Source organism: Nuphar pumila, chromosome 9 (assembly GCF_984573655.1).
Source record: "Nuphar pumila chromosome 9, dmNupPumi1.hap1.1, whole genome shotgun sequence".
In the NCBI taxonomy this organism is placed as follows: Eukaryota; Viridiplantae; Streptophyta; class Magnoliopsida; order Nymphaeales; family Nymphaeaceae; genus Nuphar; species Nuphar pumila.
In genome coordinates, this window is record NC_143257.1 from 118,670,083 (window position 1) to 118,776,329 (window position 106,247).

General features: G+C 36.7%; 2 protein-coding genes and 1 non-coding gene across 4 annotated transcripts; 2 read left to right on the forward strand and 1 right to left on the reverse strand.

Annotated features, from left to right (window-relative positions):
* Positions 1–590: 590 nt before the first annotated feature.
* LOC149829056 (uncharacterized) lies at positions 591–69,386 on the reverse strand. The gene is made up of 20 exons (XM_090017259.1): positions 68,013–69,386; positions 67,724–67,927; positions 58,612–58,716; positions 58,426–58,491; positions 58,155–58,319; positions 57,216–57,290; positions 48,934–49,088; positions 41,407–41,542; positions 41,247–41,316; positions 41,031–41,158; positions 40,846–40,902; positions 19,152–19,337; positions 18,926–19,018; positions 18,383–18,468; positions 18,239–18,305; positions 18,091–18,157; positions 17,856–17,992; positions 2,845–2,936; positions 2,616–2,682; positions 591–1,141 (listed from the first exon to the last, which is right to left on the reverse strand). Exons 1-20 carry the CDS (start codon positions 69,234–69,236, stop codon positions 977–979), a joined length of 3,345 nt encoding a protein of 1,114 aa, XP_089873385.1. The 5' UTR covers positions 69,237–69,386; the 3' UTR covers positions 591–976.
* An 800-nt stretch (positions 69,387–70,186) lies between these two features.
* LOC149829057 (small nucleolar RNA Z195/SNORD33/SNORD32 family) lies at positions 70,187–70,267 on the forward strand. The gene has a single exon (XR_016434479.1). It is a non-coding gene; the product is annotated as a small nucleolar RNA Z195/SNORD33/SNORD32 family (small nucleolar RNA).
* An 11,892-nt stretch (positions 70,268–82,159) lies between these two features.
* On the forward strand, positions 82,160–93,679 carry LOC149829058 (magnesium transporter MRS2-F-like). Of its 2 annotated transcripts, none has more exons than XM_090017261.1 (6): positions 82,160–82,630; positions 87,847–88,128; positions 89,046–89,174; positions 90,342–90,487; positions 91,414–91,558; positions 93,560–93,679. In XM_090017261.1, the coding sequence occupies exons 1-6, from the start codon at positions 82,268–82,270 to the stop codon at positions 93,578–93,580; spliced, it is 1,086 nt and encodes a 361-aa protein (XP_089873387.1). In that variant the 5' UTR covers positions 82,160–82,267; the 3' UTR covers positions 93,581–93,679. The 2 variants fall into 2 exon arrangements, with proteins under 2 accessions (XP_089873387.1, XP_089873386.1); XM_090017260.1 differs by lacking the exon at positions 93,560–93,679 and adding an exon at positions 92,448–92,827.
* The last annotated feature ends 12,568 nt before the right edge of the window (positions 93,680–106,247 follow it).

Consider the following 106,247-nt stretch of genomic DNA (forward strand, 5'->3'; position numbering starts at 1 on the left):
CTCTCTCTCTCTCTCTCTCTCTCTCTCTATATATATATATATATATATATATATATATATATATATATATATATATAGTCATTCTATGGTATTCCAAGAGCTCTTACACCCACATGATAGAAACCATAGGTGTGAGTTGCATCTTATCAATCAGACTTCATAGATGTATTCAGCAAAGTTTATTTGATGAGAATCATGCCTTGGATCATGTTTTTTGTATATAAAAATAAGATTTTTTAGGTCATGAAACTTTAGTAATTGTAGGCAATTGATTTTTTTGAAGATCTTAAAAACCTACTTGTAAACCACAAGCACATTCAAAACTTATTTTCTACAAAAAAAGTGCATGTAGATCATATCTATAGGGTCTCAAGTTTCAACTAGATGGGAGTAGGTGCTCCCGGAGCACCCCTATCATTACTAATATATATGAGTAATCCTACGGTGTGGAGAGAGAGAGAGAGAGAGAGAGAGAGAGAGAGAGAGAGAGAGAGAGAGAGAGAGAGAGAGAGATCCCACATTTCCAACAGGTCAGGTAAACTAAGACAGTGAACAAGTCGAAGGTTCAATCCATTGAGAAAACCAGAGAGTAAAACAGAAACTTCAAATCTTATATTTCACAAGGTTTGTCAAAATCAAATAAACAGAGACAAGAACCAAAACTGCAACAAAAAAATTTGCCTCAATGACATAACTCTCCTACACTCACTTGGCTCACCAACATGACCCAGAAAAAACCAACCCGGACACCACTTTGCAACAGCAAAGAAGACAAATATCCTATTTTCTTTTATCAAATAATATACACACTCTACACCAAGACATTTGGACCACGCATGGCCCCCACAGCCCACAGCACTCCACACCCAAGTCGATCCCAATGGAACTTAATGCATGGAAAAGAATAGGAAAACAGCACATACAGAACCAAACAATCATCAAGCAGTTGCTATCTGCACAATACTCCTGGCACCAGCTATGAAGATAGAAAGGACTGCAAAGCAAGTTGATGCTGAGGCTGTAACAAAGACAAGGTCGATGCAAGAGCAGCTGGCGGCAATGTTTGCTGAAGCTGTCTTAGAAGATTTACCATCCGGCTAGCTGTTTGTTCTGTTGCCAGATCCTTGCCCGCACATAGAACCTATAGAAAGTAAATGACGCCAACTAACGCAGTAAGCACACCATGATCTTAACAATTCTGTGCATAAAAATAACATCACTAGGAAAACATTCGATTGCCAAGGGATAAGGGAAAAGTTGCTAGAGAAAGCATGCGCTCAAACTTTCTCATATAAATTAAATCTGGGCAAATTTCTCAATGCAAATGGGGAAAAAGTTTAGATGCCCAGCTTTTTAATACAGAAAACGTGTATATGCACATTAAAATGCAAGGTAGAAATTACCATGCAACAAAAATAAAACACTCTAGAGAACATCTTGAGATAAATAAATCTCACTGGAAAAAAAAACCTTGGAATAAAATTTCCCCCTAGATGTCAAGACTGCTTTATAATTTTAAAAAGAATTGACAGCAAAACCTTTTTTTGGGATAATCCAAGGGAAAAAAAAAAACCATCACCGAGTGCACATAGGCTGGCCTCCGGTTGGTAAAACCCTTGAGGTCCCCCCTGCCCACCGGGGAATACACCCAGCTTCGACCTTGCAGCAAGGGACGCCACCCGTGAGTTTCGAACTTGTGATGTCCCGTCAACTTGGTGACATTCACAAGTCGCCCCTACTAGATAAGTGAAGCCCTTGTGGGCAGACAGCAAAACCTTTGTCAGAACATACCACTGAAGTGATGGGCTACATAATAGTAGACAGTAGCAACATAAACATGTAAAAGACTTCTATATGGTAAAACTACCTTTACAAATAACAAAAAATGCTATCAGAAACTGATTTTAGAATTTTAGTAGGAGCCTGAACTAGGGTCCCAGGCCAAATAGTTATTTTTTTTATACCTCAAAAAACTCACGTTAGTGTAATCATGTCAGCCTCTTACTCTACTCATACACTGTCAATAACCCTTCTTACTATGGATATGTGCCGATCATTACTGTTACCCAAATTTATAGTTGACATGTCACTTAACCATGACTTGACACCAATCTACTTTTTTTTTATTCTAAAGAAAAATAGCAGTCGCTTGATTTAATTAATGTAAAATCCTTAGTTTCAACTACATGGATGATTCTTATAAGCACTTCAACAAAGTGTAGCTGTAGTATGTGATCAACTAGAGGGGCTGACAGACACTCTAAATTTGCATCTCAATGTCTGCCTTAGGCACACTATATACAGAACTAAAATTGGAAACCAGGAGAAAACCCCAGAGCTCTAAGATTGCAGCATAAATAGATTTACATTAAAACAAAGTGCCAAAAATTCAGTCATCTTGCATCTTGAAAAAAGCGAAGTAGATGTCTCTTGAGGGTAACACAATGAGCAGGGTATGGAATGACAACATTCATTAAAAATAAAATATGATATCCTAAAAAAGGATCAATCAATTTCATGAAGTGTTCAGACATTTATATTTGGGCACTGCCAGGGCAAATCTTAATCCAATGGCTATATGATTTTTCAGTAAGGGAATCTAAAGAAAGAACTACCTCAGCAAACACTGCAAGAATCTTAGGAAGATACTGATTGTTGGGGCCTAAAAGTTCCATATCCGACCTGCAAACAAAGGATTGGGAACAAAGAGCATTGTCAACAATAAGAGCATAGACTAGCACGCAAAGTAGAAAGAAATACAACACTAAGCACTGCCAGTCAGAAATATCCTCATAGTTGAAAAGAATATCTACATATTTAGTTACTCTTGTTGTTAGCTGTTACCTCTCAATCATTGAACAAAGTTGATCATGTACAAGTTTGGCTTCAATCAGATCTCCTTTTATAGGCAAGCAACTTAACCAAGCAGGGATTACCTGAAAAACAAGCACAAGTTACATCCACAGACATAAAATCTGATGTTACAATTTAGAAATATTCATTAATGAATGAAATAGGATATAAAAGCTTACTCAAAGTGAATCAGCTATCTCTAAATAAAACAAAATTTACAATAACCTCCTCTACCGAGCTTTAACATAGTAAATTCATTGTTCCATATATATATATATATATATATATATATATATATATATATATATATATATATACACACACACACACACACACGAAGGTCAATAAAACAAATATTTCTAAGCATGACAAAGAGATAATTATATCCAGTGTTATAAAAAACACGCCTTGAGGAGCAAAAGGCGCGCCTCGCCTTGAGGCGCGGTGTGCCTCAAGGCGGAAAAAAAAAATTACAACAAAATTTTTGTAGGATAATCTCATATATTTTCCAGTTATTTCAGTTATGTAATAAGTTTCTTAGTATATTACTATATTTTAACTTTTGTTGGTTAATCTCGTATATTTTTCAGTTATTTCAGTTATGTAATTAGTTTCTTAATATATTTTAACTTTTTTTGGTTAATCTCATATATTTTCCAGTTAAGTAATCAGTTTTTTAGTTACTTTTATATGTTAATCTCATATTTTTTAGAATAATCTCATATATTTTAACTTTTGTAGGTTAATCTCATATATTTTACAGTTATTTCAGTTATGTAATCAGTTTCTTAGTATATTTTAACTTTTGTTGGTTAATCTCATATATTTTCCAATTATGTAATCAGTTTTTAGTTACTTTTATATGTTAATCTCATATTTTTTAGAATAATCTCATATATTTAAAATTTTGTAGGTTAATCTCATATATTTTCCAGTTATTTCAGTTATGTAATCAGTTTCTTAGTATATTTTAACTTTTGTTGGTTAATCTCATATATTTTCCAGTTATGTAATCAGTTTTTTAGTTACTTTTATATGTTAAGCTCATATTTTTTAGAATAATCTCATATATTTTAACTTTTGTTGGTTAATCTCATATATTTTCCAGTTATATAATCGGTTTCTTAGTATATTTTATCTTTTGTTGATTAATCTCATATAATTTCCAGTTCTGTAATCATTTTTTTAGTTATTTTTATATGTTAATCTCATATTTTTTAGAACAATCTCATATATTTTAACTTTTGTAGGTTAATCTCATAAATTTTCCAGTTATTTCAGTTATGTAATCAGTTTCTTAGTATATTTTAACTTTTGTTGGTTAATCTCATATATTTTCCAGTTATGTAATCAGTTTTTTAGTTACTTTTATATGTTAATCTCATATTTTTTAGAATAATCTCATATATTTTAACTTTTGTTGGTTAATCTCATATATTTTCCAGTTATATAATCGGTTTCTTAGTATATTTTATCTTTTGTTGGTTAATCTCATATAATTTCCAGTTCTGTAATCATTTTTTTAGTTATTTTTATATGTTAATCTCATATTTTTTAGAATAATCTCATATATTTTAACTTTTGTAGGTTAATCTCATATATTTTCCAGTTATTTCAGTTATGCAATCAGTTTCTTAGTATATTTTAACTTTTTTTGGTTAATCTCATATATTTTCCAGTTATGTAATCGGTTTTTAGTTACTTTTATATGTTAATCTCATGTTTTTTAGTACTTATTTGAGATTTTCTATTTCTTATTGGTTGTTATTTCATCAATAAAGCATTTCTTTATTTATTTATATTTTTAGATATTTTTTTTATAATTTTTTTAAAGTTTTCAAAAAAAATATTTGAGGCTTACGCTTTACGCCTCGAGGCTTACTCCTCGCCTCGGTTTTTGGTGGAGCGCCTCGCTACGCCTCAACGCTTTTCACAACACTGATTATATCTAAGAGCACTGAACATGAATCCTACCATTATTGCAAAACCATAATTATAAGCTTGGCTACAGCAATTTACACTACACTGCAACTCTTATTTTCTTGAGGTATATTTCATGCTGGAGAAGAAAAACAGACGTAAATTAAATCAAGCTAAAGAGTATACATTGGTTAACAACTGTTTAGCTTTAAACTACTTACTGATGGTGTTATTGATATTTTATAAGGTTACTTTGATAAATGAATAATTGACAGTCTGCAAAGGCTGCTTTCTTCATTGGCATACCAGTGTTGAAGACAAAATTGAAGACCCGTCAGTAAAGGATGAAACCATCACATTTTATTTCCATAGCCACCATTTACATGTGCTAATGCATTTACCAGCTGTGATGGCTGCATAAAACCGATTACAATGGTTGAACGGTAATGGCTACTAATCTATACCACATGCCATTGAAACTTTGTAACATAGAGATAATGTAATTCTATTAAGGCATGTTTGATAGTGGTGATAATTTTACCTATGAACAGACGTGTTCTGCTGCAAGCACGAGAAAGGATGAAGGGAAGGAGGGAGCTTTCAGAAATCGGCAGCCACAATTAACTTGTTTGCTGCAGTAATACTTCATTAGGCTTAATAGGGTTACAATCATTTTACAATGACAAAGGTGAACTCATGAATGGATATGGATCCTTTATCGGATCCATATCCAATCCATATTCTAATACCCTCCCTCAAGTTGTGCATGGGAGTGAACCATGTGCAACTTGTTCTTCAGATTCCAGAAACAGTGTCTTGTAAGACCTTTTGTAAACATATCGACAACTTGGTCTTCTGAAGGCACATAAACTGGTTCAATCTGTGTCTGCTATTTTTTGTCTGATGAAATGTTGATCAATCTCAATATGCTTAGTCTGACTGTGATGAATAGGGTTGAATGCAATTTGTATAGCACTTCTATTATCACACATAAGTGTCGAATTTGAGATATTCTCTCCCATCTCTGCAAGTAGATGCCTAATCCAGGTCACTTCTGTTGTGGCAGCTGCCATAGATCTATACTCTGCCTCTGTGCTAGATCTTGTCACAGCCTTCTGTTTTCTGCTACTCCATGAGACAAGATTTCTCCCAATGAAAACACAGTATCCTGAAACAGACCTCCTCTCATCTGGATCCCCTGCCCAGTCTGCATCTGTATAGGCCAGTATGTCATGTTTTGGTATCTTCCATGAAGATTGAATATATATGAGCTCATCACCCACCGTTCCTTTTAGATAGCGAAGGATGCGTTTGACAACATCCATGTGACCAGTCTTTGGTTCATGCATGAATTGAGATACTTGATTAACAGAATATACAATGTCTGGTCGAGTAAAAGTAAGGTATTGCAACATACCCACTAAACTGTGATATTTGACTGCATCAGGATATAACTCACCATCACAAATACTGAGCTTTTGGTTGACAACACTGGGTGTGGGTAGAGGTTTATAATCTGTCATTCCTGCTTTAGCCAGAAGATCAAGAGTGTATTTGTGTTGAGTTAATGACATTTTTTCATCTTGTCTGTCCACCTCTACACCAAGAAAATATCTTAGTTCCCCAAGGTCTTTCATTTTGAACCGCATACTCAATAAGGCTTTAATTCGTTGAATGTGGTCTGGAACATTACCAGTGATCACAATATCATCAACATATATGAGTAAGAAAACCACAGTGGTACTATTCTTATATATAAACAGAGAATGGTCAAGTTGGGAACGGAAGAAACCATGTTTTTGAATTTCTAAGGAAAAGCTTTCAAACCATGACCTAGAAGTTTGCTTCAAACCATACAAAGCTCTGGTTAATTTGCAAACATATTCTTTTGTGTCTCCCTCTGCATAACCTTGAGGTTGCTCCATGTAAACTTCTTCCTTTAAGTTCCCATGAAGGAATGCATTCTTAACATCAAGCTGACTAAGGGTCCAACCATGTTCAATTGCCAAACCAAGAATAATGCGAATAGTTCCCATTTTCACTACTGGGCTGAATGTCTCATCATAATCCTGACCATATTCTTGAGTGAAACCCTTGGCAACAAGACGTGCCTTGTACCGTTCAATACTACCATCCGGTTTATATTTAATTTTATATACCCATTTGCATCCAACGACATTTTTATCTGGAGGACGGCCAACTATCTCCCATGTTTGACACTCGTGAAGTGCCTCGATCTCCTCATTCATCGCTTCAATCCATTTGTTGGATTGAATAGCTTGATGAAAACCAAGTGGTTCATCGTGTTTTTCAATCTTGGATAGGAAAATTTGAAAGTCCATAGAAAAGTTGTCATAACTAACCCATTTTTCAATAGGATGCCTTATCCTGCCTGATCTTCTTGGTGCTTCTCTGTTATTGGACGATGCAACGTGTTCTTCAGCAGGTTCATTTGTTCGCTCTCTGGGTCTCCTGGTATACACATTACCTTTGTATCTCAGACATTCTGTTTGTGATGCAACATCCGAAACCGTCTCCCCATGTATGCTTTCAGGGGTTAAAGTAGTATGTTCGGCAGTTTGTGAAATAAGTTCAACACTAAGCCATGGGTCATACCAATCAGCAACTGCACCAATATGTTCACGATTGACGTCTGCTTCTTTTCCCAGAAAACTATTTTCATCAAAAACAACATTTCTGGAAATTCTTATCTTCTTATTGACGGGATCATAGCACCTGTAACCCTTGTATTCATCTGCATAACCTACAAATTGGCAAATAGAGGCTTTGTCCTGGAATTTAGTCCTCATGGATTTGTCAATATGTACGTAACATGTGCATCCAAAAACTCGCAACTCATTATAATCAGGATGTGCCCCAAAGAGAATATAATAGGGAGATTGACTTTCAAGAATGGGCATAGGAAGACGATTTATCACATGAGTGGCAGTGTGAAAAGCTTCAGTCCAAAGACTAATGGGTAAGTTACTCCCATGTATCATACTCATTGCGCTTTCCACAATATGTTTGTGTTTACGTTCAACAATTCCATTTTGTTGTTGAGTGTACGGGCAAGAAACTCTACGATGCATCCAATTATTTTGGAGAAAATCTAAAAATTCTTTAGAGGAATACTCACCACCTCCATCACATTGGAGAATTTGAATATTTTGAGAGAATTGATTTTTAACATAGGCATGAAAGTGACGGAAAATGAGAAAAACCTCTGATTTGTGTTTCATAAAGAATATCCAGGTAAAACGAGAAAAACTGTCAATAAAGGATACATAGCCCAAACATCTGAACATATTATCTCAAAGGGCATGGAGGCTCTTTTATTTATTTGATGAAAAGGAAGTACATGACTTTTGCAAACCTGACAACTGGGACATATTCTATCCTTCACTGAAGGTGAAACAGACTCTGAAAGAAAACCATTTGACACTAACTTTTCAATAAAGACTTGACTACAATGACCAAGACGAGAATGCCAGAGATCTGACTTATTGCATTTGGATGTACTTAGGATGCTTTTAGAGACGAGATCAGACTTGAGCTTCATGATACTGGAGGCTGGATCTTCATTAAAGACATACATGTCTCCACGTCGCTCTCCTTTAGCGAACATCTCCTTCGTTTGAAGATCCTTGACAAAGACAGAAGTAAGAGTAAATTCCACAGATGAATTGGTAGAATCAACAAGTTTAGAGATAGAGACAATATTTTTCTTTATATTTGGTGCATGAACAACATCAGATAAAGGGATAGATGACTCAGACAAAGGAATGAGGATGTTGCCTATGTTTGAAATAGGGTGGTGAGTCCCATCTCCAATTACAATATTAGATTTTTCAAAATAGGGAGTCAAAGTAGAGAACTTACCTGCATTGCCAGTCACATGGGTTGCTGCCCCAGAGTCAACATACCATATTCCATCATCATTTTGCTTCAGATTCAAGTTGGTCATTGCAGATAGTAGAAGATCCTTAGCATCATCACTGACCCGAAATGTACCTGCAGTTCCTGATGTACCAACATTTCTAGTGTTTTGCATTCTATTCTGATTTTGTGGGTTGAACCAGCAGTTAGCTTTGATGTGACCTCGTTTGTTACACTGATAGCATGTGGGAACATTCCTTGAAAAACTAGCAGTGGAATTTGGTGGTGTAGGTAGTAACCCACGTCCACCCTGGATTGGATTTCCCTTGCCTCTGCCACGTCCTCTTCGTGCACGATCAGCTATCACCCCTGTGGCAAGAACCTCATGCGTAGATGATTGTCCCGTTGAAGCTTCAGACATGCTTTTCAGTGTCATCTCATACTGAAAGAGTTTGGCGCGTAATTCCTCAAAACTAAGCAACGTAGGCAAGCACAATAAGGATGTAACAAGAACATGATAATCTGAACCCAGTGCATTTAGTGTATGTTGCACCTTTTCTTTATCTGACACTGGATACCCAACCATAGCTAATTGATCTGTGATGCTTTTGACTAGATTCAAGAATTCAATAATGCTCATTGTACCCTTTTTTAACATTTGAAATTCGCGTTTAAGAAACAACACTTTAGCCTCTGATATCTGAGAGTAGGTCTGAGCTAAAGCCTCCCACAAAACTTTAGATGTGCAATCTGTTAAAATGTAAAACTGTACATATATGTATATATAATAATATTATATTATTATATATATAAATACATTTTTAATTTCTTTCTTTTCTGTATTTTTTTTCCTTTATTTTTATTTTTTGTCTTTATGTCATCTAGTTCAGTTTGAACTAGAATGACTGTTGCTAGTCAAGTCCTGTCCAGACTTGACTAGCAATAGAGCTGTTGGACTGACACATTCCAACAGCTCTAAATAGAGCTGTTGGACTGTGCCCAACAGCTCTATTGAGTCCTCTTTCAGCTGTGTATATAAAGGGGTGCAGCCCCTCTTGTATTTCACTCCAATGCTTCTTAAGCAATTGGTTTTTCATATCAATAAAGAATACATTTTTATTTTTATTTTGTTTCCAGTTATACCCTTTTTAAGGGTTATGCTTTAGTGTCATTCTTGACACTTGCTCTTGTTAATCAAAGCTCGTGTTTCGAAGATCCCCATTTCATTTCATGGTATCAAAGCCGCGGAAGTACTAAATCTTGAGGAAAAGCTGCCTCGGTTTCCGTGCCCGTTTGCAAAAGTGTTCGCCACTTGAAGAGAAGTGTTTTATCACTTCATTGGAGAAGATTTCACATCTTGTTGTATTGTTTTTTTTTTTCTTTCTCATTTTCCTTCTTGTTTCTCTTCTATCCCTATTCTTTCTCTCCTTGTAATCGATGGATGACAATGATAAAGTCACCATCATGCCTATGAAACTAAGCGATACGAACTATGTAACATGGGCTTCAATCATGAAGCACCATATATGGGGAAAAGGCTTATGGGGGATTGTGGATGGTTCTGATTCGGAACCTAAGCTATCTCTTACTAAAAAGGAGGGAGATAAAGACGTCCCTCTATCGGAAGAAGAGAAAATCAAGGCTATTGCCTCATACGAGAAGAAATGGAAAGAATGAAGAATATCTCATGCGAAGATAATGTCATGGCTTATCAATAGCGTTGACATTAAAAAATGCTCAAGTCTTGCCAAATTTGATCATGCCGATAAGGCATGGGAATACCTTAAGAATATGTATTCCCTCAAAGATATTGCACACGTGTGCAACCTCCAAGAAAAAGTTCGAATGATGACACAAGGAGACAAAACTATTCGTGAATATTACAATGGGTTGTCCGAACTTTGGGAAGAACTTTCCCTTTTAGAACCAAAGTGGCATTGTGCCGAAGACATCGAGCTTCGTCAGAAACAACTCGATGTTGAACATTTTTACCAGTTTATCACTGGATTAAGGCCGGAATTTGAAACCACTAAATCGGCCCTACTTCACCGGGGAAAAATTTCTTCTATTGTGGAAACTATTGAAGAGTTAACAATGGAAGAAAATCGTCTCCGGAAAGGTTCTTTAAAAATTGAAGATGATTCCGTTTTAGCCGTGTCTAGACCAGGGAATCATGTTTGATCATATAGGCCTCCTCACTTTAACCGACAAAATGGTGACTATGATAAGAAGAAAGTTATTTGTCATCACTGTCATGAACCGGGACACTACAGGCCACAATGTCCCAAACTTAAGGAGCTGAGAGAAAAAAGAGCTGCAATTGCTGGATCGGAGCCTAAAGATCAGGATGCACCAGTTTCCCTAGCCCAACTAATGGAGATCCTTCAGCCTCTCATCAAAGGTGCCTCTTCCTTATCTGAAGCTTCAATCGGCGCAGCAGCCTCATCTTTTTCTGATTTAGGTAAAATTTCTTGGCTTCTTGACTCTGGTGCATCTTTTCATATGACCCCAAATAATCAAAGTCTATCCAAATGTGTTAAAAATAAAACAAGTGTGTCAAAGGTCTTTACTGCTGATGGGACTTCTCTTGAAATAGAAGGAATAGGAGATTTTGAAAAAATTTATAAAACAAAAAAATTTTTTATTCCAGAAATTAGACATGTTCCCAAATTAAATTTAAATCTTTTATCTGTATCTCAAATTTCTGATTATGGGTGTAATATTTCTTTTTCTTCTCATGGTTGTTGGGTACAGGATCGCCAGTCAGGCAAGCTGATTGGGGAAGGCCATAGAGAAGGAGGACTCTATTACATGGATTTTTTGGAAATGCCGAAGAAAGCTTTTTGTTATAATATTCAAAAAATAGAGTTGAAACTGTGGCATAAGAGACTTGGTCACCCACATATAGCCAAAATCCAACATTTTCCAAATCTAGGGAAATTTTGTAACTCTGAATCATTTGATTGTAAAGATTGTATTCTCGGCAAAATGAAAAGATTACCATTTCAGAACAGAACCTTTTTTTCTTCAAGACCACTTGAATTAATACACTCGGATGTTTGGGGTCCTGCACCAGTAATTTCTAAAGGAGGATTTGTTTACTATGTTATTTTTGTCGATGATTTCTCCCGACATACGTGGATGTACTTTCTCAAACATAAGTCTGAAGTATTTTCATACTTTCAAACTTTTTATAATATGGTTAAAAACAAATTTCAAAATGATATTACTATTTTTCGCATAGATTCAGGGGGAGAGTTTTTATCCACAGATTTTCAAAATTATCTTAAATTGCATGGCATCACACATCAAAGATCTTGTCCTTATACACCTCAACAAAATGGACTGGCAGAACGAAAACATCGCCATATTATAGAAACCACTAGAACTTTATTAATAGCAAATCAAGTCCCTAAAGACTTTTGGGCAGAAGTTGACTTAACTGCCACCTATCTCGTTAATAGGATGCCATCTTCTTCGTTACAAAATATCACTCCCATTGAAAAACTTATGAACATTTCTCCAGACTACTCTAGATTAAGAATATTTGGGTGCAAATGTTTCATATTTACTGACAAAAATGATAAACTTTCCCCTCGTGCGATTCCCTGTGCCTTTTTAGGATATGCTGAAAACCAGAAAGGTTATAGATGTTTTGACTTCAAAAATAATAAACTATATGTGTCTAGAAATGTTTCCTTTCTTGAAAAGGAGAGCTTTGATTTTAGAAAATTAAAAGACGTCACTGAGTACTCCTTTTTGCTAGATCTAACATCAACATCTGATGAATATGACCTTGATTGTAACTTTGATGATGATCCAAGAATTATTGATCTTAATGTTGAAAATGAAGAAGTTCATAGAGATACTAGTATTCAATATTCCAGGCGACAAGAGTCTAATACTCCATGTGCACTTGAGAAATATTCTAACATTCCAACTAGACAATCATCCCGGATCTCGAGGCCTCCAGAAAAGTTTGTATCATACGAGTCTTTCTCACCCACATATAGGGCAGTTATTGCATTAATTCACTCATATGAAGAACCATCCACATATTTTCAAGCAAAAAATGATATCAAATGGATAGAAGCCATGAAAGTTGAATTAGATGCACTTGAAAAGGCTTCTACATGGAATATTCAAGATCTTCCTCCAGGGAAGAAAACTATAGGATGTCGATGGGTTTATAAAATTAAAACCAAGAGTGATGGTACTCTTGAAAGATATAAAGCCCGTTTAGTAGCCAAAGGTTATGCCCAAGAATATGGGATTGATTATGAAGAAACCTTTGCTCTGGTGGCTCGTATGACTACTGTCCGAACCTTAATTGCCTTAGCTTCTATCAAAAAATGGTCTATTTTTCAAATGGATGTCAAAAATGCTTTTTTAAATGGAAAGCTAGTTGAAGAAGTATATATAGAACCCCCTCCTGGTCTAAGTATTCCTAAGGGTAAAGTCCTTCGCTTAGAAAAAGCTCTTTATGGACTTAAACAAGCACCAAAAGCTTGGTATGATAGGTTTAGTCGTGTTATGATTGATATTGGTTTTCAATTCTGTTTAACTGACACTGCTTTGTTTATTAAGAATTCTGATGCAGGAATGATTGTGCTTCTTCTTTATGTGGATGATATGATCATCACCGGAAGCGATAAACAGGGAGTTGAAACAATCAAAACACTTCTTAAATCTCATTTTGAAATGACTGATTTGGGCTTGTTGAGATATTTTTTAGGCATTGAAGTTGCTTATTCTCCTAGAGGATATTTATTATCTCAGACTAAATTTGCTTTTGATATTGTTTTCAGGTCTGGTATTACTGATGATAAGAAAGTTGACACTCCAGAAGTTGTTAATGTTAAAATGAAGATTGATGATGGAGAACTTCTTGCAGACCCTACTCCTTACAGACAGCTTGTCGGGGCACTTTCCTATCTATCCATTACCAGACCAGATATAGCACATGCTGTTCATACAACAAGTCAATTTCAACATGCTCCTACTTCTGTTCATATGGGAGCAGTCATGCGTATTATCAGATACATCAAGTCCTCTCTTTCACGAGGACTTTTCTTATCTTCCTCCTCTTCTCTTGATTTAATTGCATATACTGATGCTGATTGGGGAGGTGATCCCAATAACAGACACTCAACCACTGGCTTTTGTGTCTTTTTAGGGGAATCATTAATCTCGTGGAGGTGTAAAAAGCAGCAGAAGGTATCTCTCTCATCCACCGAAGCTGAATACAGAGCCATGGCAACCACGACCATGGAAGTAGTTTGGCTCCGACGACTGCTTGCTGACATGGGAGTTGAAGCAACAAAGGCTTCACAAATGTGTTGTGACAACAAAAGTGCGATCTACATTGCCAGTAACAGAACATTCCACGAACGCACCAAACACATCGAAATGGATTGTCACTACGTCAGAGAGGAATATCTACACGGGATAATTGATCTGCCATATGTCACTTCAGAATATCAGTTAGCAGACCTCTTTACAAAGCCTCTCGCTGCTCCCCGATTTCACTTTCTCTTAGACAAACTTTCGCTCATTATACCGTAAGTTTGAGGGGGAGTGTTAAAATGTAAAACTGTACATATATGTATATATAATAATATTATATTATTATATATATAAATACATTTTTAATTTCTTTCTTTTCTGTATTTTTTTTCCTTTATTTTTATTTTTTGTCTTTATGTCATCTAGTTCAGTTTGAACTAGAATGACTGTTGCTAGTCAAGTCCTGTCCAGACTTGACTAGCAATAGAGCTGTTGGACTGACACATTCCAACAGCTCTAAATAGAGCTGTTGGACTGTGCCCAACAGCTCTATTGAGTCCTCTTTCAGCTGTGTATATAAAGGGGTGCAGCCCCTCTTGTATTTCACTCCAATGCTTCTTAAGCAATTGGTTTTTCATATCAATAAAGAATACATTTTTATTTTTATTTTGTTTCCAGTTATACCCTTTTTAAGGGTTATGCTTTAGTGTCATTCTTGACACTTGCTCTTGTTAATCAAAGCTCGTGTTTCGAAGATCCCCATTTCATTTCACAATCATCAGGAATGAAAATCAAAACTTCTTATGACAATGTGGAAGTGATGTACGCGACGAGGGCCTGATCGCGCTTCATCCAAGTAACAAATGCAGGATTGCGAATAATATTCAGCAATCCTCCATCATCTTTGTCTTCAGTTGTGAAAAATTCTGGAGGCATTGGAGTGGATCCATCCAAGTGGCCTGAAAGATCTTGGCTCCGAATAAAAGGAGCGATCTGCCTTTTCCAAGTCAGATAGTTGTTGGTGGTTAGTTTTTCTGAAACTAATTGCCCCAGGAAACTGAAAGAGAGACCCGAATTGGCGGAAGAGTCCATTTGAAGATTTGTTGACAGAAATGGAAACAAAAAACACTAGTGGCTGAAGCTGGCCTGTTTTATCATAAACTGACAGTTATGACAGAATATGTTGGGACAGGCGTGACAGAATATGATAAGGCAGCAGAAATGACAATTTGGTCTTTGGCAAGTGAGAGTGAAATCAGATCACTAACGTGACATACAGAAGCAAAGGAAATTTTAGGGCAAGAAACAGAAAAGAAAAAATGTTTTAGAATAGGCGTGACAGGCAAAATCAGATTGCAGTAACGACAATCTGGTATTTCGTAGGAAAGAGTGGAACCAGATTCACTCGGGCAGGGACTTGGGTTTATGAAACTAAAGGTGAACTCGACTTTTGCAGGAAAGGAAGAAGCAACAAAGAATATGTCTCAGGCCTGAATATATTTCAAATCTGTTGGCAGCAAGGAGAAGTCGACTTTTACATCGACTGAGCAAGTCTGTCACGCAGCAGAAGTTTCGTGGCTCGTTGACGGTAAGGAGAACTCGATCTTCACGTCGACTGAGCAGAACCCTTCACGCCCAGAGGATCCTCTGCTCTGATACCATGATAATTTTACCTATGAACAGACATGTTCTGCTGCAAGCACGAGAAAGGATGAAGGGAAGGAGGGAGCTTTCAGAAATCGGCAGCCACAATTAACTTGTTTGCTGCAGTAATACTTCATTAGGCTTAATAGGGTTACAATCATTTTACAATGACAAAGGTGCCCTTCATTAGTTGCACATGTTACATTAAAATACAAAACAAAACTCGTGAATGGATATGGATCTTTTATCGGATCCATATCCAATCCATATTCTAATAAGTTGAGATAAAAACTCCACTGAGACTTTTTTCCTGGATTTCAGGAGGAGCCCACGCATACATCAAACACGTGAAAAGTTTCTGCCAACCCGCGACTTTTATCCCTGTCAAAAGCTTGTCCCAAAAAAAAGTATGGCGAAGGGCATCCATCCTCGACCCTCATCCCATCTCCATCTCTGAGCATCCTTGAGCTTTGTTGGCGCCGGAGGCTGGACATCCCCCACACCAGCCGATTGCTCTCTCTCTCTCTCTCTCTCTCTCTCTCTCTCTCTCTTAGTGATTTTTTCTCTCTTGTTCTTCTTCTCCTCTCTCTGGATTTTTTCTCGTTTGTTCCCCTTCTCCTCTCTCTGGATTTTTTCTCGTTTGTTCCCCTTCTTCTCCTCTCTCCTTGTGGACTTTTTCTCTCATGTTCTTCTTCTAATGGCATGGATTTCAGATTATGAGAATCCCTTATCATTCATTGACGGTTTTCACATATGAGAAGGGGTTCTAAGAGATCTCTACTAATTATGCTTTCTAGTGCCCTATAATCATGTACATCCTCTCTTTAGATCACCGAATGCATGTGAAGTATGCATTTTTTTATTATGCATTCATGGATAGAAATGGATTATGCAGATTTTTCATCTATTTGTTTGTTTTTTTACAGCTCTGCAACTTTTTTTTTGGGTTTATCTATAGGAATGCCTGTTTCTGGTTTCACATTCTCATTTCAATGGTTTGTGTTGGTCGTTAACCATGACCATGTTGTTGGTGAAGCAACATTCTTATGGCTTTTCTTTCTGTTATGTTATCCATAAAAGCATTGACATGTTTTGATTTTGCTCTTTGCTATGTATGTGCATTTCTTGTTTTACCTATTTTGCAATCAAACACAAGAAAAAAAGTTTAACTATGTTTTCCAATTGCAATCAAACACAAGATAAATTAAGGAAGACAAAATCTCCAAGGGGTTTTTGTCTCCAGCAATCAAATACACACCTATGGAAGGAGATCATCTATTGATGCTAGAAACACATAAATAAAGTGACTCTTGTAATTCTTGCAATCAACAGTGTACTCTCTCCTGAACATCACTTATAGTTTAATAGTCATAAATTTCTTTGCAAAAGTAGCAGTCTCTTTCAAATTCTCATTAGTTTTTTATCCCTGTCATCATTTTGTTGACCGTAACAGCTTCCTTCCTATTTCTATGCAGAAACCAGAAAGCTAAGTCACACGGACTCGGCTAAAAGGTCGACGCACCCGCGTCGACATGCCCCGACACAGGTGCGGACACGGGTGCAGCTTCGGACACGGGGCGGACACGGTCAACAAAGTGTCGGACTCGGTCAATGCACCGGGGCTGAGTCCGTCCACATTTTGGACTCGGTCAACTTTGACTGAGTCTATTTTTGTCCATTTATGATATATATATATATATATATTGTCAACTTTGACCGGTCAACTTATTGCTTTAAAATTTACAATCTTATTATTGTTATATATATATATATATATATATATATATATATATATATATTTTAAATATATATATATACATATATAGCCGTGTCCCCGTGACCAAAATTTTTGAAATTGCTCTGCACCTGTGTCGCACCCGTACCCGCACCCATGTGACATAGCCAGAAAGCCGTTTCCAGTGACCAAGATCCATAAAATCATATCACAAGTTCAGAAATGAGTTTGACTAACAATAGTCAATCTAGTCAACAACTAGAGTTCTTAATCTTAGTGGAGCATGGCAGTTCAAGGGATTATTGAGCAATTTTCTGGTTCATGCTGAAATAGCTGGATTTTTACATTTCTATTGAGTAATAAGAAAACTAAATATTTGGTTTTTACTTGCAAAACACACAAAAAGCAATTGTTTAAAGAGAAAGCAAGAAAAACTATTCCACAAGACAACAGCTGTGATCTTGTTTTAATCCTATAGAAAGACCAAAAACACAAAATTGTTGCTTTCAGAAACAAAATGGAGAGAGAGAGAGAGCACCTTGGCAGCAACAATGCTGTCACGGTGGAACTGGCATATTTTTCCTAGAGCTGAAACAGCATTATCATAAGCCATCATGTTATCTGAGTGAAGCGCATCAGGCTGCCCTATTACAACATTTAGTCTTGAAAGGGCCTCTGCAAAAATAAACAGCAATCAAGAATTATTTAAATTTCAAAAAGGGTCTTCTGTCCACGAAAAATGAAATGTCATACAAACAAGACATGATAAATACCTCCAACCAAAGGCTTAAACTTTGGCCCCCCAAATTCTGCACACACTCCAACCCCATAAACGGCAGCCTGGGACAAGGTATTCACATAAGTTGTAGAGTAACAGAAGAGTGTGAAACATTAACGCAGCTTGCAGTTCTATATACAAACCTGTCTAACATCAGGGTTCTGATCATTACATGCTTCTAATAAGAATGGAAGGAAAGTATCATAGTACCTGTCCAAAAGAATTGAGAATAAGTAGATGAAAGATTTAAGGACTGGAAAGGGCATTTATGCAGGGGGGAGACTTACTTTATCGCAGCCTCACCGCACTGTTCTGCAACATCATCAAATATGCAAATGGCAATCCTCCTCTCTTCAGCAGTTTTGTCCTTGCCCTGTTCAACCACACACAGCTTAACACACAAACACATGCACTTTCAGGCTAGGAAACTATATGAAGTGGTAAAACTAATAGATTTATTGCTTTCTCAATAATCTACATATGTGACGCCATTAATTTTCAAAGTTCCAACCATTATCATCCACAAAACTGAGCAAATCGATTACACTTGGCAGTAAATGCATGTACTTCAAGCAATAAAATTTTTATATACAATTGTTTTGTAAAGCTGATGCATTTTTTAAGACAAGGTCAAATAACGTGCAGTAGATTATAATGTTAGCCACCAAGAAAAACAAATTATGATGCCCAACAATCAATAGCATAAAGGCAGTACAAAGGTAGTTTATTTATCTTCCACGGAAGGTCTCATATATTAAGAAATATCATTCAAGTTTAACATCAATAAAGAACAGGCATAAGCATTTAGTACCTTCTACTACATAACTTACCCACATAGGAGTTACATATGAAGCAAGCTCATCAAAGTAAGGCAAAAATGATGCCTTAAATATTTTGATCAAGGTGCCCAAGCAATCACCAACCTGCAATTAGAAGAAATCATTAGCCTATTAAACTCTTCAATTTATAATGGCATTCCACAATGTAATAACAAGAATAGAGAGACATGGTGAAGGATAACCCAACAAATAAAATTTCACCCATTTAGTTTCTTACTTGAGCAAAAAGTTCTTCTTCTTGTTCATTTTCTTCCTTAAGTAACTCTCCTTCCTCTGCATCAAAATCTTCAGCTTTGGTCCTCCGTGCTCTTTCTCTTTTCCTTGTTGAACTAGCAGTAATCACCTGCTTTATCTCATCAACAATAGATCGCACCTGACCTTGGTCCAAAAGTTGCTCAGAGATCTACAATAAGAAATAAACAATAGTGACCAGAACGGCTGCAGATTTCTCTGGGAGCACTAGAATGCTAACTCTTCAACATTAAACTGAACCGAACAAGGCCAATGGATAAAGAGTCATCTATCTTGAGGCCCGAATCAGAAACAGCTGTTTAGGGAAAATAAATCAGTAAAACAGTTAAATTTCCTATTGTTGGTCAAAAAGAAGTATAAAAAAATCAACGACTAAATGTTTGCTAATGAGTTGGTTGCACAAGTTGATTACTTGATTCAGTCATTCCTCAGCATTTATCTATTGGTGGTGTGACTGGCATGGAGAAAGCACATTAAATCACAGGTATGTCAATGATTTTTGTTATGACCATTGGCTTGCCTCATTAACCAGCCCACCTTTTAGAACTTCCAGGCTCATCAATGGTGGATGGATAGATATCGCTGCTATTTGGTTCATTAATTGTTTGATTGACAATTTACAGAGATCACTATAAACAAGCAAAATAAAGCACTGCAATGAGACACTTGGGCTAATAAGAACTTTTTACAACTTTTCAAACTATGCAGCAGCAAATGTTTCAGATAAAAGAAAATTTGCCATGAGCTGCATTCAACCGATACGCATAACGATTCAATCTCACATGTATAAAAATAGCCATAAGTGTGCTCACTGGTTGCAGGAAGCCTTCAAATTATCACCCACCTCTTCCACAAGGTTGAAATAGGAACAACAAATTATGCTTTTTAGTATCCTCAAAGGTGATAGATACATGCATCCAGACTGCTATGATGCTCAGCAGTCTAGAGTTTCTAGACCTTGTCAACTAGACAAGCAACAACTTCCATGGAATAACAGGGTGAAGCCAAACTATGCTTACTATATCATCTCAGTTTTGAGTTACAGCAAACACTAATTATTCAACGGGATAGAAGTCTCATTGCTAGTTAGAATAATCATAATTTTTTTTTCTATTACGTGAAGCTAAGTGACAAAGATTGAGGAGCCCCTTTGGCACTCACTGAGAGACCATTTTGATAGGCCAAAGTATTTTCACACATAAGGATATAAGTGGCCCATGTTTCTTAGCTATGAGTATGCTAGAGTTGGCCTCTCCAAGATAGAAAAGCTATGGGCTGTGTCACATAGATTCAGACATTGGTACAAGAAACAACATGGACACACCTGGTATGATGCAAGTGTTTTTGTAAAAGTAGGATACAAGATGCACAGCCATATATCTTATTGTGAATTCTCGAACAAAGACTCTGAATCTTTGTTATTATAAATATTAAATAATAATCTAGGTTTAAAATTAAAATGTAATGTTACTCTTAAAATATGTACACCTTGTGTGTGTGTGTGTGTATATATATATATATATACATACATACATATATATGTATATACATGTATATATATTATTTTTATTTTTTTGTTGTAAAAAATTTATTATTATTTTATTTATTTTAGTCAACACAGGTTAACTAGACACGGCTAGCCATTCTAGCTGTTAGACCTAGTCTAATGGCTAGAAAGCTTCCTCTCTGTTGTCTCTTATTACTCTCTCTCTCTTCTCTCTCTTTATATATATATAAATAGAGGATCTTCCCCCATTGTAAAGCATGCTTCTTGCAGGCTTTATAAATCGATAAAATATTATTTTATATTGGGAGCCTTCTTTGGTGTGTGCCCTTAGTGGCCTATTGTGAGCGTGCCCTTAGTGGCTCTTTGTGCTTGTCCATTTCGGCTTCTTTGGTGGACATTTGTTCTTGCTTGAAGGCTCCTCTTTCTTTACATGGTATCAAAGTCATAGTACTCTTTGAAGTTAGCAATGTGTGCTCGTGGTGTGGTGTTCATGTTGGCTACCTCATTGTTCGTGTGCTTGTGGATTGGTCCTCAAGTGTTCGTGGTATGGTGCTTGTGGTGGCTCGAGTGGACGTGCTCCTTCTTTACATTCATCTCACTCTATTCTCTCCTCTCTCTGAACTTTTCTTTTTGTAATCATGGAGGACAAGGAGAGTATTATTGTTGTCCCCATCAAACTAAATGACATTATGTAATGTGGTCTTTTATCATGAAGCACCATATTTAGGGCAAGGGCTTATGGGGGTTAGTGGATGGATCTGATCTGAAACCTAAACTACTCATCAAAATACAGAACGGAAAGGATGTTGCCCTTTAAGATGATAAGAGAACAAAGGCCATAACCGATTATGAGAAAAAATGAAAATGGTGAATGGGACACGCGAAAATTATGTTTTGGCTTATCAATAGCATAGACATAAAGAAATATGCTAGTGTAGCTAAAATTGACATTGCCAATTATGCATGAGACTACCTTAAAAATATGTATTCCCTTACAGATATTGCACATGTGTACAATCTACAAGATAAAATTAGAACCATGACTTAAGGGAATATGAGCATTACAGAATACTATAATGTTTTATCCGAACTTTGAGAAGAATTGACTCTTATTGAACCAAAGTGGCATTGCCTTTTGGATATTGAACTCTGACAAAGGCAAATTGATACAGAGCATTTCTACCAATTTATAAATGGGTAACTACCCGAGTTTGAATCTATCAAGTGGGCTCTTCTCCATAGAGGAAATGTTCTCTATATTATTTATACAATTGCAGAGCTAAAAATGGAGGAAAATAGGTTGAAGAGACACACTCTCAAGAATGATGAGTATGTTTTGGCCATATCAAGGCCGAAAACTTATACTCGCACATACAAGTCACTTCACTTCGGGAGACAAGTCAATGAGTATCACAAAAAGAGGAAAAATCATTTGTCACTATTGCCATGAACCGAGACACATCAAACCCTTATGTCCCAAGTTGTGAAAAAGGAAGAAAAATGTGGTTTCAGTTGGTCCACCTCAAGAGACTAAGGACATAAATGTAATGAAACAACAGTGCACAATTACAATGCCAACGAAGGGCTACACAAGTGCACAAATATAATATGGTTTCTAATGGACCGATGACAATCTCATAAAAGAGATGCACGAAATCCACAAGAGCACAAAGGCACAAAACCCTAAAGAGCACAATAGAAAAATAAATATTGTATTAGCACTTGAAATGCTTTAGAAAAGCACGAGTTTACATAGAGAGGTGAGGCTCTATTTATAGAGCATCACATATCTTTAAGGGAGACAGTCCAACAGTTGTCAGACTGTCACCCCAACAGTCTATTTAGATTTACAATAAAAAATAGAAAAATAAATAAAACAAAAAAAACCTTACAGTCCCTAATGGACTGTACTAAAATCCATATTATAAAATGATCAAAATACCCCTGATATACGTATATTGTATAAATATACATATATCAATTAAGTATAAATATATACACAATATTTTAACACTCCCCCTCAAACTTACAGTGAAATCATCGAAAGTTTGCTAAGAAGATACAAGAATCTTGGTAGAGGAAGAGCTTTGGTAAAGAAGTCCGCAATCTGAAACTCGAACTGAACATATGGTAAAGTAATCGTCCCCTTCAAGTATTCTTCACGAACATAGTGACAATCCATCTCAATATGTTTCGTTCGCTCAGGAAATGTGTGATTGCTGGCCATATATATGGCACTTTCCTTATCACAGCATAATTTTGAAGATTCTGAAATATCAACACCCATATATGCAAGTAATGATCTCATTCACACAACCTTGGTGGTTGTTGTAGTCATCGTCATGACCTCGGTAGTTGTAGCCATCACCCTATACTCAGCTTTCGTGGAAGATAAAGACACTTTCTATTGTTTTTTTCATCGCCAAAAAATGAGGGAATCACCTACAGACACACAAAACCTGTAGTTGAGTGACGGTTATTGGGATCTCCTACCCAATCAGAATCAATATAAGCAATAAGATTTAAAGATGATGAAGAGGACAAGAATAGCCCATTTGATACAGTTTTCTTGATGTATCGAATTATTCTTAATACGGCACTCATGTGAACCGATGTGGGCGCATGTTGAAACTGACTTGCAGTATATACTGCATGCGCAATGTCTGGCCTTCCTATAAGGAGTTGAATTATCTAATAACACTTCGTCTTCAACTCTCATTTTAGCATTTATCACTTCATGAGTATCGACATATTTTGTATCAATGATTTCTGAACGCACAACAATATCAGCTGCAAACTTGATTTGAGACAAAATGTACCCTCTTGGCGAGTATGCTACTTCAATTCCTAAAAAATATCTCAAAAAACCAAGGTCAGTCGTATCAAAAAAAAAATTAAGCACAATTTAAATTTCTTTAATTTCCTTTTGATCATTCTCAGTGATAATCATATCATCAACATACAAAAGCAGAATGATAAGTGAGGTACTTGTAGATCTTACAAAAAGATAAGTGTCAATGTAACAAGATTTAAATCCAAGGTTCAACACAGTTCCACTAAAACGATCATATCATGCTTTAGGAGCTTGTTTAAGCTCATATAAAGTTTTTTGAAGATGAAGAACCATTCCATTTTCAATAGTCAGACCAGGGGGAGGATCCATGTACACTTCATTTAAATTTTTATTTAAGAAACAATTCTTAACGTGTAACTGATATATAGGCCATTTTTTTATAGATGTTACTCCAACTAGAGCCCTAACTGTGGTCATGCGAGCTATTGGGGCAAATGTTTCCTCATAATCTATTTCATATTCCTAGGAGTATCCTTTTACAACTAATCTTACTTTATATCTTTCTAGGGACCCGTCAGTCATTGTTTTAACTTTAAAAACTCATCTGCATCCTATTGTCTTCTTTCCCTTAGAAAGAAGTTGAACTGCCCAAGTATGGGCCTTGTGTAATGCATCTAATTCTATTTTCATAGCTTCTACCCATTCTTTTATATTTTTAACTTCTTTGTAATTAGATGGTTCATGATATGAATGAATTGCTAGAAGGCAAGCTCTATAGCTTAGAGAAAAGGATTCATAAGAGACAAACCTATTTGGAGGCCTATGTATTCGTTCAGATGTTCTAACATTAGATTCTTCAACATTTGTTGATTGATTATACCTTTCAAAATCACATGGATAATTCTCATTATCTCGTCTAGAGTATTGTAAGAGATTATGAGTTGATTCTCTTTTTTTCACTTGATTCATTAATAGACTCAAAATTATCAATATCATTATTATCAACAATTTCATTATTTGATTTAGGTAACAAATCAAATAAGAATACTCGAATTCTTCCTTAGGTTTTTAAAAATCAAATCCATTTTCATTTTCAAGAAATGTTACATTTCTAGAGACATAAAGTTTATCATTTGTTTGATCATAACATTGATAGCCTTTTTTATTTTCAGTATATCCAATAAAAACACATTTTATAGCTTTAGGAGAGAGTTTGTTATATTTTTCAAGAAGCACAAAACATTTACATTCAAATACCCTTAGTCTTTTCAAATCGGGAGAGATTTTGAAAAAAATTTCAATAGGGGATTTGTTTTTCAAAGTTTGAGAAGGCATTCTATTTATTAGATATATTGCGGTGAGAGCGGTTTCAGCCAAAAAAAAAATTGGAATTTCTTTTGAAATAAGTAGGGTCCTAATAGTTTCAATAATGTGTCGATGTTTTCTTTCAAAAATATCATTTTATTGAGGGGTCCTAGTACAAGATCTTTGGTGTAAAATACCATGAGTTTTTAAATAGAATTGAAATTCATTTGAAAGAAACTCTCCTCCTGAGTCTGAGCATAAAACATTAATATTTGTTTTAAATTGATTTTTAACTAAATTATAAAAAATTTTAAAACACAAAAAAACTTCAGATTTGAGTTTAAGGAAGTATATCTAACTATGTCTACTAAAATCATCTATGAATGTAACATAATATGAATAACCACATTTTGAGATAACGGGAGTGGGACCCCATACATCCGAATGCATTAATTCAAAGATTTCATTAGTCGAGGAAGTTCTAGATCCAAAAGGCATCATTTGCATTTTTCCAAGTATACAATCTTCACATAAAAATTCTTTATCCTTACAAAAAATTTTCAAAAATAAAAAATGAGATAATTTGGATTATACTTGGGTGTCCTAATCTTTTATGCCAAAGATCTAAATTAATGTTTTTGACATGATTACAAAAAGAGTTTTTTGCTAAACATAAGAAATTCATATAGTAAAGATCTCATCTTCTATGGCATTGCCCAATCAGCTTCCCTGACGGGAGATCCTACACACAATAAGTCTTAGATGAGAAGAATACTTTACACCCATAATAAAAAATTTGAGATACTGAAAAGAGGTTTAAATCTAATTTTGGAATAACCCTCACATTTGAAACAAAAAAGTTTTTTGAGATATTATTGAGGTTTCCTATATTTTTAACTTTTAAAGAAGTACCATTGGTGGTTGATACACATGAAAAATATGAATTAGTGTGATCGGATAATAGAAACTCATTATGAGTCATGTAAAAAGAGGCTCTCGAATCCAAAATCCAAGAAGACTTACCCGGAGGAGAAGAAGAGGAGATGGCGGTACCGGATGTAGGAGTGTCTTTAAAAATTTGTGAGACGGCCAATGCTATTTGGGCAATTGTCAAATCATTGAAGTTGCCCCTTTCTTTGATTCTTGAAGTTCTTAAGTTACGGCGGCCACTTTCTTGAACTTGAGACAATCTGATCTTATATGCCTGGTTCTTTACAATGATGAAAAATCATTTTACCTTTGTATTCTCCCTTATTATGTCCTCCTCCGTTGACTTTTCTTTTAAAGTGAGGTGGTTTATAAGTTTTTACAAAAATTTGGGTCTTAATACGACAAGAACTTTATCTTTAGACTTGTGCATTCTAAGTCTTGTTTCTTCTTGGCAAATTTGAGCAAGAGCCTCACTTATAGAAGGAGTCGAAGTCCTATAAAGCAAAAAAGACCTAACTTGCTCAAATTTCGATCGGAGACCATAAAGAAAAGAGAAAAGGTTTTCTCTTTCAACTTGTAATTTTCTTATTTCAATAGCCGAGCATTCTCATTTTGGTTCTAACATAGCTAATTCATCCCAAATAAAAGATAAAATACCATAAAAGTCTCTTACACTTTTATCACCTTGTTTGGTATTATGTACCTTGTCTTGAAGATAATATAGCCTAGCCATATCCTTTTGGATGAAAGTGCTCTTTAGAAAAATCCATGCTGACATGCCTTTTTAAATTTGATGATGTTGGTGACGATTTTAAACTCCAAGGTATTCATGAACCATGAGAGAATTCGAGCATTGCTAGCTCCCAAGCCTTCAACTTGTTTTGATATTCTTGCAAAGCTTTCTCTTTTTCTTCTTCGGATAGAGCTTTGACTTGATCTCCTTCTCTTCTTGTCAATTTAAGTTGAGGTTCATTAGTGGTTCCACTAACAAAACCCCAAAGCTTTTTACCTTTTATGTGATTTTCCATAGCAGTCGTTCGTTGAGCTTGTAAGAGATGACGGAGACCGAATCTCTTTCTCCCATAATGAAGAAGACTTGTGTAGAAGGAGCGGTTGAGGAGTAAAGGTTGAAGAGCACCACCACAAGGAGAGCAATCCCAAGATAGCTTTCACTATTCCAAGAGCCTAGCTTTGATACCAAGTAATGAAACAAGAGTGTACAAATATAATATGGCCTCTAATGGACCGATGACAATCTCATAAAAGAGATACACAAAAGCACGAAATCCACGAGAGCACAAAGGCACAAAGCCCACAAGAGCACAATAGAAAAATAAATATTGTATTAGCCCTTGAAATGCTTTAGAAAAGCATGAGTTTACATAGAGAGGTGAGCCTCACATATCTTTAAGGGAGGCAGGCCAACGATTAGTTGGACTATCACCCCAACAGTCCATTTAGATTTACAATAAAAAGCAAAAAAATAAATAAAACAAAAAAGACCTTACAATCCCTAATGGATTGTACTAAAATATATATTATGAAATGACCAAAATACCCCTTGTATATGTATATTGTATAAATATACGTATATCAGCTAGGTATAAATATATACACAATATTTTAACAATAAACAATCAAGACACATCCGTTGGAAGCATGTCTTTATCTTAATTAGTGGAGGCACTTCAACCTCTTTTTAGAGGATCATCTTCCTCAACCAGAGCCCTGGTCACATCCTACTCCGATCTTGGTAAGTCTTTTTGGATTCTTGATTCCAGTGCATCATTTCATATAACTCCCAACCTTGATATTTTATTTGAATGTCATAATAATTCCAGCATGTCTTCACTGTCGATGGTACATTTCTTGAAATCAAAGGAATAGCAAATTTTGAAAAGAAATCTTCAAAACTTTAAAAAAAAATCATTTTCAAAAATTAAATATATTTCTAAACTGAATTTAAATCTTTTGTCAGTTTCTCAAATATTGGACCATAGATGTAATGTCTCATTCTCATCAAATGGTTGTTGGGTGCAAGATCCCCAGTCAGAAAAGTTGTTTGAGGAAGGCCATAAAGAATGAGGCCTCTACTACATGGACTATTTGGAAGTACCCAAGAATACATTTTGTTGTAGTGCTCAAAAATTAGATTTTGATTTATGGCACAAAAGAATAGGACATCCAAAAATGTAAACAAAATTTCATATTTTCCAAATTTGGAAAAAATTGTAACTGTGACAATTTTATTTGTAATGATTGTATTCTTAGTAAAATGAAGAAATTACCATTTCATGAGAAGACTTTTGTTTCCACTAGACCACTTGAGTTAGTCCATTCGAATGTTTGGAGTCCAGCGTCGATCATATCAAAAACCGGGTAAGCATATTATGTGATAGTTGTGGATGATTTTTCTAGATATACTTGGATTTATTTCGTTAAACATAAGTTTGAAGTTTTTTTATATTTTCAATTTTTTTGTAAATTGGTCAAAAAAGGGTTTTAAATGATATTTTTATCTTTTGCAATGATTCAGCGGAGAGTTTTTGTCAAAAGAATTTAAAAATTATCTTATTTTGCATAGCATTACACATTAAAGATTTTGCCCACACAGACCACAACAAAATGGATTGGCTGAAAGAAAACATAGACAAATTGTAGAAACACGAGAACCTTACTTATTGCAAGTCATGTACCTAAAGCTTTTTTAGTCAAAGCCGCTTTAACCACTGTGTATCGTAGAAAAAAAATTATTTGTCTCTATAAAACATATCCCTTGTTGAAAAACTTTTCAAACTTCTAATTATTCTAGATTAAGAGTCTTTAGATGAAAGTATTTTGTCTTAACCAACACAAATGACAAGCTATCCCTTGTACCTTTTTTGGATATGTAGATAACCAAAAAGGTTATAAGTGTTTTTATTCTAAAATTGAAAAATTGTATGTTCAAGAAATGTGTCCTTTTTAGGAAATGAATATTTCTTTGATTGTGAAAAATCCAACTAAGTATTATTTTTATTTTATTTTATTTCAAAGCATGATATTAATGATTGTAATTATGAGTTTGGTCTTGATAATGACAATGAATTAGGAAATGAAATGATCAATGAAGACCAACCCCATGGTGATAAAACTTATTTGCAATATACTAGACATTGAAAGGAAACAAGGTCGTCCGAAGATATTCACCAAAACAACAAAGTGGACACCCAAAGAGTTCCACCAAAGCACCAAAAGAACATATACAAGCCACAAAATGGGCTCACACAAAAATACCCACTAAAAGGGCAAACACAAGGAATAAAAATAATATTTTATTGATCAAGACTATGCAAGAAGCATTACATTATGTGGAGGGCTTTGCCCCATATTTATACACAAAGGAGGACTTCATAGAGAGTCGTTGGAGTCCCAACGGGACTAAATAGAGTCATTGGGACCCCAATGACTCTTATGTTTCACTAGTCAACATGTGTTGACTAGTTCAACAACAAGCAAAAAGGTAAAAACCTAACCCTAGTTCCTATTCCTAGTTACTATCTAGTTACATTATAAATGACTATATATATACATATAAATATATATATATACATTTATTTTTAACACTTCCTCAAAGTTACAATTGGATAACCGAAAGTTTGTCCAAGACAAAGTGAAATCTAGGAGCAACGAGAGGTTTACTGAAGAAGTCCGCCAATTGATATTTTGAACATAGGGAAGATCGATAGTGTCGTATAGGAATTTCTCTCGTACATAGTGACAGTCCATCTTAATGTGTTTGGTTTGTTCGTGGAAGATCCTGTTGCTAGCAATGTGGATGGAACTTTGTTGTCATAGCACAGTCGTGATGCTCCTTTACTCTGAACACCCATGTCAGCCAGCAATCTCTTTAGCTAGACCACCTCCATAGTGGTTGCAGTCATTGCTCGATATTATGCCTTAGTTGAAGAGAAAAAAACTCTCTTATGCTTCTTGTACCTCCATGAAATCAACGAGTCACCTAAAAACACACAAAAACCAGTGGTTGAGTGTCGGTTATTTGAATCACCTCCCTAGTCAGCATCAGTATAAGTAATTAAATCTGATAAAGAAGCAGACAAGAAAAGTCCTCAAAAAATAGAAGTTTTGATATATCTAATAATACGTAAAATTGCTCTCATATGAACAATAGTGGGAGCATGTTAAAACTGACTCGATGTGTGAACTGCATGCTCAATGTCAAGCCTCATAATTGAGAGATATCACAATGCCCTGATAAGTTGTTTGTAAGGTGTGTTAACCTTCTTATCATTTGAGAAACCTGGCAACAATATATAAAATAAATTTATATTGAGTCGGCAAATACCCTCTAGAAGAATAAGCAACATCTATACCAAAAAAATATTTTAGAAAACCTAAATCAATCATTTCAAACTGTGTTTTAAGAAGCCTTTTAATATGTTCAACTCCCTTTTTTATCACTTTCAGTAATGATCATGTCGTCCACGTAGAGAAGAAGAATAGTTGTGTCTGCTAGACAAAATTAAAATTAAACATCAAGTATAACTTGACTAAACCTGTCATACCAAGCCTTTGGATTTTGTTTAAGACCATATCGAGCTTTATCTAACTAAATAGCTTTTCTTTTAGGAATAATTATACCATGTGGTGCCTTCATATATACTTCTTCAACCAATTTTCTATTTAGAAACACATTCTTAATATCCATTTGATATATAGGCCATTTTTTCAGAGAAACAAGGGCCACTACAGTTCTAACTGTGGTCATCCTAAAAACTGGAGGAAAGGTTTCCTCATAATATATTTCATACTCATGAGAGTATCCCTTGGCAACTAACCTATCTTTGTATCTTTCAAAAGTTTCATCACTCTTGGTTTTTATCTTATATACCCATCAACAACCTATGGTTTTTTTTCCTAAGAGAGTATCTTGAACAGTCCAAGTATTCGCCTTTTCTAAGGCATCTAATTATACCCTCATGGCTTCTACCCACTCATAACGTTTTTTTTGCTTCAGCATAGTTTGAGGGCCTGATTTTGAGGTTGTTCTTTACTTATCTCATTATCATGAGATTCTTCTTCACTTACCATATCATTTCTGATATCCTGATCTTTATCACGACCAGCATCACAATCACCAAACTTTGGAATTAGATCCAACAGAAAAGAATACTCAATTATTTCCTTAAGATTTTCAAATTCAAAGAGTTTTTCTTTTTCTAAGAAAGACATATTTCTTGAAACATACAATTTTTTATTTTTAAAATCAAAGCATCTACAACCTTTTTGGTTATTTGCATATCCCAAAAAGACACAAGAAATAGTGCGAGGAGAAAGTTTATCATTTTTATCAGTGAAAACAAAACATTTTCAACCAAAAACTCTTAATCTGGAATAATTAGAAGTTTAAAAAGTTTTGTGATATATTTTTCAAGGTGACAGAAGGCATTCTTTTAATAAGATAATTTGTCGTCAATGTGGCTTCGGCCCAAAACTCTTTAAGTACTTTATTTGAGATAAATAAAGTTCTTGCAGTTTATATGATGTGGCTATTTTTCTTTCAGCCAAGCCATTTTGTTGTAAAGTGTGGGGACAAGATTTTTTATGTGTAATGTCATTTAATTCCAGATAATCTTTAAAATCTTTTAATAAAAAAACTCTCTCTGAATCAGTGATAAAGATAGAGACATCATTTTGAAATTTCCTTTTAACCAATTTGTGAAATATTTAAAAATATAAAAAAACTTCATATTTATGTTTGAGAAAATAAATTTTCGTGTGTCTAGTAAAATCATCAACAAAGATGACATAATATGCAAACTCACCCTTAGATATAATAGGTGTTGGACCCCAAACATCCGAATGCACTAACTCAAGCGGTCGTATAGACAAAAGTTCTTTCTTGAAATGGCAATCTTTTCATTTTACCAAGAATACAATCTTTACATGAAAATTTTTCAAGATTACAAAATTTTTCTATATTTGAAAAGTGTTAGATTTTAGATACATTAGGATGGCATAAATCAAAATTCAGTTTCTAAATATTGCAACAAAAGGTATTCTTGGGTATTTCCAAAAAATCCATGTAGAATAAACCTCCTCAATAGCCTTCCCAAATCAGCTTCCCTGATTGGGGATCCGAGGTTAGAGAGGCCAACAGAAGAGACTACGGCTCCGGTTAATTAAGCACCTTTGAGTAGTGGTTGAAGAGCCTCTACAAGTTGAGTCCAAGACATGCTCCCGATGTTTGATTCTTGTGTAGCTTTGAACTCACTTGACTCTTGTGCAATCGAGGCTACTTTCTTCTCATAGGGTCTCTAGAATTTAGGACAATATGTTTTGACATGTCCCGGTTCACAATAATAATAACAAATAATTTTTTTTCTCAAGCTCATTAACTTGTTTTCCATAGTGATCGTAATTAGGTCTCCCATAATCTGATGGTTTATAAGAATGGACATAGTTTTCTGGCATAGACATGTAGACCATTGATGAATTGATAGAAATGCTATGCATCAATTTATCTTTAACGGAGTTATATGTCTTAAGGACAATGCTATTGTGGCTCAAGAAGAACCAACTCATTCCAAAGGTTAGACAACTCGTTAAAGTATTCTTTAATACTTTTTCCTCCTTGAGTCATAAAACATAATTTGTCTTACAAGTTGCAAACATGTGCAAAATCTTTAAGAGAATATATTCTCTTAAGACAGTTTCATGCTTTATCTGAATGTTCAAATTTAGCTAGACTCGAGCACTTCTTGATATCAACACTACTAATAAGCTAAAACATAATCTAGGCATGTTCCATTTTCCATTCTTTCTATTTTTTTTCATAAGTGGTTATAGCCTTCGTATTTTCCGTCTCCGTAAGAGGTACTTCTTTTTCTCCTTCTATCTTAGTAAGAATTATTTTGGATTCCAAATCCGACCCATCCACTAATCCCCACAACCCTTTCCCCAATATAAAGTATTGAAGGCCATGTTACAAAGTTTGTATCATTGAGCTTGATGGGTTTTAGGGTGACATTATCATTGTCATCCATGTTACAAGGGTTAAGAAAGAGAATAGAAGATAGAGAAGAGAAAAAAAAAAAAGAGATAATCAAAAGGATCACGAGCACTCCACCACCAATAAAGCATCTTCAATAAAGAGCATGAACATACGAACACTCCACCACCAAGAGAGCGCCACAATCTCACAAGCACTTAAATGAATTTTGCAAAAGAAGCTTTATCTCTTCCAAATCTTCAGTGCCACGCTTTCCAATGCACTGAAAATCAGCTTGATCTTCAAGCTCTGATACCATAAAAGAAAACAAGGTCTTGTGAATATATTCACCAAAACAACAAAGTGGGCACTCAAAGAGTTCCATCAAAGCACCAAAAGAACATATACAAGCCACAAAATGGGCTCACACACAAATATCCACTAAAAGGGCAAACACAAGGAATAAAAATAATATTTTATTGATCAAGACTATGCAAGAAGCATTACATTATGTGGGGGCTTTGCCCCACATTTATACACAAAGGAGGAGGACTCCAAAGACAGTCATTGGAGCCCCAACGGCTCTTATGTTTGACTAGTCAACATATGTTGACTAGTTCAACTACAAGCAAAAAGGTAAAAACCTGACCCTAGTTCATATTCCTAGTTACTATCTAGTTACATTATAAATGACTATATATATACATATATATATATATGTACATTTATTTTAAACAGACATAGGATTCAAAACCCTGCACTTGAAAAATACTCAAACATTGAAAATGAACATGAAGTGAAATCTAGAAGATCATCTAGAGCACCAAAGCTTCCAGAAAAGTTTGTATATTATGAGTCTTTCATCCAAATATTATTTTTATATTGTGAGCCTTCTTGGTGTGTGTCCTTAGTGGCCTTTTGTGAGTGTGCCCTTAGTGGCTCTTTGTGCTTGTCTATTCCAGCTTCTTTGGTGGACATTTGTTCTTGCTTGAAGGCTCCTCTTTCTTTACAGCTACCATGACAAATTTTAAAAGAAAAATACACATAAATACAAAATAAATAATCAAGAGTATAAAAAGAAATAGATGATGTTAGTGACACAGCATTGACTGTATTCGACATAGGTTGTGTTATGTTCATGAAGTGTCATGGTGTGTTTGTTGTCATCATACATTGACACGGATACGCATGATAGGTGAAGTGTATGGGCTTGTCTATGTTCCTATGTTCATGACCAATATGAATAATTTGTGAAAACAGCTTTGGGTTGGGTACTTTACCGTGAATACCGAGAAGGAGGAGGGGAGAAGAGAGGAGAGACTTTCTTGGAATCGGCAGCCACTTGTTTTCTGTGTGCTGCACTAAAACATCATTAGTATATAAAATAGGTTTACAATGATATTTTTACAATGGCAAGATTGCCCTTGGTTAGTAATGTACAATACATGTGAACCTATTCTGTATGGATATGGATCCAGTACTGGATCCATATCCGATCTGTATTCTAATACCCTCCCTCAAGTTGTGCATGGGATTGAACCATGTGCAACTTGTTCTTCAGATACCAAAAGCGGTTACTTGTGAGACCTTTTGTAAACATGTCAGCAACTTGGTCTTCTGAAGGCACATAGACCGGTTCAATCTCTTTGTCTGCTATCTTTTGTCTGATGAAATGTTGATCAATCTCAATATGTTTGGTCCGTCCATGATGAACAGGATTGAACGCAATTTGTACAGCACTTCTATTATCACACATGAGGGTTGAGCTTGAGATACTCTCTCCCATTTCTGTAAGGAGATGCCTAACCCATGTTACTTCTGCTGTGGTAGTTGCCATAGATCTATATTCTGCCTCCGTGCTAGACCTTGCCACAGCTTTCTGTTTTCTGCTACTCCATGAGATAAGATTGCTTCCAATGAAAACACAGTATCCTGAAACCGACCTTCTTTCATCTGGGTCTCCTGCCCAGTCTGCATCTGTATAGGCCAATATGTCATGTTTCGGTGTTGTCCATAAAGATTGAGCATATCTGAGGCCATCACCCACCGTGCCTTTTAGATATCGGAGAATACGCTTGACGGCATCCATATGACCAGTCTTTGGTTCATGCATAAACTGAGATACTTGATTTACAAAATATACAATATCTGGTCTAGTAAAAGTAAGATATTGTAACATGCCCACTAAACTGCGATACTTGCTTGTATCAGGATACAACTCGCCATCACAAATGCTGAGTTTTTGATTGACAACACTGGGTGTGGGCACAGGTTTGCAATCTGTCATTCCTGCTTTGGCCAAAAGATCAAGAGTGTATTTGTGTTGAGTTAATGACATTTCTCCATCCTGTCTGTCCACCTCTACACCAAGAAAATACCTTAGTTTTCCGAGATCTTTCATCTTAAATCGCATACTCAGCAAAACTTTAATTTGTTGAATGTGCTCTGGAGCATTACCAGTGACCACTATATCATCAACATATATAAGTAAGAAAACTACAGTGGTTCCATCCCTGTATATGAATAAAGAATGGTCTAGTTGGGAACGAATAAAACCATGGTTCTGAATCTCTGAGGAGAAGCTTTCAAACCATGACCGGGAGGCTTGTTTTAAACCATATAATGCTCTGGTTAATTTACATACATATGCTTTTGGGTCTCCCTCTGCATAACCTTGAGGTTGCTCCATATAGACCTCTTCCTTTAAGTCCCCATGAAGAAATGCATTTTTGACATCAAGCTGACTAAGGCTCCATCTATGCTCAATGGCCAGGCCGAAGATAATGCGAATGGTTCCCATTTTCACTACTGGGCTGAAGGTCTCATCATAATCTTCACCATATTCTTGGGTGAAACCTTTGGCAACAAGACGTGCCTTGTATCGTTCAATGCTCCCATCCGGTTTATATTTAATTTTATACACCCATTTTGAGCCAACAACATTTTTATCTGGGGGACGACCAACTATCTCCCATGTTCGACACTCATGAAGTGCCTCTATTTCCGCATTCATCGCCTCAATCCATTTGTCAGATTGAACAGCTTGACAAAATCCAATTGGTTCTTCATGTTTTTCAACCTTGGATAGAAAAATCTGAAAATCCATAGAGAAGTTATCATAACTTACCCATTTTTCAATTGGGTGCCTTATCCTGGTTGATCTTCTTGGGGCTTCCACGTTATTGGGGAATGTCATGTGTTCTTCAACAGGTGCATCTGTTGGCGCTCTAGGTCTTCTGGTGTAGACATTCCCTTTGTATCTCTGACATTCTGTTTCCGACACCTTATCTGAAACTGTCTCATTATGTATGTCTTCAGGAGCCAAAGTGGTACATTCAGCAGCATGTAAAATAAGTTCAAAATAAGTTCAGCACTGAGCCATGGATTATACCAATTATCAGCCATATCACCATATTCACGATCATAATTAGCTTTATTTTCTGGAAAGCTATTTTCATCAAAGACAACATTTCTGGAAATTCTGATCCTTTTATTGATGTGATCATAACACATGTACCCCTTGTGTTCATCTGCATAACCTACAAACTGGCATATAGAGGCTTTGTCTTGAAATTTGTTTCTCATGGATTTGTCAACATGTACATAACATGTGCATCCAAAAACTCGTAACTCATCATAATTAGGCTGCATACCAAAGAGAACGTAATAGGGAGACTGATTTTCAAGGATAGGCATAGGAAGACGATTTATCACATGAGTGGCAGTGTGAAAAGCTTTTGTCCAAAGGTTGATGGGCAAATTACAACCATGCATCATACTCATTGCACTTTCCACAATATGTATGTGTTCACGTTCAGCAATTCCATTTTGTTGTGGAGTATACGGGCAAGAAACTCTACGATGTATCCCATTATCTTTGAGGAAATCTAAAAATTCTTTGGAGGAATACTCACCACCTCCATCACATTGGAGAATTTGAATATTTTGGGAGAATTGATTTTTAACATAGGCATGAAAGTGACGAAAGATAAGAAAAACCTCTGATTTGTGTTTCATGAAGAATATCCAGGTAAAACGGGAAAAACTGTCAATAAAGGATACATAGTATTTACTTCCAGAAGAAGAAGGATTGGGAGCTGGCCCCCAAACATCAGAACATATTATCTCAAAAGGAATAGAAGATCTTTTATTTATTTGATGAAAGGGAAGTACATGACTCTTGCAAACTTGACAACTGGAACATATTTTATTCTTTAATGAAACTGAAACTGACTCTGAAAGAAAACCATTGGACACTAACTTTTCAATAAAGACTTGACTACAATGACCAAGACAAGAATGCCAGAGACCTGGCTTATTACATTTGGATAAACTTAGGACATTTTCAGAAACGTGATCAGACTTGGGCTTCAAGACACTGGAGGTTAGATCTTCATTGAAGACATACATGTTTCCACGTCGCTCTCCTTTAGCGAACATCTCCTTCGTTTGTAGATCCTTGACAAAGACAGAAGTAGGAGTAAATTCCACAGATGAATTGGTAGAGTCAACAAGTTTAGATACAGAGACAATGTTTTTCTTTATATTTGGTGCATGAACAACATCAGATAAAGAAATAGATGACTCAGTCAAAGGAATAAGGACATTGCCTATGTTTGAAATAGGATGGTGAGTCCCTGTAATGAATTATGCGGAAGAATCCAAGAATGCTAAAGCATTCACTATGTCCCACACGGACAAATGCAACAAGCATAAGAAAGGAAATCCACTAAGGGATATACGAAAGGCCTTATAAAAAGGCTACACACATGAAAAATAATATCACTATTATTGAAGAGGAGCTCTCAAGAGCAATACCACATACAAGGGGGGTTCCCCCTATTTATAAGAAAAGGAGACCAAAGGGGCTCCCAATAGAGTCGTTGGGAGCCCCCAACGGTCACAATTGTGACCGTTGGGGGCCCCAACGACTCCATTGTGGGGCCCCTTTCGGTATCCAAAATATATTTTAAAAAATAAAAAAACAAAAATAAAAAACAGCAAAATAAAAGAAATAAAACAAGTACCCCTATTGGGTACTTGTGAAATGACCATAATACCCCTATCGGGTATTATGGTGAATATACATCTATATTTATATATATATATATAGATGTATTATTACATATGTTTTAACAAGTCTCATCTCCAGTTACAATATTAGATTTTCCAGAATAGGGAACCAAAGTAGAGAATTTACCTGCATTGCCAGTAACATGAGTCGCTGCCCCGGAGTCAACATACCATATTCCATCATCATTTTGTTTCAAGTTCAAATTGGCCATCGCAGATAGGAGAAGATCCTTAGCATCATCACTGACTCGAAAGGTACCTGCAGTTCCTGGTGTAGCAATATTTCTATTATTTTGCGATCTGTTTCGATTCTGCGGGTTGAACCAACAATTGGCTTTGATGTGACCCCGTTTATTACACTGATAGCATGTGGGAACATTCCTTGAAAAACTGGCTGTGGAATTTGGTGTGGGTAGTAATCCGCGTTCACCCTGGTTGGCAGTTCCCTTGCCTCTGCCACGTCCTCCTCGTGCTCGATCAACTATCATCCATGTGGCAAGAATCTCATGCGTAGATGATTGTCCAGCTGAAGTATCAGACATGCTCTTCAGAGTCATTTCGTATTGAAGCAGTTTGGCACGTAATTCCTCAAAACTGAGTAAAGTAGGTAAGCACAATAAGGAGGTCACAAGGACATGATATTCTGATCCCAAGGCATTCAATGTTTGTTGCACCTTTTCTTTATCTGATACTGGATATCCAACCATGGCTAACTGGTCTGTAATGCTTTTAACTTGATTTAAGAATTCAATAATGCTTATTGCCCCCTTTCTTAACATCTGAAATTCGTGTTTGAGAAACAACACTTTAGCCTCTGATATCTGAGAATATGTCTGAGCTAAAACCTCCCACAAAACTTTGGATGTGCAATCATCAGGAATGGAAATCAATATCTCTTGAGATAATGTGGAAGTGATGTATGCAACAAGAGCCTGATCGCGCTTCATCCAAGAAACAAATGCAGGATTGCGAATAGTACTCGGCAATCCTCCATCTTCTTTGGTTTCGGTTATGATAAATTCTGGAGGTATAGGAGTAGACCCATCCAAGTGGCCTGAAAGGTCTTGACTACGAATAAAAGGGGCAATTTGCCTTTTCCAAGTCAGGTAGTTGTTGGTAGTCAATTTTTCTGAAACTAGCTGTCCAAGAAAGCTGGAAGAAAGACCCGAATTTCCTAAAGTATCCATTGGTAGCTGGTTGACAACAGGAAGACACGGCTTGCCTGAAGTATTAATGACTGAAACTGAAATGAAAACACTTGTGGCTGAAGCAGAAAGAAATAAAATAGGCGTGACAGGAAGGAAAAATTCCAGAAGAGAAAGAACAAGGACTCGATTCCTGTTGTAGAACAAAGGGCTCGACTGAAGTAACAAGAAGAAAAGGGAAAACGACAGAGCAATGCAAGGCTAAGTAGAAGAGAATAAAGCAGTCTGACAAAACAGTTTTCAGACCAACAGGCGTGACAGAAATGAAAAGTTTCAGAAGTAAAACAGGTGTGACAGAGAAATGGATAAACAGGCGTCTGACAAAGTAGTTTTCAGACCAACAGGCGTGACAGAGATGAAGTATTTCAGAAGTAAAATAGGCGTGACAGATAAAAGAAATATTTCAGAAGTAAAACAGGCAGGCGTGACAGGGAAGAAAAAAAAATAAAACAGGTGTGACCTGTTTGTAACTTGACTGAAGATCGGCTTGTCTGAGAACTCGGCCCTCTGAAGAGAAGGAGCAGGTACAGGAACTCGGCTCCCTGAAGAGAAGAAGGAGCAGGTACAGGAACTCGGCTCTCTGAAGAGAAGAAGGAGCAGGCCATTTCACGATCCCTGATGAAGATATCTTTACGCCCAGACCAATCGCTGCTCTGATACCATGTGAAAACAGCTTTGGGTTGGGTACTTTACCGTGAATACCGAGAAGGAGGAGGGGAGAAGAGAGGAGAGACTTTCTTGGAATCGGCAGCCACTTGTTTTCTGTGTGCTGCACTAAAACGTCATTAGTATATAAAATAGGTTTACAATGGCAAGATTGCCCTTGGTTAGTAATGTACAATACACGTGAACCTATTCTGTATGGATATGGATCCAGTACTGGATCCATATCCGATCTGTATTCTAATATAATTCACTCCAAAAGATGTAGTTTAGAAGTTTACACGCTTCCATGGGAGTAGATGCCTACCGAACATGTTTAAAAAGCAAAAGATATTACACTTGAGATCAGAATGTTCTAAAAAACTGTCAAATATATGCTTTTACAATGTTGGACGATGTTTTTGCAACAACCATGAAGAACAAATAACATCTTTTTCTTTTCAATAAAAAAAAAGGTTTGAGAACAGTCTGAAACCTTCATCCCGTGTGAGTAATTTGTTCTGGATGATCATAAGCATTTTGGTCAGTATAACCCAAGCACACTGAATCTTGTTAGTTTTCAAACAAATAGTCGCATGTTAATAAAGTTTACAAATTCCTTAAATCCATTTGCATTAGAAGACCCAGCTTTTGCAGTTGCAGTCAGTACTGTATCAACATATTCAGGCAATTTCAAAGTCATGTATCTGTGCAGGGACGTTCATACCAAAAACATATCTATCAACAAATTTCACTAAAGCCAAATTTAGAGAACCAGGCAAGGATAGAAACCATATGAACACCTGCCTGATTTCCTATAAACTAAAATTTGTAAGATGTATCACAAGTATATAAGATATTAGGTAGCTAATACAGTGCACACGTGTGCATGTATGTCTGAGACATTTCTTTTCCGTGTAATAGGAAATCCGTATGACCATTTGAACTTCTCACTGTTGAAGAAGCTGTGGATACCATTTTCTAGTGTTGGCCATCATGTGAATAATGAATATGGTTTCTAGTAGCTGCAGCCTGTCAACCTGGATGCACTTTTAAATGGGACAAAAAGTAATAAATGCAATTTGACACATTTTATTGGACAAGAGAACGCATATGAACAGCAAGTAAAATAGAAGCAACCCAGCATGCAAAAGGTCTTAATCCAACATCATATCCTACTGACTCAAAATAGATTACAAGAATATGACAAACCTGCATGCATTCATTCAATGCATCCAGCATGCAGGCAGAAATCTCTGTTTCTGGCTCCTGCAAATATTAGATAGTCATTATCTTAATTATCAACCATCATTTCTGATAAATAAGAAGCATATACATTCAGATGCAAGATGAATAAGACAAGACAAAGATCTAAGGTTAATATACTCCTTATGGACCTTATGTAGTGCTTCAACCAATGCTGGTATTATGTAATCGGATAACTGTTTGACATAGGATTGATCACGTCCTGGTGCTAGCCCCTTCTCTAGAGCCAACTTGGCTGAACGTAGTAGCTCAGGCATCGCTAGGAAAAGAAAATAAAAGATGGTAGCTTGAGAAGATCAAGACAAGATGGAAACGTCTAAGTAACTACAATAATAACTAAATATTACCTGATACAGCAGCCTTTCGAACTTCTTCATGGAAATAAAATTTAAGCAGTGGCACCAATGTTGGAGCAACCTGAACATATTGACTTGGTAAAACACAACATGCTTTATGTAAACAAACCTCATAACAACCTCAGCTACAAAACTATGGGTAATAGCCAACCTGATCAATCCAAGGGTAGAACCCCTCCTTAAGCTCATCGGCATAACAACAAAGCATGTTGCAAGCTGTGGCTTTCTCCTCCAGCACACTTGTTTTGATCCCAATTCTTTTATCACCAAGAGTGATGGTCTCCACACTGTATGAGTGCGGATAAAACCATAAGGTGACAACAAATTTACTAACCAAATTTACCATCAAGCAAATCTTGTGATACGGCCGAAAAAAGCTGAAACACACTCCAAATGCTTCTCAAATTCAGGATCCTCCCCACATACACACACCCTCCCCAACCCCACCAAAAGGAAGAAAAAAACCACCAGCCAAACAATCCCCAGCTTAAATAAAAAAGAAAGCTTCTGCGCTCACTTGTGCATCCAGCAATCAGAGCACATATACTGGCATCCAAGAAAATTTGTTGGAGACTCCATGCATTGAAGTGGAAAGCTTATAGGAGAAAAATTAATTTAATTTAAATGCTAGAAAGAAGGGATAATTCCCAAAAGGTACACCATAAAATTTGTAACATTAACCATAATTAAAATTTTGGGAAAATAAAAAATGAGAAATGAATAAAGTAAAGAAACAGTTTGTGAACTACGATTTTCCACAACCAAGAAACAAGTATGAAAGGCACATTACGTTTTGCAATGCGAGAATGTAGAAGACTAAGATTAGAATACCAGCAACAAGCTGTAAATGACTTCCTCCAATCATAGTCACAAATCTCGACGAGAATTTTGAAATCTCGCAAAAAAATGTGAAATATATTTTATCCATATTTTTCACGGATAACATGAGAGATTTTTAAAAAACTGCCTAAATTCATTTTCTCGCATTCTTTCGGCAAATTTTTCAATAAAACGCGAAAAAAACACCTAACAAATGAAAAGGTTTCAACAGCCTGAAATTTCTTTTTTCACGGTCGTTATTAACCTCAACCTCAAGGTGTTTTAGCTGAGCGCAAGTGAATAAAGGGCATTGGGAGGATTTTATAGGTGTAAAGAGACCCACTCTCCATGCCTAATTGATATGGGTGGCTTCTCCTTTCAAAAAAACCATAAAGGTGTAAATGCGTGATCCCATATCATAGTCCATATGAGGCATAATGCCCACCCATTATGCATCACGTGTTAGTATTGAGTGTTCAGCCATTTCCTCAAAGGCAAAATGAGACTAGAGGGAGTTAGGGCATCATCTGCAAGTTGGTAAAGGGTTAGTGCATCTCTCTGCAAATTGCCTTCATCTCCCAAGCTAGCCACTCACCCTAGTTTTCCTGGTTCACGCATCTCTCTCTCTCTCTCAATGCCAAGATGGGGGCCTCATCTTTAAGTTGTTTGGCATTTTGGGATATGTGGATTGATCGGTTTGAGCATTTGTGTGCCAATGTATTGAATTTCAAATGAGGAAGCAAGGAAATGGATATGCAGAAAGCTTGTTCTTTGATGTTAAAACAATTGTTTTGGTTTCTGGGTATATGATTAAAATAAGGACTGCTCTTTGATTAAGTGGATCAGATGGGTGTGCATTGATCTATGATACAGATATTGGTTTCTCAATGTGTCGTGCTTTAGTATGGATGGATCTGGAAATGTGTCTTACTTTTGATGTTAAAAAATGGTTCTTGTTTCTTGAGTATTTTACTGTGTGGGTTCACTGGGGAAGATATCTTATTGCCTTGTGGCCTCTTTCAATTGAGCATAAAGATGGGTCTTTTATACCTGTGGTGGTCTTTCTTTTAAAAGGTTGTTTTTTCTGTTTTACCTGTCCTGAAAAAAAATTGTAACTTATGGATAAAATATACCATGAATTTTACTTTGAAATGCAACCATTTAATGCTCAAAGGTTTCAACACTGGTTGAAATAGACCTAGCAACTTACCCTTGTCACGATTTGTTAGTATTGGGTTTTTTCTTTGATATGCAGCACATTTGTTAATTACTATTTTTTAATTAATATTGATAATTTGTTAGTTCTTAGTTATATACATTGTGTTAAAATATGTATCATATTGTGTGTATATATATATATATTCTTTTTATTTTTAATTTTGTAATTATATTTTTTATTATTGTTGTCAACACTTGTTCACTTTGACTAAAAGTTAGAGCTGATCTAACAGCTAGAAGGGACTCTCCCCCTCCGCTCTCTTTACTCTCTCTTCTCCCTCTCTCTTGTGTATATAAATAGGGGTCATTCCCCATTTCAAGTATGCTTCTTGCATACTTTGTTGATCAATAAAATATTACTTTTAATTGTATGTGCCCTCTTTGGTGTGTGCCCTTAGTGGCCCCTTATGCTTGTCCACTTTGGATTCTTTGGTGAACATTTGTGTGTACTTGAAGGCTCTCCTTTCTTCACATGGTATCAGAGCCATAGTGCTCTTGATCTTTGAAGGTTGACAAACTCGTGATCGTGTGATCGTGAATCTCTCCTCAAGTGTTTGTGTGCTCGTGGTATGGTGACTGAAGTGGGTGTTCTCTTTCACACACCTCTCTTTCTTTCTCTTTCTCATTATAAACATGGAGGACAAGGAGAGTATTACCATTGTCCCCATCAAATTAAATGATATTAATTATGCAATGTGATCTTCAATCATAAAGTACCATATTTAGGAAAAGGGTTTATGGGGATTAGTGGATGTATCTGATTCGCAACCTAAGCTCTACTCACCAAAGTAGAGAACGGAAATGACGTTGCATTACAAGATAATGAGAGGACCAAAGCCACAACCAACTATGAGAAAAAATAGAACGAATAGAGAATGGGTCACGCGAAGATTATGTCTTGGCTCATTAATAGTGTAAACATTAAGAAATGTTCTAGTCCAACTAAATTTGAGTATGTCAATGATGCATCGAAATATCTTAAAAATACATATTCTCTCAAAGATATTGCAAATGTGTGCAATCTTCGAGATATAATAAGAACCATAACCAAAGGCGTAGCTAGGGGGGGCAGGACTGGGCTGTAGCCCAGTCCTGCCTCCCGAAACAGTTAATTTTTTTTTTTAAAAGCCCAGTCCTAGCCCAGCCCTGATTCCATATGAAATAGATTTTTATCCATTTTTTAGCCCAGCCCTGACTGCAGCAAATAGTTTGATTTGTCCATATGAAATAGATTTTTATTAATAATTGTAGCCATTTTTTATTTTATCTCAACAAAAAAAAAATCGGGGGCGCTGCCCCCGAACCCCTGACTATCACACAATTTTTTTTTTCTACACCCCTGTTTGCCCCCCCCCCCCTTGCATGAATCCTAGCTACGCCCCTGACCATAACGCAAGGGGATACGATCATTAGGGAGTACTACAATGTTTTATCCGAACTTTGGGAGGAGTTGGCACTTCTCCTTGAACATCGAGCTTCGACAAAAACAAGTTGATGTAGAGCACTTTTATTAATTCATAAATGGGTTGTGACCCGAATTTGAAACCACCAAATCGGATCTTCTCCATAGAGGACAAGTTCTCTCTATTGCTGATGCCCTTGAAAAATTAAGTATGGAAGAGAATAGGTTGAAGAGACACACTACTAAGAATGATGATGAATCTGTCCTAGTTGTATCTAGGCCGAAAACTATACTCGAACATACAAGCCACCTCACTTTGCGAGACAAAGCAATGAATATGACTACAAGAGGAAAATCATATGTCACTATTGTCATGAACCAGGATGCATCAAACCATTATGTCCCAAGTTAAGAAAAAAAAAGGAATTTCAGTTGGCCCACCTCAAAATACCAAAGACATGAGCAACTCTCGAGACGCATCTGTTAGAAATATGTTTATATCTTAATTGGTAGAGGCACTTCAACCTCTTCTTAGATGATCATCTTCCTCAACAAGAGCCGCAGTCTCTTCGTACTCTGATCTCGATAAGTCTCCTTGGCTTCTTGATTATGGTGCATCTTCCCTTATGACTCCCAACCTTTATATTTTATTTGAATGTCATACTAACTCAAGCACATCTAATGTCTTCACTGCCGATTGTACATCTCTTGAAATTAAAAGAATACAAAATTTTGATAGTATTCCTCAAAACTCCAAAAAAAAACTCAATTCCAAAAATTAGATATATTCCTAAACTGAATTTAAATTTTTTCTCTACCTCAAAATTTTGGACCATGGATGTAATGTCTCGTCATCAAATGGTTGTTGGGTGTAAGATCGTCAGTCTGGGAAGTTGAATAGGCAAGGCCATAAAAAATGAGGCCTCTACTACATAGACTTCTTGAAAATACCAAAGAATACATTTTCTTGTAATGTTCAAAAATTGAATTCGGATTTGTGGCATAAAAGATTAGGACATCCCAATATATCCAAAATCCCATATTTTTCAAATTTGGAAAAATTTTGTAATATTGACATTTTCTCTTCTACAAATTGTATTCTTAGTAAAAATGAAGAAATTATGCTTAAGCTAGTTCATTCGGAAGTTTGGGGTCCAGCACCAATTATATCAAAAAGTTGATATGGATATTATGTTATATTTGTGGATGATTTTTCTAGATTTACTTTCTTAGACATAAGTTTGAAGTTTTTTTGCATTTACAAATTTTCATAACTTGGTCAAAAATAGGTTTAAAATGATATTTCTATCTTTTGCACAGATTCAAGGGGAGAGTTTTCGTCAAAAGAATTTAAAGACTATCTTAACTTGCATGGCATTACACATCAAAAATCTTACCTACACACCACAACAAAATTGGTTGGCTGAAAGGAAATATAGACATTGCAGAAACAATGAGAACTTATTACAAGTCATGTTCCTAAAGTTTTTTGGGCTGAAACTGCTTTAACTGTTGTGTACCTTATAAACAGAATGTCATCCTAATTATTTACAAAGCATATCACTTGTTGAAAACTTTTCAAACTTACGCCTGATTATTCCTGATTAAGAGTCTTTGAATGTAAATGTTTTGTTTTCACCAACAAAAATAATAAACTTTCTTCTCGGACTATTCCTTGTGCCTTTCTTGGGTATGCAGATAACAAAAAGGTTATAGGTATTTTAACTGTAAAAATAAAAAAATTGTATGTTTCAAGAAATGTAATTTTTTTGAAAAATGATAATTTCTTTGATTTTGAAAAGTCTAAGGAAGAAACTGAGTCTTTTTTTCTATTTGATTTTGTTCCAAAGAATGATATTAATGATTGAGATTGTGAGTTTGGTCTTGCTAATGGCAACGAATCAAGGGATGATGTGGTTAGTGAAGAGCAACCTCATGGTGATAAAACTCATTTGCAATATACTAGACATAGGACTCAAAAACCTCCATGTGCACTTGAAAAGTACTCAAACAATGAGAACGAACATGAAGTACAATCTAGGAGATCATCTAGAACATCAAAGCATCCAGAAAAAACTTGTCTCATATGAGTCTTTCTCATCCAAATACAAGGCATGTATTGCATTAATTCATTCCTAACCTATGCCCAAGCCAAGGAACATTGCGAGTTAGTAGAAGTCATGAGAATAGAGTTAGAAATATTAGAAAAAGCCAAAACTTGGACAATTCAAGATATTTCACACGAAAAAAACTATAGAATATAGGTGGGTATACAAAGTGAAAACCAAGAGTGATGAGACAGTAGAGAGGTAAAAAGCTATATTAGTAGCAAAAGGATACTCCCAAGAATACGGGATAGATGATGAGGAAACCTCTGTCTTTGTTGCTCGAATGACCACTGTAAGGACTCTTATAGTTGTCGCTTCCATTAAGAACTGGCCCATATATCAAATGGATGTTAATATTTTTTTAATGAAAAACTTATTGAAAAAGTGTACATGGAGGCACCACTGGGTATGAATATCCCTGATGGGAAAGCACTTCATTTACGTAAGGCCCTTTATAGTTTAAAGCAAACACCAAAAGTGTGGTATGCTAGATTTAGTAGGGTTATTCTTGATATTGGTTATAGATCTTGTTCGACGGACACAACTTTGTTTATTAAGGAATCCAATGCAGGTATTGTCATTCTCCTTCTATACGTGGACGACATGATCATCACAGGAGAAGATAAACAGGATTTGAAAATATCAAAAAACTTTTCAAAAGCAATTTTAAAACCATCGATTTAGGTTTTTTGAGATATTTTTTAGGAATAAAAGTTGCATATTCATTTAGAGGGTATTTGTTATCTCAATCTAAATTTACTTCTAATATTGTTTTCAGGTATGACATTACCGACGATAACAGAGTTAATACTCATAAGGTTACAAATGTCAAAATAAAAATTGTTGATGGAAAACCTCTTAATAATCCAACGCCTTATCGCCAATTGATTAGAGCACTCTCTTATATATCAATTGTTAGACCAGACATAGCAACTAGCTAATTCCAGCATGCTCCTACATCCATTCACATGAGAGTTGTTCTACGAATCATTAGATATATTAAGAATTCTAATTTTAGAGGTCTTTTTCCATCTTCAGCATTTACTTTGGATTTAATAGCTTATATTGAAGTTGATTGGGGAGGTGATCTTAATAACAAATACTCTACCACTTGTTTTTGTATTTTTATAGATGAATTTCTTATTTTATGGAGATGCAGCAGAAGGTATCGCTTTCATCAACAGAAGTTGAGTATCGGGTCATGGCCACGACTACGATGGAAGTGGTCTGACTAACAAGATTGTTGGCAGATATGGGAATCCACATAATGAGAGCTTCGAAAATGTGTTGCCACAACAAGAGCACGATCTACATTGCCAGCAACCATACATTCCACAAAATGACAAAACATATAGAGATGAACTGTCACTATATACGAAGAGTATCTTCAAGGAAACATTGATTTGTCCTATGTCACATCAAAGTACTCTCTCTCAGCTCCTAGGTTTTACTTTCTTCTTAGCAAACTTTTGGTCATTATACTGTAAGTTTGAGGGGGAGTATTATTATTATTATTATATATATATACTTTCTTTTTGCAATTATACTTTTTTATTATTTTTGTCAACACTTATTGAGTTTACTAGCCGTTAGACCTAGCCAAACAACTACTCAAACTAGCATTTAGACTAGGTCTAACGAGTAGAAGGGACTCCCCTCTCTTCTCTTTACTCTCTCTAGTCTTCTCCCTTTCTCGTGTATATAAATAGAGGATTATTCCCCATTTTAAGTATGCTTCTTGCATACTTTGTTTATCAATAAAATATTGTTTTTATATTGTGTGCCCTCTTTGGTGTGCGCCCTTAGTGTCCCTATGTGCTTGTCCGCTTTGGATTCTTTGGTGGACATTTGTGTGTACTTGAAGGCTCTCCTTTCTTTACACATTGTTGTTAGAAATGTAAAATAGTGTTTTTTATTTTTTGATATTATATATATTCTGAGATTTTTCCAACAAAAAAACTTTTTTAAAAATCTCCTGAGATTTTTCGTTTTTGAGAAATTCCCGAGAACAATATTGGTGACTATGCCTCCCATAAAGATGGTAAGGGATTACATTCATATACTTCACAGATGCATAACTTAAATAGAAGAAATTGAATTCAAAAGATAATGTGCAAGAGAAAGAGTTTACCTCTCATCATCTGTTTCTTCAATATCATCATCTGAATCAGCAGAGGTGATGGTAACATCCGGCTTCAGCTGTGCAGAGTGAAGAAGTGGAGGCATCACAACACTCATAAACGGCAGGAAATCTTGTCCAAGACACTTGCATAGCCTCGCCCATGCCTGCAACAAACATTCCAAGGTTTTGTCAAAGTTAACAAGAAGAATTCTTATTTCAAACTTGGTTCTTTTAACTGGCTAGGTCCATCTCCATACGTCAAGACTCAAGAACCAATATGACCAGACATTGGTCTAAATGGTACTTGTTTCTTTTGATAATGGTAGGAGTTTGCACTTTTTGCGAAATAAGGGCATTAACCTAGCCATGAGGTTGCAATTTTTGGAAATTTAGCTAATAAAAGCAGAAACTATGTGGAAATTAAATTGGATCTAACAATTTGAATGGTAAAATTTGAGGTATCAAATAGGAACGTTGAACATGACAACCTGGCATGAGCCATAGGATTATTCAGCCGTATTTTTTGCCGTGATCGTGATGGAATAGTGGATGCTGAAGGTTTTCACTCTATGAGTGGCAGATGCAAAACTCGTTATGCTAGGGTAGCTTCATCAGATACAGCACATGCAAAACATATGCATGCACACACGCATCCGCATATATGAAACAGTTTAACAGTAAAGTACATAATAGTTACACTATGCCAAATTTATTAATGGTTTTTAAAAGCTGCAACATGTATATTAAGAAACATAGAACTCATATAGGGCTGAACAATGAGTCGGCTCGGCTCGAGCTCATCCAAAAAATAAATGAGCTGTCCTTGAACAATGGCTCAGGCTCGATATAAATAAACGAGCTGAGCTTGAACAGGCAACTGAGCTCGAATAAGCACGATTAGCCCAATTAAGCTCAGTTCATATAGGTATAATGCCTTGGAAATCGTAGATGTATAATTGTCATTGACACATTTAACAGAAAAAGAGTCTTATCCCAACGGGTGAGAAGTTGAGCTCTTAATGAGTAGTGCTGGGATCGAATCCCAGTACTCAGTACTCCTTTTTGTTAACGTAAAAAAAAACAGCTTGAGCTGAGCGCTCGAGCTCGACCTGAATTGATCTCAAACAAAGTGTTTAGGTAACTTTTTAATGAGCCAAGTTCGAGCCAGCCCAAACTCGACTCGAACCCAGCTTGTGTGTGTTAAAATATGTATTCGCATATATATATATATATATATATATAATACCTGATAGGGGTATTTATGACTTTTCACATAGTTGTTTTATAAAACAACTATATTTCTTTTAAATTAGGTTTTTTTAATTCTTTTTATTTTTTATTTTTATTTTTCTTATTTTTGTAAAAGCCAAAAAGGGGCCCCACCATAGAGTCGTTGGGGCCCCCAACGGTCACATTTGTGACCGTTGGGGGCTCCCAACGACTTCATGGGAGCCCCCTTTTGGGCTCTTCTTTTGAGGCTTTTGGCCCTCTTTTTTACCTTGATTCTTTGTATAAATAGGAGTGACCCCCTTTGTATATTTTCATGCTTGAGAGCTCTCTCTCTTTAAATAAAGAGACTTTTATATTTTTGCCTATCTAAGGCTTGTGTATGCATTGTCCCTTTGTGGACTTGGCTATTGTCTCTTTTGTTTGTCCGTTATAGGACATTGCAAGTGCTTATAGCACTCTTTATATTTCTGCATATCTCATTACATGGTATCAGAGCCACTCGGTTCTTAGAGGAAGAAGCGTAGTACGTATACTTCTCATCTATTGTCTCCCTTCTTCTCACTTCTTGGTGGCATTATGGAAGCAAAAATTGACATATCCTTCAAACTCAATGAAAAGAACTACATGATGTGGGCATCGGCAATGGAGAACAACCTCAAAGGCAAGAAACTTTGGGGGTATGTTATGGGTTCCATTCCGGAACCTAGATTGGAGCTCACAAAGATCGAAGGTGGACAAGAAAAGGCTCTTGAGAGAGATGCTTGCCTCAAATCCATTGAAAATCATCAAAAGGAAGTTGAAAATTGGGAAAACAATCACGCAAAAATCCTTGCTTGGTTCATGAACAACGTCGAACTCAAGGTATATGCTAAAATAGCTAAATTTCGTCAGGCCAATGAGGCTTGATTTTTTATGAAGGGTATGTATACCCAAAAGGATCTTGCAAGAGCATATTTTTTGCAAGAAAAAATTAGAACCACCAAACAAGGTGATTCAAGTATTCAAGACTACTATAGTGTTTTAAACCCACTATGAGATGAGTTAGCTCTTTTAGAGCCAAAATGGGTTGCTATGGAAGATGTCGAATTAAGACAAAAGCAAATGGAACAAGATCGATTGTTCCAATTCTTATTTGGGCTACGTCCCGAATTTGAGCAAATGAGGTCATCACTTCTCCATAGATTCATCTTTCCTCCAATAGAGAATGTTATTGCCGAAATCACTCAAGAAGAAACAAGACTTGGCATGAGTAAGAATGTTGATGAAGTGCTTGTCGTTTCCAAACCCGGCAATAATGTAAAAACCTATAAACCCCCTTACTTTGGTAAACAAGAAAACTACAATAGAGGAAGAAAAATGATTGTATGTCATCATTGCTATGAGTCGGGTCACATTAAACCCGCTTGACCAAAGCTCAATGGAACTTTCAAGCCTAAGGTGGCCTCTCTTGAAGAATGTACCACCAAAGAAGATGAAGGCAAGAATGGTGACCTCAAAGAGACCCTTGGTCAAATATTCATGGCTCTTCAACAAATCCTTAAAGCTACTTCCTCCACATCGGGTGCGGCCATTGTGTCTACATCATCACCCAGTACGTACTCTTGGATCTTGGACTCTGGAGCATCTTTTCATATGACCCCTCATGAAAATGCTTTAGTCGATGTTTGCACCAATTCAAAAGGCTCTTGTGTTTTTACGGCCGATGGAACTTTTTTGAAAATTTCTAGTATTGGAACTTTAAACTCCAAAAATTCTCAAAATCTTTTTGTTCCAAAAGTTAGAGTTGTTCCAAAATTAAATTTAAACATTTTTTCAGTCTCCCAAATTGTTGACTATGGATGTGAAATATCTTTCTCATCTAATGGTTGCTTTGTACAGGATCTCCTGTCCGGGAAGCGGATTGGGCAAGGCCATAAGAAGGGGGACCTCTACTATATGTATCATCTAAACCTTTCTACAAACTTTTTTTGTTCTTATGTCCAAGAGAAAAGTATTGAAACTTAGCATAAAAGGCTTGGTCATCCAAGTTATTCAAAAATGTATCTTTTTCCATTTGGAAACAAATTTTGTAAGAAAAAAGACATAATTGCAAAGATTGTATTTTTGGAAAAATGAAGTCGATTCCTTTTCCAACTAGAACATTTCTTTCTTCAAGACCCTTTGAATTTGTGCACTCGGATGTTTGGGGTCCATCTTCGAGCATGTCTAAAGGGGGTTACTCTTACTATGTCACTTTCATCGATGACTTTACTCGATATGTTTGGATCTATTTCCTTAGTCATAAATCGGAAGTGTTTTCCTTCTTCAAAGAATTTCATATAAAAATTCAAAACCAATTTCAAAGTAATATATCCACTTTGAGAACCGGTTCCGATAGTGAATAATTGTCTAATGAATTCTAAAATTATTTAACACAAAATGAAATTTGTCACAAAAAAACATGCCCTAGAACTCCACAACAAAACGGACTAGCGAAAATAAAGCATAGGCATATCATAGAAACCGCTAAAACATTGTTTGTCTCTAGAAATATTCCAAAAAAAAATTGGGCCGAAGCCGTCTTAACCTCAACATACCTAATCAATAGAATGCCTTCCTCAAAATTAAAGAATGCCTCTCCTTATGAAAAACTTTTTAAATTCTCACCCGATTCCAATCGCTTTCGCATCTTTGGTTGTAAATGCTTTGTTCTCTTACATAAGAGAGATAAGTTGTCTCCAAAGGCAATTGAATGTGTTTTTCTAGGTTATGGGGAAAATTAAAAAGGCTATAGGTGTTTTGATTTCAAAAATGACAAGTTTTATGTTTCAAAAGATGTAACTTTCTTAGAAGATGAGAATGGTTTTGAAAAAATGGAAAAATCACATGAAATTGATTATATGTTTTTACATGATCTTATTGATGACATAAATGATGATTCTATGGATCATCTTGAAAATATAGAGGACACTTATGAAGTGTCCAATTTTGATGTGTCACCACCACGTAATGGTACTAGTAATGAAAATATTAATGTTTACACCCGAAGAGATCAAGAAAGGTCTATTAGTGCCTTAGAGAAATTCTCTCAAATTTCCAAATCTTCAAAAGAGCCCCCCATTAGGCACTCTTCTAGAGAATCAATATCACCCAATAGGTTTGTATCCTATGAGTCTTTAGCGCCCAATTATTGGGCATGTTTAATAACTTTATATTCATATTATCAACCCGCTCATTATAATTCAGCTAAGACTCTACCGCATTGGGTTGAAGCAATGAAAATAGAATTAGATGTGCAAAAAAAGGCTAATACTTGGGAAATAGTCAAACTCCCTCCGCATAAAAAACCTATTGGATGTCGTTGGGTCATTAAAGTTAAAATTAAAAGCGATGGATCCCTAGAAAGATATAAAGTTAGGTTAGTAGCGAAGGGATATTCGCAAGAATATGGAATTGACTATGAGGAAACATTCGCTTTTGTAGCCCGAATGACTAGTGTCAGAACTATAATAATTGTCGCATCAACCAAAAAATGACCTATATACTATGTCACATGGGTGCGGGTGCGGGTGCGACACGGGTGCGGCGCAATTTCAAAATTTTTGGACACGGGGACTCGGCTATATATATATATATATATATATATATATATATATATATATATATATATATATATATATATATATATATATATATATATATATATATATATATATATATATATAACAATAATTCTAGTAAACAATTAAAATTAAGTAGCCAAAACTATATAAGATAAAACGATATTATCATTGTACAGATATAATTTAAATTGACTTGTAATAGTAAACTTCAAGTCTGCAGTAAATTAAGTAGCCAAAACTATGACCTTAATTTTTTTGAAAGTTTCAATTTGGCACTCCCATTTCTTTATGGTAGTTCTTAAGCTAGCTTTTCTAATACTTGTGAAACTAGTATTTTTTTAAACTGGAAAAGCATTTATTTAGCTACCTCAAATGGTTGGGTTACCTTTTATCGTGTTTTATACATATTTTTACATAAGTTGTGAAACAGTCACACAGACTGTGCACACAGTCTGTGCAATGCAGTCTGTGACTGTGCACAGTCACACAGACTGTGCACAGTCACACAGACTGTGCACAGTCACACAGACTGTGCACAGTCACACACTGTGTGCAGTGACTGTGCAGTTGCAGTTGCACAGTCTGTGACTGTGCAACTGCATTGCACAGTCTGGTTATATATTAAAAAAAAAGATATATAAAAAATGTTTTTTTGTCTTAAAAATGGACATTTTTGGACTCGGTCAAAGTTGACCGAGTCCAAAATGTGGACCGACTCGGCCTTGACTCGTTGACCGAGTCTGACTCGATGTTGACCGAGTCCGGGCCGAGTCCGAAGCCGCACCCGTGTCCGCACCCGTGTCGGGGCGTGTCGACTCGGGTGCGGCACCTCCCTAGCCGAGTCCGTGTGACATAGCCTATATATCAACTCGATGTGAAAAATGCATTTCTAAATGGGAATTTAAATGAAGAAGTATATATGGATCCACCACCCAGAATTAAATATTGGACAAGGTCAAACCCTTAAACTTTTAAAAGCCTTTTATGGTCTTAAACAAACCCCTAAGACTTGGTATGATCATTTTAGTGATATCGTGATTAAATTAGGATTTCATTCTTGTTACACTGACATTGCACTCTTTGTTAAAAGTGCAGGTACTAGTATTGTTATCTTATTACTTTATGTTGATGACATGATTATCACTGGGAATGATCAAAAATAGTATTGTTGATGTTAAAAACATGTTAAAAAATAATTTTGACATGTCAGATTTAGGCTTCCTTAGATATTTTCTTGGCATTGAAGTCGCATATTCTCCTCGAAGATATATTTTGTCACAGATGAAGCTTGTTGCAGATATATGTACTAAGTCTGGCATTTCAGATGCTAAAAAGGTAGAGACTCCAGAGGTCATTAATGACAAATTAAGGTTGGAGGACGGGGTTCTTCTGAAAGAACCCACACCCTACAGACAACTCATTGGATCTCTCACTTACCTGACCATCACCAGACCAGACATCGCTCATGTGATTCACTCTGCAAGCCAATTTCAGCATGTTCCTACAACTGTGCAAATGAGCGTCGTGCTCCGGATCATCTGATACATCAAAAACACCATAAATAAAGGGTTATTTCTATCTTCATCTTCTTCCTTAAATCTTATTGCTTATACTGATACAGATCGGGGAGATAACTCTAATGATAGAATCTCAACTACTGGTTTTTGTGTCTTTTTAGGAGATTTCTTAATTCCCTGGAGATGCAAGAAGCAACATAAAGCCTCGCTATCTTCTACTGAAGCTGAATATCGGGCTATGGCAACCACAACAATGGAACTAGTTTGGCTTAGCAGTCTTCTCAAAGACATGGGGGTTGATATTGTTGGAGCTTCAGAGTTATGTTATTGCAAGCAATCACACCTTCCATGAGTGCACCAAACATAACAATGGAACTAGTTTGGCTTAGCAGTCTTCTCAAAGACATGGGGGTTGATATTGTTGGAGCTTCAAAGTTATGTTATGACAACAAGAGTGTCATCTATATTGCAAGCAATCACACCTTCCATGAGTGCACCAAACATATCGAGATGGACTGTCATTATGTTCGGGATGAATATTTACGAGGAACAAATACTCTTTCATATGTCGCTTCAAAATATCAGTTGGCGGACTTCTTCACTAAAGCACTTCCTGCTCCTCGCTTCATGTTTCTTCTTGGCAAATTTTTTGTCATCTCTCTGTAAAGTTTGAGGGGGGTGTTAAAATATGTATATATATATATATATATATATATATATAAAATACCAAATAGGGGCATTTATGACTTTTCACATAGTTGTTTTATAAAACAACTATATTTCTTTTAAATTAGGTTTTTTTAATCCTTTTTATTTTTATTTTATTTTTTTCTTATTTTTGTAAAAGCCAAAAAGGGGCCCCACCATAGAGTCGTTGGGGGCTCCCAACGACTCCATGGGAGCCCCGTTTTGGGCTCTTCTTTTAAGGCTCTTGGCCCTTCTTTTTACCTTGATTCTTTGTATAAATAGGGGTGACCCCCTTTGTATATTTTCATGCTTGAGAGCTCTCTCTTTCTTTAAATAAAGAGACTTTTATATTTTTGCCTATCTCAAGGTTTGTGTATGTATTGTCCCTTTGTGGACTTGGCTATTGTCTCTTTTGTTTGTCCATTGTAGGGCATTGCAAGTGCTTATAGCACTCTTTATATTTCTGCATATCTCGTTACAGTGTGCACCCCTAGACTCATAAAAAAACACCATTTTCAAGAATGAAAAATGACACTAATTTCAACAAACTAGGTAACTAGCAACCCATGATCCGATTATCGCAAACTAAGCTTTTTTTGTGTCAAGTAGGGGTGGTAAACAAACCAAAGAACCTAAGCTTGGGCTGTTTAAGATCGACTCGACTATACCAAGCTCAGCTTGGGGCAAATCGAGCTATTAAAATTCCAAGCCATACAAGCTGAGCATGACTTGGTCACTCAAAATGATAGGTTTAAAGTTTAAACCCAGGCCAGGCCACCTCTTTGCAAGCCATCTACCTCAATCAAATGTTTGACATAGTACTAACACAAATAACTTAAAGTACAATAACAAGCCCGCCAATAGCCCCTCGTTTATGCCAGGCTTACTAAGTTGCACGAGCAGCTTGTGGCTCAGCTCCCTGAGCCTTTTTTATGAGCCCGAATAAGCCAAACAACCACTAAGCCATGAGCTCCTCAGTTCTTTCTCACCCATACTATCAAATGCCACATATCTTGTGACCATGTGCCAAATAGGAAGGAAAAAAAATGAGGCCCAAAACAAAATAAATGGAACAAAAGTGGAAGTCCAGAGCAATTTAAATGGAAAAAAAATGAAAAATCAGAACAAGACCCCAGCAGGACATGGATCATGAGGCAAAATTTCTTCAAATGTAGTAGAATAGATATCTAAAGCAGCATAAAGCATGATGTTGGAATTTGAAAGAACCATTTAGAGAAATCAAAGGAATGCATACTTGCAACATGTAGCTTATTGTAGGATCATCTGTCTCCATCTGTGATCCTTGAAGTGACATCAGAACCTCCATAACCTAATGGTATCACACAATCAAATAAGGATAGAAGAATAAATAATTTAATTGATATTAACAAAATAAACATATTATAGAAAATGGAATTTTCCACTATGTATATGTGCACTTGTATGTATGTGTAGGTAGGGCTGTCAACAGGTTGGGTGAGGGCCAACCCGGACCCACCCATATAATTAATGACCAGGTTCGGGTTTTGCCAGGTCACGAAAATAGAATCCCAAACCCAGACCTGCATAATTTCAAAATTTTAATTTTACTGAAAATACATATAAAATACTCAAGTCGAGTCGAGTACCTGGCAAAAATCATTACCCAAAACTGGCCTGCATATTGCTCAGGTAGGTACTTTGCATGATCATACCCGAGAATTCGGATTGGGGTCAAGTCGGGCATCGGGTACTAACCCGACCCATTGATAGCCCTATGTGTAGGTGGATCTAATCAGACTCCCTCCCTTCAGCATTCCCTCTCATATATCATTTGTTACACACACACACACACATGCATATGTGAAGACAAAATTATGCTTATCAATGGCATTTAAGCTCAGAACATGCTATATCCTAATTGTAATGGTGACAGTTATTTAACTCCCCCCCTCCCACGCTCCCTTATATCATTTGTTACACACACATCAATATGTAAAGACAAAATGATAATTCAGCATATTAAGCTCAGAACATACCATCGCATGTTGTAATGGTGACAGTTATTTAACTAGCTGTAAAATTATAATATGCATTTGTTTAGGCATAAACTTCCTCCCATTAATCCACAGAGGAAAGTGCCATATATTAGCCCCTAGAAGTAAAAAAAATGGAATTTTTTAAATTCCCCAAGATACAAGGATTCTGTTCTTACCTGTTTTGCATCGTCCCTAAATTTCTCCTTACCCACAGCCATTCCAACCAGACTAATGCATTCCATAGATTTGGCACGAAGCATCCTATTAGACTTGTCAGTTGCATTGACAAGGATAGACTTGAGATATGGCATAACAGCATCATAGTACTTTTGAAAATGTTCCTGCACACCATATGAAGAATGACATATACATGCATAAAAATTGCCATAAAAAGAGAATTATTTCAAAACATGCAAGTACAATTGCCAAATGCATTTATACAGCTACCTGAGAAGAATCTGCAACTGATGCTAAAGCTGTTAATGCACCCTCCTGAACCATTTGTTTCCCATTCTGGATTCATACATTAGAAGGATATTATGTCACAATCAGTCAATATATATGAAGGTTGCAAGAAATCCATAAACAAATAAACTTATATCTGAAAACTGTAATGGTGTTAGTATAACTTACCTGCAGAAGGACAAGTAATTTGCTAACAATGCCATCCAGGTAAGGTGTTAGAATTTCAGGTGTGCAGTTCTCGCTGAAGTTTAGAACAGCAGAGGCTGCATGTGCCTGAAGAATCAAGACAAAACCAGAAACCAAAGTCAGTATTCTTCCTAACTAGGTTCACAATAATGATGGGGATAATACCATATGTATGCAAAGAACCACTTACAACCATGCAAAATATATCAAAATGAATAAGCTATTTTGGTTCCTAAGGGCTCGTTTGTTTCATTTTCATGTAAAGGAAAGGCTTTTCATGGGAATGGGCACGAATTTCTAAAAAAAATCATGCCAACTCAGCCTTCCCCTGTGAAAGCTTTCATAGGGAGAGAGGTATGAAAGTATTTACACAAAAATGGTAGATGGTGGGAAAAACTGGGGCCCACTTGTGCCAGCATGGCACTTTCCCACCATGATGATTTGATGTTTGTATCATTCATGGTGGGAAAGGATTACATCAGGATTGCCAGCTTAGAACTTTCCCATGAAAGTTGCATGAAACAATCAAGGCCTAAGTATAAGAACAAAGAACATCTGCCACAAAAATTATGAAGCATAAATTTGTGTACCTATTGTTATGTACACACAGCTACAAAAAATTGTGATATAACCATGAAGTGGTGTACAAGACAGTTTCTTCAGCATACCCATAAGAACAGAATTTAATTATATACAATGAATTCAAGCTAAAACTACACATGGTGCTCAGAAGTAAACAGTTGTCAACAAAACAAACAATCATCAAATCCACAAATCAAGTTGATGCAGATTTGTTCCATAATGAGTACATAAGGAATCTATACAACAAAATAAATAAATTTCCTGAAAAATACTTCATAAAATTCAAAGGAAGCATATCATATCAAGCTCTACATAGATTTTGAAGCCACTTTTATAGCCAAGTCAAAGCACCGACAACTATAACGAGTTGAGAACATAGTGCCATCGACCTTTTCAATTCATTCTCTCTTTGATCCCTTAGCTTAAATATCTAAGTGAGATCTGAAGTTACAAATTTACACCTTTTAAATGAGAAGCAATTAACAGGCTAGATAGCTCTTAGATATAATAGTTTCACTTTTTTTTATAAGACAGCAGAAGAAAAGCCATCACAAATCAAGAATCAAGACAGATGACATAAAACAAAAAGTAAAAAATGAAAAACAAGTACATGAACAATGTGGCTATTATCTCATTCAAGGTTCTCCAAGCAGTCACCTACAACCCAAGATTCCAAATCCAAACTACCAGCTATGGCCTTCCACTTGATACTAGAAGCATCTTTAGTGTCGCTTTGGATAGACATTGATTAAACAGGCTGTAGACCAGTGTAAATTTCCAATTATAATGTTTCTACACTAATTTTAGCCATCAAAGTAACACATTCTACATAATAATTTCTACCAGTATAGACAACATAATCATTTCCACCAGTATAGATACTGCTGCATAACAAGAATAAATTTGACCTTTTTGTACATTCAGTACCATATTTTCTATCATATTTTTTTATGGAACAGAAGGAAGTTAACAAAATAAAAAATGGGTACTAAGTGACCTGTTAAAATAAACACAAGATTTCCAAAATTCTGCACCTGTTCAGCTGGTTGAGTTCAAAATTTCCAACATACAAATGTTATCCCCCCAGAAATAAGAAACCAGTTGCCTGAGTTATTTGTGAATTAGGAATGGCGGCTTTAGAAGCCTAAAGGGCTTGTCATCAAAATTTAAAGTTTTTGAAGCCTATGTTGTTGAATTGTTGATCCTTCACACGTCATCTGCTATAACCACCCAAACTAATACTAGAATAAGAAGTTCTGGATTCTCATATTCTAGAGTTAAAAGGTCTTTGTGATTGAATTTTCAGGCGTCACAGGGAGATTAGACTCAAATTTTTCTCAAGATGGAGAAATCTGGCATCGTATTGATCAATGGATACCAAAACCTTAATTAGTATATATGCATTCAATATCTCAAAGAAACTCTGATGCAAGATTTATGTCATGTCATATTGAAATTTCCGTCTAACAAGATCTATCTTTTAAGGATTTGTACTTATGTGTGTAAGATCGTGTATTTTTCACATTTCGTTAAATTTGAAATTTTCGAAAAATTGGCTAAGTATAGAAGAAAATCGGTAGAATCTCGATTTTTGGCTGATGTTCTTTGAGTCTGAGCTTGGCCCAAGTCTCATCGACAAGGCCTAAACGAGTCACTTAAAACGTGAGAAAAAGTTTTATTTTTAACATTTTTATTCAAGCAAAATTCGGGTTATTTTCAGGCAATATTCAGAAGCGAAATTCGAGTTATATATTGTTGGATACGTTTCGAAATTCTGAGCGTAACGATATTTTACTTTTCTGAATTCAGGTTACGGTTGGCCCGAAAATCGTAATTTTTCAAAAAAGGACTGCCTTGACAGGCCGGGTCCAAATTTGGGTTGGACTAGATCCAATGTATTTGATCCAAATTAATATGGATCTGGACTCTATCCAAGACTCATATTAATTAAGAATTAATCCAGCCTAAGATCCAATCGAAGTTTGAATATGGATTTGGATCTTGGATCCATATCCAGATCCAAAACCCATACCCAACACAAATACAACTTTAAATTCAATTTTTATATTTAAATTAAAGTTAATTAGAATTAATAAGACTCCCAGAGGGATAAAGGACCCTTTGGAAGTTTTTGAATATTTAATTATTATTAAATACTTAATAATTAATTAATTTTAATTAATTTCGAATTTCACTTTTTGTTAATTAGTTGGGAGTCGAAGGATTTGGGTATGGTTAGATGTATCAAAGATGAAACGCAAAGGGTTTTAGTCAAAGATGAGGAGATTAAGGAGAGATGGAAAGATTATTTTGATAAGCTATTTAATGATAGTCATGCTCAAGATCTTGGAGACTTCTCCATTCCTTTTCATGAGATAAATCGTGACTTCATGCGCAAGATTCAAAAGAAAGAAATTGCAGAGGCTTTGAAGAAAATGAAATCAAGAAGGGCAGTTGGCCCAGATGGTATACCTATCGAGGCTTGGAAATGCTTGGGAGAGAAAGGTTTAGAATGGTTGACAAATCTTTTTAACTTGATTTGGCGAACAAATAAGATGCCTAATGAGTGGAGGAAGAGTACTTTGGTGCCTTTATATAAGAATAAGGGTGATATACAAGATTGCACAAACTATCGTGGTATAAAACTCATGAGTCATACTATGAAACTTTGGGAGAGGGTGATTGAGTCTAGGTTGAGGAAGGTTGTCATGATATCGGAGAATCAATTTGGTTTTATGCCTGGAAGATCAACTATGGAAGCTATACATCTTCTTAGACAACTTATTGAAAGATATAGAGAGAGGAACAAAGATTTGCATATGGTTTTTATTGATTTAGAGAAGGCATACGATAGAGTACCTAGGGACGTTCTCTGGTGGACAATGATGAAGAAAGGTGTTTCTCTCAAGTACATTAGTATAATTAAAGATATGTATGAAGGAGTAGTAACCAATGTCCGCACTTGTGGAGGGGTGACAACCAATTTTCCGATAACGGTTGGGTTACATCAAGGATCTGCTTTAAGCCCTTTCCTATTTGCGATAGTGATGGATGAGCTTACGAGATCAATTCAAGAAAATGTACCGTGGTGTATGTTGTTTGCTGATGATATTGTTTTGATTGATGAGTCTAGAGCTGGGGTTAATGCTAAGTTAGAATTATGGAGACAGACATTGGAAGCTAGAGGTTTTAAGTTGAGTAAGAGTAAGACTGAATATATGGAATGTCGGTTTAGTAAGCAACGAAGTAGTGATGGGAGTGTAGTGAAGCTTGGTGAGCAAGATATACCGGTGAATGATTATTTCAAATATTTGGGATCCATCATTCAAAAGTATGGAGAAATTGATGGAGATGTAAATCATAGGATAAAGGTTGGGTGGATGAAATGGAAAAGTGCTACTGGAGTGCTGTGCGATCGTAGAATGCCATTGCGGTTGAAGGGAAAGTTTTATAGGACGACTATTAGACCCGCTTTACTATATGGTACGGAATGTTGGGCTGCCAAGAGACATCATATTCAAAAAATGAGTGTAGCTGAGATGCGGATGCTTAGATGGATGTGTGGAAATACAATAAAAGATAAGATTCGGAACGAAGAGATACGTAAGAAGGTAGGTGTTGCACCCATTGAAAATAAGATGCGAGAGAATCGTTTACGGTGGTTTGGACATATTCGGCGAAGGCCTAATGATGCTCCAGTTAGAAGGTTGGAGAAATGGGAAAATATATTAGTTAAAAGAGGTCGGGGTAGGCCTAGGAAGACTTGGATGGAGATGATAGGAAAGGATATGAATGCTTTGAACCTCACCGAGGACATGGCGTTGGATAGAAATGATTGGAGGAAAAGGATTCATGTGGAAGACCCAAAATGAATTTCTTTTTTGGTTCATATCGCTGACCCCAATTGTTTTGGGATGAAGGCGTAGTTGTTGTTGTTGTTGTTGTTGTTAATTAGTTGGGAGTCGGGACTCCTTAGAAGTGTCCTTAATGGACTTAAAAAAGGTAAAAAAGGCTTGAGAAAGTTTAATGGAATTAGGAAAGAAGTTTTGAAAAAGTCAACTTTAGAATTTTAGAAAATTTGGAAAGTAGAGTAGAGACTCCCAAAAGAGGAGAGCTCTCTCTCCAGGGGGGGTGTCACCCCCCTAGTGCCTATATAAAGCTCAAAAAAATAGAGTGAGAAAGAGAAAGAAAGAGAAGAAGGAAGGATTCTGCTCCGGAAATAAAAATATGTGCATATTCAGTTAAAATAAATAATCTGGATTCTGGTGATTTTTTGTCCAGGACAGGACGGACAGTTGTCCAATCCCAGTCTTGATAGTTGGCTAGAACAGGACAATCTGCTGTCCAGCCCCAGACAACTGTCCAGATTTGGGCAGGACCGCTGTTCAAGTGAAAAATATTAACAACGTACACACACACACACACACACACACACACACACACACACATAGAGAGAGAGAGAGAGAGAGAAAAAATAATAAGCATACAATACAGTGACAGCTTTACTATTCCTAGCGAATCACAAAGCCTTCACTAAAAAATGCACATAGGCCGGATAGGTTCACAGTTGCTGCAGGTTTAGAACAAGAAACAGGCACATACACATGCAGACACAAGATTCAACAAAAGATCCCTTACACGATGCTATATATATACTGCTTTTCAGATCATTTATTTATTACATTTGGCACAAATGCATGTATCAAATGCTAGTAACTACAGTCATGTCATTAGATATTAATGTTCATCAGATGCTTGCTAGTGTAAATCATATCATTCACAGTACAGATACAAAACAATGTTTTTCCAAATACATTAAAATAGATACTATAGCTCAAAGCCGCCATCTAACTCAAGGATAACCCACGGTAAATGCAGATAGCAGCCCAGGTCCCAGACGACTGCCAGTCGGCTGGGCATTGTTTGGCCTTTAGCCCCAGTCGGCTGGATATTCGTTCTGGGCTAGGTGTGGCCCAATTTTGGCAGAGTTTGAAAATATATATATATATATATAGAGAGAGAGAGAGAGAGAGAGAAAAAAAAAACAAAAAGTTTTAATGCATGATATGCTTGTCTGAAAAATATCCAGATTTCCTGTGTGATTTGTTCATGCATCAGATTCCATGGCCAGATCAGTTTGTGCATAAGTGAGGGTCAGATTTGTACATGTTAATTTCAGCTTGTACACAGGCCCGATCTGGGCATGTGTACGGGCTGCTAGACCAGCCGACTGAGTTCGGATGGGATGGAGCCGAACCCCAGCCGAATGGGTCGGCTCCATCGGCTGGGTGTTGATGACCTGTTAAAAAAAATAAGAAGTTGAATATTTTTTTATAAAAGTTTTCTGAGTACAGCATGAAAAAGGCTTGTGAATGGAAAAGAGAAAGTTGAAAAGCATGATACACTTGTGTGTAATATGTCCAGATTTGTATTTGTAAATTTTTAGCCTTTACTCATTCTATGTGCTTATGGGAATCTGGAACAAAATTCAGTTATGCATGATAATTTTCAGAATTTGCTATTTGTATTAGACTTAGCCTTATGCATATAAATGAATGATATTTTTCACATGCTTAGACTTGTTATGTTATGCATACTCAAGGTGTTAATGCAAAGCTACCTTATGTGCATGTGCATACATGGAATTGATGTGTTTTGGCATGTGCATCATGGCATGAATGTTCACTTGTTTACTTTGAGAAAGTTCATGAATAGAAGCATGTAAAGGGCATGATTATGTGAACACATGCATATGAATATTATTGTTCATGCACATCTCTAAATTAGCATATATCACTGTGCATTGAAGAGCCTATAAAAAGAATGAATAAGTGGCATGTCTTTATGATTTTTGCATATAGATGCATCGATGATAAAAAATGGATCATCGTAGGTTGTATAAGCCTTGAGCATGTGTTGGTCCTTGTTTAGTTGTTTATGCATGGCAAAAATCAAACTTAATATTATTGTTCTAATTGGATTGTTTCATGTTTCCACGGACTGTGGTCCCGTGAAGAGCTCCGCATGTTGATTTGTGAACCTGTGTTATTAATTTTGCATATTGAATTGCAAATTAAAGAAGTCGAATTAATAACAAGATAAAAGAAAAAAATGGTGTAATCTACGCTTCTTCGATTCAATAAAATGTGTCGTGGTGTATGTTGTTTGTTGGTGATATTGTTTTAATTGATGAGTCTAGAGTTGGGGTTAATGCTAAGTTAGAATGATGGAGACAGACATTGGAAGCAAGAGGTTTTAAGTTGAGTAAGAGTAAGACAGAATACATGAAATGTCGATTTAGTAAGCAACGAAGTAGTGATGAGAGTGTAGTGAAGCTTGGTGAGCAAGAAATACCGGTGGATGATTCTTTCAAATATTTGGGATCTATCATTCAAAAGTATGGAGAAATTGATGGAGATGTAAATCATAGGATAAAGGTTGGGTGGATGAAATGGAAGAGTGCAACTGGAGTGTTGTGCGATCGTAGAATGCCATTGCGGTTGAAGGAAAAGTTTTATAGGACGACTATTAGACCCGCTTTACTATATGGTACGGAATGTTGGGCTGCCAAGAGACATCATATTCAAAAAATGAGTGTAGTTGAGATGCGTATGCTGAGATGGATGTGTGGAAATACAATAAAAGATAAGATTCGGAACGAGGAGATACGTAAGAAGATAGGCATTGCACCCATTGAAAATAAGATGAGAGAGAATCGTTTACGGTGGTTTGGACATATTCGGCGGAGGCCTAATGATGCTCCGGTTAGAAGGATGGAGAAATGGGAAAATATATTAGTTAAAAGAGGTCGGGGTAGGCCTAGAAAGACTTGGATGGAGATGATAGCAAAAGATATGAATGCTTTGAACCTCACCGAGGACATGGCATTGGATAAAAATGATTGGAGGAGAAGGATTCATGTGGAAGACCCAAAATAATTTTCTTTTTTGGTTCATATCGCCGACCCCAATTGTTTTGGGATGAAGGCGTAGTTGTTGTTGTTGTTGTTGTAATCTACGCTTCTTCGATGTTTCTTCCTTAGTGTAGGAATCTTGGACTTTGCAGTTTTAAGAAACCGTGAGGATACTAAAACTTTGTCTGCATGTTGTGTCCATGAACGATTTTAGGGAAATTCCGCCACTTTGCCTGGGGTGGTATATTGACACAACTGTTGTTTTTTGTATACCAAGAAAGTAACATTATGGTTGCTGATTTTAATAGTGTATCGGCATTAGATATTGATTTTTAATGTTTCGATGGATGATGTTGATTCCTGATATCAGTCGAGAGCTAAGTGTGGGACCCAAAAATAAAATATAAATTATGTGTTAAGCTACAACTAGGGACCTAACTTAACTCGGGAATTGTTTACCCATTTTGAATGCCCACGGGCAACGATAATAAAAAGATGAACTAAAATTTATGTGCATTTAATAGGGACATGCATATAAAAGAAAAACTCTGATAAAAGATAATAATTTATTAATGCATGTGCATTGATGTCATGCATATTCATTTTATGCATTAGATCATGCATATTTACTTGTTTTCTTACTTGTGCTAAAATAATGGTTGTATAAAATTTGTTATCTACTACATGATAAATGTTCTTATTGCTTAATTGATGTTCCTTATTGATAAAAATTATTTCATTTTGCTTAGAAATTGTTCTTTACTTCTTGAATGATTATTTGGATTATGAATTTGTCATAATTGCATCCCTTTAAAATATTGCATGATTCTTAATTATGTTCTTTTTGCTTATTTGTTTCGTTAGAGGGACCTGTACGCAAGATCTTTGATTCTGACACCCCTACTTTTGTTTTTTTCGCAGCCTCTGAGGCCCAGTAAGGAAACTTGTTATTTAAGGAGCTACGAGTGCTACACGATTGCTTTATGGCTTTACTTAGCGACAGCGTAGCTCCATATTATGATTCATTCATATTCATTTGAGGATGTTTTGAGACTCTATACTTTTAATTAATAAAGTTGGTTTGGTTTGGATGATGACAATATAAGATCCCTTGTAGCAGTGAATGTGTTATAACGGTAAAGGCTTCGGGTCTCTGTAAATGTTTCTGCAATTGTTTTAAAAAAAAAATGTGACTTTTTAACGGGTATGAGTTGGGGTCGTTACAATGTATTTATGAAAAAACTAAAATATACGGTCTCAAAACTAAGATTGTTTCCAACACTTGTGAAGACCACAAAGAATAAGTTATCAATTTGTGGTCATGGCTTGAATCAAACGACCAGATGTAACCAATTTTTCTAATGTAAACCAGTAAGATACCACAAACTCAAAAGATATTTGAAGGGCATCTATATGTACTTTTCAAAGCTAAAAGCCTTTAATCTGTGCAATCAAACATCCACACTAAAAGAACCAGAAAAGTTGAATGTGCAGAAGTTGCTGCAAAGTAATACTAGAAGCATGAATTAACAATTTCAGCGTCCAAAACCAAGAAAAGTGTTTAATTTATAAGATACTAGGAAAATAAAAATAGCTAACCTGTACTCTTGGGTTCTGGAAGTCACCCATCGTGGATGCTAATGCTGGGAGCACCCTTTGGTGATACTCATTCTGCAAATCTGGACCCAAATCAGTAGATAACTGGCCAATGGCATTGATAGCCGCCCACCTCACCCGAGGATGTGGATCTTGAAATGAGTTCAGAACCATTGTAATCACTTGCTCTAAATTCTTTATCATCACCTGCAACCAATCCCAATGGAGAAAACAAATTAGGATTGCACCTAAATTTCAGTTACCATGAAAAATTGTTAGAAAAAAAACTCACCTTTGAGCAACCTTCGGCTATTTGGGCAAGTGCAATGAGTGCAGCATGGTGTTTTTGCCATTCGGGAGCTGCCAAGTAAGCAGGAAGAAGCTCGGAAGCGACAGGAACAATCGTATTACCGCCCAAAGAGATGGCGAGCCGATCCAGACACTCCTGCCCGACGTTGTAGTTGCTTGTCTCGCCTGCATCTTCATCCTCCGTATCCGTGGTGTGCCATGCTGGATCGTCCTCGATGTCGAGCAGCATTTTCATGAGGATGGCAAAGAGCCTGCCAATGAATTGAGGCAGTTTCCTCATCATCCCGGGGGCTCTCTCCCTCGCCTCTGCCAAGGTGATAATGAACTCGATTGCGAGATGGCGAGTACCCTCCTCCAAGCGATTCGCCTCCGCAATCTGGAGCATACTACTGACGATGTCGACCAGCTGCCTGCGGAGGAACTTGGGTTCGGTCCCGGCGAGCTCGACGAACATCTCAAGCGCCTCCTGAGCGGTGGCCTCCTCCCCGCGGTTAAGCGCCTCCGTGAGGGTCTGCATCATTGGGGGGACGAGATCCTGGAATCGCTCGCGATCGGCGGACGACTCGATCATCTGGACGAAGTTGATGGTGGCGCTGAGGGCGGCAGTCCGGACCTCGGTCGGGGCGGAGGAGGCAAGGCACTGGTGAAAGACGGAGTGAAGGGTGGTGATATGGGGGAGGAGGATGTCGCCGATGTACTGGGAAAGCTGGGCGAACACGAGGAGGGCGCTCTCCTTGAGGCGAGGAGAATTGGAGGTGACGCACTGGAACATGAAGGGGAGGAGCTCGGGCCACTGACCCTCCGGGACGATGCTCGACGCGAGCTCGGCGATGGTGTCGCAGAGCTTCTTCACGATTGTTTTGGATTCCTCTCGGTGGAGGCAGGAGAGGAGGAGGGTCTTGATGGTGGATTGAGTTGGAGCGGAGAGGGAGGGCCAGATGAAGGAATCATCGCGGGTGATCTGCTTGCGGAGGAGGACTGCGGCCATGGCGCGGAGCTCGGGCTGCGGAGACGATTGGAGGAGGTCGGCGAGCTTCAGGGCGAGGGCGTCGGGCTGCGAGGACTTGCTGAGGTTGAATAGGGACTCGGCTTGGGCACGCTGGTCGTTGGAGGCGGACATGAGGTGGGTAATGAGGGTTTCGAAAGGGGAGGGGTCGGGGCCTAGGATGGCAGCCAGTTGGGCGGCCTGCAACTCCGGTGCTGCCATTTCTTCTCCTTCTTCTTCTTCTTCTTCTTCTTCTTCTGCTGCTGCTGCTGCTGCTTCCCTCCCTCTTTCCTCGTTTGGTTCCGGTGGCTGCCCTGCTGAGGGGTTGGCGGAAGAGAGAGAGAGGGAGAACAAGGGAGGAGGGTTTTTGCTCTCTCTGGGGGGGTTTGTTGAAAAGGAACGAGGGGAGGGAAAGATTTTTCTGGTTCAAAGTAACTGTAAAAAATGGGGGTTGCTTTTAGGGAATAACTGCTTCTCCCCGCCCCAAGGAGGGTTGGCGTAGTGAGGTGAGGTCTTGGCTGCTAGACATGCAGTCAAGTTTCGATTCTCACAGGAGTCACCCTTCGGCCCAAGCATACGCCTAGCATAGGCAGGGGCGGGGCAGGGGCACAGTGAAAAATGTGAAAAACATCAAAATCTCGTTTTTTAATAACTCGTGAGTAGGGATGGCAGTGGACCGGGGACATCGTGGCTCCACCCCGCCTCACCCCGTTTGGACCGGTGATGAAGGGAATGAAACGGGGATGAAGGTTAAAATCCATCCCCGTGCTCGGTTGGACTTACACCTTCCCCCACCCTGCCTCATTATTAATAATACTAAAATACACTAAGTTAAGTAATAAAATTACAAAATAACCATGTTTATATATATTATTAACTTCTAACCCTAACCATAAATCTTATTAGACAAAATATTGTATCATCCAAACTCATCGTCGCCGCCCAAAGGACAGAGATAAGGTAAAAAAAAATTATTCTTTTATACCATCTTTGAGAAGTTGCAGTCAGAAGCCCTTTTTGTTCTTTAGAAATAAAAAATCTAACCCTCAGTTCTGTACATTTGAAAGGATTGCCATATCTCACTCTTTTTTTGTTTCGCCCTTTTCTATTTATTTGTGCAAGTTTCTCCATTTTGTACGTTAAATCTTTTTTCAATTTGGGGTACTGAATTGGGGAGACGTGATGATGGTTAAACCCAATCAAATTTGTAACAGAGTGATGAATCTACAACATGCACTACCATCTGATCTCTCTTTCTCTATCTGCGTTAATTTGTTTTTGTTGATTTTGTGGGATTTTGAAGGGTCTATCTGGGTGTGCCCATTTTCTTTAAAATTGCATTGGATCAAGATTTTTATTTGTTGGTACGATAAATGTGTGGAGCCAACTACGACCTAAAGTTATCTTGTCTGATTTTTTATGTTAGTGTAATCAATGATGATATCGAATCTTGTTATTGTGACAATGATTATTCATTAACCATTCACCATCTTTTTTGGCTAAGGTTTCACATAAAATTTCTTCTTTTTTTTATTTGGTTTTTATATGTTCTAGGTTCAGATTATGGTGGAACTATTACTGTTTTACTTTTCTCGTTAATTGCTTCAACCAAATCTGCATAGTTTGTTAGATCATTTTTTTCTTGACATAAATATACAAATTTTCAAGTAATGAAATTTTGGTATTTTGTGGGTTATTTTTCCCTATAAAACTTACAAAGCTTTCATAAAGTCATGATCACATTATTTAAAAATTGTTTTCTACTCTCAATTAGCAAATATTGTAGCATTTGATTAAAAAATAAACTCAATTTTTTTGAAAAAATTATTTGAGAAAGTTGTGCAATGTATCGATGGGCTACCATTAACACTTTAAGTATTAGGCTCATTGTTTTTCGACAAGAACAATATAGAGGAATGGGAAAGCATCTTGAAGACCTTAAAGAATCAAGGTAAAGATATTCAACAGAGTTTAAAAATAAGTTATGATGGACTTGGACATTGCATGTTTTTTTATTAAAAATAGCAAGGACATGTTTTTAATTAATATTTTAAATTTTTAAACAAAACCAATTAATGTTATATGGAAGTAAAAAGCTGGATTGAGCCAATTATAAACTTGATCAAGTATTAACTAAATTGGCCGAATCAAAACATTGACCAGACCGAGTTTTGTCCTAAATGAGTTCTATTGTTTTTCTGACTCGGTTAAAGCTAAAACATAACCAACTGGGAAGAGTAATGAGTTTCTCAAGTCTATAATCATGACATAATATTATTTAATTAGCAGACATCCTTTTTATTATCCAGCAAGAGAAATACTCAAAATTGTTTTACTATAGATTTGACAGTAAAATTGGATTGGATTTAAATTGAGAACAAAATAAAGTATTTTTTTTTTAAGTTCTTACAATTCTTACTTCTTTTAATTCATAATTTTGATTTTGTCATTGCCATTAGTTGACACATTTGTTTTAGACTGTCAAATCTCAATGTAGATGGGTTGTTTGTAATAAATGGTAACCTAACTTCAAAACATTTATCATATATTATGAAACAAATTTTTAACACAACACTAACATAAGATGTTTCTCTCAAAACAATGTGTCACTACAAAACTTGATTATGTAACAAGAATTTGTGACACTCACCACAAAAAAAAACACCATTGTAAAACTCAATTAAACTTAAAATATGATTACAATTTGTCATCTATAAAACTCAGACATATATAATAAGAATTGTCTTGTTAATGGAAAACAACTAATGCATAAGATATAAGATTGAATAAATAAATAAAGGTAGTTATTACAAAATATATGCAACACACAACATTGAAAACATTTTTTTTTGAGACTGATAAGGGTATTCTTTTCAAGTAAAAAATATCAATAAATAATATATAACTTGCATCACAATACAAGGGTAGGAGTTGCAATAAATCAAACTAGTTACAAATGAAATATGCTTAATTGTGTAGTACAAAACAAATAAAATTAGATGTATAAGCTAAATTAAGTTGCAATCTACTATAGGATCAATTAAATTGTCAAGTTAAAATTATAAATCAAAACAAACTTTAAAATGCAACAAAGAAAATAACTAAGTTAGGATTTACTCTCTTTATAATAATGATTAAGAACTACAATATGATTTGGTTTACAAGATCATATTAAAAAAAATTCATAATTTTTTTTTTACAAATAGTTCTTAATTAACCTTTTGTAAGACCCGCAATTTTTCAGATAACTCTGAATAAATTCCTAAGGCATTTTTCCAGTGAAAAATAGCGTTTTTATCGTAAAGCGAATCAAACTGATTCCTTCGATCCAAATATACTTAGGATATTCGTATCTTCACGAATATATGCTCAAACACTCTGGAAGCCATAACTTCCTACCTGAATAAAATCAAAGGATTCCTGCGAGCCAACTTTCTTAGTTGCATCAATACGAAGATAATGGCGTACTCAGAATTTTTCGGAAAAAAAATCGCCGAAAACCCGAAATTCTTGCGGGACCCACAGAAATATGGGTGAGACCCACAGAAATATTTCTCAAAAAATATTTTAGAAGATTCTAGAATATTCCAGCACCTTCCAGAGCCTTCCAGCTCCTTCCAGCACCTTCCATGGAAGGGATTTCTGAAAAGCCAAGGGGTAAAGAGGGGATTCTGAAACTTGGGGCCCAAGTTTCAGAACCTATAAATAGAGGACCCCCCCTCCTTTAGAAAATCGCCAACCCCTCTCTCTCTCCTCATTTTCCAAACCTCCCCTACCTAGCCTAGCCCACCTGACCTGGTCTGAGCCTGCCTGACTTAGCCTGAGCCTGCCTGACCTAGTCCTAACCCACCTGACCTGGGTCTGAACCCACTTGACCTGATCCAAACCCAGTTGACTTGACTTGGACCTAGTTGGGTTTAAAGTCAAAGTCAAAGTCCTTTTTTGTCCTGATTCCGGTTTGGGTTTCTGAACCCAGACTTAGCCTACTTGAGCTGAGTTCGAACCTGCTGAACCCAGTTGACTTGGATCGAACCCTGTTTGGTTCAAACCACTTAGGTTGAGTAGCTTGACCTGCTCTACCTCTTTCTCAACTAAGTCAGCTTCATCTGACTTAGTCTGACCTCTCGAAGGAAGGCTCGAAGCCAAAGAAGCAACCCGGAGCCGTTTCTTCCACGATTTGAAGTAAGTTCGCTTCATTAAACCATCTCTCTCAAGTATTTGATTGTTTGTATATAGCATATACTTTCTGAAGTAGTATCTTGCTTTAGTTCTTGGTTGAGCCCTCTAGAACGCTTCGGTGTTCACGCGCTCGCCTCGTAACTATCGTCGGATATATATATATATATATATATATGTTTGAATACGCAGTATATGCATTCTTCAAAATAGTATCTCACCCTAGTTCTTGGTTGAGCCCTCTAGGACACTTCGGTGTTCACTCGCTCGCCTCGTAACTATCGTTGGATACAGATCTATGTGTATATCTGCTGATTCTGTCGACGCTTCTTATATCGCACAGGCTATGTAATTTACCTTTGCCGTCGCGTCGTATGATGCCAAGGCTCCCTGCTTTCTGTACTTCCGATTAAAGCACTTCCGATTATGCATTTACTTACGCCGTCGCGTCGAACGATGCCAAGGCGTCTGCTTTCTGCAATGTATTTACTTACGCCGTCGCGTCGAACGATGCCAAGGCTTCTGCTTTGTTATATATGTAGAATATTTTGTTCAGTTACACACCCTGAACAATAGTATATGATTTCCTTTACGCCGCCGCTGTATAAAGCACAAGCTTCTGCTTATATTACATATATGGCGCGTAAGTGAGCGTTCAAATGGAGATCAACTCCAAAATCGCCCATGCGATTCCCTTACCGCTCCTCGTGCAAGATTCTGCTTGACGAATGAAGCCCCTATTGGAAAGGCTTCGCCTTTTGGCAAAATGCTCTTTACGTAAAGACTAAATCAATTACGTATGGCCTGGCTATGGCCCAAGGTTCCTGCAACCTTGATGGATGCAAAGTACGCACAACGGTGCACATCCATTTCCCGAGTTAAGCGTAGCGATTTTCCACCAAAGAGGGGAGATGCCGCTGAAATGGATAAAAGAAACGCACGCTTTCTCCGTAAAAAATAGGAAGTGCTGCTGAAATTCCTGAAGAAGCTAAGAATGGCTCAGAAAGAACGTAGCAGAAGTGCTACCCAGTTATGGAACACCTTCTACGATGTAGAAAGGTTCGTCGCACCACTGTCGGTAGAGCAGAGAAGGTGTTGACAGAATGGTTGACAGAAGAGCTGCCAGAACCAGTTAAGTGGCACAATGATGTCCTTTGTTGGAACGATGTCAGAATGACTCATCTCCCTAGCACCTGCAAGGGCACCATACTTGTAAGAGCCGTTGCGCCAAAGTAGTGGTGGCACCTTGACGAGGTCCTGAGCTCGTTGCGTAAAAATACGCCGAGTAGCCGATCTGTAGAGATCGAGTCATGTGCATGCTCATTGAGAATTATCAGACAACCAGACTCGTAAGGGCCGCTGAGCCGGAGTGTGTTGTTTCCACCGAAAGAGGTGAAGTGCTCGTCAAGGCCGAAGTGCCGAGAGCAGAGTTAAGCATGCATATGAATAAAACCTTTGTTCCATGGTGAAAATTGTGTGGTTGATTGGGGTCGGGTACATACTTCTCAAAGGCTGCCCTATAGGCATGCAATGTTCGTCAAGTAATTGTAAGACCGGCAGGCCCCTTTCAGAATTTCTCACCGAGGAAGACGGTGATGGCGCAGCCTTGAGTGACATATATTTCACCCGAACCTGATAGAGTTCATTGATGGCCTTCGTCACTCAGAGGTATGGAGGTCGTGTTATCCTTAAATATCTAAGGATTGAACCCAACTACTGCAGTAGCAGAATGCATTCGGATACCTAGTAAAGATCTCTTCCGGTATGCTGTACCGTCCTACTAGGGGGATGGGGTCAACAGGCCTCTAGGGTATCTAAAATACATAGAATAATCAACCCCCAGATCGTCACGTTGTCGCCCAGATATGAGTCCCCTAAGCCCAGGGGGAGGTACAATTATCGAAACAAAGCATTAGCTTAGGTACAACGCTACTTTGAATGTATGAGTGGATGACGTTGTTGAGTCAGTCCTGCATAACCTTTGTGAAGGTGTCATGGTCGGTATACTACTGAACCGATTGGGAAAGAACCCCATTGATATCCGTACGACTAAGAGAAGCTCGGAGAGCTGTCCTTAGATTCGTAGGATACGGATGTGCCAAGCATAAAGGCTTGAGCTAGACATCCATTCGTGACTCTGAGGAAGTCAAGGCTAAGTCGTAAAGACTTAAGAGGTTATTCTAACTCACAACCCTGAAGAGGCTTATGCGAAGTCATGACGACTTGCGTGGATGTTCAACTCATAGCCCTGATGAGGCTTTTGCGATATACGCTAAGTCATGGAGGCTTGAGCGTCGTATTACGAACTGCGACCCTGAGTGGTCTATGCATTTACTTGAGTTGAATAGATAGGTGTTTGCTTACTTACCAGACCATCAGTGGTTCTGACCCCGTTTTATGGGGATTTCAGGTGTTGAACCTGCGTGGCGATATGCGGAGCAAGGCGGCATCGAGTTCCAGGGTTTCTCTAGACGGAGTTGTACTGCTTCATTTTATTGAACCTACACTGCTTTCCTAAGCAGTAGTGTTGTAATAAACATATGTTTTCGATAAAATGGAACACTTTGGTGGTCAATGAGTTGCTTGGCCACATACCTGCAATGTGCTCGGAGTTTTCTAAAACCGACGACTCATTATCGTCTTATTTCGCTGCTAAAAGCTTTCTAAATTCCGCTGCAAAAGAAAAATAAAAAGAAATTCATGAAAATTTTAACTTAGCTTTGTTTTGGAAATCCGGGGCGTTACACCTTTTTTCCTCTCACCTTATGATCCATATAAGTAAGAAGTATATGATAAAACAACGATGAAGATATCTTGTCACTGAAAATGTAAAAAATTTGGTTTTGGTTATATATCTAACTACGTATAAACTCTATTTATTTATACATTATAAATAAAATCAAACGTAGTAGAATAAATATTTAAAGCAACATAAAGTATGATGCTAAGATTTTAAAAAATCATATGAAAAATGAGATGAAGTAATGCATACTTGAAGCATGTAGCTTACTGTTGGGTCATTTGTCTCCAACTATAGTCCATCAGGTGACAACAAAACCTCCATTTTGAAATTGATACATTAAATGATCCAAAATCACATTCAATCAATATATATGACTATTGCAAGAAATTCATGAACAAATAAACTTATATTTGAAAATTGTAATGGTGTTAGCATATATTACCGGCAAAAGGCCAGGTAATTTGCTATCAATGCCATCTAAGTAAGGTGTTAAAATGTTGTGTACAATTATTGCTGAAGTTTAGGACAACAGAGGTTGAATGTGCCTAAAGAATCAAAATGACAATAACAAAAAACAAAATTAACATTTTACTTCACTAAGTTCACAGTATCAACAGGGATAATACCATATGCATGCAAAGAACTACTTACAACCATATAAAATATATCTACATGAATAAACTATTTTGGTTCCTAAGTATACGAACAAATAATATCTACCACAAAATTTATGAAGTATAAACCTTTGTAGATATCGTTATAAACGCACAATTAAACTTTTGTACATATTGTTATGAACACACAACCATAATGAAATGTTATATAACCATGGCAATGTATACAACTGATATATAAAAGCCTCCTATGAGACACAGTTTCTTCAGCATCACCATAATAACATAATTTTGTTTACATACAATGAACTCAAACCAAAACTATACATGGTGTTCGGAAGTAGACAATTGCCAATGAAACCGATAATCATCAAATCTACAAATCAAAATGATACAGTTTTGTTTCATAATGAGTATATAATGAGTCAATGCACTAGAACAATTAATTTTTAAAAAAAACACTTCATATAATTTGAAGAAGCAAATGATATCCATCACTATATGGCTTTTTGAACAACTTTTATAAACAATTCAAAGCACCAAGAACTAGATGATTTGCGTCGCCCACCTTACCCAAGGATATGGATCATGAAATTTTAAAATCGTTGTAACCACCTATTTAAAATTATTTATCATAAGACTGCACTTAAATTTCAGTTACAAGTTGTCATTTGTAATTAACATGCAATATTTAAAGCAAAACTTTGCTACAAATAATAAGGGTGTTCTTGACAAGTAAAAATATTTTCCGTCGGATATAACTTGTATTACAGAAGAAGTTTAGGAGTTACAATAAATTAAATTGGTCATAGATGAAATATACATAAATGTATAATATAAAATAAAGATATAGGCAATAAATATAAACTAAAATCAGTTGCAATCTATTGTAAGATGGATCAAAACATTAAGTTAAAATTATAAATCCAAACAAACTCTATAGTGTAACAATGAAAATTAACTAAATTAGGTTTCGCTCGCTATCTCTAGTAAGGATTAAGGACTATAATAGGATTTTGGTCTGAAAGATTAGATTAATTTTACTAAAAAAAGAGAATTTTATGAATAATTTTAAATGTGTTATTTTTTCCTCTCACCTTCTGATTCACATAGGTAAAACATATGTTGTAATAACTTTGAAATTATTGTATCACTAGAAATGTCAAGAATTTGGTTTAAAGTTGGTTATCAAACCATGTATAAATCCATTTATATATATACGGTAAATATATAAATATATATTGTTAGTAATCCAATTTAAATTGCTTTGAAGTTTTATTATATATCACTAGATAGCCGAACATGAGACATTTTTCATGAAGTATTAGAGAATGTGTCATACGCCAATTTGTGGATGTAGTCAATGCATGAAAACACATGTTGATAGATGTGCTAGATCCTTCACATAGAAAGAATTGTATGAAAGAAGCTAGTTTTATGCATGATTTTATGAGTTGTCATTTTTTGTAATATGATTATATAAGTGATTTTGAAATATATCAAAATTTGAAATATGTCAAATAAAAAAAGAAACATCAAAATCTTAAAGTGATAGAGAGGAAATTGCAATCTTATTCTTCTCAATGTAAATTACCATAATGCCACCTTTGACTTTTAAAAATGAATGCCACATAAGATAAGATGATTGTTATAAAAATACCCTTGTACTACAAAATTCATAACGTGATAGGAATTTATAATAAAAAATTATAAACATTCAAAATTATAAATAAAATAACTTGTCATTATCTTAATAGATGTGCTAGATTTTTTTTTGTAATGATAATTATCACAATTAAACATGTATGTTGAAGTTATTACCAATGAAAGTGTTTGTTTATTATATTTTATATTTATAAATATAAACAAATATTGTTTAATACTACGTATAAAATGTCAAACACAGATGTGTGTGTATGTGTGCGTGCAGTAATGTCCTATTTATTTGCAAAATTTATGAATTTATGTATCGTACATAAATCACATACACGTATATTTATGTCATTGTATTGTAGCTTGAATGGGAATCCAAATCTAAGACCATTTGAGATCTGAATTTAAATATATATTAAAAGCATATTTTAGTTGTTTATATAACTAATAAAATTTAAACTGCACACGTTTTTTTCATCACAACAACATTTGATTAGCTGGGATTAACTAATATCCACATCAAAACTGAATCCAACCTCTTCACGAACCTGCTAATCACACCAAACCTTGTTTTTCATTTTAGTGGTATTAATGTGTTTTCTACCATTTGACATGGTGAAAATTCACTACATAACAAAGTGAATATTGGATCCAACTAAATGCCACTAATTTGATATGTTATTTTACATAAAAAATGGGGCAAATTGGGTCAAGGTTTGTGTAAACTTGATCAGATGACTCCTAAGTAGATTAAGCAATCGATATGGTGAATTTATGTGCGATTGCAGACTGCTTGGCTTGGGTTTTGGTGAAACCAGCCCGAAGCAATTGTGAATTGGTTGGTTGGACTAGTGTAGATGCTCTTTTGATCTGCACTCATGTTTTTCATAAAATTTTTAACTGAACCATGTGCTTTTGCTTGTGTCTTTGCTCAAATTAAGTTTTAAGAATAAAATATATTTTTGTTGTTATTGAAAATCATAATACAAATATATATTGTTTTTTGTTGCAAGAATGTTTATACTTCTGACTTTTGTAACTATTAAACAAACTAAAATTCTGTAGCTCTTTCTTGTTACAAAAGTGTGTTGAAGATCTAATTTTTATACGTGATTATGCAAACTGAAATCTCTTTATTCATTTCTATTTTGAATGTGTTAATATATGATCTTTTGTACCTGTTAAAAGAGTTGAAATATTTTCCTCTTTTAGGTACCCACGGGTAAGCATCATGTGGTGGCGATGGATGTATGGATTGAGTATCTCTGGAGCTGGATCATGGATCCTTCTAGTCTTGGGACTTGTGTGTTTTGAGACTTCTACATGTTATGTATTTTGTTGTTTTGTAACTGAGTTATGTATAAATGAATTGTCTTGTGAATGAAATACTCTGAGTTAGTTCTGTGGAGAATACTCTCTTAAATCAATTTTCACAAGCCTTGCTTCTTCCATTGTTTTCAATATCATTTAAAAAAGAAATCCCAAATTTTTGGGTGTATCAATAGTTGTAAGTCTATACGGGTGTCTGGAAATCAAATGTTATATGATATTTGACCCAATTTCGTCTTTGATGTAAAGCAAACTTATTCTAATTAATAATCAAATGCAAATTCATTAGATTTTTTTTACATGAATTTGATTGACATGCATATACAAATACATGTAATTAGTTGGATTCGATTTTACTCTTTTTTTTTCATTCGACTATAATTAACCAATATCTCAATTGGATTTAAATAATGCTATATCCTGCTCAAATATGAATGGTTTACATTTCCAGCTTATACTCGATAACTATGCATTTATTACATGTTGGAAAGAATAAGTTTCTCAACATGCCCACGTGAATACATCTGGGCAAATTGGAGTCTTATACTTTGCTTGGTATCTTGAAATCAGACTCATGGATTTTAAAAAGACATTTCACGACTCATATTTTTATTGAAATTGTATAACGAAGATTAGAAGTTAATTTCATAGTTAAAATGCATATGGATTATATGACATTTTTGCTTATGTTATCATATAATAGGTAATGTGCTGATTGGTAACCCCTTCATATATATCTCACAGCCAACTCAAATGGGCTATGATTGGGAGCATAGCGTTAGAGATTGACAATACCCAACATCGAAGTTTGTTTGGGAGAAAGCAAGACAAGACATCTGAGGGCATCATTGCAAAGAGCTCTTGAATCGATTTTCCCAAACCAATAACCACTATGAGCATGTTTGGAAGCAGAAAAACATTAGGAAAAGTTAAAGTATGGAAAAAATATTTGTAAATTTTCCATTAATCCCAAAAGAGAGAATTTTCATTTTTTTTTCTAAACACTTAGATTCTTTATAAGAAAACTCCCTACACATAAGGGGAGCAGTGGAAGAATTTTTCTTATCAAAAGATTTTTCTTTTTATTAGGGAAACCCCTCACCCTCAAAGCATCACATTCCATAGGCTGCCACTTTGTTGGCTTCCTCTATCTTCATCTTCCTCCCCTGCACTTTCATTTTCCCAAACCAAGGAAGCAGAAAAATATTAGGAAAAGTGAAAGTATGGAAAAAATATTTGCAAAATTTCCATTAATCCCAAAAGAGAGAAAATTAAAAAAAAAGTTTTTCTAAACACTTAGATTTTTTATAAAAAACTTCCTACACATAAAGGAGCAGTGGAGGAATTTTTCTTATCAAAAGATTTTTCTTTTTAATTTTAATTTTAATTTTTCAACCACACAGCACCCTAATGACTTTTGACACTTTCAGCCCGTTTTTCTATGTGCTACAAAGAATTGAAAATTTTCATTTGAAAAAGTTTTCATATCAAAACTTTTCATAAGTAAATTTTTGTTTTCCTACAAAATTAATTTTCTTACTTTCAAACATGCTGTATAAGGAGGTGGTAGTTTTCAACTGCCACAATGATGCCCATCTTCTACGTGCACTCAATTCTCTCAATTCTTTGACAATTATGACAAGTTTGTTGGAATTGACAAAGGATAGTTTTTCAAGTCCCTGTTGACAGTAGGGATGCCATTGATTGGGGCTGGGATGGGGAACAAGGCCTTCACTCCCGTCCCGTCTCAAAATCCTGCCCTCCATCTTTGCAAGGGTTTTGATTTTAACTTTCATTCCTGCTTCTATCCCCGCTTCATGTCTTTCATTTTCGATCCAAACTGAGTGAGGCGGGCGAGGCCTGTTTCCCCCTCAGTCCATTGCCATCCTTAAAGAAGGATTGGGGATGGAGGCAAGGTGGGGATGGGGGTGGAGTGGGGGAAAGTTTAAGCCCATCCCCACCTCCATTCCCCAAAGGGTTTTGATTTTAACCTCCATTCCTGCTTCCAACCTCGTTTCATGTCCTCAATTCTCAGTCCAAACAGGGCGAGGTGGGGCCTGTTACCCCTGGTTCACTGCCATCCCTGCTTGAGGCCATCCTTAGTTGACAGTCCCATCAACTACGTTCATTGAAAAGATGGATCCATGTGTTTTCAGCGTCAAGGTGACGTAGTAGCTGAGCAAGGACTCATCGTCTCTATCCTTTTCCAGGGAAGAAGGAACCTTTTCAAAATCATTATTTTTTTTTTTTACTGGAGGGAGTTTATCGTTCCTTTCCCCCGACTCCCGCCTTCCCCAGTGAGCCAAGAACCATCAAAAGCAACAAACTGTTTATGATGCTATGATACGCAGTTGAACTTGAAGAAGCCCACGCGATGTATTCGGAGAATCGGAGGGTTGACCTCTGAACACCTCTTCCTGCGTTTTAGGGCGTGTTTAAATCCATTGAACTCGCAATCCAAGGTTGGGTCTGGCGCGGTGCCTACTCAAACGAGAGATCTCCGGTCGTCGCCTTTTCTGTGGTAAATCTTGGTCCTGGGTTTCTGTCTTGCTTACGCTCGCCTTCTTGACCTGAGATCCCTAAACTTCAGATCGTACCATGACTATAAAATACTACCTCGGTTCTAACAGGTGCGTTAATCGCCTGGGGAATCAATTTTCAGACATGGCATTAAGAAACAGCAGCAGGATCAGAAGATCTTCAGGCTCCGACATTCGCATAAAGAATCGGAGACGAAGATGGGGAGCGCCAAGGCCGCCCCGGCGGCGGACGCTTCCACAAAGAGGAGGGGCGCCGTAATCAGGGTGTGGCTTGTGATAGACTCGTCGGGGAGGTCGAGGCTCGAAGAGCTCGGGAAGCACCTGGTCAAGCGCCGCACCGGCCTCTCCGCGCGCGACCTTCGGATCCTCGACCCCTTGCTCGCGTGCCCGTCGCGGATCCTCGCCAGGGACAGGGCCATCGTCGTCAACCTCGAGCACATCAAGGCCGTCGTCACTGCGACAGAGGTCCTGCTGCTCAATTCCAGGGATCCTCTGGTTGCTCCCTTCGTTCAAGATCTTCAATCCCGCGTCTTGAGCATGCATTTCTCGCCGCCTTCAGAGGTGATTTCTGTTCCCCCTTTTCTTCCCTACCGCCTCTAATTTCCCTTCTCGAGTGATTAGCTCTCTTTATGGAGTAGCGTAGATTTCAGTTTTGAACTAGAAAGTGGAATAGAAAACATGTCGTAGAACTGTAAGTAAGTAGCAACAGGGGACCATGCTCGTTATCATTATTCAATAGAACAAATAGTAGTGGGGAAGCATAGACACAAATCTTGTTATAGGGATTTTCTCTGCAAAGGAAAATCTTACGATAAATTAAAAAAGATTGTTTTTAGGGAAAATCGCAGGAAAATATCAGTATATATAAAATTTGAAAATACAAGAGCAGACATTAAAGATATAAAAAATATATAACAATATAAATATTGTGATAATAACAGCAATACTTTTTAAAGGATTGTATCAGTTTTTGAATATCTTGCGATGTACTTGCCAGTTTTCCGAAAAAACATGCGATATGTGTGACTATGTGGGGAAGCATGTTCATGATCGTTATCTTAACCACTGTCACACATATTGCCAACATTTTGACAATTTCATGATATTTTTTATACAGAAAATGCTATATTTTCAAAAAATCACCCATCTTGAAAATGCCATGTTTTCATTGTGACATACTATAACAACAGATTTTTTTGGGGTGTTTTTATATTATTCATAACTTTATTCATATATATATATATATATTATATTTTTCATTCGGTGAGGGTTCCTCATCATAAAAAAATGTATATTTTTCATATACACCGATACTTTCTGAGAAAAAAACAATGTGAACTTTTTCAAAGGCTGGTATAATACCAAAAAATGTGATAAAAGAATCACTTATTTTAAATATCATGTTTTTGTTTGTGAAATTAACTTGATAAAACATTTTCTGGTATTTTTTATTATTTATATTTTTAATCATGTTTTATATATTTTATATGTTTATATATATCCATATTTTTTTGAGATTTTCTTGAGAAAACAAAATTTTTTGAGATTTCATTGTCTTTTAGATGATGAGATTTTCCCAAGAACAATATTTGTGACTGTATTTTAACCAGTTTGTGCTATACTTTGATTTTGTAGTCCATTGCAGTTTCAATTCCTTGGCCATTGAATCACAGAATCGGATATCTGTTTGAATTTGTGCGTCATTTTTTTTGGCAATCTTCCTCTCTTTTGTTTTTTTCTTTTTTATAATCCAAAGTCCATGAGTTTTAACTGCAGCCTATTGAATCAGAGTTTAAGCCATACAATTGAGCAAATTTTCTTGTGATTTTGGAAAACAAATTCCTGGTGACAAGTCAATCCTGAACATGTGGTTATCCATGTTGGAATTCTAATTGCGGAATCCAAAACAATGTTGTAATTATCGTATCCGAACCCATATCGGAAGGGCTAGCGATACGGGTGTATCTTATCATATCATAAGACACGAGAAAAAAATCCTATTTTAAAAATTACAAAAAATAAAAAATACACAAAAAATAAAAAATTTCTAAAAATAAAAAATTTCTAAAAAATAAAAAATCTAGAATAAAATAAAAAAAAATCAAATTTAAGCATTATGAACAATTAAACATACACATGTACTATTATAACATGTGAAATGATATCATAACATACTAACTAACAAAAACAAAAGGTTTACTTACTATTAAAGAGACAAATTAGATAACAAACAAAAGAAAAAGGTTTTGAGTAAATAAATTATAACAATCACATAATACAAAAATAAAAATAAAATTCAAAATAACTGAATATCGTATCGTATCACATTAAAGATTCAGGGGGCATATTGTATCGCATGGACCAGCAATATTGCAATGCGACGTATCATATCGTACACTATATCACAGGGATTCGGCCAGACAGGTACCGCACCCGCGTCGATGCGACGCGATGCGGGTGCGGCACCCGGTGCGGTCAACCCGACCCTGGGTGCGGTCAACGCACCCAGGGTCATTTTGATACATTTTTTTGATTTTTTTTTTTAATTTTGCCCTATGAAATGGTACAAGGGTGATTCTTTGGACAAATCAGAGGTGCCGGAAAAATGCAAAGGGTGTTTTGGAAGGGGTGTTGTTTTAGAGTTGATACCTGGGGATTTGAAGGCAATAGGAAAAGGTTGCAGAGTCCTTGTTGCAGTAGCTCCTGCTGCAACTGCACCACCGGGGACATCGTATAAATCACTCGACCTGCCCTCACTGTTATAAAAGGTGGGGCTGTTGTCACAACGGGAGAAGGGAGGCATCCTAAAGGGGAACGCATCGGTGCGAGACAACTTTTGAGGCGCCGGACTAATACCTTCCCTCTCTTCACCACCAACTCCTCTCTCCCCGTCCTCAAAACCACCACCATCAACACCAACACGAACACCACAAAAAAAAGAACACCACCACCCACCACCATTAAAACCACCAAAAAAAGAAGAAAAATACTACTTTTTTCTTAAGGAAAATACACAAAAAAACCTTGCTTTTTCTTTTTATCAAAAGTCAGCAAACCAGACCACAAACAGAAAACAACTCCCCTCTGAAGCCACCAACCTAAAGGGAATCATTCAAGGCCAAGGCTGCTGCTGTGCCTGCACTACTACTGCCCCGGTCTCTGATGCGCAACCAATCTCCCCCTTTCATCCTTCGCTGCTTCCCATGCTTCCAACATTCGGCCTTTGGGACAAATTAGTAAAGCTAACGCTGCTGCCCCTTATTACTTCAAATCACATCACACTAACCCTTTACATGTCTCGAGTGTTGCACCCAACCAGGGTTGGGGACTCTAACCAAAGTTCCTTCACATGATGCACTAACTGATTGCCCCCAACTAGTCTCACCTCCACTTCCAGAAGGAAAAAGCGCAAAACACAAAATCTCCAAATATCTTATTATATGCCATAAAGAAATCTAAAAATGTAAAGGTAGAAAAGATGGCTGGAGGCGGTACGGTCACGGAAACAGAGGTCAAAACTAATAAGATATTGACTGGTGATTTTAAAGCTCTAGTAATTACATCCTGACCAAGGAGATACAATGATATTCTACTTAAATTAAACTAATGGGTCTTGGTTTGATCTTCTTTATAACCATTACAATAAAAAAAATGACGTGAGCACTTGATGTGGTGAAATGAGGTTTGTGGGTTAGAGGGGAAAGGGCGGGCAGGTAAGGTCAAGGCCGTGCCCGGCCAGTTAATTATTTTGCTAGAAAGTGACGTGAGCGTAGCTGGTGGTGGTATTGATTAGGCCTTGCCCGGAACAGAACATATATATATATATATATATATATATATATATATATATATATATATATATATATATATATATATATATATTTTAAATTGTTTTTTTTGCCGCACCCCCGCACCCGGGTTTTTTGGAAGTGCCGAATCCCCGCACCCGCACCCGCACCCGCACCCGCACCCGCACCCATGTGACTTAGATCGTACGATACTGACAACACTGATCCAAAGTGCAGCTAATCCAAACACAAGTCAGCACCAGTAGTAATACGTACCACCACGATTCAAGTTGTAAGAAAATTAGGATTGTATATTTTGATTCGGTATTCCAATGAAGCACTGTTTGAGAGTCCTGAATTGTAGGTATGTTGTGGTTTCCTCAGTGCTCTCATGCTCTCAGACTGTTTGGGAGCAGTTGTGTTGCCAAAACACTGCATTGGGAATGACATTGGCAGCCCCAACACCAGATTTCAATGCCACTCACAGAGGATGTTTTCGGTAGCTTCATCCTCAATACCACATGTTGGCAAAATCATATTTTGGCAAGACATTGGAATGGTGTTTCCATTCCAATGCAATTCTCCCAAACAGAGCCTAAATGTACCAAGATATTTTGATTTCAATTTGGGTTTGATGTGGAAGTAACATCCAGCATTTGTCCGTAACATATTTCTCCTATTTGCAGCAGTAGTTGAATAAGAAATATTTTTGCAATTAGCTAGAGCATACTTATATCTTATCATGTGATATGAAGTGCCTTAGTCTATTACCCAATAGCCAAGAGAAGAGTGACTACTTGACAAAGGGGCAAAAGTAGGAGGAAAAATAGTAGAAGCTGCAATTTCTGAAGCATCTGGTTGGAATAACATATGTTTGATCTGATCAAGAGTCTATGAATATTTCATATCACCAGCTTTCGAAGATAATGCAGCGGCTGAGAAAATTCTGGTAGAAGCTGCAGCTGAACTTCGGTGCTTGATAACCTTTATCCACTAGTTAAAAAAACCATTGAAGTCAGCTGCTCCTATCCTTTTCCTTCCAGTATTTGGATGTATTATGTCATATGATCCAACTGTTTTGAGCTAATTGCATCTGATTGATGACACCTCTGTTTTAATGAACTGCTGTTCTAGCATTCACATGTGATTCCACATCCAATCCAAGTCATTGTTTGTGTCAGCAAAATCTCTATCACTATATTGATGAACCCTAAAACCTTTAGTTTGATCCCTTGTGCATCAAGTTCAGCCAGAAATTGTGTCATTGAGTGCTAGATCAAGGAAGAATAGCAATTATAGCACTATCTTAACATTACCTTCTCACCTTTTTTCTTTACTTTTCTCACACTTCCTTGGTAACTTCATTAAAATCAGTACATCCCATGTTTGTTTCTTTGCTGAATGACATTCATGAGTTGATTTATTTCCTTGAAGAATGCGACAAATCTTTTTTTGATACTTGTTGAGGGGAAACCCCGGTTCAGGTGGTGGGTCCTGGGAGAGATTGACATTCTGCCGTACGACCCACCCCCGAGCGGTTGAAACCCCTCGGCCCCTCCCCCTTGCCTACCATGGAGCTTGCTGAGTTTGGCCTTCAAGGCAAGGGATGTACACCCAGGTATCAAACTCGTGACACCCTTCAACTTGAATGCCTTAAGCTGACCCAGCTAACTAGATGTGTGGAGCCCTTGTGGGCAAACAAGGCAAATCCTGTATCTGTAAATCTTTGAGTGTATTCCTGCAGCAATGTTGTTAAGGTTGTGTAGGGTTATTCGATTTCCATAAGAACAAACTTGATCATAAGATAACTATTGTGTCAAAAGAATTGGCATGGCATCAAGGGTTCGGTTTTAGCTGAATTTTTATATTCAAAGAATGCCAGTTTTCTTTCTTCAGTAAGTTTACTAGTAAATTTGTTTTCAGCATAATAGAGACTCATTTTCCAAATTGATAATTTGGGTGTCTTAAGAATTGCATTTTTTTCTCCAGGGAAATGAGAGCACTAAGGAAAACATAGACCTCATGGACAAGGAGGCATTAGGATCTGCTAAAACTGTTGATGACTCTATGTTAACCAGTCTTCCTAGGGCAAGAAACTCAAGAAGGTTACAGGTAACCTCCAAAACTTCTGGTGATATAGCCAGTATGATGTGGAAGAGCCATCGACTCATGATGGACAAGGCAAGAGATGGAATTTCTAAGATGTTGCCTTTTGAGTTCGGGGTGCTAGAAGTTTGTCTTGAATCTCTTTGCAGGTGCCTTGAATCTGAGGTATGTTTATTAACCTTGCTTATGATAACCTGGTATTTTCCTAGAAAAGTTTACAGGTCCCTTTGAAAATGTAGTTGAAATGCTATGATATGATTACCACTTATCTTTTATCAGCTTATGGAACTAAGTATATTTATATGTTTTAAGTCCTGTATCTTTTCTTAGCAAGATCGGTTCATCTGTTCCTTTTGGTAGTTTATCAGTACAAGGTAACATTAAGGCAGCTTTTACTTATTTTGATTGTTGAAGGTATGCTAATATGATTGAACTATCTTTACCTTTAGACAGACATGGTTCACAGTGCCCATGAAGCCAATCCGCTTGGTTTAAATTGACTATACTTAAAATGAAAGTTTTTGGGATCAAACCCATTATCTGTGTCTAGCAAACAGGGGATTTTTAAAACCAAGTAGAGGTAGAAACACTATTGAAAAAGTTTAGCTATAGGAGAAAGGTGATGTAAAAAACCTTGGACTCGTGCCGAACCTTGCCTCTTAGACAAAATTTAGGTTGCTTAAGGTTTAAGCAATATTAATTATTTTGTATAAATCTATGTGCATTTGTTATAAAGATTTCATGTTTTACATTGAACCTATGCTCACTCAAGTTGACCAACCTAACATAACCCAACACTCAAAAGTTGAACCTGGTACAAGCCAAAAGGAATTCAAACAAAAAAATGCATTTGGATTTTGATTGCAATGACTGGTTGCACTGAGACCACAACTATTTGGTTTTAATTTTGAAACTGATTAGGTATATGCACTTACCAAGTTACTATAAAAAACAAATAATGACTCATCCACTCGGTCTAAATCAAACTGATTAGGTATATGCACTTCAGGTAATTATTTTCTGATTTTCGTAATTATCTGTATATGTCTGTCGACTGTGCTCAATTTATTTTTGTGTTTCAGGCTTCCACATTGGAGCAGGAAGCATACCCAATATTGGATGAACTGACATCTAAAATCAGCACGCTTAATCTGGAGCGAGTTAGACAGATTAAAAGTCGTTTAGTTTCTATATCTGGACGTGTGCATAAGGTAAGCTTGATTTCATTTTAAAGTCATGCCTCTAGTTTAGATAAAGCCAAGACGAGCACACAAAATATTAGTACCACATTTATTAGAATTTTAACTAGGTTCTCTAACAGTCCCCATTAATGAAAAGTTTTAGGGCCTTAAAATTTCAGGTAAAAAATTGTAAATTGTTTAGAATTTGAAAAGGGATTTTTTTGAAACACCATTCTTCTTATACTGTAAATACTAACTGGCAGTGAGTGAACCAGTTTCCTATGACCAGCAAGTATTGTGGTGTTGAAGGATTTCACTAGCAGCAACTATGTATTGGCTTATGATCTTTCTTCATAAAATAAAACTATGGGAAAAATGATAACGTGTCGATCATTAATTTCTGTTGCCATATGATGATTTTGTTGGAAGAATCTATGTTGGCAATATTGAATGCCTAAACCTTTGGAAGTGTCTAGCTGATAGTGAGCATCTTTTGAATGTGAGAATTTATTGTATTTGTGAATAGATCATTCTTGCTGGAGGAATTCTTCAAGGCTGTTTGGGTATTCATAGGGCACTTGAATTACTTTCCTCGAGTCAAAATCCCTGTCATATTTATCTCAGCACTTTCATGGGGTTTGTTCACAAATTAACCTTTTCACTACTATCTTATAAATATTAAATGGATAACTATTTAAATTCAAAAATTAGTTCTTTTTCTTTTTTGATAAGAAAAAAATTTGTTCTTTTTCAAGTAGCATAGATGCATAAGCAGCCTTAGTTATCTGAAATTGATTCTTCCTTGATAATGTCTAAAAAGCACGTGTACATCAGCGTTATTTTCACTATATAAAGTCTTCAACCTTTTTTTACTTAAATTCTGGATTGTAATGAAACTAATGAAACACATTTTCTCATAGTAAACTATTTAGATAGTACTGATATTTCATTCTTTCATCAGTTCATTTTGTCTTAGCATCTTTTTTTGATATGAAAGAAAATATTGTAGTATTCAATGTACCATTAAGAAATACACCAAAAGATCTTATAGTAAATTATTCAGACAGTACTGACATTTCATTCTCAAAAAATTGCTGCTAGCTTCTGTGACATTTTTTTTGCAAAATTTTGTGCCTCTCTGTTTTGCTCTAAGAGACAACTAATTGCATGTATGGAAATCTTTTCATGTTTAATTAGGTTAGAGATGAGCTTGAGCATTTACTGGACGATGATACACACATGGCTGAGATGTATCTGACTGATAAGCTTTTTCATCCTGAAGTGTGTGAGATCTCCTCAAATGATGATTTAGAGAATGACGCATGTTCTCTAGATGATGAAAGGCAAGTTTGTAGTGCGTTGCTTCTATTTGATGTGTGCAGTTGATAAATCTTCTCATATTAATGAATTGTCTTTTTTAAAGATCTCATATTTGAATTGAATAAATTATCTTTTAAATTTTCTTCTCAAGTTAGACTTCAAATGTGATACATATAAAAAGGCACTAGCTTTTATGTAGGTTCATTTTTAAATGTTCATTTGTCGGGATCTCCTTTAAATTGAATGCCATCTATATGCATAAGCTTTATTCAAGTAATTAATTTTAGCTTGTAGTTCTTTTTATTTTACCATAACCACTCCTAATTTTCCTTTGTCACTCTTGTATAGGTGTATGTGTTTTTTTTCTCTTCTGGCATATCTATGTGCATAAAAGTGGGAACTCATGCCTGCCAGCGTTAGTTATAGACTTATCATTCATTCAAGAATCCATACTTTTGTAATAAACAATTAGATGCATGCTTAAATCATGATAAGGGCCACAAAAATACCTATAGGGCAGTTTAAGATTTCCAACTCCAATCTGATTAAGAACACATGGTAGAAACAGTGATATATACACTTTATTAATATGGATATGTAAGGCTAGTAATATCATTTAAATTTCTCCAGTTTTTTTGCATTGAGGGAAACTTTGTCTGGACCTGCAGTATTACGACCCTAATACTGTTTACAGATATAATAATAAAAGGAGACACAAAGGTGTCATTTCATGCCATTAGCGTTTCTTTCTGTATTCTCCATTTGTTCCCATGATTTCATTGCTACCTGTAGTAAAGGTGGAAGGGTGCATCATATTACTGTTTCCTGGGAGCTTTTGGAACACTGATGGTAAAGCATTATAAACGGCTTCAGTAGAGTTCCCCTTACAAAATTAGTGTCTTTCACTTGTTGGATGATATGCTTTGCATTATTATCTTTGTGATTGCAGGGATGAGGATCCTAATAGCATCAACAAGAAGATGAAAAGTGTCAACAAAATCTCAAGTGTTACTAAATTTCAGATTGAAGATTTAGAGATGCTCTTTGAAGCTTACTTCGTGCAAATAGATGGAACCTTGAACAAATTATCAACGGTAGAGACTCTATCTATTAGTGATGGGAAATGATCTTTTTAACTGGTCTATCTATTTATTTCCTGAATGTTTTCTTAGCTATTTATCATCAAGTAATATAAATATTAAACATGAGCAAAGACATAAATGCCCTAAACTGTAAGCAATGTACGAAACCTAAAAAGGTATAGCTGTGTCGGGACATTGACTGTTCATGGTGAAACATATAAAATCTAGAAAAGTAAGGCCACATGAAAAGTTCAGCTAAGTGAAGATCTGAGTGCACCAATGGCAAAAGATATATTGCTCTCAGAATACTACAGCTGAACATAATGAGTCATAAATTATAAATGTAGACAGAAAAACACATCTTTAGGTGATTCTTATGGACTGCAACAGTGGTAAATGCTATAGCTTTATGGTATGCTTCAATAGAAGACAATCACATGTTATTGGGATCTTCCCATGCAAGAAACAATAGAATATCCTACTAATATATATAATCTTTTAGTCAAGTAATGACTAAAATATAACTGAGAATTCTCTGAGGACACAAAATGTTATTTGTAGGTTTATGAAGCTCTATACTTGTCTATTCTTCATGTAAAATGGGATTTTTTTTTTGTTCCTATCTTTTCTTATTGTGGTTTGCTTTGGGTACATTTCTATCACAAACATGGATTGTAAAAATGCATTTTTAAAGAAAATATAAATATAAATATATAACCAGTCTGCTTATTATTTTAATGTCATCAAAGTTTTCTGGCATTTAACCATGCATATTTGCTCCCAAGGGGGCCACTGTTGGTTTGTTTTCTACACAACTATTAATCAACGTATTCTGTTTTGCTAGTTAATGGAAATATTTACATCTAACAATTGCTGAAATGATTATATTTTTTTCATGAAGTTGAGAGAATATGTCGATGATACCGAGGATTACATCAACATTATGTTGGATGACAAACAAAATCAGCTATTGCAGATGGGTGTGATCATCAGTACAGCAAATTTGTTATTAGGTGCAGCTATAGGTGTTTCAGGCACATTAAGCATTAATATCCATATCGGTCTTTTTGATACTGGTATGACCCAGTTCATGCAAACCACTCTTGGTACTGTAGGTATTACTGTAGTTTTATACTTGATGGCCATGGTCTGGGGTAAAAAGAAAGGATTGCTAGGGTAGCTAATGTATATTGTTCAGCTGGACTGCCACAGATGATATTTGAAACATATGTATTGTAGTAGACAATTCAAAAGCATTCTTCTGTTTTCATTTATTTCTATTCTTATTTTTGTTTTAAATCTTAGATACTTTAGTCAGGCCCATGAACAAACCCTTTCTGTTCATGTTGTATATTCCATAAATTCAGAGAAAACAAAGAGTTCAGTCATTCACAACTGGTTGAGATTGATATTCAAATATTCCTTCTTAGAATATATTGATTTGACACTGTAAGAGGACCACCACCCAATAGCATGTTGCCATCAGAAGCAGAACTCTGTATTTCTTCTAGAAAATCTCCCAATTGTTCTAGATAAGGTTGCAAGCAGGTTGGATTCAGGAAGGGGATTTTGCAAATTTTGGCTGTCCTGGATCCGAACCCCCAATGTATTTTCTGATCCAGAATCAGAACAGTTTTCATTTCTAGAGACTAAAAAGAGATTCTTTAACCAGAAACAGTTCAGTTTAAGTGGAGGATGCCTATCCCAAAGCTTTCACAACTCAATCATGCACATTTGGGTGACCATCTATTATTTAGTCCTAAAGTTCTATGACTTGCAATTTAAAATTTTCAAGATAACCTAAGGATTGAGAAAAACTTGCAAACTTGATTTCCTCATTCAGATACATTTGGGAATACACAGTTAACTCTAGCTGCGTATGAAACAGGAACAATGTGTAAGAAGCTAGCATCTAACTGGCGTTCAAATTAAAACTCAAGTTCTTTGCCTTAACATTCTACAGTTGCTTGACAGATTTGAATAACACCAACACAATCTTTCCGTTTTGGCCAGAACTCAAAAGATGTTACATGAGAATGAAGCCCAGGGCCTCAAACAGGTCAGTTCTGAGCTGGGACCTGTTTTTGGACCAGGATTCAGGTCAGCATCTGTCCCTACACAGGCAAAGCCAACCAAAGCAGATCATTTTTAGCAAGTCCTATATGTAAAGGATTAACCAGATCTGGGATTTGATGTATGTATGGATGTGGATGGATGATAGTAAGTGTGAACCTGCACTGATCTGACTTGGAGAACCTGAGGAATAATAAGAAATGTGCCAAACACTGGATCGATCCATCCATTGACTGGCTGGATAAAACCATAGTTCTGACATTGCTAAATACTAAATTAAAAAATGTATTGATTGTTTTGACTTCTTTTCCAATATGCCTTATAATATTAAAATATGTATTATTGCCATTTTTATAGCCTATAGCTGTATTCCATATCACAGAGAGAGAGAGAGAGAGAGAGAGAGAGAGAGAGAGAGAGAGAGAGAGAGAGAGAGAGAGAGAGAGAGAGGCTCCGTTTGGAAACTGGTAGTTGGAGGGAGATTATGCATCTGAAAAAGTGGCAGCTATCAATTTCATTCTTTAGTGTTAATCTCTCCATAACCACCAAGAATGGGCAATTGGATCTCCTTGCCTCAATTCTCTTGCATTTCTTAATGCCTGCCCAGCTGAGCCATTAACTATAATTGAGATGGAAAGGACAGTGACACATGTCATAATCCTGCTGGTTTAAGTTTCATTGAATCCCAATCATCTTAATGATTGTTCAAGAAAGTTTCACTCTAACTCTGTTATAAGCTTTTGCTAAATCCATTTTCAAACAGGCTACGGTGCTCCAGGAGCACGTACTCCTACATAGTAGAAATCATAGTTGTAGGTTACATCTTTTCAATCAAACCTTATAGATGTACTCAACATAGTTTATTTAAAACGAACCAATTTTTTGGACAAAAAAAAAGACTTTAAGTCATGAAATTTTGGTTCATTGTGAGCTGTTGATTCTTGAAGATCTTAAAAAAACTACATGTATGCCATAATCACATGATCCAAAACTTGTTTTACACTAAATAATTATTGTAGATCATATATATAGGGTCTGATCAACAAAAACAGCTAATTTTTTTTGAAAATTTAAAGCTTCTACAAGGTGAGACCGTGGGAGTAGGTGCTTCAGGAGGACTAACTAACTAACTAACTATATATATATATATATATATCCACGTTGGGAGAGAGCGAAAGAATTCCCGTGGACGTAGGTTCAGGTCAGAACCCAATTGTGTCTCACTCTCTGAAACTCTATAAGAAACTATTTTGTGCCGGATCTGGTTATTTACATTCCCATTTCTGATCGCCATATATTTGCTCTAAATCCAGATCCGTCCTATCTCATTGTATATTATTCAAATCCACACTCATATTTGGATGTACAAATCAAAATTTAGTTTTTGGTGAGGATCAAGAACAATCCGGTTCATGTTCAATCCATTTGCATCCTAACAGCCACTAAAGGACAAAAATGCTTTCGGATATGGTTAACCCAAGCCCAACACTATTCCCTTTTCAAATATGTCCGTATATGAGTCCGGATCTAATTGAGAACTTGTTTCAAAGTTTTAGACCTGCTTCGGATTTGGTTCTAAAATACTCGATAGCTAACAATATAATGGCTAACTCCTGCTCCTGCTCCTGCTGGTTTAAGTAGGAAAAAAGGTAAAAGAAATCGAGTTATTATTGATTTGACAATTATTTTTACATACTAAAACCCGATCTCTCATTGTGACGTACATGACTTGCTTTGGATACGAGCTTTTTTGACACAAAATTTGCCATTAATAGGTAACACCTGTTGTTTTCTACGTGGAGGTAGGGTTAGTCCAGAATTTAGATAGATTTAATTATTTTTCACCCACACAATCCTCCTGATCTACGTATGAATAAACTTATCATGTTGCTCCATATTGTACCTAAGCCTTCCCACCCAGGTATCTGGGTGCCTTTAATTGGTGGGCTCCTTTGGGTGCTGGTGACCTCACATGGGGCAGCCGCCGCAGGCTCGTTAAGTGACCTGGTTCTCAGTGAGGGTTTCTCGACACACACACATTATATATATATATATAACCCATACCTTCAAACAGGTAAAGTGTTAGAACATTTTCAGACACTTGTGTGTTGTTGTGCAGTGCTTTTACTTTTAGCGGCAGTCTTGAGTGCTGCTAAATCTATGGGTAAAAAAGCTGAGCTTTAGCGGCAGTTAGCTAAATGTAATATCGTGCTTTTCACACTTAGCCAAATTATGATTTTTCAAAAATTTGGCTAAGTTTAGAAGAAAAATTGTTTGGGGCTTGGTTTTTAGACTAATGTCTTTGAGTCTAGGCTTAGCCTAGGTTCTTATCAACAAGGTCGCAACAAGCCAATCGAAGCGATATAAAGAATTTTATTTGTGACTTTTAAATTCAAGCAAAATTTAAGTGAAATTCAGGTTATTTTCCAATGAAATTTAGAATTTGATATTTGTTTAATATGTCGTTAGAAGCGTCTCATAATTCTGAGCACAATGATATTTTGTTTTTCTAAATTCAGGCTACAGTTGACTCGAAAATCGTGTTTTTTCAAAAATTGAGCAGTTTGTTGAAATGGATTCAGAGTTGGATTAGGTTGGATCCAGAGTTGGATCGGATTGGAACTGATGCATATGATCTGAATTATTATGGATTTGAATCTTATTTAAGACCTATTTTTAATCTAGATTTCATCCAGATCTTGATCCATTTTTGTTTTTGGTATGGGTTTAGATTTTAGATCTGGATCTAGATCCAAATCTAAGCCCAACAAATTTTTTCTGGTTTTAAATTCAATGAAAAGCTTTAATTTAAGGTTTAATAAGGTTAAGAAGCTTTTTGGGTTAATTTAGCTATTTTAGAAGTATTTAGATAATTTTTAATTAATTAATATTTCATAATTAATTAATTAAATTATATTAATTCTGAATTTCACTTTAGGGCCGAGTAGGACTTTTTAAAGGAGTCTTTCTGCTTACCTAAGAAGGTTTAAGAAGTATTAAGAAGAAGTTTTAAAAGAATTGAAAATTGTTGAAGAAAAGTCAACAAGAGGAATCTTTTAAAAAAATTGAAAAGCATGAGAAGGGAGTTTCACTTTTTAGAAACTCTCCTTCTCCAACAAAAGGGCTGGAGGGGGGGGGGGACGTCACCCCCTCTCCCTCACTTTTTATAAAAAAAAAAAGAAAAAGAAAAAAGAAGGGGAAAGAGAAAGAAAGAGGAGAGAGAGAGAGAGAGGGGAGGAGAGAAAAGAGAGGAAGGAGGAAAAAGAAGGAAGACCTTATTCTCCAACCATTCAGCCCCTCTTTTACCATTATTTTTCTTTTTTTTTTTTATTCACGCAAAGGTACGGGTTCTCTATCTTGAAATCAAGTGAGAAATGTAATGTAGATTGAATTCCATGCAGCACCTCCATGGAGATCTATGGAAAAAGGAATAAAATCAGGTATATATTTCTCTTTTATGCTAAACAAAATACATTTCATGGTAAAAAAAAAACAGTTATTATATGCTTGCACCATGATATTACGTCCTCCTATGGAGGATCCTTGCTATGGATAGTAGGGATGCATATAAACTCAAGTTAAATGACCTTGTATGCATGTAGATAGAGAAATTTTTTGTGCACACTGTTGTTGTTTTGAAACACACATTCTGTTTTGGCATATGTTCACATTACACGTAGATGCATAAGAGCCTTATGTATGCATAAATATGATTGATCGTAAGTGTATGTACCGGTATAAATCTGGTCATGTACAACACACCTGGAACAGACCATGCACGAGATACATGGGTCTGTATATCATAATCCATTAGTATGAATTAGACCCATTCATTACCAGTTTTGGTGATGTCTCACAGTTCGGTGAGTGGAAAGAATATACATATATTTACACCCTCTTGTCATGAGAACTTTATCAATGAAAAATTAAGAGTTTGTATGTTTAATCAGGCATCGCCTACCAATTCTTCATGTGATCGTGAAACCTATTTCTGTAAGATGTACGTAGATGACTGGTGTGAATTATGTTTAAGTAAATATACGTGAATGATCCTATTACATGTAGAAATTAAGGTAAACCTTTAAAAAAATGCTATACTAGCAGGATTTCGCATGTTGTTAGGAGCAATCAGTGCACAACTCCTTGTGGTGGGACATTGCAAGTTCAGAACCCAGTGGCACCATTGAATAATAACTAGTGGGGGTTTAGGCAAAACCCAGCTTGCTTTTCAGAAAAAAAGGGGGGCTCTATAAAGAATGTCAAGCTGGGACTGCGTGCTGACTGTTAGGCTAGACCGTGCCCTGCCCTGCCCTGATATATATATATATATATATACACACACAAGGATTTGAAAACTATTTGCATGTATATACCTGAGATCGGAGATTACATAGAGATTCATACCTATGCTATGGGATTTTAAATGTACCATGTTACGTATTACAAGTCTTGTTCAAGTGCACACATGACGTGAACCTGTTCAGTTATGTGAATAAAATTTCAGATTTGATATGCGTGTCATACTTAGCCCCATGCACGTAAAAGAACGTTGTGTTTCACTTCCCTGTACTTGTTATGTTATGCTATGTCAACAGAATATTGCAAGGCTGCATCCTATGTGTTTGCATTCGCTAAATTAAGGTATTTTGCACATGCACCATTACTTGAATGTTCACATGTTTGATTAAAGTGGGCGTTGCACGAAAGCATGCATGTGACATGAACATATGAATTAGGGTATGCATCTAGGGGTGGCAAAACCTGACATGACCCGCCAACCCGCCTCTTAGGCGGGTTCGGGTTGGGCTTAAGTGTGACGCCCCAAACCCCGACCTTGGAAAAACTTGGGATTTCTATGGATTTTTTTTTTCCTTTTGAAAGGTTTAAGTAGGAAACTAGCGGAAGCAAACGTGGGAAAACAACAAAGCCGCAAGTCTGGGCGACCGCCACAGCTAAGTGCAACCAAAAGTATAACTATGAAGTAAAAAGGGGAAACACCCCAACAGTTTTAAGGAGTTTACAACTTATAAGTACAAAAGGTACAAAATAGGGGATACATCCCCACAACAGCCAAAAACCCAAAAACCACCAGGTACAAGATCTGCAAGTCAAGTGTGTGGGTCCTCAGAGCCTCCATCATGTATCATTGCATCCGCACTAAGCCTGTTCGTCACCTACATCCCCATAAAACGGGGTCAATCCTTTTTCAAGGTGGTGAAGAAACAACCACAAACAATGTGTATATATATATCAAGTACACAGGAAAGCAGGAAACAAGCTGACAAGTGTAAGTGCCTGTGTCTGGTAAGTGTGAAGTGACAAGTACTAGTCAACAGGAAAACAAGTAGCTGAAGCAACAAACTGAAGTATAAGCGAACTGAGCAGCAAGTAACTAAGGTATCAAACTGAAATGACTGTAACAACTAAAGTAAGTCTACAACACAAGTAAAGCAACAACTACTTTAAGTCAGCTGTTTGGTTAGTTCTTAAGTTCTTCTGATTACCCCTTCGGGTACGCGAAGGAACCTCGCATTCTGTGAGACATGCACCCGGCGTCTGTTATTTAGATTCTAGTGTGGTAACCGGGGAAGCTACAGACCGAGTCGACCTTATGCGAGCAGCACACGGCTAGGAGAAAACACTCGCATAGGCAAGGATTGCAATCCATACTACTGCAATAGTGAGGTCCTAAAAAGGCAACCTCGACCTCCCTGACTCTGAGTGACTGGAGGCCAAAGGGCGCTACAGCTTCTGTCAAACACGTGTCGTAGTAACGACAAGTCACTCAGGGTTGTACCATCCACCCTCTCCCGAGGTGAACCATTTTGTGAATGGGGCGAAGCAGGTTTATCTTTCTTAAGGCTCATGTTCAACACACCTCTCACGAGGAATTTGCCTCGTGGTCCCCGCAGGGTACGCAAAACGAGGACTTGGCCTGCCCATCCACGTGCTTAGCCTCACACGACCAACGGAGCACACTGCTCGTGAAAGCAGTCGAAATACCTTATTGATTTATTTCTGTTTAGGGTATATCACACAAGAGTCCATCTATTTAAGCAAGGGTCATTACCCAAGGATTTCAACTGAGCCCATAACAAGTCATTTCATTGTTCATACCCTATCTTCATTCTTTTCTTTCTTGTAGTAAGTGCACATGATGCTCTTACTAATGCCTCGAGCCATGTACCTTTTCAAGGTACGCACTACTCAGTAACAGTGTCAGGATGTGCCAAGTGCGAAGTGTATGTTTCTATCTTTTGCACAAGCATAAACAACAGAGGCAGTTGCATAATATGAAATGATTAACTTGCATACTTCAGTGTGAATATTGCAGTCACTATGCTTTCATACGTGGTTGACACACTTACATGTTTATGGCAAAAAATTTGGGATATACCCGACTTATGGGAACAATATTTGCTAATCCCACGGTGTGGGGTGCCGCGCCTGCGGACCCGAAACAAAGACAATGAAACAATGCTTGTAATTCAACGTAGTTTTCAAGTATGTGGATTTGCAATAGTGTTCGCCTGTATACTTAACTAAGTAATTGCACCAAAAATCAAGGTGTAAGGGTTTTCCTTACGCAGTACGACACACTTACATGTCGAAGGTGATTTCTAACTTAACCCATCTAATGGGAATAACATTGGCATTACCACGGTTCGCGGTGCTGCGCCCGCGGACCCTAAACAAACCGTTTGTCCAAAACGAACGTAGGACAATGCTATGGAATTCATACTGAGCTCGGAGTAAGGAATCATCTGAGAAAATGCTTGAACGGGACACGAGAGTCATAAGTTTTAATACCCTTACATATATTCGTGTGTACCTATATCTATCAACCCTTTCAAACATACTTGGCGATGCACATACCCATAGGTATACGTGTATACATATATATATATATATATATATATATATATATATATATATATACAATCCCATTTACACACACACACACATATATATATATATATATATATATATATATATATATATATATATATATGAAAAGCTTACTCGAACTCGGTGCATCCCAAGGCATGCACTCATGCCGAACTTAACCGAAGTGCGAAGAGGGTACAGGGCAATACAAAGGCTGGTTTGAACCTACTCGGGTTCGACTCGAAATGGGTGCGAGCTAGTGTTGATAGGGTAACCTACTATCAGCCATAAATGATGGTGTAGCGGGGCCGCGAGTGTGGTGAAACGAAAGTCCACCCACACTCGTGCCAACAAGCTCTAGCTAAGGGTGGTCTGGTCCTACGGACTAGACTGTCGGACCTACCTTCAAGGTCTGGACCGACTCAGGAACCGGACCCTACCTGTCAAGGGTTTGGTTGGGCTGTTTCCAGCCCCGACAAAGACAATCGTAGCTAAGCCTGCGGGTTGAGCCCAAAAACTGGGCCCAGTCGGTCTGGTCTATGAAACCGGGTTGTGGTTGGCCAGCAGTGGGTATGAACCCAACTCTCTCTGGTTCAGACCCGGACCCGAAGGGGATCAGCTCGAGGGACCCTGGTGCCCAGCACCATGCGGCTGGCACACGACCTGTCCAAAACAGAACCATGGCTGGCACCCGTTGCCAGCCTGGTTCCCCATACATGCACAGGTCTGAACCATTCAGTTCGGACCTACTTGCATCCCAAAATAGCCGAATGAAAGGGCCTGAGTGCTCGGCACCACTAGGCTCCATCCGGCTCCCACGAAAGGGGGTTGGACGGCTGGCACCTTGTGCCACGCCCAGGCTGACAATCCATCAGGTCTAAACCTTGGTTTAGACCTGCACTTAACCGAAACAAGACAGACTGTAGTGCTGGTCTAAACCCATGGTTCAGACCGACAACGGTCCAAGACAAAAAGGAAGAAAAGGAACGTGATGCTACCACACTTACCTCCAACATAAAAAAAGAAGAAGATAACTCACTGAGGCTTATGCTGGGCGCGCGGACTACCCGCATGGCGTCCAACTTCGGTTAGGGAGAGAACTGGATGGTCAAGAGATCTGGTTCACTGGACCAAGTCGGATGCTCTTTCCATCAGCATGAGTAAGGGCTAAAAAGAAAGATGGCCGAGCAGCCAAAATGTCAAAAATAAAGAATAATAAAGCCAAGCAAACCTTACCTTGCTGTTAAAAGAAAGATCCAGGATTCCATGCTCAAACAGGGCTGGTCACGTTGTGACCCAAGCCCAGATCACTGCTGCAATACCAGTCCCAACGCATGGAGACTAGATTGAGCTCAACACCACTGAAACAACCATCCAAGAAAGAATGTTGGTGGCCGAAATGCACCAACCTGCGTTCCGACAAATCCGAGATCACGTCAATCGGAACGGGGAGGGGGGGTGGTGGTGGTGGTGGGCTGGACAAGCCCAGCTCAATCCCGCACAATCCAAAGATAAATGCTATAGCTATGAACCCAGCGAGAAGGAAACAAAAGAAACTTAACAACCTCTTTTCTTTTCTTTTGAGAGGGAAGACCACAACAAGCATAGAGAGTGATAAAAACTGAAATGAAATAAAAAAAGAAGAGCTAAACAAGACTGTAAATGTATGCTACAAAATGATAATGTAAATCCATGGTGAATCAAGATAGCAACTACGAATCTTGGAGCTAATCCACCGTATGGACTTGCATGCAAAGATGCAAAGCCCCACCGGCTTCCTTTTCACGCGAAATTGTACACAAGAAGGGTGATTCTTCACCTTAGCTAGTGAAGAAGGTGCTGCAGCTCTTCACGCCAAGAGGAAACACACGGCTGGAGTGAGGAAGCTTAAGAGGAGAGAGAGAGAAAGAGAAAGGAAAATAGGCCAAAATAAGAGGGACCCGATTTTTTTTGTAAAGGTTTTATAGAAGTAGGCTTAGAGGTGGACGGCTGGGATTAAATCCTTCCAAGATGGAGGGTTGGGGAGCTCCACGCCCTCCAACAACCAATGCATGTCAAGCCTTCTAAAAGGCTTTGCAAAAATCTCGAAAATGCCATCTCTAAATGCCCTTAAAAGTTTGAAGTTTTACAAGAGGGCGCCCCTGGCTGCCACCCATCGTGCCCAATGGATTGAAAGGATTCAAAAGCCTTAGAAAAAAAGTTACAAATTTGCCATGGGGCGCCACCCCATGGCTCTCTTTTGAAAATGGCACCCCTCATGATGGAGCCTAGGCTTCATCATGAGGGTGTTGGAAAGACACATGGCCAATGAAGGCCTATTCTTTAAAGCCATGCAAGACTATTTCGAAAATACCATCCAGCTGGTCAGCCCTTGACCAGCTGGTCAACCAAGGACATGGACGTCCACTGTAGGGTCGTCCCAGGGTTTTGGATCTCCTAGTAGCCCCGGATCCAAATCCAATATCGCATATAGGGTACTTCTTTAAAGAATGCTTATTCAACACCTTAAAATGCTAATTTGACTCCAACAACTCATTCTGTTCTCTTCATAACCGTAATCAACGTAGAATGGTCAATGCATAAAAATTCATCGATTCCATATAATTACACAATATATATCAAAATTAGAATCGTAGATCTTATATTAAGCCAACCCATTTAATAAACGGGTCGACTCGCCTAACCCGTTTATTAAACGGGTCGGGTTCGGGTTGGGGGTATGCCAACCCGCCAACCCGACTGACCCGTTTAATAAACGGGTTAGTCGGGCGGGTCAACCCGCCAACCTGACTCGCGAACCTGAGAACCTGTTTACCCGACCCAACCCATTTATTAAATGGGTTGGCGGGTCGTGTCAAATTACCCATTTATTAAACGGGTCGAGTTTGTGTTTGCCACAGCCGACCCGTTTAATAAACGGGTCGGGTTCGGGTTGAGGTATGCTGACCCGCCAACCCGACACTATTGCCACCCCTATATGCATCTGACATGATTATGCGAATTGAATGGAAGCATGCATCTAATATGAAGATGTGAATTCTCGCTCCTGCATATGTATATCATTGTTTTATGCATACCTCTAACATTTGCATACATGAATAAGCATCGAGAAAGATTCAAAAGTAATGCATAGTGGCATGTTATCTGTGATTTTTTGATATGAATGCATCGATGATCAAATGAATCATCCTGGGCTGTGGGAGCCTTGAGCATGTGGTGCTCTTTGTTTAGTTGTTCTATGCTTTGAAAAAATCAAATGTGATAATATTGTTCTATGGCACTGTTTCGTGTTGCCACGGACTGTAGTCCTGTGAAGAACTTCGCATGTCAAATTGCGAGCCTATATTACAAATCTTGCATGTTGAATTGCAATTAATATCAAAATAAAAAGAATTAAAGAACAATGTAATCTACATCTCCTTGATGTCCCTTTTACAGTGTGAGAATCTTGGACGTTGTGGTTTTAGGAAAACTATGAGGATACTAAAACTTCGCGTGCGTTGTTGTGCCCTTGAACCCAATATTGAGGTTCTTCTCCTAGACACAATTTTAGAGAGAGTTTGCCACTTTGCCTGGGGTGGTGTGTAGACATATTTATTGTTTTTGTATACCAAGATAGTGACACTTGTAGATTTGGATGTTCCTGCTGTCCCCGACATTAGATTTAAATGTCTACTATTTCGAAGGCTGTTTTGGTCGAGGGCTAAGTTTAAAACCCAATAATAAAATATAACTTGTGTGCTAGGTTATCTTGGGAACCGAACTTGACCTCGAAGATTTTACCTGTTTGGTGTATCCGCGAGCAACTGTAATTAAAAGGAGAAACTTAAATTATGTGCATTTAATAGGGACATGCATATGAAAATAAAATTTCAATAAAAGATAATAATTTACTTATGCATTGCACTGAAGCCATGCATATTCTTGTTGTGCATTAGATCATGCATATTTACCTGTTCTCTTAACTTTTAAATATTGGTGAATGCATGATGTTGTTCTCTAATGCATGTTAAATGACTGTATTGCTAAATTTGTGATCTCTATTATTTATTAAATGTTCTCTCATGCTTAACAATTGTTTTTTATTGCATGAATGATTAATTGAATAATGATTTTGTCATAATTATATACATCTAAGTTATTGCATGAATTTTTATCTGTATTCTTTATGCTTATTTGCTTCATTAGAGGTACTTGTACTCGGCTTTACTTTTCTTTTATTTTCTTTATATTTACTTATTATTACACTCTGATTCTTTTTATGTAATTGTCTCACGACTACTATTTCTTAATTAATAAAATTTTGATTTGCTATGGTGTGAATGATAAATGTAAGATCCTTTGTGGTTGGTTGGTTATCCAATGAGGAGTAAAACTCTAAAGGCCCCCGGTCTCTGGTAATGTTTCCACAATGGTTTTACAAAAAAAAAAAATGCATTTTCAAAGGGTATGAGTTGGGGTCGTTACACTAGAGGTCCAAACTTTAAATTTTTTTGATTCGCAGTGCACAACCGTGTGTCCAAATTGAGTTTGATGAAAACCCGTTCGAAGATACTGGTTTTCAACACACACACACATATATATATATATATATATATATATATATATATATATATAGATAGATAGATAGAGAGAGAGAGAGAGAGAGAGAGAGAGAGAGAGAGAGAGAGAGAGAGAGAGAGAGAGAGAGAGAGAGAGAGAGAGAGAGAGAGAGAGAGAGATAAACCTAGAAAATACAAAACCTACTAAATAAAACATATAGTGAATTTTGGGTATTTTTTTCAAAATTCCAACCCATAGATGTGTTCAACACGATTGATTTATTGGAAATCAATACTTCCATCATGCATTTTGGACGAAGAAAAATGTTATTTGGAGCCTCTAAAATTTATTAAAATTATAGGTTGTTGATTTTTGAAACCTTATAAAAACCTATCCCTGCATTGGAATCAAATATTTCAAGAAATGATTTCTATAAAAACACGCATATAGGTCACATATATGCAGTCAAAATTTCAAAAAAACACTAGAAATTCATGAAAATCCATTATCATGTTTCATTTAGTAGGTTTTGTATTTTCACACACACACACATATATATATATCTTGGATTTAGATTCAACCTATATCAGCAGCCCTTATTGAAAACCATGTGCAAGAAACTATTGAACAAAATTTGAACTTGGATTAGGAGTCATGCAGTCCATATTCAATCTGCTCTAATCATCCCTAGGAGCCACTAAAGGTAAAACAGAAAGCCAGTTTTTCATACATAAATCTTAATCCAATTTAAAAGAGACCATGCCCTAGAACAAGAATGCTTTGTTGACATCTATTTAAACATGTCCAAGCATTACAATAAATTTCAGATAGACACCAATATCCCATAACGATAGGTAGGTGAAGTTCACTCACATAAGAGATTATGATTTATAGGGAAATGTTCTTAACTTGGAGTAGCTGCAAATGTAGGTTTTAGTCTCTAGACCCATTTTAGATGGCATAAAGTATGTTAATGTCAGATACATATAGTAGAGTTATGTGGTTGATGACCATGCTCATCAACATAGCAAGCTTCATCTGTTGGATTCAGCAAAATATCGATTACAATTTTAGGAATGAGTCTAATGACCAAAAATTACAAGGACGAAATTGGATAACTACAGATTACAATAGTCTCAAGGAACAAAACTTGGAAGACACACAACTCGAGTTCAAATTATAATAGTCTCAAGGAGCC

Bases quoted from the DNA above. Each gene is read 5' to 3' on its own strand.
- LOC149829058 (XM_090017260.1), top strand. From the start codon at position 82,268: ATGGGGAGCGCCAAGGCCGCCCCGGCGGCGGACGCTTCCACAAAGAGG. The intron at 88,129-89,045 runs GTATGTTTATTA...TTTGTGTTTCAG, and splicing joins GCAGGTGCCTTGAATCTGAG to GCTTCCACATTGGAGCAGGA. The intron at 89,175-90,341 runs GTAAGCTTGATT...ATGTTTAATTAG, and splicing joins TATCTGGACGTGTGCATAAG to GTTAGAGATGAGCTTGAGCA.
- LOC149829056 (XM_090017259.1), bottom strand. From the start codon at position 69,236: ATGGCAGCACCGGAGTTGCAGGCCGCCCAACTGGCTGCCATCCTAGGC. The intron at 58,717-67,723 runs GTTAGCTATTTT...TTGATTCTTCAG, and splicing joins TCCAGAACCCAAGAGTACAG to GCACATGCAGCCTCTGCTGT. The intron at 41,543-48,933 runs GTAAACTCTTTC...GCACTCATACAG, and splicing joins GAAGAAACAGATGATGAGAG to TGTGGAGACCATCACTCTTG.